We start from the raw sequence: 144,179 nt of genomic DNA on the forward strand, positions 1-144,179 counted from the left end.
ATTACTGGATGTAACTGAGGACAAATGAAAGTAAGAAAGAGGCTCTTCAACAGCTCAAAGAGCTGAAGGCCCCTGTTTGAAGAGCCGTGTAGAGTCTGCTATCCAGTCTGCTATGAAACTGGGATACAGCGTTAGCTGACTGTGATTGCCCTACTTGTCAAGAGTCACCAGGGCTGGAGTACATTATAACATTATACCATATAACAACAACCCATATCTTACCAAGCACTTGATTGCAGTGCTATCAGAGAGAGCTGCAACTGTCCTTACTATAAAGCCTTATGCGACTTGTATGCACAATGGAGCTAGGATTATGACAAAAAATGAATGGTCTGACATTACACTTGAAGGATGCATGTATATTTCAGGCTTAACAGGCCTAGGTGTCATAAATAACAAAAGCCCAGGTCTTTTTGTAAGCACTATTATGAGGGGGTAAATGTTGAACCTTGAACAAACAAATGAATAAGGAGGTAGACATTATCTGAAGATGTAACGCTCAGAAATCCAAAAAATTGTGAGGAGAGCACTCCCACTGAGAGAAGACTGGTGCCACTAATGCCTGTCCTTTTTCAGAGATACAGGAGAATAACTCTAGTACCTTGCAATTAAGAACCATGTAGGTTTGGGGAATTATACACTATACTCTCACCAATCCATTCAAACACATTTTAGCTCATGTCTTTGGTGTCAATAACATCTGCACTGCAGAAACCTTTGGCAGGCTGAGCAAATGTGAGAGTTTACATTTCAATAACTACCTTGGAAATTGCAAAACAAACCAGGTGAAACTTTAGATTGGAAAAATTAATAGGTTTATTCCATGCTGAAAAAAGAAGAGAGAAAATAACGTTTCAGCTGTGAAGCCTTCTTCACAGCCACTTCTCTCTTCTCTTTTCAGCATGGTATAAACCTCTTACTTGTTCATTTGCAGACTACACAAGCTGGCGCAGCTCCCCACCTGAGACACTTTAGATTTACTATTAAAGACATAATATTGTCGATCTTAAGATCAGAAGTTAGTTATATTGATACACACACTCCTATTACGACACTGCATTCATCCAAAGCAGCTACATACTTCAAATGAAAAAATCACTATTGGAGTCAATAATCCTGGATGCTAGGTTAAATCAAGTAGCGACTATGGTTTTGTCAGATGCATGCATTATTCTTTCATGGACGACCTTGGCTTTTGCTTCTAAATATAAAGATTGATTGTACAAAGCACAAAGCTGGCTTTATCTTCCTATTTGCAAGCTCTCCATCTCAAGCAATTGTGCTGATGTCTGCGGTAATTCTCCCGGCTCAGTAAATAATGGAGACCAATACAGACTTCACAAAATGTAAAGTCTTAATGTATTATTTTCCTTCTATATTACCTGCAGAGAACACAGACAAAAGACTACAACAGCCCCTAGAGCTAGACTTCAATTAAAGCAATCTTTGTTTTTTCCTAAAGACAAGTCTAGTTTCTCATGGAGGTCATTTTGTTTGGACATCAAATATAAAACACAGGCCTTTTGTATTATTGATAACACAATAATATACAGTACAGAGAATTAAAGAAATCTTAATAGCCTCAGAAACTTTTTATCATTGAATGTAACAAATTGAGAGAAATACTAATTTCTGAGTTAAATTAGTGTTTCCAGTCACTTAGCATGTGGGTTATACCTGTTAACAGAAAATTGGTAAGATAGTATACATCCATAAGAAGGGTGACAAACTAAGTAATTACAGACCAGAAAGTCTTACTTCTATTACATATAAGGTTATGGAAACCATAAAACTAAAATAAGGTCTTGTCTAGATTAAAAATGGGATTGATTTGGACTGTCTTGTTTAACTACATGACTTTTTTGAACAAGAGCATCAGCAATGAGTACAAATGGAGAACATACTGTAAAATGGTATATTTAGGTTTACAGAATTATTTTAATAAAGTTCCTCATCAAAGATTAATTCTGAATTTGCAGGTGGTAGGCAGAGGTGATTTAACCTGTTCGTGGGCCTGGGGGCTACAGGTCTACTTGTGGCCCTTTTCCAAATCCAAAAAAAAAAGATGTTACCGAATGGGTAGGCACTCCCAACATGGACGAGATAAAAATACAGCAGAACCAATAGCTAAATGCATTTTGAGTAAAATCATGAACTTCACCAAAACAGCATATCCAGGTCTACATCAAGCTATAGCATATCGGAAAAAATACTGCACTACTGTTCCAACATAGGCGACAACTAAGAAAGGTAAAACATTTTACCTCAAGAAATCTTTTCATTTACTTTTCTTGGCTGAAAAGTCTTTAATAATGTCCTTAAAATCCAAGCTGCTTAAAATGTCGCTCTCAATTGACAGAGTAAAGTTGCTGTATCACAGTCTATTTTTCACAAAAGAGATTTTAGAAAAAGACCGCTCTCTGTTAGCATTGGTCACTGACAAAGTGGAGAAAAGACAGAGCATATTGTCAACATTGGAGAAAACAGACTGAAGTTTCTGCACCTTGTCTGTTTGAGGTGTTCAGTTCCAGATGGGTTCAGCCCTTCCTTATGAATAAATTCTCTAAATTGAATGGCCTCTTCCACGAAGTCTCCCTCCAAGTCCAGGCGATATTTCTTTTGAAGGGCTAATGCAGATGAGCGGAGATCTTGCTCGGAAATAGAAGCCAATGTGTTAAAAAACCCAAAGCTTTCCTGAACATCCTGGTATGAGCGCCATCTTCTGTCCAGCCTGTCGATCACCACTGTGGACAGCGCGGTGGGAAAGCTGGTACGGCCCGACGGCTGACGTACTGGTTCCGAGGATTCGTCGGGCTGCCTTCTTCGTTGCCTCGCTCGTTGTTTGTCTGCTTTAGAAACTTCAGCTACTGCTGGAGACATATTTTTTGCAGCTATCCCAAAGTTATCGAACTCACCACCGCGGAGGCCCGCCACACCGTCTCTCAGAGAACGCACTAGGTCCACAGCGTTGCACAGGTCAAGTTCAACTGCCTGAAGCACAGTGCTTACCCTCTGAAATCGCAAAAGCACGATATTCCACGTATTCCAAAGAAACGCTTTTCTTGGTTAGATGGCGGTAGACTTAAATTGCCCATTATTTTGGGGGATCTTTATTTTTTGTAATCAACGCCTGCTCTCGTATCTCTCTCTTTGCGCTATCTTTTTTAGTGCCCCGCTCTCAGACCTCCTGAACGCCGACATTTTGCTAAATGCCTCTAATGAAATGTTCCATAAACAGTCAAAAGTGTATCTGATACAGTGGCCAACCAGCGTTAGGGTGCGTCTTTCGAATAAATCTGGATAATCAACAGCCACGGCTATGTGACATATTGTAGCGCTCTCGGGTTCACGTGGGTATGCACCCTCGCCACTATCACCTCAGGTCGGAACCCTGAGAAGACTTGACCTGACTTAAGACTTACAATGAAGGCTTACAATTACAATTAAGACCAATTACCCCTAATAAGCCAATTACTGTACCTCATTAGGAGCTCATCTAGAATGAAATCTAGAAAAGCCCATGGTTTACCTTGATGGGAGTGGGGATCAGTGATCTAAAAGTATAAACTTGAAGAGGCTGCATACCAGTTCAATTCTGCTTAAAACTAATGGTCCTTGGGAAAGTGATTAGTATTAGCCACTACACCACAGTTTCATAATGAAATTGTGGTTGTATATAAAAACATAATATAATTTCATCTAGAATGAACATACATTTAGGCATCTTATTTCTGAAATTCAAATACTTGGATCATGTGACAAAACAAAAACTTAGAATTAGTCTTAATAATTTAATAAAAAAAACACTTGCATTTTGCATTTACATTTTACCCAGTTATTACATTGAGACGTACTGGAAAGAGGAAAGATTATCTCCAAATTATTAATAAAGGAGCATCCAAAAATGCTGACTACATGTAATGATTGTATTCAACATGTTCAAGAATAATGACTATTTTATTGGTTTTCACCTAATTGGTTCTTATTTGTTCTAAAAGTGCATTGATGCACATTCTGTTTGGGGCTGTGTCAGATTCATCTGGCAATAACAGGATTTGTACACAAATTAATGTACAATGTATATGCAAGAGGAAATCATAAGGGCTGACCATGAATAATAACGTTAACTGTTGAAATGCATATAAATAATGGAATATAAGTTTATAATTTATAAGTTTAATTAACTATTAAAAACCATTTATGCAGCACATACTTCTAATCCTATTTTAAAACCAGTACCATAAAATTAGTTTTAGAAAAACTGAACTGAACTGATGATTGAGCTGTGATCAAACGGGGGATTAAGATCGCAAGAATTTCATTAAACGTTTCCATTGTCTAGGAGAGCCTGAGGACTTAGAGGATACTGCCTAGCGGAGGGCTGTTTTTTTACTGATTGTCTTTTATGCAGAAAAGAACATCACTCCTCCCAGAACTGAGCTTGTCGCAGTAAAGATTTGACGGTAATGAGCATTCTGTACCATGTCTTAAATTAGCATGATGCGGGGGGTGTGCTGGCTGTTTGTGTTAATGATATTAGTTGCGATGTATTATACCACCTAAAAAACATTGGGTTTACCTTACGAGTCAGTGCGATTTGATAGAAATGCGCAGCGGTCACTGCAACCAGCAAAACAACTTTCGTCGTAAGAAATGAAACGTTCGTCTATCAGCCAAAAACCTATGAACTGGCCTCTTACTTTGGCGAGTTAAATCTCATTGTAGTGAGAAGGCAATCAACGTGAATATTGTTACCACCCGAGACGTTGATAAATAACAGAGACGATGTTCCCGATCTGCTAGCACTGGAGGAGCTAGGAACTTTCCAAGATGCGGTTCCGAGTTGTTTTAACACACCATTACAATATGGACAATAGCTCTAACCAAACCATTCACGCTTATCATCACTTCACACTGAATAGATGTAATAAAAGAAGATACCAAGGTTGACAAGGTGCATAGCAGTATTTCCTGTCCTATCGTCTGCTGAAACATCAAAGCTGAATTGACGAATTTGATAAATGTAGAGTACAGATGTTATAAGCGCTGTATACACTTCTAAATATAGAAAGCAACAACGGTTTCTTGAACTTGGTGTAGTGAGTGAATATTTTTGCAGTCGCTTAAAAATCAGTTCAGAGACTATTCAGTATACATAACTGTAAATTGATTGACCTCGCACTGATATTTTGTTTTACGTGCAGGAGACAAACTTAAATCGTTTGCAATTTGGAAAATGTGAATTGGGTCAAAGGAATTAACCTTTCTAAAAAACGTAATTAACAAGTAGGCCTTTAAAATAGGCTAAGGGGATGTGTTGGCGTATGGGTTACTGGTAATTGGAAAATAAGTTTTACGTTTATAACATCATAATCTGTATGACTCCGCTAAAAAATCACGTTTAAAACGATTAGACTGGTTGTTATCTGAAATACAAGATTTCAACTTCTTTCGCTGCAGCCAGAAAGCGAGCAGAGGTGATGAGAAACACAAGAGTGCCTTTCGGCATCGGTACCTTTTGTTTGGGCTACATTTTTAAGATGTTGTCAGGATACTAAGCACAGGTGGCACCAGCTCACATCACACTCTGATCTGTACAGGGTCTCACTGGGCGCAGTCTCGTTCAGGGTTACTATAGCGCACGAAGGTAAATCAACCTAACGATCTCCGCCTCCGCCTCCGCCCCCTGGGACTGTGAATGCAAACTCGCTCTGGTGGTGCATAACGACTCCCCAGGTGGGGGCCGCATTTCAGTGGTGGATGAAGTGGGTCACCTCCTAGGTTGAAAGCTTTGTTTTTTGGACGGAAAGGGCCACAACACTCATACTGGTATGCTCCGGTTGAATAATGGTTCACCCGACAAAACATACAGATTTTCCAGTTTTGCTTGTGAGCTTCAAACACAAATAAAGCATTGGGTGCGTGAGCTCTTTAGTGAGAAAGGAACGTTTCTCACACTGGAACATAGCGCCAGAGAAAAAATACAGCCTGGAAGATCTGTGAAGTGAAATGGGGAAAACAAAGGGCATACTACTTTTAATGGGATAAATATGTTCCCTTGTTCCTACATTTAAGGGATCTGTACTGAGGAATAAGACAGAAAACTGGCCTTTTGTAATGCACAAGGTTACATACAGGTGGGAGAGAAGACAAGTTGGAAAAAAAAACACAAATTCAGTGTGGATGTAGGAATAATTGAGTAGCCTTTCACCTATCTCACTGAAAAGGCATCCGCATTCTGGAACTGAAAATAACTTTTTCACATTCTGTCATAATTTGTAGTCATTGCATGGTGGTTAAGTTAGCTTGCTGACAGCCACATCACCTAGGGAGCATTAAAACCTTTCTTAGGGTGAAAAAATCAACTTTATTGCCATATTAATCTGTCCCTCAGAAACAACCTTCACTCCACAAGCCTTCATAAAGTACAGCCGTGTATCATCTAACACATCTGCACAACAAAGATTGGAACAGTTACACTAAAGTGAAAAGAAAGATTAGAGCACGACAATAAAGTGGCCATAAATTTGAGGTTCCTCACTGTCATGTTCACAGAGGCACTCCAGACATGTAGGTTTTGTGTAGCTTTATTTTTAGTTATTTTCGCAGGTTAGATATCCAATGCCACATCTTGTAGAAATAATAAAAAATGTGGATACATAACACAAAATCATCATGAGAAAGATGTACTCAAGGAAAAAGCAGGGATCATATAGCTAAGAGATACACAGAGCCGACAGTACAGTACCTGTGCAGCCGTAATAAATCAAGCCTAAATGAGTAGTCAGCTATTAAATCTCTCAAGCCTATGGGAAAACATCTTTATAATAAAGTCAGAGACTTTATACAGTAACTGATCAGAAATTATTAGGATTTCACTGAAAATATCCCCTCTTGCTCATGTCTTTATATTGTTAAAAAAACAAAATACAATGCACTCTTGAATAGATTGCACATATTATATTTGGGACTGGAGAAGTATTTTCTTTTGTTCTAGCAGGATATAATAGAACATCCTGATTTTAAAACTACCAGAACAATGCAGGAGCCAGACACATGTGATAGGGAGTGCTGTTCAACTGCAGCAGTACTCCAGGCTTCCGTCTCCCTCTGACACGACCCATTCCAGCAGTAGTAAGCTCCATATAAATGATATCAAGATAGCACAGGATACATTAATTTTTAATGACTTTCAAGGTGCAATGAAACGAGACAACTAAATCTATTTCAACATTTAACGTTTCAAAAGAGAATTAGAGGAGATGAAGGAAAATCCTTCCGAAAACTATTTCCAAAATTTAACCACATCAGAACATTCCCAGAAACGTTCGAGAGGTAGTTGCATCAACATGCATAATAATAATAATAATTAATAATTGCTTACACTTCTATAGCGCTTTTCTGGACACTCCACTCAAAGCGCTTTACAGGTAATGGGGACTCCCCTCCACCACCACCAATGTGCAGCATAGCCTGCAAAGGAACAGGTAAAGGTTTATTCCATGCTGAAAGGCAAAGAAAAGAGAAAACATTTCAGCTGTGGGGCCTTCTTCAGGTTTCACAACTGAAGAATACTGCACAGTTGAAACTTTGTTTCTCTTTTCCTTTCAGCATGGAATAAACCTTTACCTGTTCCACTGTGAAAAAAGTGCTCATGGGCAGAATATACATAGGAAATTAGCGACTACCTTCAAATGACCAACAAGGGATCACGCACGCTTTGTGAGGACACTTTATATAAATCCTTTCATGACCTGAAAATTTGGAAGCTAAATTTAAAGTTTTAGGGAATGTGTTTATCTGTAACGTTTAAGGCCCTATTCCAAAAACCAACAGCTGCTAAAGATTTGTGAAGCCTCTAACCGAAGAACACAGAGGAAGTCAGTTCCTTTGTGTCGCCCCTGGAGTCCAGCACCAGCAATGACTCCATGGATATACAATGAGTATATAGAAATCGTTTCCCTTCAGGGAATTCAAAAAGCATACTTTGCAGAAAGAGGACACCAGTGAAAATGAAGCCAGGTAACTCATATTGAGATTGCAGATCCAGGAAGGAGCAAAGATCATGCTCATTTAAATATCTGCTAGAATGTGAATCGCTTTACCCCTTCAAAGCAAAGCAGAAAGAACAATTTTGTATAATAGTATAATATTGAGATTCTTTCAAAAGAACAGTTTCCTCTTTCGAAAGTGCATGTCTGTCTAACACATTAAAGCTTTTCAAATGTTTTTTAAACTATTTTACAGTTTGAAACTTGTAAATCACCATTGAAATAGAACCATCCATTATTCTGCTTTGTTATTGATGAAAAAATCCCTAATATGTTGGGAAATGTAGTGCAGAGTCTCTCTATTTAGGCTCACTGACCAGACTTCATCACTCATATTTTTTGGGGGAATCTGGGGTGCGTTGCATTTTGGGCTCAGAGACCAGTGAACTGAAACATGCTTAAGAATGGGACAGATCCCCACAAGTCAGGATCTTCAACTTTGACTAAAGCATGCATCACAGATGTATGACCTGAATTGCTTGCAAGACTGGCTACACCCTACTAGCCTGTGAAATTCAGTGTATACCTCCCATTGATCAACCTTTTTATTCTACAAAAAAGTAAAAAATGTTCCTGATAATTACTTTGCAAATGTATGAGTTTAGAATACTACCTTTATTTTCCATTGCGGTATATACACTAGCCATCTATCTTCTGTTTTATCCAATACAGGGTCGTTGGGGAGTATATATAGTATATGGTTAATTTTTTCAATGTAATACAAAATGCTTTAATAAATTTCTCTGTAATACAAAAAGTATAAAATACTGAACAATACTATTTAAAATAAATTGGGTATTATAAGCAGTAGTCTTCAACACTGCATATAACACTTAGTGTATTTTAGCCTCTAATCAATTGAAGGTGTATGTGGGGACTTTGCACTGAAGAAGGACACATTAATCCACTTTTCCCTTACATCCAGGTCAAATACAAAATTGAGTAAAATTCTCCACTTCTGTGTCTGATTGAAGGGCAATTCAGGTCAGTTATGATGCACATCAGTCTTACCCAGGATTGGCTAAGTTCCTAGGAAAAAAGAGGACTTGCTGTCTGCATATGACCCTTAATCCTGCAAACTGTTGTCTGTAGCCAGGATTGAGCTGAAAAAAAGCATTCTGAAGGCTGGACTAGACTAAGCACTGAGGAGACAGCCTCAAATGCATTTCATATAGAATGTGTCCTTACCTAAAGATGTCATATATGAAAATACTTTCCAACAACACAAAACAATTAGGGCAGCACAGTGCCACTGCCTCACACCTCAAGGGTCCTGGGCTTGTATGGTCTCCCCATGTCCACATAGGCTTTCACAGAGTGCTCTGGTTTCCTCCCAAAGAGGTGCTGACATTTCTCAGTTGCCCCAATATGTCTGTGGAGTTTGTATGTTCTCCCTGTGGACACATGGGTTTCCTTCCACAGTCCAAAGACATTGGTAGGTTAATTGACTGTTTAATTGGGAAACTTGACCCTGGTGTGCCCTGTGATAAGACTGGGGTCCCATCCAGGGTGTATCCTTCTTTGAGCCCATTGCTTGCAGGGATAGGCTTTGGCTCCCCCAGGACCCCGTACTGGGTAAAGTGGTTATAAAATGGATGGAAGGGTGGATGTTTGTGAATCCTGTCCAGGGTGTAGCACTTCTTTGTCCCTGCTGGGACAGCCTCCTGCTCACTGGAGCTGTGTAAAGAGAAAGAGGAGTCTGTAAGAAGGGGGTGGCATAAGATGTTTATTTTCAGTACATCTATGGTATTTCTAAAGGTAGTTTCAAAGGGGTTCACAATATGCCTGAGGCTCCACAATAAACATACCCTTTTCTATCCACAAGGCCTTAACTCAGCTCTTCAAATTCGAGTAAAAAATAAAAACCCTTGTCCTAAACAAAAATAAGCGAGTCTGTCAAAGGCAAATGATGACATGCTATACCTAAGCCCTTTGGAGTCAAAATCATTCCATTTAATAGTCATAAACTTCAAGCAGAGAAGCCAGGGAAATACATTTGCACGTCAGCTTTCTCATAAGAAAGAAAGAAATTGAAAATCAGCTGCCTTCTCATCACCAGCTGCTCATTTCATCTGCCGTGAAAGAAGTGATCTTGGAGGGAATAAATCAGCTACAAATTACCTAAAAAAAAAGGGAGCACCTGCAGTCAGAACATATAACTTCTGCCAGTTTCCAGTTCTTTTCCTGGGTTATAGAAAGGCTATATTTGTCAGCAGAATACGTAACGGTTCATAATTAAACAGAACGTCAATTTCAACACGAGGATGGAATAGAAAGGTAGAGCGTGTAGCTTATCCAAACTTTCGCAGTTCTCCGTGTTAAAACTGTGACGTGCTCTATACTGCCATCAAGTGGGCATAACTGTGAACATGGGTTAAAAAATGATCAGCTGCGTACAGGAAACTAACATCCCTGCTTCCAACACTTTACATATCTTGTGACGTTACAGAGACAGAGACAGAGGTCTGAACTATTTAATGGGAACAATGTAATATGTGGTGGTGCTAAAAACCCTCAGTGAATGTTTGAGAATGTATGATAGCCAGGATAAAAGTCACCCTTATAAGTCAATAGACTTACTATATGGTTAGAGATCCTGTTTCATATATTTAAGAGCAATTCTAATAACTACACCCACAATGAAGTCTGAAGTATAGCAGATTTTGGCTTGAAGCTAAACTTTTAAAACATGTAAAAACTACTACTTACTCTATTAAGTAATGGTTGTGCGGTTTCAACTGTGTAGATATTACTGAATAACTAATTTAAAAGATCAATGTTCATGAGTATTATACACATTTACCACACTTTCTTTTAACAACTTTTGTAGCAGTGAATCCTTTACTTTCAGGCTAGTGTTTAGGTCACTTAAACATTTGAAGAAAACAAAAGAACCAAAGCAAAACAAATACACTGCAGTCAATTGGTTTGCATTATTTTTTATTTTTTGTACAAAAGGAGGTATGATAATGCATAGTGGGGCACTGAAATGGCCAATTAGCCACCTCTTTTTTTCAGGCTCAAAAACAAAACAAAAATAAAAACACTGTTAAGGGTAGAATTACACATATGCATCACAGGCTGACTAGGGAATTTCTAGTAGTGTTATCCAACAAGCAGTGTAGCACCACCTTCTGGATACAAGAGGCTTTTTCCAACCAGACATTATTATAGAGTACAAATAGTACAGAAAACAGACTAGTACCCAGTTTAACAATGGTAAAACACACAGCGAGATCCAGGACTGTCACATATGTTATAAGGCCTTTTCACAGCCTGCTTTATAGGTCAGGTACCTCCCTCATTAAACAAAGGAATTTAGTGCATCCTGTGACTTACATCTGCACCCATGTGTGCTCATAAATTGTAGTACTTCAGCATGTTTAGCAGCAAAACATCAGTTATAGGTCAAATAAATTGTCCTTCACAGGTCAATTGAAGCAACCAAATTTAGGCCTGCAAAAGATTTAAATATTGAGCCTGATGAAACTACAACTAGAATTGTTTGTTTTAATTAGTCTTACTACCCACTATTGTTTTGACAATACTGCACAAGAAATGCTTAGTTCCCATTATCTACTGTACATACTTCCAGCATTGGTTACCTGTTTCAGAAAATTAGTAGTCACAGTCCTGGATTTAGGGCTAAAACGATGTAAAAAGACCCACTTGCATAAATTATCCTACTGCTGTATTCTACAACTGTACAAATTATCACCATTGAGTAAACTAATAGCTATAGAATGGCAGAGTTACAAATGCAATCACTACTTAATACAATTCATGGAAGCCTCCCAAAACTGTAAGAAAAAGAAAAGCCTGCACAAGAATTGAGCACAATCTGTCTGAAATCATATTTGCATTTGCCTCTATAATTCTGGAGTATATTTCACTTTTACAGAACAGAAATAGAATGCTAAAAACATCTGAGAGACCACAGATGCCAAAAGAAAGTATAGACCATAATTTCTGGCTGAATGAGTCCATTCTGCAGTAACTAAGAAACGCGACACTAAAACATTTGTATAGGCCTTTCCTAGATTATACAGATTTCTTAACATGGTCATGTCCTCATTGCTTATTTCAAATCCTTCCCATCAAAGTCACCGAGAAAATGTAAAGACACTTCAGAAAAAGGTGGAAATTCCAAAAAAGCACATCGGAGACGATTTCACTCAATGCCTTGTTTTAAGCCATAGGGTCCTGAACAGAGCATCAGTAATTCAGAAGTGCTTTCATCATTCGAAAATGAAAGCAGAAGAGCCAAAGAAAGGAAAAAGTCCCAATAATTCAAAAAAGATGTTGCAAACCATGGCAGACATCAATCCGCACAAAACATTATTGTGTTTTCAATATTGTTTTGGCTTCTTGAAAATGACTTCCTCCTACATTATTAAAGGGTCAGTCAGTACCGCATCACAAAACTTCCAAGAACGTGTCTTTAGATAAAGATCCTGTGCTGTTGGCGTTATTGCATGTGGGAGTTCAATGCTGTGCTCCAAGTCACGTCACTAGAGAGGCCTCGGACTCGAGCGGCTCGAAGACATCCAGTCCGGGCGTCAATTTTTAACATTGCTGGCTTGGTAAAACAAAAAAAAGGAAATCTAACCAATGAGAGGAGGACACTCAACCACTGTGAAACATGATAAAGCAAACAAACAGTACAGGATCTTCAATACTATTTCTAAACAGTAGAACAGAACTAGTTTTTGGAATGGGTTTGCCAATTAGGATTCTTTCATCTCTGCTCAAGGTTACAAACCTCAAAGCCTCACATGGGGGAAATGATGTAGTGGTGGCAGATTTCTTCAGTCCACCCATGTCTGAGACACTTGCCTTTTAATAGGTTACGCAGCCCCGTTCTAGACTTTCAGGACCGACTTCGAGAAGCACTTCCCGCCTTACTGATCCCACCACGGCCTTGGTAGCCATCGTGCGCCGCGGTCACAGTCGACTGGTGACATGGCCCGGGCTCGAACCCATGACCCTTGGATTACAGCGCTCAACCTGGACACCTGGGCAAGAGGTTAAGCCACTCAAGAAACCTGAATCTTAATACAGCTTCACAATACAGAGCTCAACAATCCTTTAAGGAGAACATACATTCAAAAATGGATGAGATCACCAATTTCCTTTGGTTTTTACAACCTCTTATTGCAAAATTAGGTCTACCAGGATAATCCAGGGAGTTTCTGAAGTGGATACATTGTAGTGACAAAAGCAGAACTGCAACTCTTATCTTGGCAAATTGGAAACCTATATGTACAATTACGCTAAACATGGAGGGTTAGTTCCATGAAAAGGAGATGTGAATGCAAATATAACATCCAGAAAGGAGAGGAACACTGAATATCATAGGAAAACAGATATGACACAAACAGGTGGTCAAGAAATCAGAACTCAAACCAGCTGATCAAGTAGGTGTCCAAAGTCAGCATGTCATTAAATCAAAAGTGACAAACAAAAGGGAGGGGAAAGCAGCAGAAACAGAAATGCAAAATTCTATGCCATATTGCAACAGTTTTAAACGCATCTTAAATATTGAACAACAGCATGTTTTTTAAGGATTTAATAACTGCAAGCTACTGTAAAATGTACGGATCAGCAAATCTAACCAAATGACACTTTTACATATCCTGCACTAATCAGTACACTGAACTGTACAATATCTTCAAAGGAATCATTGAGCAGGATTTCCCACTGCTTAACACTTTCCTTGATAATAAATGACTTAAAAAAAAACCCAAAAGAAATCATCAAGCCAAAAAAGGCCAAAAAGTGCATAAGAAACCAATCTGGAGCCACTGCATAAATTGCAAGGTCACAATTTACCAAGGGGGAAGAACTCTAGCTGCGCACCTCATACAGTGTGTACTTCCCAGTGTGTTGGCATCTATAGACTGATTTCACCATTCACATGAATATGGTCATTCTTTAAAGATGGATAAATGTTTAAGTTCTTTTAACAGAAAACAAATAACCTTAAATAACAGGATTATATGTATTTTTTAGTACTTTTAGTTTGCTAATGGGCTTGCTTTGCATTAACATCACTGCTGAACTTCATCAAACCTTACATTCAAGTAACCAAGATGGACAACTGTTGTTAGTTCAAAGCTAGAGAGCAGTAAATTAGTGCCTAAGAGCATCAGACTTCATTATCATCATGGAAAATTGGGAAAAAAGACAAAAAAACATCTTTCCTACCATTTTCCCAGTTCTATGCAGAGTTGAAGGTATGTGAAAACCTCCATGATCTCAAGTACTGCCAGAAACTGTGACTTTTGGTTTGGTAAGAGTAAAAGGTTGAACTTCTATCTTAAAATATTTTAAAATCTTATTAGTGAATTGAAAGAATTACAGTTATGTACATTATCAAATAAAACCTTAATATACTTAAGGCCTTTCCATGATACTGTAACCTACCTATGCATCCAGTATACAGTATTCACTTTAGTTAACCTTTTTAGTCATTTATATAAATTTTAAAAAGTAACACTTCAGAAACTAATCACATGGATTTCAAGTACCAGTTTGTCAATGACAAATGCACTGCATTGGAATCTTGATGCACTAGAACATACACAGCATTAACAAATACGCCATTTTACTGGCAGCAAAATCATTTAAGGCTTATTCTGAATCCAGTATTCTAACCTTAAAAATAAAGAGATTTATGTCATCACCACTTTTACTGAGTGGAACATTAATGTTAACATGAAGTGATGTCAAATGTTATGATGAAAACTCAATGTGAGTTCCTTGAGTTTGCAAGCCACAGAAAGTACTAAACCTTTTCAAAGCTTAGGGTGCAAGCTATATTGCTTACTAAAATGGATAATACAGCCTTAACAAGAAATGCTTGAAACAAACACTTTAAAATCACATTATCCATCATATGCATTGTAAATATGATGCTTTGCTTTAATTTGTGACACATGCGTGACAAACAGTTGGTGTGACTGCATTTAAAATGTGGTATATCGTAGTCAAGTATTTTGTGTAAAAACCTACCATGTCTTTTGATGGTACTAAGAAAAAAAGCTTATTTCCAAACATTACAGTCAACTGAGTTAAAATTTCTGAATTATCAGCTTTGCTCCACAGTGTCAAAATCAATTACCACAAATACACAAGCAACCTCCCTTTTGTCTTGTACATTTAAACATCCAACACTACTTGTGCCTCCCAACTTCTGAACAGGTGCTGCTAAATTCAAATTTCTCATCTCCCCACTTAAGACTGTACAAAAATCTGTTACCAGAAATCGCAGGTGTGTAAGGATGTTCAGGGTAACTTTAAACCAACACCAAGCCCAGATCCACAAAATATGAGGTTTAAAATGTGTATTAAAAATTATAATTTGTGAATCAAACCCACTGCCCAGCAGCACATCATATCCAACTGAAGTTTCACCACACTCTTTCAGAAGAGGGACGGGACCACTACCTACACACATTTATATGAAGAAGGAAATGTATTAGGAAATGTATGTAATATGAAATGTGATTTTATTATTTTGTTTCAAACATTCCTCTTTATACAAGCTTTACTGAAGTAGCTCCTTGGCAGAGAGAAAGACATGGTTTCACAGGACTGGTTTAATACTCTTCCTGCTAATAAGCCTTACTTCCAGTTTCCAGCCTGCATTTCTTGCCTGACACCAAATAGGATTAGGCGATTCCTGGTCCTCTCTTTTTCCTTTGGTCTCCAAACTTTTCTCTTGGTCTCTTGTTGGTTCTTATCCATTCAGCAGGTAAACGACAAGCTCATAGGTTGACATCATAATAGCTGTGTTTGGAATCTGTCTGACCAAATGTGTGGTGAGTCCACGATAAAGCGCTCTATATCCTTCTTCTCGCATAACCATTGATAAAGTCTGGAAGAAAGATCTGTACTTGGTTCCCTCCTCTCGTAGTCTGGTACGTATTACTTCTGCAAAAAACAAAATAGCAAAAGCATTAAACAACAATTCCGTCATTTTCCTCCCTGTTGCCAGGATATCTGGATAATTTAAAATTCAATAAAATGGAATTTCATTAACACGCCACTATGTACATTCTTGAAAACAAAAATGTCTGTTTTTGAGCTGTGAAGCAAATGTAATGTTTGACAAATTTAACGTTTGATGTACTTAAGAATAGTTAAGCAGCGTCTCTCCTGCACTGAGGCAAGAAATTACAAAAAAAGTTAAAGGTCTGTTACTGAAAAAACAAATAAAATAGAAGTGTAATTTATGGTCAAAGTATGTCCTTACCATGTGGATATGCTATGGAGGTGGCACATGTTTTTGAGGTGGCTGCTGCCAACATCAGTCCAACAAAATCAGATGCATCCTTCACAGATTCATCCTCATCGTCCATATTAGAAGCAGTCTTACATTGCAGTAATTTACGTTTAATACTTTCATAAATTACAAAGTGAATGACAGTCTCAGAGATTCCTGCATAGGAAGCGGACATGCCCCTGTAAAAACCTCTGATCCCATCTGACTGATAGACTTTTCTGATACATTCAAATGCACTCATTCTTCTTTCACCCCGGTTTCTGCAAACAAAGAGAAAAGATATTACAAAGTCAGAACACAAAACAGCATATCTCAAGGCAACATGTTTATGTATTGAATAATCTAAATTTGATAGCTGCAGGCAGTTCCAAAAGCTCCCTAGCAAATCAGGGACTAGTGGGTGAAAATTAAGTAACTATGGGAAAACTAGAAAAATACCTACCACATTCGGAAACAGCTGGCTACTAAACAGCTTTTGTACAAAAGCAGCTTTTAACTGCAGGATGTATACCAACCAGAACAAAATAGTGGTCAAAGCCATCTTGTTAGAAGCAGGAACACTAATTTGCATTTTGTGACTAAATTGTTACTAAATGATTGCTTACCTACTTTAAATTTATATGGCCAAACAGTTCCTATGGAAACTTGGAAAAGGGGCACGTGACCAGTGGTGTGGACATTTAAAGTTATCACTGCAAACTACAAGGTAAAGTTCTGAAGCATATCTGGTTGTAATATAACCTGCTGAGTTTCAATTCAATCAATGCAGTATTTCCAATGTCACTGGAAATCTTCAACAAGAAGAGTGGTCAGTTGGGCAGTACAGTGTAGCAGACCCATTTCAGTATGAAATGTAATGTCTCTAGAACAATACCCTACACGTTAGCTGGCCAAATAGTCCTTAAATGGTAGCAAATTGTGCAAGAGGTCGTTTCACCAAGCTGGTGACACGCTGTGGGCGAGAAAATTATCACAGCAATGCATAATGTGTAGATCAAAAGCAGTGTTCATTTATCAAGAAATCTGCCGAGTATTTTTTATTAAGTCAATGTAATGCTTGTTATAAAAGGAGGCAGCTTGAGGTTTGACATCTTGGTACTGTTTATGCAAGAAGGAGACAGAGTCTCAAGTTAACAGTGTGCTCACTTGTAAGATGCTAGGCGTGAAGTGGAGCTGCATCAATATGAGGGCCTGTAAAGGTGTGATTAATTCCATGCTGAAAAACTGAAAAAAAAAATCTACCTTTCAGCCTGGTATTAATCTCATCTTGCTCCTTCTGATACTAGCCATGTTGGGGTTAACTGGCCAAACTTGTTTACATAGAAAGATAAATAATGTAGTGTTACAGGCCACATATCCACAATAAAGAAAATAAATAGTGGTCAGGTGGCTGATTTGGTTTACCTATAAAATCATAAAGGTTGGAGTCATTTAGCCAAATAGTTCTAAAGTCTGCCCCCCGAAAAGGAACAGCAGCGGGGTCTCAAGAAAAGTCCTTTACTGAAGTCTAGCAAGTTTCCAGTCATCTGGTAGGGTGGTTTTTAAGGAAAGTGGTTTCAAATACAAGGGTAAAAATCAGGTCCTGCATCAAACACAATCACTTTGTCACAAATATAATGGCTTGTTTGTCCCAGTGTACCTGTGCAGGACGAAGTTCCCACGCCTCGCCTCTCAACACCAGCAATTTGAGAAAGTAGAAATAAAACTAAACCCTACAACATAATAAAAATACAGTGACTGCCTAGCAGCCTATTTTCTGAAAGACTATAATTATTGGGCCTAGAAGCCTAATATCTGAAAGCTACAAATTAATTAAAACAAAAAATAAGAAGAAATTTGAGTCAAAACCTTGGGTGGCCGTTAGTCTACCTTTTTTTCTTATTTCATAAATCACTTCAGGAAAGGTGTTTTACTGGTTTTTATGCTTTGTGTTTCCCCAACGAACATATCATCTCCCATGACCTGTTACTCAATACAGCGGTGCCCACCACTGCTCATGCTTCTGAGTCTCAACAGCAGATTGCAATTCAGTCCGCTAGTATTAACTCAGTTCTCTTACACAGCATACACCTTGGTTATCTGTCAGTAGTCCATATGCAGAACCATTTAGACTAATCTCTCACTAATGTGAACCGTTATTATTACCTTGCATCCAGCTGTAAGCGAGTCTTTATAAGCCAGATGGGATTGGTTGCTGTAATTGCTGTAAACCCTGAAATAAAATGGTAACATTTAGGTTTTGAGATGGCACAATTCAACAGTGAACAAAATAAGGGCAAAAATATTCAGAAAAATAAGTTAATAATCTACAGTATTTAAGATATGTTTTGTTTAGCTCTTTAAGCTGTTTTTATGACTATGGGTATGGCATTAAACAAGATTTTTGTTAAACAACTTTATTACTATTACAATAGTATGTATAGAGGAATTTTAATTGTGCTACCCAAAGTTTAAGAGAACAGTATGGAAATGCTATCAACACCATTGTGGCAAAAAAGAGCATAGAAAATGTATTAATAAATTTAAGGGTGCTTAACAATACCCTTTTCTAAAAGGGTACTTATCCCATTTCTTATGAAAAATACAAATTACTTATGAAAAGAAGAGTTACTGTATATAATGGCACTAAGCCATAAATACAGCTTAAAAAGTACAAACAAAAGCATATTTATAACTGTAATGTGTAATCCATGTGTTGTTAAGCATAATATCACAGACATTCCAGAAAAAATGTAGCAGTAGAGTTCCTATAAACTACAATTTAGGCACTGACATTCACATGTACTTGCCTTAGAGTCTAAGCTAAACAAACATAGGGTAAATAAGATGATGTTTCAGCTCACATAGGAAATAACACATTCTGCTTTAAACAAAACTATATTTGTTGGATTCAAATATAAAAGAGGGTTTTGGTGCTTAGAAATGATGTAGGCTCTAGGCCACTGCTTCTAGAATACTTAATGAAATCCACAAGGGTGGTGAAATTTATACATTTGCACCCACTCATTCACAGTACTCAGACTATTACTGCCATGGAAATTAAACCTACAGGAAAGCCTGTCACATGCGGAACTGCACATCTGAACAGGCGCTTTAAGAAATCACAGAAACTAGAGAAGTCGTCTGAGCCCCTCCAAAATAAAAGCTATTGGAAGAAAACAACTAGTGGTGCCAAGGTAATAAAGGAGTGTTCTCCCAACATTTGCTACAAACCTCCAGATTTGTTTAAAAAAATATATATTTTCTATGAAAGGATACTTGCAGCAATTGTTCACCTGCTAGGGGAAAGTATCAGCAAGAAAATGCAGATATTGCATCATAAAGGAGTTGTCCTTTAAGCCGCCTGGAGTGGGAAGTGAATTCTACCATCTCCCTCTGGGCTGTAAAGTAAGTAACCCTAACACACAGACAACAGAGTAGAAGACCAGCTGCTTTGTACAGCACAGGTGTCTACCACAATACTAGTTATGAAATAATAAAAAAAGAAGCTACAATTGACACAAACATGTACATGTATAAAATTGTACTAGCAAACTGGAAAGCGTGGTTCTTACACTACAGGCTGCAATAGAGGCTCTGGTGAGTACTCACGGGGACAAAGCTAGTCCTTATTGCTGCAGGAAGTGACCTGCGGATGGGGAGCATGAGATGACAGGATCTCACTCTTTTCGCGGGAGAAATCTACAGTAAAGGCCTAAAATAGACACAGGCTTTTCTGTACCACAATGACAAGCAGTGACCTTTTTTTTTTTCAGATGAACGTGCAACAGTGAACCCCACTAAAGATGGCCTGCGTTACCCCTTTGTGAGGTTTTGTGCCGTGGTTTTGAATTACTAGAGAAAACTTGCCCAGCTGACAATCGGAAATTGAGCAAGTTTTGTTTTATGTTTTTTTTTTTAAAAAAAAGGCCGAGTACTGGATCTTCTGCCAGCTGCAGCAAACACTAAGGTGTCATACATTATTACATCCACCTCATGGAGCGGGAAGGGAAGATGGGGAGGAAATAAGGGTAAAAAAACAAAACAAAATATAAAACGGACAAGCAGTGCAAGAAAAGACGGTTGAAATGCTAACCTTGTCAACCCTGCCTACCCAAAAAAACATTCTGAACACACCAAAAATTATCCCTCAGATTTAACACCATTGAGTGAAAGCAGACATTATGTACAGCATAAGAATTTTCCAACACTTATCCCTCCTCAGTCTTACTGAGAAGTGCCCTCTGGCCATGTAACAAACCACTAATTGCAAACATTTTCAATGTGAAATGCAATATTAATTATTAAGTGGAATTAATGCTCTATATATGCATCTCTTGGAGATGTATAGATATACCATCTTTTTCCTTTTACATGTCCAAGTCCTATCCTGGAAGCCTAGGTTACCTTGATGAAATGTTGCCGTATGAAAAATTAATTGCAAAATGACAGCTTCTCATACATTCAAGGATTTTCTGAGGAGACTTTGAAAACTGTTAATAAATACAGTAAAATTAAGCCCTGTCTGCAGTACTTTAAGCTCTAAGGTTATTATTAAGTGCACTCCACTGGACAGAAATTTTATTTGTGAAGAATTTCCAAGAGCAGAAGGCAATTGCAAAAACTGTTCGCAGCATGCTATGGTATAGGTCATAGGATAGTTTGTTTTGAATTACAGTAATAATTATGTTAATGGCATACACTCAAATCCAACTTTACTGTGTCTGTAACTTTGGGTGGTTAATAGTTAGTAGACTTTAAAAACGTCAAGCTGTTAATTTTGTGTTTGGAGAGACAGCCAATGCTTATATTTCTCTTTTCTTCCTCACTTTGTCTCCCAGTAGCAGGATATATAGGGTACCCCAAAAAGAAACAGTGCACAGAATGGCAAATGGGCATATTGTTGATGTACAGAATGTACAACAATATAAATACAACCATGATGGAAGAATCACTTCTAAAATTGTGTGGGCTCCTCAACAATCTAATCTGTAACCTAGTCTTTAGGTTACAGTGACCAAGAAAGATAACATCAAAAGGGGGTGTAAATGTAAGTAGCAATTTCGTTATTCAAGAATACCACATTCTTGTAACCTCTAAACTCTTCAGTTGCTAGGGAAAGTGCTGGGTGCTGCAGGTGCCACAAGAAAAAAAGATTACAGAGTTGTATGAAGCCTGTGCAGTGCCAAACCGCGGTACACATGGCGTTCTTAAAAGTACCCCATTGCTGACGTTATGACTGAAATGACATCTAAGAAGTCCACAGTAGGTATTTCCGCAACATCCAAAGAAGATTGCAAAAACCTGCTGGGATACTCTAACAGTAGTTGCCAACCAGTCGATCGACTGGCAGTGTTGATTGTGAAAAATCAGGCTACCATTATGCTGCTACTTTCATCATAGCTACTTCGACTTTAAAAACAGAGATGAAATCAGAACAGCTAGAAGTAATATGTCACTAGGAGCTGCAACTGCAGCAAGAAGAGTGGAGTCGTTGTCGGAAGACGTATCTCAGCAGGTATAGAGAGATTTATCTCTTTGTGAATTCTTTTCTCTGCAATTTGACGAGTCTGTGGATATGACCGACACGGCTCAGCTCGTCGTGTTCGCTCGCATGGCATTTACGGATACGACTTAAGGAGGACTTTCTCACTCTTCTGCCTTTAAAAGAGAGGGCAAGAGGCGAGGACACATATCGTGCATTCGAAACACATATACTTGAGAAAAATATTCCACTTCAGAAACTAGTGACAATCACAACAGACGGGGCCCCGGCAATGTGCGGTCTGAATGCTGGTTTCATTCCGCTTTGTAGGAAGATCCACCTTTCCCCTCTTTTGTCATTTATCACTGTGTCATTCATCAGCAAGTGCTAGTCAGCAAAGAACTGGATTTCTCCAGTGACCGTCGTAGTCAAAATTGTAAATTTGATTCACACAAAAGCTCTTCAGCACGACCCGTTTAAGTAATTACTTGACTGTGCTGAATATGGAGATGTGTTCTACATGCTGACGTGCACTAGTTAAGTCGTGTGAAGGTGCTCCAGCGATTCACTGATTTGCTGCTGGAGATTATGACTTTTCTCAAGTCAAGTAATGAAGGATACAGGGAGTTGTCAGATGACACATGGCTGCTCGAGTTGGGACTTTAACAGACTTAACTTCCAAACTGAATGAGCTGAATCCTGAATTGCAGGGAAAAGACAGACGTGTTACACATGATCAGTGCTGTGAATGCCTTCAAAGTGAAACCTGCACTGTGGACATCCCAGTTAAAGAGCAGGAATCTACCTCACTTCCAGAAATTGGCCAACATGCTGAGCAACATCTCAAAGACTCGTTCCATCCTGAAGAAATCTGTGTCCACCTGGACAGACTGGCAGAGGAGTTTAATAGGAGGTTTCAGGAGCTAAACCAGATAGAAGACACTGTCACGTTCATCTCAAAGAGACAAGGACTTTTGGGGGCTTGTGAATAGCGAGAGGTATCCATTCCTTTCATCCTGTGCACTTAAGGTATAGGCTTTCTTCGGATCTACAAATCTTTGTGAGATGGCATTTTCACAGATGAAAATCATCATATCCAAGTATCACACTAGCCCAACAGATGAGCACCTGACCAACTGCATTAGACTTGCCGCCTCAAACTATACTCTGGACTACAAAGCATTTGCAGATAGTGTGCAGCCACAGGCATATCACTGACTGTTAGTGCCATGATTGTCAGCACTTTGCAGCACCTTAATGAAGTAAACAGTGATATTTCATGTAATTGTAGCTATAGTAAGGTGGGAATAAGCTAAATCCACATTTATTCTGGATAGCCTAAGTCCAACATATATGATGGTAGATCTTTGATTTGTTTTACTTTACCATGAGAGAACTGTGGCATCACATCTCAGAGAGACTTTCCAGTTGTTCAATGTGTCTTAGATTCTGCCCAGTTACTGCACGTTGGCATAAATAAACTCTTCATGTGCAAGGACCATGTGATATCTTCCCTATGTTACTGAATTTCCCACGAAAGACGTGCTTGGTTGAAGCATGTACAGTTTGTGAATCACAAAAAATTAACTGGATTATGTGCTTATATTTGCCATAAATGCTATTCAGTTTCTTTCTGGGGTAAAATAATTGTTTGAATGAAGCCTATAATTTGACTATCATCAGAATCATATATTTTGCGACATACGGATGTTTAAAATTCATAGCCAATAGACTTCAGCGATCTAAGGAATAAAGTGAAATAAAGTGTTTAAGTGGGAAAACATTTTTTAAGATTGAAAGATTTCAGAACATAAATTAAAATCCCCTCCATATAACTTGTATATTAAAAAAGTATGAGATTTTCACCTTTTCACCTAGATCCTGCGACATGTTGCCTTGTAACACTAATTTTCAGCTTTCAACATTTCCCTCACGTAAGTGTATAAATGAAATTTTCCTTAATCATTAACACTTACTGTGCCCAGAAATGACAAGGTTAGCATTTTCCATTCGAGACCAGAAAATGTGTATAGTTCATTACCTTAACTCGAAAGAGGTTCTTACTGCATCTAAGGTGTCAACTGTGTAATTATAAAAGGTTAATAGAGCTGCAAGCTGCATGACTGTCATGAATCTGCACATTACAACTTTTAGAAGAAATCAATTAGCTACCTCAGATGTCAATCAGCGGGGGCCATCCACCGTCATCAACTCTGCTTCACAGCTGCATGCCTAAATGTTAGCGTTTTATCTGTACTACATACAAACAGTGTGAAGCCATACTGTTTAGTAGCAATTAGTTAAATTTTTACCTGCTCCGTTCAAGCACAACCAAAACTAAAGAAGTTGGCAGTTTTGCAACATACTTTCTTCTTGTACAGAGCAGTGTCTTGCAAAACCCTTTTGAATGACATCAAAATTCAAAGTTGGATAGAAATCTTGCAGTATTGAAAAGTAACAAGGATCACTAAAAGAACACAAAAGCAACATACTGTATTTCTGTAAAGTATTCATATGAGCAAAACGGTACTGTTATCTGGGATAATTTATGATTTCTAAAGATTTCAGAAGAAATTGCAAATGCCACAACGATTGTTATTCAGTTTACTGGCTAACTAACCTTATCAACCTCAGTGCTAACACTGAACCATAAAATTGGAACAAAAAAATACAAAGGTAGAACTATTCATTTTAATTTCACTTCAGTCAAATTATTTGTAGAATTGTACTGGCTACAAATTACTGTACGTGTAATAAAGAAAAAACGAAAACCAGAAGACAGAAAACTTTCTTCTGACAGTCTATTTTTGAGAAGACACTTAATGCTATTCAAAAAGGTCTGAAAGTACTTTCAAAGGCTTGGTCAAAATATACATAATATGAAGAAGTACATTATCTTTTATTATACTGTATTCTTTAAGAAAAACAGTATGTGCTATGAAGAAAACCACTACCAAATGTAAACAGAATCTTGCAGTTGTGCCAATATTTAACTATAAGAAAAACTGGTACCTACAGTAACTTGTTTTTCAACCTGGGGAGCAGTGCTGCCTCCAATTAGAAAAGTGAATAACAAGGGGGATATCAATATACTTTCTAAAATAAAACTAAACTGGTTTGACGTCACATACAAAATATTCTCTTTTTAAACAGACTCTTGTATGTTTTGCGCTCCTAAACTGGCTTTGGGAAAGGTAAGAGATATCAAGTAAGAGACATTATATATATATAATTACAACTGAAGAATATTGGAGGTATCGCTACAACACAGGTTGACATTCTTAGAAATTAAATGTCTCAAAGAAGTGTGAAATAAATTCAAAACATATATGCAGACTCATATCCTTAGTTTCTGGTTGTGCTTTCTATCAATCCCAATGTATTATTAGTTACCCCCAAACTGAAAGTAATATTTAATACACAAGATGCTGAAACGCATAATGTAGAAATAAAGCAAACTAAACATAGCGCTATACATAAATAAGCTATATTAAAGAAAAAATGTCCCACAAGGCAAAAATCTAGAACAAGGCAATATCAAATAGCCACCATTTTTAATATTAACCATATCACTAATTTATTATTCTTCATAGAAAGAAAATTTATATTTACAATTACAGATAATCAATAGTCAGGCATGTGCCCTAATTAAACATTTTAGATAAGATATCTTAAATCATTTTCCCTAACATTTTCTCTACTTATTTCTGCCGGTCTTAACCTAAAACTGCAAAACAAATTTAGGATTAAAACTGTTAAAATGACCCTTACCTGCTAGTCCGGCTGAAATCATGTGCACCTGGGTTGAATCTGGCTCCAAAATACCATTCAATTTCTCTTTTGCATTTGAGTAAGCAGCAAAGTATATAGCTCTGTAGAGGGGATACAATAAAGATGCTAATTGGTCACTCCGCACTGTTCGTTTTTAAAAGAGATCAAAATGATACAGTCCTTGCTAAAAATGTACCTTCAGTTAGTACATATGCTCTAATGAGTTAAATATTTAATCAATCACTCACTAAATTACTGAGTCTACTGTGCATGACATAAAAGCCAAAATCTAATGCATACACTACAGCAAAAGGTCTCCAGTCTAGGACCTCAAAAGTGTTTTTGGCATTATATCCAATATACAAAGTACTGTACTGATGCATGAACTGAACTTCCATGAACTTGTGCACATTCTAGAAAGCGGCTTTCAGAGGGGGGTATGCTGGATGAACAACAAAGACAAAAGAACAGCGACCTAAACCTTCAAATAGTGAAAGAAACATGAAGCTTTCTCTCTGGTTTATGCCTAAGACTGGGGAGGGGTGTTCAGCTGCCATTGTAGCATTTGACTGCTGAAATGAATTCCAGTTGATGAAGTCAAGCCCATACAAGAAGCAAAAACTTACAACACAGGCATGCTGGGAAGATCCAGAGCCATCGCAGGCAGTTCTGTAATATGGATATATTAAAGAAACATCACACAGCCTGGCCTTAGCCTCATCAGCTCAGTCTGAAACATCACTTTGATGTGGATGAACTGCACTAGACTGTGCTTTCGGAACAACAGGAGTTGGCATGACAGGTACAATCATCAATGAGTTAAACTCATGCATTTCAATTTATATTTCTAGAAAAACTATTCTAAAAACTGCAACAGCACCATCTGTATGACTGGGGCTGTTTCACAAAGCGAGGTTACTCAGTTAACCGGATAACTTTAGTAAGCATGTCAACAAGAGTCTGGATTTTGGTTTCATGACACATGATTGAATTGTATCCGGTTAAGTTACTACAGGATTACCTGTATCCTCATTTCTTAACCTGCGCCAAAGAGGTTCATTTAAACTTGACTTTGGTTAAGAGCTCAACCCACAGACCAACCAGTCCCCTGCAAAAATGACATCACTATTCTTCAGGCATCCAGATGACATTAGAACTTTGCAGAGAGAATGAAAGCTTAGAGTTTGCTAAAACCCTTCACAGTTCGCTGGTAAGTTTCATTTAAAAGATACCATTTCAGCAAACAGGGTATACTTCACATACACGATCTCTTAAGCCCATACATTGTTAATACTGCTCATCATAGCTCAGCATTAACAAAAATTGGCCAGCACGCATAGGGCTGAGATCTCTTTTGACTGATGCAGTTTTCTTTACTCTGTTGTGACTCAGAGGATTTCGGTAAAATTGCACTGTGCTGTGCAAAAAGGAAAGTATTGTGAATACCATCAAATAGAGGTTTCGTGAAAAAGCCATTAATATTTTCCATATAGAATTCTGTCCGCTATACATGTTAACTTCTGTTACCTGTAGTGATGTGCCATGCTCTGGACTGTACAAGCATTCCCATTAATGCCCCACAGGCAAAACAAGGCTGATTTTGTCAACTGAAATCAATTCACAGTCAATGTACAGGTAAAAAATAAAATTTAAGTCTAAAAAAATATCAACACTGATTACATAAAAGATGAAAACTAGCAATCACCATTTCCAATCAAAAGAGGGAATCTTCTCTCGAGATAATTAATCGAATTTCAATTGCTAACTTTCATGTTCCATTTATCAACGTTTCTTCACCAGCTGTCTTCTCTAGCTTCTGTAGTGAGACACAGTATTGTGTCTCACTATTACAAAAGATTTTGATCTCCTCAGTTTTTTCATAAGGAGTCGTAATTCATGGTCACTGGATTAAGACGGATGTTCTTTCACCGTGGTTGTGCTGGCGCTGATGAAGGATTCGGTGCTCGACTCTCCTACCTACTGAAGTGTGGTGTAGTTAGTCAGTCTGTTTAAGCATGACTCGCTTTAAACAGACAGCCGAAAGCAGTGCTTGCCTTTGTGAAACCAAAGAAAACCTTAAGTTTATCACTGGGTTAATTCAATCCGGCTAACTTGAGAAAATCCTGAATTTGTTGAACCTGCTTTGTGAAACAGCTCCTATGTCTTAAGAAGCTCACTGAAACAAATGTATTTTTTAAGAAAAAGTTAAAAATTAAAACATCATTCTACACCCTCCCCATCTCAATTCAGTTTATTTTAACCTATTACCATAAGCATTTTAAGGTTTATCGTGTTGTAACCTATTTATACTGGATTTAACGCTCTGAAAAGGAGGCAAGCAAGCTAGATTTAAAGAACTAAATCAGCTGAAGTGATTCAGACGATGCTATTCTTATGCACATAATAGGAACTATTTCAAGCTTGAATTAAGTTTGCAAAGCCACTGGGCAAGACTTTTCTGAGCAAGAATTCAAAGACCAATTAACAGGAACATGCTTGTCCGAGCTCTTTAAGAGTTACTGGAACAGAATGCCACAAGACAGCATACACACCCTGATGAAAAGTGTGCATCGGAGATGAACAGTATGTATTGTTTCTATAAGTTGCCATGTATACACTACTTGTCTAATTTTCACAGTAGACCATAACACATACAATGAATTTACCCACATCATGTCTGTGTAATAAACGGTTAGTGCACCTGCTACAAAAATATAGAATTTTCCCGATATTTTGGGAACTTGTTGTGTGTTATAAATTTTACAATCTGTATAATAAATTATGCACTAATTAAATACTGCATACCTGAGTTCATTACTATTTATTAATGGATTGCGTTATAATGGAGAAATGAATCGGTTTATTACAAAACAAGCAATAAAATTAGGTTTGATATAAAATAATACATTATCACTATTTTAGACTAAAAATTTACAGTATTTCAAGGCAGAGTTACAACTATGCTACTATTAGAACAGTAATAAAAATATTAAATTGTAACACTCACTTTGCAAGGGTCTGACAAAACGTCTTACCCAATTTTACAACTGGACACAACCAGATATAAATTAACCTAACTAAATAATCTGCTTGTACTCATTCCATGCTTAAGATCTAAAATAAAGAATAATTACATTAAGCATGATTTCAGGCATTTAAAATGGCCTTTTAAAGACCAATTTTCATCTGTCCTTAGTAACATCCAAGCCCGAGTTATGAATGCCTTTACAACTCGCATAGCTACGGGAATCCAATGGCTGTACTGTACATCAACAAGATATTCATAAACCAGATTTGTTTCAGTATAAATGTATTTATAACTGATGATAATGGATGTCCTGTAAAAAGTAAATCATAACTTTCCAGACCTAAGAAAATCTGCAATGTTCACCTCCGGTGCACAATTCTGCAACGGAAGTTCTAAAAACACAAATGTATTCACACATGATGTAGCAAGAAGAGAAACATGCAAGATTTAGATCAGTTATAGCACTAAACAGCCTCAAGCTTCTTAAATAGAAACCTGTTGTCAGACACAGCTATGCCTGGTCTTAAAAGAAGTTGTTGAACTTGACACCACTCTTGAACTGTATCAAAGATGAGAGATTGCAGTAAGAACAAAAGATACAGTACGTGGAACTGCATTTCCCTCTTGTACCAGTATTAAAAGGTGAAATTACCTTAAAGTAAAAATCACTTCCAATCCTCACTGCTTACCATTATCAACAAAGTACTTGTCACAAGCTTAGCAATGTAATGATTAATCTTTGAACTAGCAATTTAACAAGCAACCACACACTCTACACTAGCTATGCAATTCTAGTCCAATCAAGCCCAATCCTATTCAAACAAGGATTTCCACTTATCGGCTTAGAAAGCTTTAAGCCTACTGTATGTCTTTATGTTTTAGTTGCATAACATTCTGTTTACACTGTTACTAAAAGCAAAGAATCTAAGATTGAAGACAAGCTGTCTAATGACTATTTAATAACTATTTCTACATGAAATCCTCAAGATTATACCATAACGGAGAACCTCCAATTTCAGCAGTTTAAATATGTGCTGTTAAAATACAAAAATAATAGTTTAATTAAATTGTAACTTTCCTTGTAAATATTGTAAAATCCTATAAAATCTAGGATGCATTTTTGTACTGTTCCCCTTAAAACACTAACTGTAAGCAACAAAAAATAGAAAAAAAAGATGCCAGTCACTTTTAAACAGCATCCATTTTACATGGGTATAAGGTCTATATGATCCTCACTGTCTAGCAATTGAACAAATGAAAAAATAGAATCAAACATGTTTAACTAGTCATGACAAGAGTGACCTGAAGCTACACAGTGAGTTACAACTTCTTTATTTTAATCAGAAAAGTTGACAATTTTTGAAGGCTGTTCCTGTTAGCATAATTGCACCGTCAAAGAAACCTCAAAACAAATCGAAACAGACTGTACTTCACTTACCTACCGAGACTTGCCCTAAATGGGGTGCAGAGGCTATCTAGGATTGGCAACCTGCTGTAGCCCCCTGCCAGTTGCAAACAAAGACCAACAACGCATTCTGCTAAAAAGTTCAAAGTATCAAACAGCAATCTCTATGGAAAATATTTCAGAAGGAAGTTCTGTGGTCGGAACACTAAAATATAATATATACTTAATTGTATAGCTGCAATAAAATTATTCTGAATACGTTTGCATTTATTAACATTGCACGGATGTTGTGGATGCTCTAGGTAAGAGATTTAAAACTTGGAAAGCATCAGTATATAGCTTAAATCTACAGATTAAATCAAGGGCGGTCATGATGAAACTGAAATGCACCAGAAAGACTTATTTTAGAAGGCTGTATACAATGTCCAACAAACACATATTGATGCTCACGAATCAGTCCAGAAAAGCTCAGCCAGAGACATTCCCAGGTTTAAAGGAAGGGCCAACACTGACAGGCTAAAAAAAGTGAACACTTTTAGTCATGAACAGAGAGGTCTATGAGGAGGCCTAACTCAAGTATTCAACATCCTAGAGGGAAGGAGCAAATCAAGCAACTGGACTTCTTCAGAATCAGCACTGAAAGTAGGAACTACGGGGCAATGCATTCAGAACTGAAAGCAGAAGGCACTTTATTTAACACAAAGCATCGCGGGAGTCAGGAACAGGCCAACAGGCCATGGTGTAAAAGATGACACCTTGGCACGGCAGGAGGAGATCCTCTGATCACTAACGACCGAACAAGCTAGATTGCCCGAATGGCCTGTTTTCATATTCAGCTTCATCTGTAGCTCAAACTTTATTCCACCCCTAAGCTGTTTCTACATACTGCTGTTAACACTAGATTCAAATAGAACTGAAAATAAAAATAAGCAAGGCAAATGTTCTTCAACATCTCTTCAGGTGGAAGACATAAAAAGCATACAAAATCTTCACAAATGACAGAAAAAACATACCTGGAAGGAGCCACGCCAACCAGATTAGGTCCTAAACCCCTGAACAGAGAACGAGGGCCTTCTTTTTCCAGTATTAACCTAAAAAAACAGGTACTTTTAGAATGAACTGCAACAAACAGAGAAATTAAGTATCTTTCTGGTAGATACTGTTTAGCAATCCACAAAACATGCATAGAACATCAGAGATATGCCTGTTAATGTGCAAACAGTCTTAACACTTTTCAGCTGTCACACGATGTAGGTAATTTTGTATATGCGAGTTCTTCTACAAGTGGATTACTGGAAAGGTGCTTTATAAATTATTTTTGTAGTCAACAAAGATTTCGTATTATATTTATAGTCACTTTCTATAGACAGTTTAATTGTCTGAGACATGTCCTTATGGGTGGTTTTTTAGACTCCCAAAACTACTCTATTTTTATTTAGATGTAAAAAAGATGTAAAATGTAAAATAATGTCCAAAAAAGCAAGCAAGGCTTCAGCAAAGACTTCCTTGGGCGAATAAAACCAGCATAACAGAATTATATTTTCACAGCAGATCAGTTTCAACTGGGATAGCTATAGGGCAAGCCAAGTGATGTAGCCAAAAAACAAATACAGATATTACCACAAGATAAACTTATATAAAATTCACATAAAGAGACTAAACATTTGAGAATTTAGAACTTTGGGTTTTCAAAAAAAAAAATCCAGCTCATGATTTCAATGCTACAGAAGAAATGAAAAATGCATTCTGACCTGAGACAACTAGCAGTGGGTCATAACATTATAGAATTCTGTTTGTTTTAACGCCAAAGTGTTGTATTAGCAAGGAAGAAAATCTATTGGTACAGTTTTCACATGCGGAGGACAATACTAAAGACCAGAATCAGAATAATCATCCTCTGCATTTTCTGAACCAGGCACCAAGTAATGAAATGTCAAAGGACTGCTAATAATAATTTATTCTTCTGCTGCTCTTTGTTTCCAGTCCTTTAAGCATAAATCCCAAAATATTTGGGGAGAATATTTTTGTTGCAGTTTGCAAACAGAACACAAAGCCGCTGGTAAGCAACTCTTAAAAAGAAATCAGTTCCAGTGAAATGAAGTAAGGAGCACGAGATCCTTAATCCAGTCAGTGAGAGGCGAACGGAGGAAGAGTGGAATACAGCAAAACATTTTCCCACCCATATAAATACAGAGTGGAGCATTAGCTGCAGTTTACTTGGAATGAGAGTATGGCACGTGTTACAGAAACGATATTTACTTGAGGCAGTGAAGAGGTCCAGGAGAGACGCGGGCCACTCGGTTGACACTGGCTCCATTGACCGTGCTGAGCTGGACTTCAGAGATGTAGAGAGTCACGGAGGAAGACTGCAGCCTTGTTTTCACTACTTCCAGTGGACACGTGAGGATGGCACCAACCGTGCCCCCACACCTGGAATAAAAAAAAAAGTTTCACTTGCCTTTGAATTTTGAGCTCACACTCACAATAATCCACCTGTCCAGCGGACGTTCCTTGGCCAGCTCTGTTCTTGCATTCTTACACAGACTGTCCCCTTAAATGAACAGATCTCCCCACACTCCACAGTCCCCTCGAGAACGGTCACTCTTACCAGCCCCTTCCGGGGTACAGACAATCATAAAAACATTTATGCTTCCCATTCCCCTCCGAGATCGCAGCTCTCGCTCTTTCCCCTTTGTGGGGCAACTACAGCTGCAGCCTCTAGTCCGTCACGAATATCGCAGGCTCGCTCTTTCCTGCGCCCCACTCCCGCTGCTCTCACTGCCATGGCCTGGACACTCTTACTGCTGTGCCTACAGGTATGGTAACAGGAGACGTGATCTCATGCCTGCTCTGCCCTGCACTGACAGCCTGTCTTGATCTCCTTTTCAGGCGAGTATTCAGCTTGCTCTTGAGGGCACACCCCCAGCTGAATCTTGTTGAATTACCAACTCCCTTCAGCTATGTTCAAATACCAACGTGTCCCCCAACAAGGGCTCCATCTTGCTGATGAACACGCCCCATATTATACCAGAATGGGAGAAACAAAAGAACACTTTCACTGAAGTACCGAAGAAAAGCACTCAGTTTACATTATTAATCCACACTGCAAAGCTGTGGAACCTGAGAAGTGACAGCTCCATACCAGGGCTTCCCAAACCAGTTCCCTGTGGCCCAGGAGTCTGCTGGTTTCTCTTCTAACTAAAAGACTTTATTTAATTGAACCCCTGATCTAACATCCAACTAGACCCTTTTCAACTGCTGTGAGCAAACAGAAGACGCTTGAAAGTTCTCAATATGTGCTTTGAGAACTGCAGCTATGGGAAAATTATAAAGCCTTATCAATCACATTGTTAGTTTAATTAAGCTAACAGTCCAGCTGGATTGAAAAATCAGCCAAAAGTGAGGTCACCATGACCAAGACTGGGAAGCAAGGGAGAATGTGTGACCTGAATATCTACATTGACAACTGGGGATCCTCTTAGGGGAATACAGAACCTTAAAAAACGTACCCAGAAAAGCAAATGTGCAATGCTTAGAGGGGAAAAAAATAAGATATACTTTCTAAACAGACCATGTTCTTAAAATAAATAATAAATAAACCAATGTAGGAGGACTCTACCTGCAGCACAATGTCAAGAGAAGCAGGAATACCTAGTTTTTCCATGTGCGACAGTAAAAATAAAAAATACAGACAGTTCCAACCATATTTTTTTTGGAACGTCTATTTCTGAATCTAGTGTTTTTCAATGAAGGCCTTTTTGGTTTTGGACAGGAATGGGGGTGGAAACACATACAGTCCCTCTTACCATGGCAGGGTTGTGTTCCAGTTAAGAGGAGAGCTTTAAGAGCCAGCGCATAAAGAGGTCAACATGGCTCTAACACAGCTGTGTTCCCAATAGCTGCATTTTCACCAGTGACTGATGTATGAGGGTTTCATTGGGTAATCAGTAACAGCTTTCACTTCCAGGCAGTGTGGGTCAACAGTAAGATCAGGTGAAAGCACAGCACGGAAGCAGACAAAATTAGCTCAGCAACTTTATGCTTCCTGTTGGATCTCATTAGCCGAGTGCATAACCCCGAAAATGACGATAATGATGCTATACCTTTCTAAAGGGCATTTCAAGCAGCTAATTGTTTTATTTTGGTCATTTCATTCCTTAACATTAGTGTATTACTAATGGAAGAGGTGTAAGTGGGGCCAGCAGGGGGCGCTCACCCTGTGGTCTGTGTGGGTCCTAATGCCCCAGTATAGTGACGGGAACACTATACTATAAACAGGCGCCGTTCTTCGGATGAGACGTAAAACCGAGGTCCTGACTCTCTGTGGTCATTAAAAATCCCAGGGCGTTTCTCGAAAAGAGTAGGGGTGTAACCCCAGCGTCCTGGCCAAACTTCCCATTGGCCCTTACCAATCATGGCCTCCTAATAATCCCCCTCTTTGAATTGGCTACATTACTCTGCTCTCCTCCCCACTGATAGCTGGTGTGTGGTGAGCGTTCTGGCGCACTATGGCTGCTGTCGCATCATCCAGGTGAGGCTGCACATTGGTGGTGGTGGAGGGGAGTCCCCATTACCTGTAAAGCGCTTTGAGTGGAGTGTCCAGAAAAAACGCTATATAAGTGTTAGCAATTATTATTATTACTAAAAAAGCATTCAAGGAGGTATATACATTCTAAGAGGTATATACACACTAAAAACTCTCTCCTCTTTTCAGTTGCTCAGGCTACGACGACTCTGAAATGACAATATAGATTTCCAGAACTATGCACTCAAAACGCACTCTTTTTCCATCAACAGAGGATACACCACCCACGAACACATGAGGAATCATAAGTTTTATTCTGCACGAGCGTGCTCAACTGAGCAGCCATTCTGCGAACATTTTCTAACACCATGAGCACCCAAGGGGGAAAAAAAGGAAACTTCCAGAATTGGCAAAGGTATTCACTGACAAATTCAGGCTGGCGTTACACAGTAATGATAACATTTGAAACCTATGGTGGACTGTTGGTAAACTTTGATGGTACCTATTCTATCTGTAATAAACCATGAGAAGAAAAATCAATTATAACGATTTGTACTTCCAAAAAACACACAATGCATTCTAGTCCATGTCTTACATATAATGCAAATGAGCCAAACAATTTATACAACATACAGTTCTTACACTAAAATGTAAATACACAGTGTATATAAGAGCAACTCATTACAGAACTACATCAATCCTTTCTATTGCAATAACTGGAGCACCTTAATGTCATCGCCAATTAGCAGGGAAGGTGACACTGAAATTTTGCAAGGGAGTGGATTTTAATAGTTACAGATAGAATACATCTAGTCTATATCACATTAAATACTGGCAAGCAATAACTAATACCTGTAAAAGTGATATTATCATTCAAAGTGGAGCAACTCCTATATGTTCAAGTAGGTAGCCGTGTCAGCATGCATAGGCTACAAAGGAACAGGTAACAGGTTTATTCCATGCTGAAAAGAAAAGAAAAGAAAGAAAATACAACGTTTTGGCGGTGGAGCCTTCTTCAGGTGTGAAGGCTCCTGAGGAAGGCTGAAGGCAGCTCCACGGCTGAAACATTGCGTTTCCTTTCATGGATTAAACCCGTTACCTGTTCCTTTGCACTCCTATATGTTGTTGCATATTTAATTTCCATGACAAATCAACCTGCATCATAAACAAAAATGAGTCACCCTAAGAACCAACATCAGAAGATTAACAGACATACAGCAATTATAACCATTAATTAGATAATTCTGTACTTTTTCCGGATGTGAGAGCTGCAGATATGACACTGCTAAAACCCACTCTGGCAAACACTTTTTAAACACGCTGGTTTGGCTTAAACGGCTTTTTAGCAAGGGCTTTTTTACATTGCACAGGAAGAACATAACTTGTCAGGACAAACTAGAATGAAAAAGAATATTCAAGTTTTCTGGAATGGAGCCTTTTCTGTGACTTAAAAGTTCTCACGTATTTAAAATAAAATCAATGATATCAGATGACATATTAAAAGCTACATAGCAGTGGATAAAAAAAGACACTGTAATGTTTAAGTTGGAGTCAAATTTATAATGTGTTTCTAATAAAAATTATAAAGGCAAATCCCTAATCTGAAAATAATATACAGCATTTATGGTTAATCTGATATAACATGTAAGCAACAGGAAACCCAGCAGTTCTTTACAACCATATAATGTCCTTAGTGCGTCTATAGCCTAATTAGAATATGTAGATAACTCCTGTGTTGCATGTTGATAATCACTTGAACTCAGAGACCTCGTGCGACATTTAACGTATGCTGAACAGTTAATGGAAATATGTAGGGCACCCTGTAATTTAGGATCTTGCAATGCTGGTCTGGTTTTATCATGCAGCTTGTGAGCGCACACACACAAGAAATTTAACCTTTGCCCCAGATTTCTGAACACATCTATGCAGTGACAATCTTTTCTCATATGAAAAGATATGTAGGGTGCAAAATTAATAAACACAAGCTGGTTAACCCTCAGGCAGAATTTTAAAACACCAATAGTTATAAAAATGGATTTGCACACACAGGGTTTAAGAGAGATCAGAAACATGGATAGCAAGAAATTTGAGTTGCTATTTTAGCACTACCAGCTGCTTTGCAGAACTGTTACTTCCCCTTTCTCTTGTAATTAAATGCACCTTTAATTCCACTCATGAAAATAAAGAAAAAATAGCATTCCAAGTTTGATAGGACAGCTTCAGTTTTTTTAATCTGATAAGTCAACTCGACATGAATTTTAGCACAGACCAAATGCTGCAGTCAATTACAGTGTTCATCAAAAATTAGTTTTTTTGAGCTATCATATGCTTTGCCTTTACAAAAGTGGCAGTTTAATCAGGTTTGAGATTTAGAAAAAGACTTCAGATCTTCTCTGATATTTTGGAGAAACTGATTCCCTCTGTGGAGTACAACAAGGTTTTGTGTGGTAATACTCACAAAGCCCCCAGAACTGGGCTAATATCCTGAAAAAGTACAGATATTTCTCACCACACTCAAGAATACCTGTACCTCCACTAATGGCTGATAAGGCTAACTTGTGCACCTTGCAGTTATTTCTGAAGAAGTGCAGAAATAACTGCACACCATCAAATGTACAATACAGGAGATGTTAATATTGTTTTGCAGTTCCTATCCTTAATTGATTCAACAACAGTGGCAAAATGCTACTAAATTAATCCATCTTATTTTAGCCAGCAAAAAAGTAAGCAACCCCTACTTTACTACACCACAACATCATCCAAGTTATGACTATAGAGCAAAAGATAATTTTAGTGTAGGATCTACGCCAGACAAAGAATTATGATTTACATTTTGTTTAAATTGCAATGCAAATCAGGGAGGCTCTGTCATGTTACCTGAAAACTCTGCTTTGAGATAATGAGTCAAAACACTCCATGGCTGGGTTGGGAAAAGAAAAGCAACACATCTGGTTTTTTAAATGGCAGACTTTTAGCGAATCTGGGCCAAAGGTAACTTTATCCTGATGTCATGTGACAAACACCAATAACATGGAACACTAAGTGTAACATGTAAATACTAGCAATTTGAGGTTTAGTATATAATATTAGGACTCAATATGATATTTGTACAAATATCCCACTGTATTGTCCACAAACCTTTTTGAACATTAAACTACATTTATAAATGTTTTTTTCCTGCTCTACAGGTGAACTTAAGACCATTCTGAGCTGGATTTAAGAACTGATATCATAGTGTTTAAGTAAGGGTGGCGAAATGGACTGCAGCATAGAACAGGCTTGTAAGGGCATGGGACAGGGCACTGAAAAGCTTGTAAGATACATGTGGCTCTTATCTGAAAAATACTGTTGATTCTATCGAATTATCTAGTGACTTTCATGAATAATTAACTGACCCTCTAAAACTGGCACTCCTTGCAGTTTCTAGTTTGTAATTATTCAGCGGAAATCAAAAGAAAAAAAATGACAGTCTGGCCCATCAAAAAGTAAAGTATTAAGGAAACTATGTTTAGGTTGTGGGAAGCTTCTTTATATTTGCATCCTTCAACTGTTATGCCCCCAAGCTCTGGAACTCTCTCCCCAAGGATATCAGAGAGTCACCTTCTCTAAACTCCTTCAAACCCAGACTCAAAACCCTCTTCTTTAGAAGAGCCTTTCCTTAACTGGTTCCATTCTTTACCTTTCTGCTTCTACTTTTCTTGTACCACCATCCATGGCCTCCTCTGTATATTGTAATTGTGTTTTATCTTGTGTATTCTTTTTATTTATTGTTGTTGTCATTCTCTAAAGCGCTTTGAGAAGCCACCTTTAAAGGCACTATATAAAATAAAGTTTCTTATTATTATTATCCTTCACACGTTAAAGTGGTAGCACAGATGAAACTTCTTTTTAACAATTCAGCATGAAAACATCCTCCACCTGTTCCTTTGAAGTTTACACACTGACATGGTTCTCTGCTCATTGTAACCTCTACAATGTATTATACAACTAAAATATAAACAATTTAATTAGAATGTGGGAACGATGGTGGTAGTTAGAGGTGTCACAAAACCATCATAATAATTATCATGTGCAGAAAGCAACACCCATTTGTGTTATGAAACGTTCACAACCTTGAATTTGAATTACTGTACTGTATATCCTAAATGTTTCAGTTGCAGTTCATAAAGCTGAAAGCGCTAATGATATTCTAGGGGTATGCTGTGGATTTCTTAAGTCCATTTTAAAAATAGTTATTTTCAAACAGAAAATGTTGAAGCTTTCAGAGCAACTTTTTTTTTTACAGAAAATAAAACAATTTTCTGAAAATCAGTCAAGAATGAATGGATGTTCTTTTTGAGCAGGATCTGACAATTTAACATATTTAAGCAACACGACCAAGTATATATAATATTTTAACTAAATAAAGCCTATTTACGTGAGAAGCCATAATTATAAAAAAAACAACATCCGCTTTTATAAAGAAAATCTGATATATACTCTTAAATATAACTCAGTGTAATCTAGGTAAGGTTGTATACGTGAAACAATAATATAACACGTTAATCAACTTCTAAATAACTTTGAATATTAAGAGACCCTCCCTCATGGAGTGAGGCGACTCAGAGTGTTTACAATTCCGGGAGAGACTCCAGGAAACTACCGAGGCTGCATAACAGAGGTAAAGGCCTACCTACCTCATTCTTTGAAATTGTCACTGAAACTTTTTACACCTTTCAAAGAAAATAAATATCATAATTCAACTGTTCGGAATCCCCAAGGAATGCCAAGGCAGGTCATTCTTTTATTATGAAATATTATTCCACGTTTTACTCTACATCACCCATAATTCAACCGAAAATCACGCCCATTAGTCTTTAGCCTGAACATACTATCTTCCTCTAAGGGCAATCATTGGTGCTACCTACTTATTGCGTTCGTACTTTTATTTTCATTGCATGCTAATGAAATTGGGAACTCAAAACGATGCTACGCTAGCTACCTTTACGTCAACATTCAACTACGTCCAGTTAAAGAAAACAGAAAATGAACATCTGAACTCCAGAGCTGTATGACATCCATTACACTATTCCGTAAATAGCCTTAGCCCCCAGCGCAGTTGTTTTGACACTGACAAAGCAGCCTCTATTTATTCCAAATACAATGCATGAAAAAAATACCTAAATGACTAAATAAACACGAATTTTGTGGGTACTTATAGAAGCAGGGAGCTCAGAAACATAAATTGACGCCTGATCACTCTCATCTCATTCCACGGTTTAACAACACAACCGGAAAATGCAAAATAAAAATGTCTCGGTCACTGTTGCGACTCTGTCTCAATGCCCTCGATCTCGATGCTGCAATGAGTCACGTTGACAGTAGTAAAAACGCCTGCCGTTGCAGCAACCTGCGCTTGGAGCATTAGGCCTAAGTGGGTGGCTCCATCAACATGCCGAAATACCCAGTTGAGGCAAACGGTGGGTGGTGGGATCTGCAAAAACGGGGAGGACACACAGCGCACCTTGAGACGTGCATACTCACCCTCCAGCAAACAGATGCACCAGGGTATCTCTCTGGCTCATTCTGTATCATTCTCACCCCCTGCGGACAGGAGAACGAGCAGATTGGGGGGCGAGTCCGAATAAAACAAACCCCGCGATCGTCCGCGACGCTCGGCTTGGGGCACCCTAGGAAAAACAAACGATGGGTCTGATTTATTTCTCCCCTGTCCCTAACCGGATACCACAACTCCTCCTATCCCCCCCCACCTGAAATAAACCGTGTGTTTATTTCCAGGGATGGAAAATTTTCCACTCTGCAACCCAACCCACTCAGCCTCTCCGCAAACCGCTAGCTCCCTGCACCTTGAACTAACTAACGCAGCAGTTGCTGCTCAGTGTGTTTATCGTCAAATCACAAGCCTCCACACAGAGGCCTCCATTGGACAAGGCGGAGATAAACGTCACCAGTCTCCGCCCTATCATCCCGCTTTCACATGACCGAGCCCGGCGAGATCAATGAAGGCAAGTCAGGGTTATAGTAGAAGCCTGCCCCCGGCACTCACTGTCACTATTAAAAACAGGCTGTCATGTGCAGCAGAGGCGTGGGACGGCAGCATTGGACTCGCTGGCCAGCACTGTAATAAACTTATGTCCACAATCTAATATTCTGATGGCATGCACAGAGTAGATCTTCTGAATGTTATTTAGTTGAAATGAGGGTTATGTAAGGCCGGGTGCGCTCAGAATGTAGTACTCAAGGTCAGTTGTAAGGCAAAGATGCCATCTTTTCATTATTAAGTTTATGAAGTGGCTTTATACATTGAATTCCAGAATACCTGCTCCACATTTTTCTGTTCTCAGCAATGGGAGTGTCCTTTGAAAAAGGCAGGCTTGTAATTTTCAATTAGACTTACAGAAGAAATCTTAAGTGTCTGTAAATAGGAAATGTCTACATTAATTTGAGTTATTTATTAGATCACTATATTTTCTCTAGATTTATTTGTGGCACCAATGATATAGGAACCAAAAAAACACCATGTAGTTATTGACTGAATAATTTCTTTAACAATTATCTTAAAAATTCTAATTTGCATTATCAGAAATTCTGTCAATGTTACATATATAATCATAAATCTGCACAAATAAAGAAAACAAGAAGATAATTATTCATACTCTGAAGTTTTCCTTTAAATAATATGTAACAAAAATAAACCTACAGTGATATTCTACTCTTTGGAAGTGCAATGAAATCCTCTGGAACTATACAGTTCTATCTTGTTGCAGTGGGGTGTAAAAGGAGGTAACACATAGTAGTAGCATGAATTATTATGGTTCAAATCAGCTCTTCAAAGAGTGCAGGAAATAGTAATTGACCTCCACAAGCTGGAGAATGGCTATTAAAGAGTTCACAAAAAGTTACTTCTCCCTCTTTCCACCCTAGTGTTCATGATTAAGACGTGTTAAGGCTGCTGGTGTAGTGGCAACCCAACCTGAAAGAGCACCCATGTATATCCTGTCCCTGGAGGCTGTGAGACGAGAGCTATGGGAGGTAACCATAAGGATCTCCAACACACACTGGCACCTTCAGGATACAAAGTGTTGAAAAATACTGGTCTGCTGGAAGAAGGTGGTATTCATAGCCTGGCTGCAAGAAAGCACCCTCTGAAGGCAATTTCAGACACAACAGTTGAGGCTTTAAGTCAAGGTCCTGACAATTTGGCTACAAAAGATCTCTCACTTCTCAGGCTGATATGCTGTGTTGTAGTGGGACTACTAGAATCACCAAGGTGGGTGATCCCCTCCTGTAATTAAAGCCCTTTGCAACAGAAACTGCTATGCAAATAATAGAAAATGATATTATTAATAAAACATACTGAAGCAAGAACCTTAAATAGGTCTTATTATATATGAACAAAAAAAAAAAATACATGTCAGACATGCTGATACAGCTCTTAATACCCTGAAGACCAGAAATCTGGGAGATAAATGTTTCAAAAAACATTGAAAAATAAGTAAGCAAACTGTTTCAGAGACTGGGAATAGGATTTAAACCTGACTGTTTGCCTCCCAAGAACAACGAATACAGAAAAAAATGTATTTTTTATTTGACATTATTTGTTTTATACTCTTGCAGTGTATGCATATTCTCAAGTAGATATTTCTTCCTCACTGTACCTGCTCCTTTTAAATCTTAATATGTATCTATATAATTAAATTATTTCTAATATGTACATCAAAATGCATGTGAATGTATTTTTTATTATACAGTACAAAATGTTACAGAAAAATACAGAGAACTCAAAGAGGGGCACTAAGAAGAATGATTAGAATAAGAAGAGGAGACAGTAAAGGAAATGAATGGGTTCAAGCACAAAGAGGAGCAGGTGATATTATCAGAGTGGCAATAGACTGGACACATACTGTAGCAGGATGAACTCACTTGACTATTCTTGGATCAGGGAAACACTGAACTGGATCCCAGGAGAAAACAAATGGCCAAGTAGACTTTCAGTAAGATGGCGAAATGAAAAGACTGTGTTTGCAGAAGAAACCTGGCGAGACTGGAGTGAATAAAAAAAGGCTGAAGTAGATGATGCTGCTGCATGTATATGAACAAATACTATGAGGTGTAAATACTGTATATAGAGAGAATATATCGTCAATGACACACTCCTCTGTATCCATGTTATTTTAAGTTTCTATCCCAATACTTTTCGTTGGCTCTATACTTACAGTATGTACTATATATACAGTACTGTATCTTGTACATCTGTTCCTGAACTTTGTGTATCCTTTTAATTAGAGTTCCATAGAAAAAAAGCCCAACTGACCATGTTTCTTTTGTTTCATGTGTTTGTTTTTTTCAAATATACTTACAATTAAAAGCCCAGCAGAAAGCCATGAAACGAGAGAATAAGAAGCCTCTGCATTTTAGTGTCACTGTGAAAGAAAAATTAGCATTGTTGGGCAACTCAGAGCATCTCACAGATATATTGAGTTACTCATTAAGTATTTAGTTACACAGTGGGCCACAGTACTGCAGTTATCATGTGCCCTGGAGGAGATATACAGGTGATACACAGAGACCCTAGGACAGAAGGTTTAAATGGGACTAGTAATCACAAAGATGGCACTGGGGCTTTTTCAAGCAAAGAAAGGACAGTGAGACAGCAGTGCTTGGCAGCAGTTACCATGCTGAACTCTGCTGGCAGGGCTGCCCCCACATCACAATAACACTAGCCACCCCAGGGGGTTATAAATAGCAGTGTCCTTGGAGCCTTGCGAAGACATGTGCAAACAGTCTTGAGTACCTGCTGTCTCTGTAACCTGCCTGTTCATGCTCCTGCTGAGCCAGTTTTTCTACTCCCTCTGTTCATTAAAGTGTGCTACCCTGTACCTGGACTGCAGCACCTGCTGTGTTCATCTGATCCACACAAAATACTTAACTTACCATGACAGTGATGTCAGCCATTGTTGTGTTTTTTTTTGCTGGATTCATTGTCCTTTTCATTAGGGAAAAATAGCCTCCTTAAATCAAAAATAATGTTTGGAATTCTCATCATGACTTAAATTCCCATGATATAAATTGCACATTATACTTAACACTTAAATGTTGAGTGATCATGACCCCCTGCTTCACACAATTGTATTGCTTTCAACACATGAAAGTGAAAATGGCACTCACTGGTTTTACACATAAAGAAACTACCTTTGATCTGTTAGTGTTTTCTTTAGGTTTGCCACATTAGTGGCACATGGAGATGTTGATCAAGTAGGAGGCTGTGTCAGCATGCATAGGCTGCAAAGGAATAGGTAAAGGTTTATTCTTGTTTCTCCACATGGAGATGTTAATCACAGTTTTCCATCAATGTGTATATTGTATAGACATTTATAGGTGTAATGTTTAATCTTTAAGACTCCTAGGAAAGAATCACATTTCTGTTTTATCACTTCCAGACAGTTGTTTTTTCAGATATGAATGTTTATTCTTGCAATTGAGCAATGTTGATGAAACAATAGGAAGAATTTGTTCTTGAGAGTGAGTTAAGGTACAGTGTCTACTGATAAGTTGCAAGCTGTCTTCGATTTGCTGTAGATTCACTGAACAAGTTTTAACACTGTCCACGGATTTATCACTGATGGTCCACAAGGTCTCTTTTTATTTTGAAATATTTCACTGGCAAGTTACAGATCAATGTCACATAAGGAAGGTATTCTAGGAAATACCACATTCCTTCTCCTACTTCCATTTCTACAGTCTCCATTCCTAATCACACAATGATGGCATAGGAACAACTTCACAATATGTTTCTCACTAAGAAATAGAGGACATGTCCTGACTTTCAGAACTGTAGCAACAGCAACAATGAAATAATAGCACAAAATGTCAATTTGTTTGTAGATGATAATTGTATTCCATAAATTTTCAGACAGATAAAGCAACTAATGACAGCTATCAGCTTTGAGACCTTATCATTTTCTATTGTGCTGGATTGAATTTAAATAAAAACAGTAACAGTCTGATTAATAAAATCAAGATTGTCTGAAAGAGATTGTGGACACCTTCTGAGAAACAGTTCTATTTTTATTCAGCTGCATGAATTGGCTTCACAAAAGGTAAATGTTTTTCATTTTGCTATGTAATAATATCTCCAGGATCTTCTTCTTTTTGGGATCTCTGCCATGAAATAACCATGAGTGACAAACCTGATGACTTCACTGTTGATATTTTTAGTCTGTGGCATATTTAAACCTTGCACAGTGTTAGGCCTTTGGCCTACTTAAACCTGTCATATAACTTAAACATAGCAGGGCCTTGCATTTCATTGTAATATGAAGACAAAATTGCCATGCGTTTTTTCATCCAAAATATTATTTTCTTGACAGACTGTTTTAGATTTCACATGATGACAAAAAGTAACATAACAGAGGAATAGATGAGGAATACAGGAGGAATAAATGGTAAATTGGTCTAATCACATAAGTGTATTATGAAAACTGTACATTGCTGAGCAATGAAATGTGGTTTACAGTATGTACAATTAGAACTACACAGAACAGTGAGCTCTGCTCTGGTTTGATACAATCATTATTTGGATCCATCATGCAGAGCTTCATGCACAGGATATGATATCAGCTGCAGGGCACTATTCAGAGTCCACTTCCATCCATGGGACTATGTTCCCCATGTGGTCCCATTTACATGTCTTCGAAATTACGTGCTTCATATTGCAGTTTTCATTATGCAAATATTTGAATATTCTAACTATCTTCATAAGTGTTCAGTGTATCAGATTTTCTAACACAATATTATGTGTATCAGCTCAGATGTTTTCAGAAAAAGTGAATTGTGACAGAAATGGTATCTGTGGTAGTCCTAGAATAAACTCTAGAGGGAAAATAATCTTGTTAGGAGTATTTTTTTTTTCTTGGTAGTAAAATTATCATATTTATATAACTCCTATGTTTAGTTTAGAAGCTAACAAAAATATGAAAAAAAAACTATTTTCCAGACCTTTAAGCGTAAAACAGTGGGAGCATAGACCTCTCATTTTCTTCTGTGCATACTTTTATTTTTTGTTAATGATTGGTGGTATAGAAAAACTGCTACAACAATGATAGCTTTTTGACAGGATTTTAAATCTTCGGTGATATTGTTATCTGAATCAGGGAAGGTAATTACAAGGTTGAAACATTAAAGACGTCTATATAACATTGACTAAAAAGAGACTAGAAAGACGGAGAGTGGTTTTGAAAGAGTCTCACAGTTTATTATGAGAAAATTTGGTTTACTAATTTGTGTGGCAGAATAAAATGCATATGCTACTTGGTTTTATAATTACAATTTAACAAGTGAAAGTCATGTGCAAAGTGTACTGATTTCATTAGTGCCCATTATGGAGGAATGGAAATGTTACTGCCATCTTAGTTCTTCAGTTTCTGACCCTAAGGATATTCTTGTTATGTCATGGTCTTTTTTATCTCGGTTTGAATCATACTTTTACCATCTGAATGTGTGACAGAAAAGAAGCAATGAATCATTAAACATCATTATAATACAATATACCTATGTGTACAGTAAAAACCTTTTTTCTGTGTAATTGAAGGATCAACTTGAAAGGTACTTGGCAAAAGCATTTCTCAAATAATTGGTGTCAGTGAGGTTCATCGTCTACACCCAAGCTGATTAAAGGCACTGTATGATTGACTCAGCTTTAAGAAACCTAGTAGACACTCGTCATTTTCTGCCATTCTTAATATCTGTGCCATGCCCTAACATGCTCTTCCTTACTGTCTGTTTCTCTTTATTTCTTTCCAGCTGAAGCAAAGAAAGAAATTTATTTGAATTAAACAGAAGTTTTGCAGAATCTGCGTGCTGAAAAAAAGATGGTGGAAAAATGATATTTGAAACCTGTAAATGCACAGAGCAAGGCCTCCTCTGTTATAATTTAACAGTAAATTCTCCACACATAGGTTATATATTTATATATTGCACATGGTTGCATTTGAATCTGCATCCTGTAGGTTTTGCATTTGATTTCACACAACAAAACTGTACTATAGATACTTGAAAACATGAGACTGTTATGTTTGGATGCTAAGCTGGAGTTGCTTGCTAGCTGCACTGCTACACAGTCATATACTGTACTTGACACACTGAGATCAAAGGAGATAAGTGCCCATCTGTCAGATATGAGAATGTATGCATATAGCACAGATTATGAATCAAGAGCTCAGCCTGTGCTGATTCAAGTACCCTCACCAGCTATAGAAAAAGCTTTGTCTGATTTCACCACAGTTAAATAAATACTGGTGCTACTACAGTACCTCCGCATTCACTCCCCAGGCATGTATGGGATGTTGTCCTATTTCAATATGCTTTGCTTAGAGCATTTTACTTCTTATATCCGTGGTACCACAGGAGATGGTGGAAACATGGAGGGGGTATCACTGCAGGTAGGGGCAGTGTTGTATTGTATTGCTTTTTTCTTTTTTTGTTCTATTTTTGAAAATTGAAAACTAATGAAAACTATTAAAAAAACAGCTTATAAAAATAATACAGTTCACCTGATATACAGTACATTTCACATAATTTCATCTCAGGGCCCTGGTGACTCTAATGATTCCTGGTGCACTTGTGGTTAGTCTCGTCACGAGAAGCCCTAAATGGAATCGCATCCTTATTATCAACGGATGGGTGTGCATTATTGCTTATGTAATAATGAGAGCAGGAGCGTGTGACACAGGGGGATTTGTTCTGCATATCTGCATTTGATCAAAGGGAGTGAACAGCACTTCAGTTCTTTGAAGAAAGAAAGAACCTAACATTAGAAATACCCATAACTGGGCCTTAGTATAATCATGCATCTGTTTACAGTTCTGTGCAAGTTGCAGGATCATCTTTACAGCTACTTTGCCCGTGCAAGGAATTTATAATATCAGGTTCTTAAAAGTTCCTGGCTTTTAACAATCTATACTTCAGAAAGTACTCTCTGTCAAAATAGCTTATATATTCAAGAATATTTTATTCAGGTGTTCAACAAGACAGAACCTGGCAGTGTGCCTCAGGTTACTCAAAGAAAAACTTGAGAATTAAACCATATTAGCGTTGAAGAGGCAGAACTGTTACAGGTATTACAACACAGAGCTCTAAGGCCAGATGGCATTTTACCAATTCTACTCAGAAAAAAAATAATACTAAATAATCTAAAATTAATCTAAGAGTTCCTCAAGACTGTGGTAACACCCATTGACTGGAACATTGCCTAGATACATCCATCAATAAAAAGGTCAACTAAATTAAGCCAAATTAATATAAGTACCTGTAGTACTTGTTGGGTGATGAAATCAATAATGAGAACAAAACTGAATGTGTACAGCAATGAAGATACTTTATTTCTTTAAACAAGCAATATCTATGAATTGGCTTCATTACTCTGCTCTCCTCCCCACTGATAGCTGATGTGTGGTGAGCGTTCTGGTGCACTATGGCTGCTGTCGCATCATCCAGGTGGATGTTGCACATTGGTGGTGGTGGAGGGGAGTCCCCATTACCTGTAAAGCGCTTTGAGTGGAGTGTCCAGAAAAGCGTTATATAAGTGTAAGCAATTATTATAATTAATTCTATCAGTAATGGACATAAACTGAGCATATGCTATAGTACAGATTTTCAAAAAGATTTTCATAACATTCCTTATAAGGGATTAATTCTTAAATTATTATATCTTCGCATTACTGTACAAAATGGTTAAAAGAGTGATGCTATGGGGTGGAAGCTCTTTTTAACTTTTCTGTCAGAGTGTTATTAATGCAATTAGTCAAGTACCACAGGGATCTGTATTAGGTCCTCAGTCAATGTTCCCTCTTAGCTGTGCGCGTGTGCGCACGCACATAGGTTATGAAATCAGCGCACTTAGGAAACTGAACTACGCACAAAAAATGAAATAAAAAAAATATGATAATAATAAAATAAACATGGTCATCAATTGAAAAATGCTAAACTACTCGTCCATCGATATCTATGCCCTCGTAGTCTCGTACCTCACTGCTCATGCTCGCATGTTTTTGTCACTGGGGAAAAAAATTAGCACAACTTGAAATTTTTGCGCAAACAGGCCATTAAAAATTAGAGGGAACATTGCTCCTCCCTTTCGTAACTTTTCTTTCGTTCTTAAAATATGTGCAGAGTTGGCTCACCTGTCATTTACTCCATTAATAGGGTAGAACAGACTTTGCAAATTGGGCATTGTTAGTTAGAATTCAGCCTATTTATTCTTCTCACTGTGTTCAGGATCAGATAGCAGGAAGATCCTCATCTGATCTCTGGGTGGTGACCAGTAATTCTTTTAAATGGAAGCACACATGTAGACTTTCTCTCAGAATCTGGTGATCTAGTTCTGGCATTCAGTATGAAATACAATAGATATAGCTAGTCTGATTAGACATGTTTGCAGTCACATTACTTAGAGTAGTATCACCTTTTTATTTTTTGTTTAAAATTCTTAGGATATACTTGTTTCCCAAAGACAGGTTTTTAAAGCACTTTTACTGTGCATGAATACTTATACTCTTAAAAAACTTTTGAATAGACAAGAATTTGGCAAGATTCACTTAGTATCTGGAATGGTATGTACAGTCATTCCGGTTTAAAGAATTATTTGACTGTATAATTCCCTTAATTTTTATAATTCAATTTCCCTGTCTTACAACTTCTCATGTGCCCATTATCATAATGTTGTTAAGATCCTGCAAGATTTAATAACATGACCATTTGTTCCTACAAAATATAATTATTTTGGTCATTATCTTTTTGAGGAAACTCAAAGCTGACCTTTCTATTACAAAAGTCTATAGAGCAAACTAGGACTTCAGAGAACAAGGCACAGCTTTCTTGTCCATGTACAACAAACCCACCCATGCACAACTTACACAATGAACGTGACTCTGTCTGAGCCTAATCTGAAACCTATTCTGAACCCTGAACTAAGACTGGTAGATGAGCCTCAAAAATGAGATTTGTCTTGACAGCTGGACAAACACAATTTGGTAAAGTAATTATCAAATACGTGCATAAATAATAGTGATTCTTTTCAATTTATTTTAAAATAAATAAGAAACACCATCCTTCTAATTTTGAAATTGCCACATTAATGTCTACAGTTGCCTTAAAAAAACCTCTGTTTTTTTACCTCCGTGTTCAGTAACGAATAAGTATCACAAAGCTTTATGCACTACTGTATGTAAATTCACATTTATATAGTCTGTGTATATAGTGCATCAGACTTTAATTTTCTTCAGCTGACCATCAATTTGAATTAAGTACAAATGAAATGTGGGCAAAGCAGATAAATAGCCTTCAGTGCATGTTTTCCACTGCTACCTATGATTTTTTACTCAGTGAAAAACAATTCAGAAAGGGAACATTTCTGCTTGACTGACTTAAGCATCGTTTGTCAACCCTTATGTAAACTCTCTTGGTCAGACAAACATGTCAGTATTAAATGTTTCACTATTACATACTGTAGGGCATTAGATGAGCTGTTACAAAAGCTTTTGTACCAGAAAGTTGAGAGATTACAGTCCTTTGATGTGTGAGGAGTGGGGTGTGCAGAATTCTCATCCTGCCTGCTAGAAGACTATGAATTAGGTAGTGATTTGGCACGAGGTACAGAACCTGATGACAATTTGACCTGAATCTATTTGAGTAATGGTGTCATTATTCCAAAAATGCACAAGAAGGTAAGTAAATGATCAACTGATGCCTGCTTGTTTTCGATAAATTATTTGACCTTCATACCCACTGATATTTATAGCATTCTGACCCCTCATGTTAAACATTGGCCACTGAGGTGTCTTTGCTAAATGTATCCAAGCCTGCACCATCTGGGCCTGGAAGAAAAAACAAGCACTTGTCACACAACCATGACTGAAAGCAAAATGCCAAACAGCAAATAAACAAACATGTTCAAGGTACAGTTCTTTTAATATCCTTTATTCATATCTCGCAATATTCATGTATAATATGAATTTACACCAGCAAAGGACCAGACCATTATGTGAGTATGAACCAAAGCCCCATCCTACAGTTCTCCATTTTATAATTATGTTACATCGCTTGCAGACACTGACCTTGGTTACGATTTACATTTGTGTTCTGAAACACATCATATTTAATACTTAGTGTGGAATTAACCTGCACTTTTGCATTCCACACACTGATGCAGCTCCCTATTCATCTTTCTTCATTTTCCACATTTCATTCAGAAATTAAATGGTTTATTTGCAGTTTGGTAAGTGTAGCTGCTGGTTTAAATTACCGAGATGCTAAAAAGAGGTTTAACCGAGAGACAGATGACTCGGCACTAATCAGTGTCCCATGGTATTCACATATTCAAAGACTTTTTTCCTGTCCCTCATGACCACCGACTGAAAATTACCTTGACTTTAGGGGCACATTTTACAGCATGTTCATATGACTGACGTGCCTTTAAATATTATTTCAAGAATGGATTATAAATCAGTGCAGATTCATTTACGAGATGTGGGAGCTCAGTAAAAGAACTTCTGGTCTCTGTCTTCATTTCCTGAACTTCTATGTGCGGCTTTGGACTGTTTGTAAAAGTACTGTATACAGAAGCACAAAAGAACTACAGCATTTACGCCTGGTGGATTTAATTAAATATTTTTAACCTAGTGGTGGCTAGACTGTTCTGCCACTCTTCTTGTGCAGATTCCCACAGATGGTATAGGATGATAGGAACAACACAACATCATAATCACTATTAAAATGTCTGCACACTTTGTTTTCCTTCAGGTTTGTCGAGAGCAAAATGACAGCCATGGGTGAAAAAAACCCTGCCACTCTTTCTGTCACCATCTCAGATGTTTTCTGACCCACAGAATACGGTATGAATATGGTATGAACATGACATCTTTCAGCTGTCAAGCTTTCTGCTGCAGAATGACCTCTGGGAACACAGATCATTTTTCTTTTCATGTATTGCATAAGTTATTTCTTCTGGGACTTTTTTATACTACTGCTCCTAAAATTGGAAAAGGATTATAGAAATACCAACTGATCCGACAGAAGTTATGGTCTCAACCCAAAGTTATTTTAACTCAACCCAAATACTAAGCACTGAGTACCTGGCATTTTGTAAACTGAATTTTAGGCTCAGTATTTTGTTATCCCAATTAACAGTACACCACATACAATGGACAAGATTCAGTGTTCATTTTAGAATTTGGTAAGGAAGTAAAATGTCTCATTTATTTTTTGTTTTTCTTGAATACTTTGCAAAATACTATAAAAAACATATTGAAACTTTAATCTGTTGATCTGTTATTTAAATATTTTGCCTCGGATGTTTAAGTGAAGGTGTTTATAGGAACAATCTGTCAGATCATAAGAAAGTAAAGTTTTGAATAAACATGACAAAATGTTCCTTTTAAGCGGCAGCTTTAATAATCAACATCGTTACAACGTGTATTCGTAACAACAGTAATTGAAAATAAATGTAGTTTTTATTTTGAACGCTAGATGACAGTGTTTATCTTGAAAGCAATAGCGTTCCTCTGAAATGTGTTAGACTCGTAAACAAAAATCAGTACAGTAATTAAAACGGTTATTGAGAAAAAACAAACATTTGAGACAATTTATTTTTCAATTCAGAAAATGTATCTCATCATCTCATTATGGAAACTGCTGGATGGTCGCTACGGTGGATGAAGTCTTCGTCTTCTTTACTAAGTTGAGCTGCCGTCTGTGTTGCGCTGTTATTAGTTTTGTATCTTTTTATGTTTGAAATATATTTTTATATATATAGTCAGGTTGAAAGAACTCAATTCTGAAGAGAAGATCACGAGGGGACCTAATGCAAGTATTCAAAATCTTCAATGGCACTTAACTCAAAAGTATGGAAGCTCGTTTCCGCCAGGGAGTAAAAAAAAACGCGCTATGGTATCTCAGAATTCCGACTTAGTAACTCAGAAAAGCCCACCGTGCACTATTCCATCCGGGTACTATGGAAGCCTCACTGGCGGAAATGGGATTCTATAAAAATTAGTGTAATTAATTTGATTTTTATCAGGGCACTGTACAGGACAAGTCTTCAGGCTTATAGACCCTATGATCCTGTACGATTCATGAAAATAGTGTAACGGAACGGCCGACATACAGGTTGTACGATCTGGTTGCAGTACACCACCCTCCCCTGCGCATAACAGGGATGCTGGCCGCCGGGGTTAAAGAAAGTGTTCTTAAAGAAAGTGAGCCAGTGCAGCGAGGCACGAACTAGGGTGGGAGCGGCGAGGGCACAAGCCCTAGAACCCGAATCCATTACTATAACAAAAGGACAGACAATGAAATATGGCTATTTCGAAGTCGCAAATGTGAGATATCAAGTCGGAATTCTGAGTTGCTAAATCCCAATTCTGAGATACTAAGTCGGAATTCTGAGATACCATAGCGCGTTTTTTTTTTTTTACTCCCTGGCGGAAACGGGCTTCCATAGGGGGTTGTCTGGAACAAAAGTTCCAGTTGTGCTGGACAAAACAGTTGTTTCTAACTGTTGTGGAAACTCGTACCCTGTCTTTATTCTAGAAAGGAAGGGGGCAAAGATGAATGGAATGGCTCCATCTTGTTTGTTACCTTTTTATATCCTATTTTTTTGTTTTTGCTTTGGAAGCATGGTGATGTGATGGTTTGTGCAAAGGTACCTTTCTCACTTGATCAGCTGTTTAGTGGAATTGGCGTATAATGGCCACTATACCTCACTCAACTACATGTTGTAGTTGTATTTTCCAGAAGATGAAGAAACAGGATCGAGATCAAAAGTGGCCACGTGATGGCGCTACAAATCTAGGAACAAGTTAAGGTTTATTCCATGCTTAAAAGAAAAGAGACACGTTGTATAATGTATAAAATGAATAAACCTTTACTAGTTCCTTTGCAGCGTACACATGCTGACGCAGCTACCTACTTGAATGTCTACAAATTCTGTTCTGTCCTCCTTATCCTGTTTCTCTTCCTCTGACCCTCTAGAGGACAAAATACAGTTACTTGACAATGCTCTTTTATCTACCCTCGACACCTTTGCTCCTTTAAAAACTCGAACCATCTCCTTCTCTCGCCCTGCCCCCTGGTACAATGACCATCTGCGTTTCATGAAGGCAGCCTCTCGCAAACTTGAGCGTAGGTGGCGTCTTTCCGGCCTAAATGTACATTATCAGGCCTGGAGAGATTACTTATCTGATTATAAGCTTACTATAGAGTCTGCTAGATCCACCTACTTCTCTCACATCATTGAAAATCACCAAAACAATCCCAGACATCTTTTCTCCACCATCAACAGACTGCTCAAGCCAAACTGCCCCACCACATTACCTGCCTCATCACAACTTTGCAACACATTCTTAGATTTCTTTAGTTCTAAGATTGACAACATCCGGCATCACATTCTCTCCACTACGGATATAATTTCCACACCTCCTCCCTCCTCATCCAACTTCTCTGGTTCCCGTCTCTCCAGCTTCTCTCTTCTTGACTCAGCATCCCTAAACAAACTAGTTACGCGCATGAAACCCACCACATCTATTTTAGATCCCATTCCCACCACTTTATTCCAGTCCTGTTTCTCTTCTCTCTGTCCCATTGTCCTCAATATAATACATGAATCCTTGAGCACCGGCATTGTACCAACGGTCCTCAAAACTGCTGCTATTACCCCAGTGCCAAAGAAGCCTAACATGGCTCTCGACAATCTTAACAACTTTCGGCCCATCTCCAACTTACCCTTTCTCTCTAAAATTCTAGAACGTGCTGTCACACTTCAGTTACATAACCACCTCATGACAAACAACCTTTTCGAACCCCTCCAATCTGGCTTCCGTCAACTTCACAGCACAGAAACCGCCCTAGTCAAAGTCACCAACGATCTCCTAATAGCTTCTGATTCTGGTTCTCTTTCCATACTCATCCTTCTTGATCTAAGTGCTGCCTTTGACACTGTTGACCATAAAATCTTGCTTTCTCGTCTCGAGACTGTGTTTGGAGTCTCTGACACTGCCCTCAAATGGTTTAAGTCTTACCTCAGTGATCGCTGTCACTTTGTCTCTCTCAATGGGTACAGGTCTGAAATTGGTCTTGTCAAGTCTGGTGTCCCTCAGGGCTCAATACTGGGCCCCTTGCTCTTCAGCATTTACATGTTCCCACTTGGTCAGCTTTTAAGATCACATGGCCTCAGCTTTCATTTTTACGCTGACGATACTCAAATATACATCCATACCAAACCCGACACTGATGTGGCTGTCTCTATTCTATCTAATTGCATAAAAATTTGGATGACTCAAAACTTCCTTCATCTTAACTGTGACAAGACAGAAGTCATGCTTATTGGTACCCCCCATCAACTTCGTAAAGCCAGTCCTGTAACCCTGTCTGTAGATGGCTCTGTACTTGAGCTCCAATCAAAATTGAAAAACCTTGGGGTTATATTCGATTCTGGCTTAACATTCGACCCACATGTACAGCATACTGTCAAAACATCTTTTTTTCACCTTAGAAATATCGCAAGACTACGCCCTATGCTATCATTAACTGTGGCTGAAAAGCTGATCAACATATTTGTATTCTCTCGAATTGACTACTGCAATGCTCTGCTCCCTGGGGTATCTAAATCTACTCTGAACAAGCTGCAGTATGTCCAAAATTCAGCAGCCAGAATCCTGACCAGGTCTAGTGCAAGTGTTCACATTACTCCTATCCTGGAGTCCTTGCACTGGCTTCCGGTCAAATTCCTCGTAGACTTTAAAATCCTCATGCTCACCTACAAGGCTTTACATGGCTTGGCATACCTGTCTGAACTTTTATCGCCCTACTCCACACCTCGCAACCTCCGCTCTTCAAATTCTGCCCTCCTTACTGTCCCCCAAGCCCGTCTACATTGTATGGGCGACAGGGCCTTCTCCTGCTATGCCCCCAAGCTCTGGAACTCTTTGCCCAAGGATATTAGAGAGTCACCTTCTCTAAACTCCTTCAAATCCAGACTCAAAACCTTCTTCTTCAGAAAAGCCTTTACTTAACTGGTTCCATTCTTCACCCCTCTGCTCTTCTTAATACCATCTTCCACGGTCTCCTCTATTGTTATTGTTGTATTGTTGTAATTATAATTGTGTCCTGTCTTGTGAAATTTTCTTATTTATTGTTGTAGTCTTCTTATTTATTGTTATTGTCATCCTGTAAAGCGCTTTGAGAAGCCAGCTTTAAAGGCGCTATATAAAATAAAGTTTATTATTATTATTATTATTATTATTATTATTATTATTATTATTATTATTAAATCTAGGTTCTGGTGTTCAACTACATGTACCATAAACTTGTGGATGACATGAGCCAGTAGGTAAATTAGTTGCCGACTGACTAGAAAGGCCAGACTATTTTAAATTGTGTGTTAACTCTGCTTAAGGTTAAACCAATGGATTACTTCTGTAATGTGTGTGGGAACGTCTGTTGAATAGGCTAATGCGCCAATGGCAGGTTTTACAGCAATTCAAAACGTTAGATGTTTTCTCATCTACTATATATACACTGAGTATCTGAAGAAAGCTTAGCATTTCTAACATGTCCAGAACTCAACTTATTCGTGTACTCTGATGATTTCTTTCAATTTGGGATGAACTGATTCCCAGTTTTCACTATGCTGACAAAGGATTAAGAAGCTGGAAGTGCTCAATGGATTCACCAGCAACACATCGAGGATTCGAATTGATTAATCCACAAGATATTTTCATTCTAAAGCATGACGCCCTCTGCAGGAACTTAGAATTATATTTTCAAAGCAGTTTGCTCAAAGCTAAAATTTGCATGAGATGCTCTGAAGCAGCTAAATGAGCCTAATAAAAAAGTTAAAACTCTCTGTAGCATACAGCAGGACCTTTGGAAGAGATTTGACATAGGCGACTTCAGAAAGGGACAGTCAAAGGCCCACTGAAACAACATCTTCTGATTCAAAGTAGAGAACATTTCCTTTAGAGAATAGATTGAAAGTGTGAATACCCAGAATCAAACCCTGAAACTTCTGAGAGCAGCGTGTGCATGACGCAAACCGGCATACAGGGAGTTTTCAAGTGATGGTTTGATGAGTTTATTACATCTATAAATAAGCCACAATGAGCCCACTGAGCACAGTGTGTCAAATGGTCTCCGTTTTTGTTAGCTTTCTTGACTTATATGTATTTTAACACGATTATTTTTACTTATTTCATGCAAGTACACACTGCATGAATAATATGAATTGAGGCAGATACAGTGTATCTACTGTACAGCTTCTTGAGTAACGTGACAAGTGAAAACTGTGGCAACGTTCTTCAAATGGATGTGAAAACCCTTAGCGTCCTATAACACTGTGTGTCTGTTCTTCGTCATAAAAAAGACAGCAAAATTGGAGAATTATTTCACCGGTAAATCAGCAAATCCATATTACCATCAGCAAAGCGACGCTTCTATTGACTGTAAATCCTTAACTGTGAACAAGGAATGCACCTTTATATAATTATAGTCCATTACTCATTTGCAATTACAGTTGAAATGATGTCATATGAAAGTCCATCTTGAAAACATCTAGCAATTTGTCTGAGCAGAACAAGACATTTGTTTCATGGGCAGTTGCGGGCTGAATCTTCTACCTGCAGACGTGTTACAAATATCACTTACCATCTAGTTAATATACATATAAATAATAGATCACCTCCCCAACGCAGGATCGCTCTCTTATCGACTTGTTGCTATGGTACGGAACGTGGATACACACGTGACGTACTTTTTTATCTTCCAGCAACCTGGGTTTCTTACAGTTTGTTGAGTGCGCGACCCAACTGGAAATCTTACAGCTGGTGCATTGAATATCGCGGGTATTAACTAAACTGGTCTAAACGAGCCTCACCTATCTGCCCGTTTTGCCCCGAAACAGAGCCACAGCACCTCCGCAAACAGCGTTGCCAAGCTTAATGAATACAGGACACAGGAGAGAAAATAGACGGAAGCGTTCGTAGGTTTAGCCTGAAGGCGGCGCGGCGAAGCCAGAAAAATTAGCCCTGACGCTTCACGTTGTGCCAGAACACAAAAAGCCGGGTGAAAAATAGAAGATAATTCACGTACGCCAGCAGCTATAAGTTCTTTTGCTATTTTGTTTGAAGCTGGCTAGGTAAGCGTTGGATTTCTTGTTCTTCTTTAGAGTTCTCCCGTTTTCCTCCTTATATGCAACGTTGCAAACGTGGGTTGGGCTTTTTTAGTCTACATGCATTACAATGTACTGCTCGGAAATGGCAGGGTCTTTTTGTCCTACTTGTATGTAGCCCACACAAAGGTATTGTGGCTGCGATTAAGAGACAAAGCAGGTGTGCTAATCTAAAATGGTATGCACGTAGTTCTTTTTCTTTTTTATTTATCTACGTTTCTGCCCTTGAGCTGCTTGGCACGGTGGAACAGTGTTTAAACCCTGGGCTCGGAATAAATGCAATGCTGTGAAAACTTGAGTAGTTTAATCTCGTTACAGTGTTTCCACTAGAACAGGATGGGTCAGAAGGGACTGGAGGAAAGTTTCAGCGTGTGGGACTAACGCGTAGTTTGCACATTCCTTCTGTTAGTAATACAAATATAACTTGAGTGCGTAATTCTGCATTAAAGGGAGAAAACTCTTGTGGACAATAATGTACTATATTTCAGTGATGTGATCAAACAATTCCCGGAAGAACAAGAAAAACTGAAGGCAATTTACAAATCCGTTTTAGTTTCATTCTTATCTACGACCTCACACCTTCCTGGGTGAATTTGATCTGAGACGAACTAAAGTAATTTGATTTTAAGTAGGCTACAATCTATTTTGACGAGTGATTTTAGAGACCTTAGTACTCTCATTTAAAAGTACATATATCTGTTTGGCACACTTGAAGATCCAATTTAAAGATTTTTCAAATAATCTTGGCATTGCAGTGTCATGAAAAAAGAGATTTTAACTAGTGGTCTGAATCTTTATAATACGTTTCTTCGTTGTTTTAAATGCCATGCATTTCGATGATTCTTGCAAAACAAAGGTGAATGACCAGCAGACAGTAAGCTTCGCAAAGGTTTAATGAAATGGTAGGCTACAAACATCTGCAACTTCAAAATTCGTAATCAACTGTTACTCTTAATATAGGGTAGTAACACATAGTACAGTACTTACTGTACTTACAGTTGAATAGCCGACTGAGAAAGAATGGTGTCATTAGTGTTTATTCTAAAATGACGAAGAATAATAGAACTAGCCATTGCACGAATGCAAAATATCACCAAAGTCATTGCATGTGAGAGGAATTTTGAGCTGTAGCACGCGATTCCTCCACTCGTTGGAAAATATAATGGAGACACTTGATTTTGGACCGTGAGTTACTGTGGCACAACGTGTTTCTGCGTCAAATCGCAAAATGCAAGCAAGAGAACCTAAAGACTGCAGGAATGGCTGCAGTCCTTGCTTGTACTTGCGGTTTAAGAGGAAGCTGCGGCGAAAAACGGAAAAAGGTTTTAACATAAGGGCTTACTTCCCAATGCGGGTAATTTAATTGAGTTAAAAGCGGCATCACCACTAGTTTGAGATATTGTACTGTATGTGCAATAGCGTTTTCTTCACCCTTCACAGCTCTTGCGATGTACCTTGTTTTAATTTAATTTTCTTGCGGGGGGTCGGAACTTTGAGAATATAAAACTACTATCCATCTAGTGTCGCCCCGTAGACAGCATTGGTGGTTCTGTGCTGGATAAAGTGCTGACAGGATGGGGGGGTAGAGGAACTAGAACGACCCATCTCGTCCGTGACAGTCAAAGGTCACTTAAAGACCAACCGCATTCACTGTTTTCGCATGGAAAAATCTTTCAAGACGCTCTTTTTAACGGCATCCAAATAAAAAAAAGAAAAAGAAATCTGCAAAAGAGTCACTTTATAATTCTTCTCCCTCTGATGACCACAAAATATGTATTGAAAGAAAGAAGCAGGTTTTAGGTTTACAGTAAGAAGTCACTGTCACCATCTTTTCTGTTTGCTTTGTTGTAATTTTAACTACAGTACACGCTGAATTCAGGAGATGTGTTTTGCTCTGAAGCAGTATGTAAGGGTCTTACCCTTTGACCCAATGCTTGTGTGTAATCCTTTAGTTTGCCATTGCTGTGGAATACACAAAATGTTACATTTATAAAGTTTTTTTCTTCTTCTTATGAACCATGTAACCTTGGTTTGTGCATTGATATATATTTGTATACACTTGAATTATTGTATCATAGACTGTATAGTACACATGCAATTTGCCCTGTTATGTGCATACAGTATGTGTATGCTTCCTGTGTCTTAAGAAATACGTGTGTTCATTAATTAATTGAAGAGAATTAAATGCTGTCAAAGGCAGATCTGCTGTGTTGGAACTATTTTTTTTAATAGTCTTTTGAAGAAATCTGCTTAACAAGCTTGTCATGAGAAGCTAAAGGAAATGCTGAAATCACAAGATGACAAATAATTCAGATAACACATTGCACACTAAGTAAATATTAAATCTGAATTACTAGGTCACATTGTATGTAATTCTTGTTGAGTTTGATTAATGATTATCCCAGCTGCGGAAAAAAACAATGAACACTGGCCAGTTGTGTGAAAACACTGGGGAAATGTGGATCTGATCCCTTCTTTTTTTTTCCTGGGGTAGCAGTGATCAAAGTGGATCAGATAGCAAGTCATAAGCAAGTATACTAACAAAGTAATGTAATTTCTGTTGAAATCCCAATGGTACCAAGAATTTCTATCCAACTTTGTAGCTTATTGAAAACTACCTCAAATGGGGAGGGTGTGTTAAGCAGTATTTCACCTCTGATCCTGACGCAGTTTAAAATATTAAGGGAGTATTCAAGGGAAAAAAAAAAAACGTGTGCAACAGAAAATAGGTAGTGACAATTGGAATGTAGTCTTGAGATCTGAATATGCCTACAACATACTTTGAGACATTACACTAATACTGTACATTTATTTAAATCTGTGTAATTACAGAGAAGGTATAATTTTTTTGTTGAAAATGTAAGTAAATGTAATTATTACTTAGGCTTGCAGTACTTAAGAAGGTATGTGTTATTCAAAGAAATGCAAACTGTACAATGGAGGTGTAAATTTGTATTCTAGAACTTTAGTGTTGTAAACTGTACTGCTTGACACTTTTTACAAGTGTTGTGTAAGTGTGCCCTTTTCACAGGACAATCCTGACTTTCAGATGAAGGGTGATGCTGATACTGTCTGATCACAGCTCATGGAATTGTACAGAGCTGTAACAGTGCAAAACGTGGCATTGCAGTTCTAGGGCTTAGCTGGCAGAGGTTCAAGAGAAAATTGTACACACGCGTACCAGCACAGTGTTTCATGTGAAAAGTGGTGTGTCTGAGTCTAAATTAACCAGTCTTGTCAATTTTGTTTTCCACCATGAGTATTTATGTGAAATACTGTACTATAGTATCATAATACTGTTATCTGAAAGAGCGAAAGAGTTGTAACAATTTTGTCAATATTATATTGAGATATAAGATATTCAGAATTTTCTTCTGCCAATGGATCCATAGGTTTGTGATTTAATATCAGGATATATGATTTAGTATCAGGATCACAATAACCTTTTGCCAAGTACTGTACATTTCATGTACAAGGACTTTACTCCAGTTTACTTAGTGCTGCAAAACATTCTACATATAGCATACACAACAAGGCAATAGACATCATTAAGACAGTGCACATAAATTAATCTTTTAAAATACCAGGTGGGTCTGGTTTTAATAGACTGGTAGTGTCTTCCTGAGAGACGTTTATGAAATGGGTGGTAACCTGGGTGGGAGGGGTATTCAGCAATCTTTCCTGCCTGCTTCTCTGTGCTGGAATTGTAGAAACCACCAGTGGAGGACAGCTGATGAGCACTGCAGTTTGCTTTGGGAGCAGGCAGATGCGTTGCCACACCCAACAGTTATAGAGGCTGTCCAAATGCTCTCAGTAATGGCTCTGTAAAACTGTTATCAGAATTGGTTGAGATACACCAAAGTTTTTCAGTTGGTGCAAAAAGTACATTCCCTGCTGTGCTTTCTTCTGACACTGGTGATATTCACGTCCCATTTAAGGGTATTAGAGATCATAATTTCAAAAACCTTAAAGGATTCCACCACACACAGCCACATCATTGATTACCAGTGAGAGAGGTTTTGGAGAATGTTTCTGGAAATTCCAACCACCATTTCAACAGTTTTAAGGATATTCAGCTCCAGCGGATTGTTAGCATACCATGATATCTTCAATTATTGTTTTGTATAAGCTTGGCTGATATGCTTAAATGTAGTCTGTGTGGTTCCGAAAATGACTTGCGTGGCCCTGATTGAAATAAACAGTCACTGTTTGGGCTTGACTGACAGGGCTAAAAGGCTTGAAGCTCCAGCTGTGGTGTGTGACTGACTGGCCAGTCTCTTTGCACCACCTAGTTTATGCTATTGGCTGATTGGCACTGGATTTCTAAATGGACAAAAATCAGGCCTAGCTTGTCTTTTTTTGGCATAAAGAAATGTGCAGAACCTCTGAATGTGCATTTCGGCTGAGTTATGTGTTATTCCAGCTCTTTCTCTCTGTTGGCCATGTGCAATACTTTTTGGAGAAGAATGGTTACAAATTGAGGTGTCAAAATGAGATTAAATTCAATTTTTAGATGATGCAGAAATTCTGTTTAAAAGATAGTCACACATTGTTTTAGGTTCTGAAATTCTTTATTTAACCAGTTAGGCTAAGTCAATTGAGAATACACTCTCATTTGCAATGTCAGACTGGCCCAGAGGCTTCCCTTATTTTATTATTATTTTTAATTGCACAAAGAGCTGCAGTCATTTCAGGCAGATGCTTTTTTTCAGTTAACTGTTAGCTTTTTTTCAGTTAAATGACATAAATCAGTGAAAAAAATTATCAAGTACAGGGGTTTCCATTTGTATGCTGTGCTGGACCAGATTGGATTTAAAGGTACTTCACGCAGGCCATATGTATCACACAGTAAGTTATCTAAATGTTAGGCACAGCCATATCATAGTTTCTTAGTTTTCATAGTTTCATTTGTACTGTTTTACGTTATATGTATTTATTCTACGGTGCAGTACCTCACTTTAACATGGTATTTAGAAGTCTTTGCAGCTGGATTAGTAGCCATCAACATCACCTGTAAATTCTGCTTGAGGAAGTGGTATGATTAACACAGAGCTTGTGATGATAAGTGAGAAGCAGCTCACCTTGTTTTTTAATTGGTAGTTATATTGGGTTTTTTAATCGGGAAAGAAAAACTGGCAAAAGGCAAAGATATACAGTAGGGATGTCATCCAACAATATATGAACAGAACAAAATTCACTGCTACAAGCCCTATGGCAATGGTTAGCTGCTATACAAATCAAATATATCTTTTCAGCTTTCCATTAACTTTTACAAACAAATATGCATTTCTCCACTCCCCTTGAACCACACAGCTCTATTTTTCTTTCACTTGGTAGCATAATTATGAGCCCTTTAATAACATGTTCAGGAATCATTTAAACAATCTCGAGGTACTGCTCCAGTGAGACAGTAGTGGTTCAGTTACTGATATTGCTGCAAAATTCAGAGGAGGATTTTTGGAAAAGTGTGTATACAGGTCTCATAGTGTCAATTTTTCCCACGCTGCTCTTTTGCAAAGAGAAGCCTTTGTGAGACAGGTTCTGTAACATCATTAAAAAAGGGTGTTGTGATTGGATAGAGCTAGAGAACCACTGGGACTGCTGTGTGTCTGATACTAGTACAATAATATCACAAGACATGCCTGCTTCGTCTGTGGGCTGATGGCTCAGCCTGGAACACCAGTGCTTGCTAAACACGTGGGCTTGGTGGGTTAAATGTGTGACAGCCCTGGTCTAGTATGTAGGAGAGCCAGTTGATCAAAGGCTACTTTCAGAGCTAAACGCATTAAAATCTACTTTTACACAGGTAGACACACATTTGGTCTGAATTTGTGGCAAGGTCTTCTTTTTCAGAACATTTTACACCATGTCATCATAATATGTTGCTGTCTTTTCTTCAATGATTAGCCTGTAGTGTGACTGGGAAACACTGATTTGAGCAGGAGCCTGTTACTGAGCTGAAATTAAACTTCAGACCATTCTGCATCCCAGTACGTGCTGCTGTGCTTGCATTGCACAACTCTTAGGTCCTGAGATAGAGCACCTTGTTTGCGGTGAACTTCGTGTTGCCTTGGATTTTCTTTGGGTATTTGATTTTTTCTCACACCTCCCAGACATACTGGGTGACTTCTAAAAAAGTCTGTTCTGTTCTATAAGTACCAAGGGAGGGCTCTCTCTCTCTCAGCCCTTTTTGAAATAGCACTGTTACAGGGCTAACACCCATATATTTGGTATGAAGTTTAGATGAAGAAGAAAAGAAACTCTGCGTGTTCCTTTGCACCCTGCATTCTTACTCTGAGCTTGGTAGATTGTACTGTTGCAATGATAATGATGCATCACTTCTGTCTCTACAGGAGTCCCTATTTATAGTATGACGCTCCAGCATGAACTAAGTAGTTCTCTACTGCTATACTGTATTGGAGCATAATGCTAGAGGCCTCATAAACACGTTTTGGACATTTGCATGCTGAATTCAGTGGTGAGGGAAGAATTAAAACTGAAGTTCTATAAGAATGCATAACCAGAAAACAAAATTGTTTTACCCAATTTATTTAGAACTGTATCACTCTGAAGAAAAATGCAAAGATGATTTAAAAAATCTTTGATCTTGAAACTGTGACAGTTGTTTTTTTTCCTTAATATTTTTAAAAAACGTTTCTTAAATTTTGCATTTCTGCTTTATGCCAGCAAAGCCCTCCAGTTGAAGGAAATGGAAAGGAGATGAATGCACACTTCAGTTATTCACTTTTCACAGGAGACTTAATATCTCACCTACAGTACACTAGCTAGATATCAAGAGCTTTGAAACAGCAGAAAATTCCCACATAGCATATTAAGATGCCTTAATGGCCCTTTTCCTGGAAATTCTAGAAATATCCTCTCCAGAATATCTGGACAGGATTTTGTGTGTAAGATGTGTGATCGCCGATTAAAATATGTATGATTTAAAATGCCTTTGTCACTGTTGTTTATATGTTTTGTTCTACAGCTGGCTTACGGGATATAGGGATTTAGAATTTTGTAATGTACAATATGAAGCAGAAGATTTTAAAGTACTCAAACCGTACATAAAAGTGGGTCATCCTTTTAGGAAGTTCCTGGCGTCACAAGCAAATTACATGTTTGAGACACGTTGGCATGGGAACCATGTAATTTTCTAAGACTCAGATGTTTGTGCGCTTTTCCCAGTGCATCCATTAGGCAACCTGTTATTTTCATTCTGCCCAGGTCATCATAAACTGAAGGCTTGCCTTTTTGCTCTCCATAAAATAAAGACCGGATGTGAATGAGTTGTGTGATATAAGAACATTTTACTCATCTGCATTTTGTATTTACAGGTGGAGGCAAGAGCAGGTGGAAGTATGATAGGCTAACACAGATGTGCAGAAGAATGGTTGCTCGGAATCGGTTTATTTTACTGCTGGTTGTGGCAGCCCTCTTGGCTATCCTCAGCCTCAGTCTTCAGTTCTGTAAGTTAGTCTCCTGTTGTTTCATGTTTCATACTGAGAAAACTGTCATTATGATAGTCTGTGTATACTGTATGTGCAAATGTATGGACACATGAGTGTGTTAATGGAAATAATCTAGGATTTCACTGTCCCAGTAACCTTATTTTCACAACGTATTGCTGAAGCATGCCTTGTTCAGGCTTTATACAGAAGCCTCCAACTGGAGTTTCTTTCTATTTTGTTTTACCTTGGTGTGAAATTTCAAATTTTAAGTTTTTTGATGCTGTGAAAAAGACTGATACATTAAACTTTTTTTTTTCATTTTATACCAGTTAGTCATCCACACTTCCATCACAGGGAGATAATGGAGCAGGCAATGTTTTTGCTGTGCAAGAATAGATTTGGAACTTGTCAGTTAAAATAATGCTGGAACTATGTTATCTTAAAATCATCACTCATCTGTTATTTGGTTTTGAAGCAGGGTGCATGAGGACAATTAAACCAAATAAGTAGGGCAATAGTTACTTTCCTTGTCTAGACCACTGTGCACTGTACTGTGCTGCGGAGGCTCCAGTGGTGGTATTGATTTTTGTTTTCCTGTGGATAAGAGATAATGTAGACTTTATTGCTTACATTGCATCGATAAAAGTACTGCTTTTATTTTGCTGCTGGGGATGTTCTACATTAGGTATCAAACTTGCATCCTTGAAGGGAATAAGCGCACAAATTGACGTGCAACTTTTGAACTTTCCTGTCTTTTTTTAAAGGGTGTTGTGTTTTCCTACAAGTACATTGCACATATGTAGATACAATCTTCCTTAAATACAGACCCCTTTCTGTGATGTGCTGTAAATCACAGTTGCTATGTTATTGACAGCATTAGACAAAACAAAAGTCTTAATATTGTGGTTCCAAATACCGTTAAAAATGGGCTGCTAGTCATTAGTATGTGGATTCTTTGTGACATGATTTAAAAAGACATAACATTATTTTTTGTTTTCAATTTACTGTAATGGTGGTGCCTTCTTATTTTTGCCTTAAAAGTACTACAGTATTTAAATTAAACTGAAATTCTGCTTATGGACGTATAACCCAGCAAGAACTATGATACAAAAATCTAGCTGAATGCTGTAATTTTAATCAGGGTATGCATTATGAATAGCTAGATGCCCCCACTCACACAGTCTCCTCAACATGTACTGTATTCAGAAAGTAGTATTCTAAGGATCTTTCTTTTATGCTGTGACTAACTTTATTTGCTCCTGGTTGTTGTTTTCTTCCTCCCACAGTACCCTACGCAGCGTGACCCCTATATACATTGCCACACACTTCTGCTGGCCTTGAAATAATGCCGGATTTCAAGAAACTCTCAGCAGTGGATGATATAATGCATGCAGTGCTGAAGGCACAATGCAATAAACAGAATAATTAGATTATTATTTATTTCATAGCTTTTGTCCGCCATCCCTTTCATATCCCATCATCTTTCTTTAACCTTCACTTGAAAATCTGTATTTAAGCTGTCTCCAGCTCACAGATGCATGTGGCACATACTGCAGCACAGTGTGTTGAACACCGTTTCTTAAACAATCTTAACATTCAGGAAAGTAAAAGAAGCTGGGGTGTCAGCATGAAAAACAAGGCTAGGTAGCTTGCCTTAGAGTTCTACATCCCTTTGTGTAAAAATGTGCCTCCAGTATCCTCTGGATTTCAGCTTTGATTCTGAAGAAGTCAATGCATGCTTGAAGGTAGCATCGCAATCTTCTGTGTTCAACAGTCAAAGATTCAAATATTTTAGCCTGTCAGAACAGAACATTGCTTTAAATCCAGGAATGTATCTGCTTTCTCTCCTTTGTGCTGATTCCAAAGAATCAATATTTTGTTTTGTAAGATGGTGGCCAAAATTGTACACAATGTTCTCACTGAGGTCTTACTAGTTCATTGTACAATTTTGATGTAACACCCCTTTCTTTAAAGTCTACACTTTGTAAATATTTGCTGGATTTTCCACCTTGCACCAAACATACTACTTAATGTAGGTGTTTGTCTGCCATCCTTAAAAAAAACACCTTTCAGTGTCTTAGACTTATCCTTAAAAAATGATGGGTAAGTTGAATTGAAGGGCCTCCTGTTGTTTCTTTACATGTCCTAAAACAACATTATAAATAAAATATTTGCAAAGCTGCAAGCATAAATGGAATTTCAAAGAAGTAGTAATTTAAATATTCACGTATCAACATCATTCTCTGCTTTAGCATTTTTGCCCATGACTGTCATTCAGCAGAATTAGACTTCCTGTGATAGTAAACATTATTTATTAAAAGGAGTAAGACTTTCTTTTGGATATTTTGATTTGTGTTTCTCGGATGTAAACCATATAGTGGAAAGGTGTTAAGTTTTTTAATCACACAAAAAATAAAAATACTGTACGTCAGGCTAAAAACCACAAATAAAAAATGTGCTTTATCGATGAAACTCTAGTTTTACAGATAGTTTTTGAATAATGCGGCATTCATGTTCCTTAAAAATTACATGTAAAATTACAAAAAAATTGTTGATGTTTTTATATTCATACTAAAAGTTTTTTTTAAACTAAATTATTGTTAATGCTTATTGGATTTGTGTAAAACGTGAAGATAAGAGTTAGTGGTGGGTAATGAATGATGTGGAAAATGCAGGTGTCATGTGCCTAGAAATTAATTTGGACACTGGAATGGTTTTTGCTCTGTTTACTCTCAATGAGCCTTTTAATTGCCATTTATTAAGTGTTGTAGATAACATTACACATGTGTTGCTGTTACAAATGTTTTAAGGGTTCTAGGCAATTAATTGTGGATTTTTTTATTAATTGTACGTTAAGGTTGACCAGTTTGTTGTTATTTTATTTTAAGTAACTTTAACAATGTTTAACTGACAAATTCTTTGTGTTGAGTTTGTTTTTAAAGGTGTTTTTCACATAGCAGTTTACTTTGTTTTAGGGTTTTATTGCTTTTGAGATTGTATGTAATATAACCATAATGTACAGACCAAGAAGATAGACATTTTATACACGTATTTAGAAAGTGTGTGACTTATTCATCCCAGCAGATGGCTGGGTATGCCCACCATATATCATCTCAAACACTGTCAAGTTGTCTGTCGCTGGCTGTGCTCAAGCATGTTAAAGAAAGAACTGATTTGTCCTAAATAAGAAGCCTATATTCAGGACCATTAAACCAATACAACCACATTAAAGAGTGCATGAAATCAAGAACTACCTGTACTCATATACAAGATAATTATGCAGATTTTATCCATAGAAGTATTTTTGGAAAAAAAATCTAAAATGCTTACCAGAGATGAAGAGTATCTGTATCTGCGAGACGGGGACTACAACCTTTCAGTAAAGCCAAGAAGACAAAACAGCTACAGAACTGTATCATTAGTGGTGTTTGAAAGGATCTGGGAGAGTCAAAACAGTCCTCCCTTTCAACTGTTTGTACACAGTTTACCTTACTTTTCTGCACCATATAATTTTAGAGAGTCATACTACTTGGCATAGATTATCATCTGCCTCTAAATGTAAGTGTGAGGTGACTCTAGAGAAGAGGCCAGGATATTTTATAGGTCATTTTAAATCATTAATGCTTAAAGATTATCAATTTAATTGATTTTATTTTAATGCAGTCAGTTAAACTACTTGTAATTTATTGATCAGTTAGGCAAGCAATTTGTTAAATTAGATTTCTGTTCCAAATGATATAGAAATTATTGCAATTGCAATTTTAATCATTTTGAAGTTGGTGATATACAGGTGACCTATAAAACATGCTGGATTGGAGCTCTCCAGGAGCAGGGTAGCAGTGGATGACTGTAGAGACATGGTCCTATTTATACTGACATCTATTTGCGCTAAGATGGTTGACTGGGTTGCATGGTGGGTAACCCCATAGCCTCTAAACAGTCCTTGCTTGTTTAGAGGGATGTTCCAGGGAAATTAATACTTTGGTGTGTACATTTCTGCTACAAACATTAGTGGCTATGGGCCTGTAGAGAAATGGAACCTGGTGAGCCTGATGAATCCAATGGCACCTCTCATTTGTCACCTTTTTGTTTTTTTGTACCTCTGATGTTGAAGAGAATCTATTGTCACTTTACCAAGACATTGTAAATAGCAAATAGTGCATCTTGCATCCCTATTTGTCCCTCTCAGTGTCACATTTATGCCCTTGTAACATGGGATTCTAAGCATACAATATCTTATATTGATACAAATCCAGACGAAATAGTTACTTGTTCTGCTTCGCTGAAAATCCAAACTTTTTATTTCATGCACTCGCCTTTCATTTGTCTTCTGAAATGTAGCTTGTCAGTGCTTTGAGGCTGAAATTGAACAGTCTGTGTTGTAGATGATCCCTCCCAGAGATACTGGCTGTCAACACTTAATCATTGGTATTCATCATGCAAGTATTTATTGGTTCTAAACGTCATAGCCTTGGCCTGTTTTCTGGGGCTTTTGCTTTGAGGTGAAGCATCTATATGAGGCACATAACAGAAAATCCATTCTCTGTTTTAATTCTCTTTTTAATATCTCTTTGCCCTCCAGTAATTCAGTAGTGAAAGGCAAGTTAGTATGACCTTTTATTTTATTGGCTTCTCAAATTAGGGAAAAACATGAATAATTAATATAACAATATATAATCATTATAATTAAATACTGTTTATGTTTTAGTAGTGCTTTTTAGCTCAGTTTTCATCCCTAAGAGGATATAGTAGGGAACTTACTTCATCTGCGGCTATTCAGTCTCTCCTTGGTTGACACACAGCAGCCATTATGCACCAGCGTCCCAACTACACAGTAGAAGTTGTAGTTACGCACTGATGAGTTTGTGTTGAACTATGGGGAAAACCAGCAGTAACCTGGTTTTGCTTAGATCTGATTCCTGTAATGACCAGGCCCAGCCTTGCTGAGCTTCTGAGATCTGAGATCAAGCCACAAGGTTGCAATGCTGCTGTTGCAGTTGTTGTACAGTAAAGTAAAAAAAAAACAACAACTTTGACCCCTTGTACCTCTAAAAGATGCTGGATTCATTTCACCTTTGTCCTTTCAGTTTTAAGAGAGTATGCATCCTCTGGAATTAAATAATGGGAAATGTTTACCAATTTGTACTGTAGTAATCACTTTCAGGAAACTGATCGTTTCTTGCTTAATTAAATTTCTTTCTCAGTTGAAGATCTTGTCATTTATCTTTCAAAGCTGGTGGTGCATTTGATGACTGTATTTGTATCGTTTATTCATTTAATAACTTCTGTCCTCAAAAATAGCCCGTCTACAAATCATCTCTACATTGGATTTTTTACCAATTTCAGGTCTCGCTGTTGTTACTTCTGTTTCTCTTCACAGTTCAGTTTCTGGGTATTTCAGCTGTAAGCAATGAAATCATATGTAATGAGTATTAACTGTACTGTAGCATGTGAAATGTATAAGCAAGTGGAATATTGATAATTCAGTCCATTGTTTTCTTACAGTTGTTATAAGATTACTAATGGAGACCTTTTTCTGTGTCAGCTGTGTCCAGTTGTGGTCCCAGAGGGACTGTTTTTGAAGGATTTCTATGTGTCTTTAAAGCTCTGGTACCCCAAGAGCTGGTAGAAGTTGAGCTTGATTTTTTTTCTGTTAAGCCAATAATCAGCTGATGTAGGTCATGAAGGGCCAAGGTGAAAAAGAAAACCTGCAGAAAATTGGCCCTGCATGGATCAAGATTGGACATCCCTGATGTAGACTTTTGAAACACTTTAATTTTAGCATTGCATTATAGTAAAGTGTAATTTGATTTATACACCTGTATGCATGTACATTCTTGAAGTGCTATATTGAATAATAAGGTGTGTATCTGGAGTAATAGCAAAGAACACAGTATTTGCAGTGTATATTTTGCCTTTGCAGATAATTGAAAGGTATCTCTTCTCCCAACTGTCCCCAGTAAGTAAATGGATACTGTAACTGGCCCTTTTTAGTTTTACTCTTTGTTGAGCTACCGTACTACTGTTCTCATTAATGTACGTTTTAAACATAAATACTTAAAAAGCCTAAAGACGTAGAAACACATAGCTAGGGAGGAGTGTAAATCTAGCTTGGGTAATTAAAGTTCCAATGCAATTACTGGAATTAGAATGCCTATTCTTAAAGTAGCATTTTGAACAAAGCTTTATCGGTAGGTGATCTCTCAGAACATGTAACATGCTTTTTATCTGATATTGAGATATTTCCTTCAGACATTGTTCTGTTTTCACTCCAGTGAACAGATTATAGTATGTGGCATAACTTTTGCTGTTCACCATCTGGGAGATATGCAAAGCAGATGGGATGCCTCTAAATAACAGAACTCAATGTCACTTTTAGGAAGTGTGAGTTGGCTTTAGAGGCTTCACTTTAGTGAACAGATGTAGGAGCTGGGCTTCCCATGTCGTTTGCCAGACCATCTCATTCTCGCCTTTGCTGCAGGAATAAGCTGAAGATGCAGAAGAACAGGCGTGGTACATTTCCAGGTTGTGGCTGGTACATGGAACTGTTGGAGGAGGGAAGTCGGCTTGTAAACTAGGTTAACAGGCAGGCACTGAAATATTACCAGCTGTGGCGCTATGGCAGCCTGCTGGATAAATTAGCTCCAGCACTTTGACTAGTTCTAATCTGACAACTGAGTTGGTATTTCTACTTGGGATTTTCCTGATCTGCATGAGGGTATGAAACATTGTTTTTGCATTATGTGGTAAAATCTCACTATATTGTAGAAAATGATAATTTCTGTTCCCCATTAAATATGTTATGTGTTGAAGGGTCGTTGTTTAACATGCTACAGTATGTATGTAGATTGTTGTCTTTGACTTCATTATACATTGTTTCTATATTGGATCCTAAGTATATTCCCTAAATTTGCTAAAATTTGGTAGAAAAGCCATTTAAAAATAAAGAAGACTTTAGGTCGAAAAGCAAAAACGAAAAAATATTTTAAAAGAAAGATCTGTGTGTTCAAGGAGTGTTGTAGATGCACGTCTGATATAAAACATCCTGTGAGGTTGTCATGAAACTCAATAGCTATGTTATTTGGAAAGTACAGTGCTTAGGGCTTGTCATAACATTTCTCTATGCCCTAGACTCATAGGCAACCCGACAAAGGGATTTAAAAAGATTTATTGACATTTCCAGCAATGATAATCAAGAGAGACGGCTCCCCATTGATCCGTAATTTACACCATGATAGGAAGATGGATTACATAATACAGAAGAGTTTCTAATACAAAAGGTCTGCTTCTTCATAATGTTGGAAAACCTACTTAACAAGTTTCTGAAAAATTCAATAAAGATGAGTTTTAAAATAATTGGCAGACTTGCTGCAGTAATTACTGGCACTGTGGAATCCGAAGCAGAGAAGAGGATGAAGGAAACTCCTGAGTGTAATCAGCTCTTTCTTACACAGATGCAACGATGGAACAGGTATTCTGCATCTCTGTTGGCCATATCCATCTGTTCATCTTTCTTGGCCAAATACACAGTCATAACCAGATATTTCTGCATTCTAGCAAATATTTGGGCAATTCACATTGAATTAAATGGTATCAATGAAGCAACTAAATATTCATTTCGCATGTTAACACTGCCTCAGTCACCAAATGAAGTTTGGAGGGGCATGTTTGCTCAACTTGTGTCCAACAAGAGATTTCCAGACTGTTGCCAAATATTGTCCATATAGAAAAAAATATTGGCAGTAAGCAACATAGGGAATGAGTGAAACACTCACAAGGCCAGATTGTACTGTTCAGTTTGTGGTAATGACATGTAGACATCATCATCATGTAGGGTCTTGCTGTGTTCTTTACACTGATAGCTGAGTTTACTCAGTCTCCAGGCACATGTACTGTACAGTACGTGCGTTTGAGGTTTTGCTTAACAGTGGCATTTGTTGATACAGTTTAATTGCTGCAAGCAAGGGTGTTCACTGCTGCAAGTGGATTATATTGCATTACCAATTGAAATATAAGATTGAACAGATTCTGTGCTGTCTTGTATTAATACTGTTTCTATAATCTGAGTTGAAAATATACACTCACTGAGGAGATAGATTGTCCAAATTGTAATATTTTACCACCACCACCTCATCTGGGAGGTAAGGTAATGGCTTACCTCTGGAACTCATTCACTCCTTTATACTGATGATGTTACTAACAGTGGCAGCAGCAGAATAAGTTATGAAGTTTACAGAAACATTTTGTCTATGTTGGGCCCCAGCTGGCGGTGGCTTGCAGCTTGCAGTTGCTACGGGAGACCACGGCATTCCCACGAGAGCTCGCATATCCCTGTGTCCATCAGGATTCAGTTGGGCCACCTGTCAGTGCTTCCTACCCCTTTTCAATCAGGCACTCAGCCGTCTCATTAATCGCCCATTTCAAGACCTGGAAAAACCTCTGGAATGGTACTCTGACATTGAGCTACCAAGGGTGGTGTTGCCGCCATCCCTGTTCTCAGAAAGCTGCCTTTCCGTCAACCCAAAAGACCCTGAATCCCGAAATACAAGCCCTCCACGTCATCCTGACCGTCTTCGGGTGTTGACACCAGTCCAGTGGTGTGGTGTTCCTGTCAACCTCGCCCCGACTGCCTGTTCCCCAGGCAGCTCTGTAGCTGCCAGCCCATCATCTGCCTGTGTAACAGTGTAGGTCTTTGACATTACACACTAGACATTCTCACATGACCATCGGGGAGAGAGAAAACATTTACAGGGCTGCCTTAGTGGTGTTAGGAGCCCTCTAGTGGTGAACACACCTGCCGACCACACACCAGCGAATATCCCAGCAGTCTTTTTTAATCTGCCACACTTCCTGCAAGCCTGGGCCCTTTCCGGAATCCAAGGGAGAAACCTGAGTCCTGCACTTTGATCTGAGTCTGTTAGTTTGACTGCGGCAGTGCACTGCAGTCAGACGTGGCTTAACGGTCTTCTCGTGTTGATGGAAAATACTTCCATACTTCATAGGCAGTGCTTTGCTATGCAGCATGACCTGTCCAGCTCAGCCAGTTAGAAGTTAGACTTGCCATGTCAAGCTCCAGATTTAAATCCAATTAATCATTAATTTTACATTCTGACAGAAACATTGAAGAACTGAAGTAAGAACACTAAAACAGTGTCTGGGTTTTGTGATAGCCAGGAAAGTGTACAGCACTACACTGAGCTTCTGGATAGTGCAGTCTGTGGCCTGGAATGCAGCTTTCTGGTGTATTATTATCTGATATGTGCAGTGGTTTGGGTAGCAATGGGGAGTAGTAGTTAGAGCTCTGTGTTCCTGCCCATCTGGTTGTGGGTTCAGATCCCAGTTTCCTTACCCACCCAAAATGGCTCTAGCAAGCCAAGTTGTATCAAGTGGTACTGAAACTTGTATGGAAAAGAAAGGATATCTAATGTCTCTGAATGCAGTTGATATAAGTATGGTCTTATAACTGAAATTGACTTAGCTTTTTACTAAGTCATGACTGTCACTGTGATGTAACTTCATGTTGTTTCCCAAATAATTTAGTTTCATAAAGTTGTATAAAAGGTAATTATTAGAGCTTAGATTTAAAGCAGTTTTTTTGACAGAAGACTTTTAATGAAAGGAAGCATATTCCACTGAAAGTAATTAGCCTGCCTTTAAAATCATGTATTACAGCAGTGGTTGGTACTGTAATGACTCAGAATATAAGTGTGGGTGGCATGAGTCACACTCTGGATTGCATTGAATAGTTCTCAGCTAAAATGGATTTTTACAGAACTCTGAAATGATAAGTTATAATCAGTATAATGTTCATTAATATTCTGAACATATTGAACATTTGAATATAAATTTACACTTTTTATTCAAGCTCTGGAAGTGAACTGCTGTCATTTGTAAGATGCATTAAGTGTTTCCCTTTTAGGACTTCCTATTTGTATGTTAAGAGCAGAAGGAGAATCCATGTAAAACAATTTAAATTACAGTAAGCAACTTCACTTTGTTTTACTATTGTGATTTTTTGCAGTAGCTATTATTATGTTTTTGTATATGTTGAAAATAAAGATGGTTTACTTGGTGTTAATTTCAGTTGTGGAGGAAGATTAAACAATTTACTTTTATATACCATACTGTATATCAGTAGCACAGACCCTAACTCTGACAACTGTTGATGGATTTCCTCTGTGCCTCATTGGGTTGGTATTCATTTGCTTGTGCTTTTTGACATCAAAGTGAGTAGGAGGCCCTAGTTCAATATGGATGCTGCATGAATCATCTGGAATTGGAACGGCACTGTTGATGTGTTTATAAGAAAATCACTCTGATTGAAATTGATTTTACCCTGCTGGTAAATCATGCAACATTTATTTTTCATTATGCTATAATCTTTCTGTGTGCATCATGTAAGACTGTGTCCGGGCAGATGGTTTTATTCAATATGCTTAGTTCTTGCTGAGCAACTTGTATGCCTGCATTTACTGTGCCACTTTGTGGTGCACGAAGGCAGATCCAGTTATATTATTATATTAATTAGGAAGCTATGAATAATTTGAATTGACCTTCATTCATTTACATGCATTTCATTCAAAACATTAAAGCTTGGAAATAAGAGGAGGACATTACGCCCATCAATCTTGTCAGGTGATTTAGTGTTTAACAAAATCTTCCAGTTCTTCAAGGAGCCCAGTTCAGTCTCAAAGCTGCCTGGCTGGGAAACCTAATCCAAACACCCCCATGTACAGTACAGTATTAGGGTAAAGAAACATTTTCTACTCTAAGTCCTACATTAATTCTCTTTTCGATTCAAATCATGACTCTGTCCCTTAGATTTAGCATTTGCCTGCAACCACAGGTTATATGTTTAATAGCTTCTTTTTTATATTGAAGTAAAGAATATTGTCACCTTTATAAGTAGAAATAATATTTTTTTAAATGCTAGACCTGCTTTTGCACAGCTTTAATTGGCAGAGCATGGCACATACAATGATACTGATGGTCATAGGCAGGTATAGTATATAGGAAAAATACTTCATAGTGTACTTGTTTTACTACTGGTGATCCTTTTATACAGCTCAAAAAATTCAAGAAATGTGTTGAACAAACAGATATATAAATGAAACATATAATAAAAATAAAAAGTAATTAAAATAAAAAATAATGTGTTTTCAGAAATTTATTTACTGACCTGTTTCAGTGTTTCTAATACTGTACTGGGTGTCTCTGAGTGTCCATCCATGTTGGCCAAGACATTTCCATATTAGGAAAACAAGGATTTTCCAATAAAAAAGTATTTTCAGTCAGGCTTTATAATAACATGAAATTAACATAATCATCATCACAAGTAATTAATTGACATTACTTTGATAACTCTGCATTTCTGTAATGAAATAGAAGAACTTGGTAGCATGTGTCAGACCACAGAGTAAGAAACCAGACTTTTTGTGCTGGATTTATTTTAATAGTGTGTTTGCGTTTGCCACCAACCTGTTAGTTGAGAATATAAAGACCTCTTAGTCTGAGCTCTCCAGTGACCATTTTGATTGGTTGTGAATTATGGGCTGGGTATTCGGAAATTTTTACTGCAGATCTTAGAACTGAATAGTCTACAGTGTAGGGGCACTTTGCAGGCAGTCCCTGTGCTGTAAACTGTCAGAGGCATGCAGACCAAATCTTTGCTGTCTGTTCTGGTGGTTATCGGTAAGATTGTGTGTTAATACCTGTATATTAAACTAACAATGTTTTTGTTTGATGATAAATAATAGAACGTGCTGTTTTAGAATTTCATAAATTTAAGATTTCAAGACCAATCCACTTTAATGTGTACTGTATAATTGTTTTAATATCGATAATGTTTGTGGTTTAATATTTTAGGAACGTGTTCTTAAAATATATTTCATTTTTGTAGTGAAAACTTCGTGATATTTGATCATTAGCAATTTGTATTTGTTTCGTTCTGCTAAGCCAGCATGGTTTAAGTTGCTCATGGCCCTTGCCGAATTCAAACAAAAGCATTATACATTAATATGTATGGTTCCATAGCACAAAGAAGTAAAAGGTCAGTTGCTGTTGGGACACAGGAGCACATTCTTGTGCTTTACTTAATGCAGCCTTTGAATTCAGATGCCAGCATGACAGTAATTCACTGAACAGTACATCAAGAATGAACTTGTATTATTGAGGATGGCCGAGATTTTGCCAGGTCCCATACTTACTGTGTACTGTTTGACATGGCTGTAGTGTACGATCCAAACTTCACATTGTGGATTACGGCGGATTTTTAGTTTGTCCATATTTATTTGAAATTTCGACACAGTCTATTCCTGTAACTCTCCTTTGGCATTCTTCTGCTGAGCGGTTTGACGGGGAAGGACCCCTGACCTTCTTGATCATTTTCCCCAATTGACTGGAAGTCCTTGTTTGCCCGGGTTGAATTTAAACGTGCTTTGTCCGTGCAGGAACACTGTTAGCATTGTCTGTGAAATAGCTTTTGGAATAGGCAGCTGCCAGGGGTTTTTGGATGTTTTTCTGAGGTTTCTCTGTCTGTGAGGGGACACCCTGTCCCTCAAGCGCAAACAGCTGAAATATTTACCTATCCTAACCCTGCCATGGACTGAGCCAGATCTTTATCATGACAATGGGCCATGGTGCTCTGTTGGCTGTCAGCAGAGCACTGGGGTTGATTGCTTTCCCATGAAGCCCTCATAATACTGTGAGGGTTAAGTGGTTCCCAGACGCTTCTGGTGTTCGACAAGCTCTCCTTTAACACTTTCCAGACCCAGTGCACCTACTTGTTCTTATAATTAATATGCTATAACCGGTTCTTTTGTCTTAGGCAACTTACATTGAAAACAATGTACTAAAAATGAACAGCAAAAAAGCAATATGGAATCGAGTGGCACAACAATCTTTCCATTCTGTTCCATGATTTATCTTTCATTAAAAAAGCTTTTAATTTTGAATGCCAAATACAAATGTTGAGATAAAATATTTGAAGTCGTCTAGACTAAGGGAAATAGGAAGTTGTTGTCAGAAATCTCTGTAATTTTTCCAAATGGCATATTGTGTGAAGATTCAGCTTAATTGAGGGAAATGAAATAAAGACAAAGTAATGAATCGAAGGGGTTGCAATTAAGCGTTTTGTATTATGCTGCACATGACAGCTGGGTGTTCTGTTACCATTATAAATTTATGAATGTAACTTTCTCTTGTGGCATGCTCAAAGTGGTTGAATGGCTTTTGCACGAATGAAGATAAAGTACATTACATTTGAAGCTTGAGTAAGTCTAATTTATATCCAGATTCATTTTTTTCCCATCCATGTCCTCACATTCTTTGTTGCACTCTACTGGAATTCTAATTTGATCTTTCAGAGAAATTTATAAAAATTTATAAAAAACTTAAAAATAAATATAAAAAGCAATAAATCCCCCCAAAATAATAAGTATAATGAAATATTTGTTTATTATTTATAGGTTGTACTGTGCATTAAAATCCGACCAAAGTTTCTCCCTTTCTTAAGCTCTAAACTTCAATTCGAACCTGGGTCATGTCTCCTGTCAGCTGCAGTCAGGATTCTGCTAGCAGTGATGACACTGTTGGTCAGGGCTCTCTCAGGCTCGGAGGCCCCACAGTTCCTTGCGAGTGTGGGACAGTAGCTGTGCATCCCGTGTGGGGCTGTATGGGTGAAAACAAGAATGGCTCAAACAGATGTGGCTCAGTGGGGTCTGTCCGGTCTTCTTCACTCTTCGCAGTGTGTGACTGGAAGGGCTTGAATTTGTAATCCGACACTTGAAAAACACAATTGGTAATTCTGAATTTACCAGAATTTGCCTGACGTCTGTTCTTGTTGCAGTATGTTTTTGAACATATTTCTTCAGGTCTCTCATGAGGCTAAAGGCTAAAAATCAATAAGAATGAACAGACCTGATAGAGTAAGGTTACACGTATATTACTTAATGATTTCTTCAAGATGGTTTGAATTCAGAGTTGCATAGTGGATGAATAAAGGGTATTAGAGCAGTGTAACCTTAATACTATTCGGATTCCTATGGCACCACTTTGCTTTTTGCAAAATGGCAGAATGAGCGCACCCCATAGTACAGCTGTCTGCACTCTTCATGACACTTTTGCTACACAAATTCTGCTTTCGTAACGGGAGATAATTGTGAGTGTTTATGTGCATTGAATAGTGGAGATGGGATTGGTGGAGCTGAGGGTTTTGAACTTAACCTGTGAATTAATTTCGTAGTGAATTTGATCCCAACTACGCCGTTGAGAGAAGAGCGACAGCATGCAAAAAGCAGGAAGAGGATCCTTCCCGTCCCCTTCACAGAGCCTCCTGTCTCTGATCCCATTTATGAAGCCTATGCCTACTGCAATATCCCCAACAGAACCGAGAATGGGTGGGAAGGTGAGCTGGTTTTCTACCAACCATTTTCAATTGTCTTCAGACAGTTATCAACTGCAGTCTGAAAGAACAGTGTTTCGAAGAACTGGAGAAAATCACATTGCTTATTTTAATTGGCGGGGTTTATTTTTAGTCTGCGTGGGAAGCATTTTTACGTTGTAATTGTGCTACGGCAGTAGAGAGGATGTCATTTCATGGCACATTCTTTAAATAATTAAACAAGCTAAATGCATAAATCACATTGAATTGGTGCTCATGCAATAGAATGGAGAGACAGACAATTCACGTTTTACAGTAAGACTCGAAAGCTTTAAGTTTCTGTTTCATAATCCTGCATGTCTAGTTGATGGCAAGAGAGTTCTTAAGTGCACACTTGTAACTTCTAACATTAAGATCATCTATGATTTATCATTGGATATCACTCATGAAAGGAGCACATTTATTTTCATTCCGGATGAAAACTTTAAATTGAGTTTATATTTTTTTAGATTCATTTTGTAATTTCTTTCGTTTATGATGATCTTTTGTATGATTGACAGCTGTGTGCTTATGATGCTGAGAGAAAACTATGACAGCCTGAAATAAATGGCAATGCTCTAAAAGTATTTTAGGGGAAATAAAGTAATATTTTAGTGAAGAGCATTCAATGGCCGGGTGAAATAAAGTGTCCCAGTAGATTGTGACAGAACACAGTACGGCCACAGAAACTGTAAATAGAAATTGCCTTCATAATTTCACTGCAAGGCCACATACAGTAAGAACTCGTAATGATTTTTTCAGGGCATCAGAAATGGTCATCTAAAAGCTGATAATTAAAGGGGGCAATTTGTATTTATTTCCAGACCATGTGTGCTAGATTTTTAGTCCATGTAATGTTTTTTTCTCCTTTAGAAGGATGTTCTCCAACAGACTATGTAAATATTTTTCCTCTTCTCGATTTTCTTAGGCTTGATCATGTTGTTTACCATATTATGTAAAAAAGCACACATTATTGCATTTCAGCCTTGGTGTAGAAAATTAAACTTTGTGTTTTAGGAACATAATGTACATCGTAACTTCACTTTTATAACCAGTTAGTTTAATACTGTGCTCTGTTATAGCCTCTGCTATATAAATGCTAAATTGTTCAATGTATCCTCAGCATTTAAGAACTTTAAATTCTTGTTAGAATATTTTCATTGCTTGTGGATCTGCATTTTAACAGCTACAGATATCCTGAATTTAAAACCTAGCCAGAAAATTCTGATTATTAGAATTGGATAATTCAGCAGGTAAATTCTATAATTCCATTCAGGTAAAATCTACAGTTTGCTTGATTCTCTATGCTATGTTCCTCATCTGTCTCATCCCATATTAACATATAAATCTCTTACTGATTAAACGGAAGCCAGTTTTTTACAACAAGACATATCCCACAATAATATTTTGGTAATAAACATTTGCTAATGAGATCAAATAAAACACTTGAAAAGACACATTTCAACTGCAGCTTGTATATCATTCACTATATATTTACCTACAGTATTTTTCTCTGCAAGATCTTAGTGACTTTGTTTTATTTTGCCTCATTTTATAGTAATATGTTGCAATTATTGCTTTTAGGTCACAGCCCCCCAGACTACAAACTGCTGTCAGTGCAAGTCCTGATCCGCCATGGGGACCGATACCCACTGTATGCCATTCCTAAAACCAAGAGGCCAGCTATTGACTGTATGTTGATACCAAGCAGGTAAGGCCTTCAGCAGTACATCTTCAAGAATCTGCTTAGAAATGTGTCATCTGAAAATACTGTGGACCCTACATCTTAACAAAGTAGTGGAATATATTAATACAAGATATTCTGAAATGGGACTGAAACAGGCATTTTACCCCAAAATAGATAAAAGAACAGATGTTATTTAACGGTTGTTCCCTAGATTTGGTAAAATCCATCAAAACATGTGCAGACGTGATTCCAGGGTGGGTGGCTACAATTTTTTTTTTGAGTCATGGCGTTTTCAAATATTTGTGCTCACTGTAAAAGTCAAATGTGTTAGTTACCCTCGTGTGTAATTATGATCTCCTGCAATGGAATGCCCCATCAGCCTCATATTGTAGATGTTTGCTTTAACACTGAGTTACATTTACCTTTGTGGCCCAGAATTACATTACAGCTTTTTCTTCTAGCTTTTTCTCCTGTTTTCCTGTATGTCTTGTGTACTTACTGCAGATATCAGGCTTAGGCAATGAACTATGTTACAAGTGTGTGTCTCAAGCAGTGTAAATAAAACTAGAGAACTGAAAAATAATGGCTAATGAAATTTAAACTGACATTCCTTGCATCTTTGGTATAAGGCTGCCTATTTTAAAGAATCCTTTCAGGCCTCGAGGAAACTGTACATGCTCTGTATTGTGCCACGATAGCCATCTTTCTTATTCATCTTTCTGACTATTTTTAAAGCATGGGACATTTTCTGTCATTGAGCAACATAACAGTAGGTTGTCATAGAAGCGTTTTTGTAGTTTAAAAAGAGTATTTTTCAAATCTTAAGAAATGTAAACATTCAATATGTACTTAAATACTGTTTCATGTAATATTAAACAGTTTCTTAATGGGCTTGTGCAAAGCCTTCTTTATCTGTGCTATATATTTACATTACATTTTGTAATATTCGAAAAGGTAATGTTTTAAGCTTAAGAATTCTGCATATTAGCTATTTTTATCAATAAAACATGCACTTTACAATATGAAGCAAGACTTCAAACAAGAAATGGGCTTGTTTAATGAAGTCTATAGAGAGCCTTAACTTCTAGCTGACCTTTTGTCAATGTTTTCAAGTCATATTTTCTCATTATTCGACTGTGCGTAGATAAAGAAGGGCAGATTTAATGGGATTGAGCTTTCTGGATGTTAATACTTTTTTAATATTTAAAAACAGGTCAATTTCTATGTGGTTTTCAGATTCAGCATTTATTGCTAAATGTTTAGTTGTCATCTTTAACCTCATCATTAACCTCAGGGCTTCACCCCCTTTGAAAATGGCTCATTTTGTATCAATCAAAGGATGTATATACAGACATCTTCCAGTAATTAGACTGACTCACACTAAAAACTTGTAACATTGATTTTTGGCTGGACATTTGGCTAGTTTAAGATGGAAGTTGGGAAAGAATTTCTTTTCTGTCCTCCTCTTCTTTGTATATTTGGATGACATGCTAGATGTGTTATGAACCAGTTGGGTTGACTAAAATTGACGAGCATAACGTTTCATACACAGTTCTATTTGCTGACAAGTACAGCAAACTGATTGTCACTGTGCATTGGAGCATGAGTGTGTATAGGTAGGAATGTGTCTGCCTTTTTTTCCCCATTTAGAAGTATGCAGTACACTGTAGGAAAATGGTGAAAGAAACCCATTGAACTGACTTCATAGTGTTAAAAAAATGCAGTCCTGTCTCCCCCCCCAACTGAAGAACGTCCTCCAATTTAGCCACTGTTGAATTATTTTATGGGCTAGTTTAAACATGTAATAAATGTAATAAACTGCTGTACAAAAAATATCTCCCAGATGAATTGATTACTGGCAACTTAAAGAAAATTAATCCATCACTAAGCTCTGCCAAGGTTAAATTGCTTAATGAATCATGTCCTGCATGGACTGTTTAAAGGAGTTTCAGTGGGTCAGATTAGATCTAATTGTGTGAAGAATGTATCCGATGACTCTCCTGTTTTTACACTTTTTAATTTAATTCTTTGTATTGCTAAACTTAAAGTAATTTAATTATTAAAGACAAATTAACTTTTAGGACTCTTCTGAAAGGTACAGAGACACTAACACCCAAAGGCTTGTTCTAACCCACAACTACAAGACAACAAAGAGCACACCCTTTAGAGCAGGTGAAAGGAGTGGGACAGAACAGTTTTATTAAGCGCAATTGCAGGAGTGACATTGTCTTTGCTTTGTATGCGTAAGAATTCAGGATTTACTTTTCATTTGAGTTTTCTTTCTGTCAACAGGAAGGGAGCTGTAGGATTGAGATTGAAAGGGAGATTGAAAGACGTTCAAGTGTGTTTAAAACCACTTTAAAGACACATGGTTGCCTTTCTAGACTTGAAGGAGTGAGTCTTGTGTGTACAGTGAGCAATGTGATCTCTTTCCACTGAAAGCTGCAGTCTTTATTTTTAGATTTACATATTTTTTGTCCCATGCTGTATTTATACAAAAATGTGAGAATGTTGGATTCAAATTTCACTTTTGCTTTTGTGTTTAATATTTGGTGCATTTGCAGGTTTGCAGGAATACAGTTTTCTTTAGTTTACAGTTTTTCCTTTAGCATCATATTTCCCCCCCAGCCTTCCTGATACGTTATTCCACATCTCAGTTATGCTGCCTGTGACACACCCCAGTTATGTTGCTTAATTTGCACTAAACCTGTAATATTCACATGGTCGATTTCTGGCTTAACCCCCATGATACCACAGTAGTGTAATACACTCTGAAAATAGACAGCAACACAGTGTGAAATCATAAACAAAAGGCTTCATTTTAATCTGTGGTAACAAAAGGAATAATCTAACACAGACATACTGCCAGGGTTATGATTTCTCAAGATAGCAGCATGCAGTTACTTAATTTCTAAGAGAATACACTGTATATTCTTCCTTATATGTAATCATTTTCTGTCAATATAGGGAAAGCTACCTGATATTACTGTATTGCACAATCGTTGTGTTCTATAATACAAATAGTTTTATCTAGATGCTTGTGATCAAATGGGAAAAAAAAAACATAAAACCACATTATCCAAGTAGTAGAAAAAAAAACAGTTAAGGGCAATATTTTAGTGAAGGAGATACTGGGGTAAAGTCATCTAATTAAAATCTAATTTAAAAGATTTTAAAATTCAAAACTCTTTAAAATATGCTTATGCAGTTGCTGGTGCTTCCAAGTTCTTGAGCTGGGTATACTCCTGCTGTGGGGTTTAAAGCAGTTCTGTATCCCTAAATCCCAAGAGTTAGAATTATAATTTCAAAACTGCTGAAGGTCAGAGATAGGGCTAAGTTTTATATACAAGTCTGACCTTGGTGAAGGCTGAGTAAGTGTTTTACAAGCCTCCCTGATTATCCACAGAACAGCGAGATTCTGGATGATCAAAGTGTGTCCTTGTGCCAAGAAAGTGTTAGATTCTCAGTCATATTCATTTGGCAGCCACTAGGATGTCTGGGAGTAGAACATACCCAAAGGGAAAATCTCTCCCTGTATTTATAGATGTAGATCGCTATACACGCATCTATTTCATTACTTTTTATGTAGCAAATTCTCAGTTGAGTAGGGACCACACAGAAAATTCAGCTTTTTGGTTTTTAGCCTTGTTTTTTTGATGAGGACTGTACTCTGTATTGCTTGTGCTTGTGTCATGTTGTGCTTGTGTGCCACCTGGTGGGATACAGGTAGAATTACACATGCTGTGTTCAGGGGTCTAACTGCTTTAGTACTACTTTTCAACAGTACTTCATAACAGCAGTTTTGTTTGTGCATTGTAATGCATGACGGTGAAAGGACAAATATTTAAACCTACCATCATATTTTTCTACTAATGACAACCCCATACCAACCCTATTGCCACATGGCTTTACTGTAGTATTTTGTGATAATGAAACTTGCTTGAAAGCAATTACATCTGCTGGTTTTTCAACGTTTTTGAATGAGACGATTTTTTTGTCCTCAGAATAATCAAATTACCAAGGCATCATGCTGGACAGACAGACTGCCATGTCCTGGTTCTTACATCTGAAATTCCTTTATTTTGAATTTTGTATGAATGTGTATTTTATATGTATATATATACCATATTTTTATGTTCTTATCATAGATGGAGTGGTGGGGATTTTGCTTCTGTTTTTTTTACTTTTTAGAAGTGTGTTATTGTTGTAGGGAGGGATAGAAGGAAGGGTTAGCATGAGTTGACCTCTTCCAGCAGGTTAGCATGAGTTTTTTTTTATAAAATGATATTTATTAAAAAAGAAAAATAACTGAACTTCTGTCTGACTGGAAGTAGAGCCATATGTTACTGCTTAAATAAACATCCCTGATTTATTTTTTTGTCTTTTTTTGTACTGAGATCATTAAAGCACTGGAGTCGAACCTAAACGAGGCAAGGGTCTCAGAATCTATAATGGTTTATAAATATAAAAAACATTCAAAAGGTTTTACATGTATAATATACATTTTATACCACTGAATTCACATATAAATTATAATAGAATCTTTTATGTTTAAATGGAGAAGTGTTCATCATGGGGGGTCTTAATTTTCCTCGCATTCTTTGGGAAAAACCAACAGTGATGTTAGCATCTGAAACAAAAGAAATGACAGTACACTACAAGGAGCACTTGGGTTAAATCGCCAGAGCCAAGGTCACTTAATAAAAAATACTGTATCAATAAAGTCTTAAACCCTTAACAGAACTATTCCAAACATTCCATTGAAATAGGGAAAATTGTTGATAAATTACTATCCATTAAAATTGTGATGAACTGAGCCAAGACATTATTGACCAATAAGTCTTATTTCTATGTCATGTAATATAATGTGAACAAAAATAGTAATAATGGATACATATGATATGAAACTGGTATATTGGTCATCTGGTATATTGAGATTTCAGAAGGTTTTTCGTAGTTTCGTAGTTTTTGAAAATCTAATTTCATTGTTTCATAATTAACCTTTATGTTTGGATTGTTAACAGAGTAAAGATAAGTGGTGGGTGTTCAAAATGTGGTTTTCTAACTTGTAGAGAACCATTGGGATCTACATTATATATTGGGACCACTGCTCTTTTGAGATGATTAGCATTAAATGTAAGCATTTATGTTGAAACAGTTTTGCTAGAAAGTTAGTAAACTGTGTTTTCTGAATTTTCTGAATTTCTGCATAAAATTTGACTTAAATTGTGATCAGATCTTCATCTAAGTCATAAAAATAGATAATAGATACATAATAACAATAACACTCAAAACAAAACACAAAAGAATATACTTTTTCATTCATTTATTGATCAAAGTGATCCAACATTAAATGTCTTTGTCGGAAAAAGTATGTGAACCTCTAGGATTATCAGTTCATTTAAGGGGATAAGTAGAGTCAGTAGTGTCAATCGTTATTACAATCGAGTGTGAGTTTGGTTGGCCCTGCCCTATTTAAAAAACATAAACTACCAAAGTCTGGTCTTCACCACACAGGTTTGTGAATGCAGACCATGCCTCGATCAAAGGAGATTTCTGAGGACCTCAGAAAAAGAGTTGTGGATGCTCATCAGGCTGGAAAAGGTTACAAAACGATTTCTAAAGACTCTGGGCTTCACCAATCCACTGTCAGGCAGATAGTGTACAGATAGAGAAAATTCAACACCATTGTTACTCTCCCCAGGAGTGGTCGTACAACAAAAATCACTCCAAGAGCAAGGCGTATAATATTCCGGGAGATCACAAAGAACCCCAGGGTAACGTCTAAGGATCTGCAGGCCTCTCTTGCTCTGGCTAATGTCAGTTTTCATGAGTCCACCGTCAGGCAAACACTGAACAAGAATAGTGTGCATGGGAGGATAGCAAGGAGGAAGCCACTACTCTCCAAGAAGAACATTTTTACCCATTTAAAGTTTGCTAAAGACCACCTGGATGAGCCAGAAAACTACTGGCAGAATGTTCTGCTTCAGATTTGGTGCAGAGAAGATGGGCCTGGTGTAAAAGACTGTCCTACGTTGACAGGCTAAAGGCTAAAAATCATTTTAGTCTTGAAAAGAGGAGGCTATGAGGGAACCTTTTATATGAAGTATTCAGAGCTCTCAGTTGCAAAATTAATCCATTGGACATCAGAATCCAAGTGCTTTTAAAACTGTCTGGATCAAGCTTCTCAGTCATGATGTTGAGGCACCTTTTAAGAAACATGGAGAAGACCCTTGTGTCAGTTTGCTACTGGCTAACAGACAAGCTAAATAGGCTGAATGGCCTCCTCTTTGTAAAATATACATGGTAACTCCAGTTCAGGGAATCTATATACACCCTGTGATGTAGAGTGAACTAATGTACACATTGTATGTGTTTGTTTTATGCTGCTTTACTACACCATCTACTATTTCATACAGATGTTTATTTTTCTGACAAATACGTACGGTAAGCTGTCTTTAAAAAAAATCCTTGTAAATGCACTGATAACTTCTTGCTGGAAATGGATTCAGATTTTCAGTCTGTCATATCTTACATGTATAGACGGTGTTTACTGACCTATTCAAACATACAAAATGGAGCAGAGAAAGAACTTTACCACTGGATAATAGTATATGGTGGCAAGTACTAATGCCACTTTTGTACACTTTTGTGTGGGTATGTAGTATATTTGTAGAAAGTAAAATGTAGTTCTTCTCTCACTGCCCATGAGAGTGTGTGTAGCATGTGTTTGCATGTGTGCCAAATTACATCACTCCAAAGGGAGCAGTTTTCCTGATAGTGTTCTGAGTAGGCCAAATACTTTGTATACTTTTGTACCATATTAACTTGTAATTTTCTAGCATTCGTATTTTCTTTGTATTTATCATTGTTAGTGCTAATTAACCATTCCGGCAAAAGAAATCTTTCAGAAAACGTTTTGAAGCCTTGTTTTTAAAATTCAAATTGGAAAACACTGCCAATTCATGAGGCATCATGATGCAACATACATACTGCATAATGTACCTCCCACATTATTTCCTCATGTTTGGCTGTGGGAAGTGTTTTCACAGGTGGAATGTACAGAAATAGATGGTTACCATGACAAATAACAGAAAGGACAAAAAAAGCAACAATTTTCACACAGAACATGTAATAGGATTTATACAAAAAAAATAAAATCACACAAATATGGATGAACTAACTTGGGATTTTGAATAGATTGCTTTTTCAGACCATTTCAAATTTCTTTGAATTCTAAGTGTTTAACGGAACATGCTTTGCTGTGATTTTGTTCATCAACTGTTTATTAAAAGTTAAAACGGCCATGAAAAAACAGAAATAAACATCCCGTATTAGGGTTCAGATACATGTTGGTCTTGAGGCAGAGAAAAACAACTCGTATCGCTTTGTGGCAACATATCTGGCATTTACTTGCAAGCTGATATCAAATCAGAATACCCAAATCACAAGCATGTAAATACTAATTAATCAGTATTCTGTATTTCCCAATGGGAATAGCATTATAGAGCTAGCCTAAAGCAAGAAAAGACTATTTTGGTATTTTAAGCCTTCTTACATGGCTACAGTGACATTTCCTTCTTCTCTTAATAGTGATTTTTCCCCCCCCCCAGGAAACCTTCCCACCCTCAGCTGCCTGCCTTTGTCAGTCACATGTCCAGAGCAGTGAAGAGCCGCTGGGACAGTGTGATGAGTGCTCTCCCCAGGCTGCCCAGCCATGCTGTCTGTGAGATGGGAGAACTCACACAAACAGGTATAGCTGAAAACGGGCAGCAGACATTCGTCTCTCTGTCTGAAAATCCTCACCTTTCACCTAAGCACCTATTGGTCATGATTTCAAAACAACTGTGCATCATAGTGCAGTAAGTGCACCGCCTTTTGATTAAGTTCCCTTTTAAAGCTAAGGCTGTTATTTAAGCTTTCACTTGTTTGTGCATTGCACTGTCCTTTTTGACTACCCAGGCTTGAGAATAGTTAATTTATTGGGGGGGAAAATATAGGTGTGAACAAATTTGCAGATGGTTCAGAAGTAACGTGGGTTTAGTGGTGTGCTATCTGCCAAATGAATCTAGTCTATTCAATAAATACATTTATTTTTATTTTACAGTGAAGACTGAGTAAAATTATTACATTATGTAAACCAGTTACCGCACTCTACTGTTAAAACTTAAGCACATTGATGTGTTCATTCATTTGCAGATTAATCATATCATGCCTTCCTTTTTCATTAAGATGAAACATTAATCCCATACAAAGGCTTTTTGAGGTGGATTGGTCTTTGATGAAGTCAATAAAATTAGTTTTGTCTGTTAGTCAATTGGATTGATCTTGCATTATGAAGACTATGCCAGCTCATATCAAAACAACACAGGATTCAATGGCTGTTTTTGCTTATTTGCTAATGACAGTTTCTGAAATATAGAAAAGGGTTTGTTTTTTACAGAGATCAGCTTGATAAAAAGCTATTTTCAATTTTTATCTTGTCTGATAAAGCAGGGAACAAAATAGTTCAGATATTGTTCAAGATATTGTCTTAAAAAGACTAATAAATACCACTGTGTGTACTACTGTTAAAATAAGCAGTGATTTGTGGATATCTGTGTGGCATTTGTCTTATTATACAGCCATTAATGCAAATACATGAAGATTATCAAAAAATGAAATTTTTATCTAAGAATACATGTTAGTATTGGATCTTATGGCTGTCTTGTTTCTTGAAAGAATGTTGAACATTGTTCTCCTTTAATCTTTCTTTTGAACCCTTTCCAAAGAATTTCCAAATTTTATTTACACTATAAATTAAAATGTTTCTTGGGGGAATTAAATGTTTAATTATTGTCCCATTGGGTACCTGACAGTTTCATTTAACTGAACATTTTCCCCTTTTTTCATAGAACAACTGTCTAATTTAATATTCTTGTTTACCATCCATGCGTATTCTCATTCCATTTACGTAAGACATGCGCAATAGACAATCATTCCCAGTGCAACTGAGCTTCTGTGATCAGATGTCTTATGATCTATTTGGGCCCTGAAATAATATACAGTATTTCCTCACTTGTTCTAGACACTTGTAGTTGCAGTGCATTTAATTTTTGCTGTTCACAACAATTAAGCAGATTGCTTTAGAATGTAATAAATATTAAATACATGCAAACCTTTGTATAAATAAATGAAACAGTCACTTATAGTTTTTCAATATATAACATTTTGACATCTTGCCAAATCGGTTTTGTGTTCTGTGGCTTTGTTTATTGTTTTATGAGTGGGTATTCAGAATGTATGTCCTCCTGTACACAAAAATATCCATAGAATATAATACAAAATGTTGTATTTTAAGACAGTTTTTTTTTTCAAATATAGGGTGTGCTGTGTGCGTATAGGGGAATCAGATTGTAGTCTTACTTCTGTGCTGAAAAATATTAGAAATGACCAATTTTTTAAACAATTGTAAATATTTTTATAAGTATAAATAAGTAACAGTTTTGTCTGCAGTATTTTAAGCCTTTCCTGATACGTTTTGGGAAAAGGTATTTTCAGGAATAGACATGGATTCCTACTCAAACAGCACCTGTCTTTTCTGGCACACTTGTATACTCGCACATTGAAGTCTTTTGCCAGAAATAATTAAGCAATACAAAACCTGAAAGGTTTGACATTTTGAGAAACATTCAATTATTTGTGCAGCACGCCAATCAACACGATCTCAGACTTGGTTCATAAACTTGAGGGGTTCAAACTCTTTGCTATGTCAGGATTTTACAGTATCTGTGTAGGATTTATGGCTTATTACTCATACAGTGCAGATAACTGAAATATATGGTCAGCAGCTTCAGGTCTAAATATGTCAGTTGGCTACAGGGGCATTACAGAAGAAATGTTAAAGTCATCATGCTATGTGTTTGTAGTTCAGTCTTCAGATAGTTTCTGATTATACTTATAAACTGCTTTAAAACCCATTTAACCAGGAGAAAATGTAGTCTGCTGCAGCCCTCAGGAGTAAGGTGTATTGATCATGGCAAAAGAGTTATCAAACTGCAAAGGGAATCAATATGGTTGCCTGAAAGTTATATCTTTCTTAATCTTTCCCTCCTACAATTGTTATTGGTCCTGTTAACTGAAGTGCTTTCCTTCTTCAGCACTCTCTGTTCCACCTTGTCCAAAATGTAAGAGATGTGAGAATAATTTCAAGAAAATGTAGGACAGAGTACTGAAATGGTACAGTTACAGCTTGTTATTTCTAAACATATATTTATATTTCTTGTTCCAGGAGTTGTACAACATCTCCACAATGGTCAGTTCCTGCGTAGCACCTATATAAAAAAAAAAAAACTGTTGCCCAGCAACTGGGCCAGCAAGCACCTGTACATAGAATCCACCGGCAAGAGCCGTACCCTTCAGAGCGGCCTGGCCCTTCTGTATGGCCTGCTTCCCGATTTTGATTGGCAGAGGGTCAACATCAGGCACCAGTGGAGCACCATCTTCTGCTCCAGTAGCTGTGACTGTCCAATGAGGAACCACTACCTTGACGAAGAACAGAGGAGGCAGTTCAGTCTGAGGGTGAAGAACAACCTCCTGGAGCAGACGTACGTGGAAATGGCCAAGATAGTGGGCGTCCCCACAAGGCAGCTGAGAGCAGCCAACCCCATTGACTCTCTCTTGTGCCACTTCTGTCACAACATCACCTTCCCTTGCACTCACAATGGCTGCATCAGCCTGGAACACTTCATGGTCATTAAGGGTCATCAGCTGGACGACGAGAAGGAAAGGCATGAGAAGAAACTGTATTACAAATACTCCATTCTGGCCGTCCACCCTTTCCTGAACCAGACAGTCTCACGCATGCAGAGAATCGCTGAGGGACACAAAGAGGAACTCTTCGCTCTTTTCTCTGCCCACGATGTCACAGTGGCACCTTTGCTCAGCGCATTAGGGCTGTCTGAAGCCAGGTTCCCCAGGTTTGCTGCCCGCATGGTTTTTGAGCTGTGGAGAAGCCCCAAGGGCAGAAAAAATCTGTATGTCCGTATTCTGTACAATGGACAGGATGTGACCTTTCTGACTTCCTTTTGCCAGAAACACAACACGCTTTCCAATGAGCCACTCTGCCCTTTCCAAAACTTTCTTAATTTTGTAAAGAGGGACATGTTTGCCATTTTTAACAGCACTAATTACTATGATGCTTGCCACAGGCGAGTATTTTAAAAGGGATACGTTGTGTGACACCAGGCTATATGGTACAATCAACTGTATATTGCTGTAAATCGTATTTATTAACACAAAATGTATTTGTGGTTTCTTTTTAATTGACCTATTTGCTAGTTTGTCACTTTACCAGCATATGCAGAATTGAACTGATACCTTACAGAAAAGCCATAGTACAGCATTACTAGAGTACCTTCATGTATTTGGAATATTAAGCAATAGGGAGTTATGACAGGTCTTCAAATGCCATTACAATGTTTATTTTACGCTTCTGTTTTCATCAGAAAATATAATGATGGTGCTTAAGAACAATTATGTTATAAAATAATTTCTGGTGTTCTGTAAAATCAAATCTGTTCTGTTGGTGGATTATAAAATCTTTCAGCAGTGTTGAATGTTTTTATTCTGCACAGTAGATGGAGCTAAACCTCTTCTTCCTACCTGAAGAAAACTTGAAAACAATTTTTAGCTGGAGTGGTTTCTCATCATTGCCATCCCTTAGCACACAGTTCAAAAACACCATGGTGTAGATTATGTGGGCATATACTGTACACAAGAAGAATGGAAGACTGAGTGGTTTACAATATTCAGTATATCTATATGCTGCTCATTGTCACCATTGCAAGTTGATGACTTTTTTCATAAATGGATGTGCTGTTAAAGATTTGCAACGAGACACCAAGCAGAATCTGACACATTGTCACAGTGCTTCACTTCATGTGATGTCTGTTTTAAGCTGTAGTTATGTATACATTTGGGTATTTTAGGAAAAATGTCTAGTTGTAAAACATTGTATTTTATTTAATTTGTTTCATCACAAACAAGAAACTGACATTTTGTTTTATTAATTTTTAAGGTGGGTGTCAACAATTTTGTAAATGACTTTGATGTATAAAAATCTGTATTTTTTGAAAATACATTTTAAGGGACATTTCCGAATAAAATGCAATTAATAAATAATTTAGTGCATTGTCTTTCAGGACATACAGTAAGTTATATTTTTAATTTATTCTTATCACTTTTTTAAGCCATTCTTTTTTGTGGTTAAGTTAAGTTAATATCTTGTTTTTATTATAATTACCTGTATTATTCTGGAATATTAATTGCATTTCTGTTTCATTAAACAGTAATTTGATGCATTTCACAAATTAAGAATACAAGTATTGTAGTTTTAATTTAGGTATATAGTATTTGGAGATGCTGGGTATTTTATACATTTAAAATGCAAATAAAATGAGCAAAATTTACCATCAAATAGCAAATGTGTGATATACTGTACATACAGTAAAATATTTATCAATTTTTTTTTCTGATTTTTGTTGGTTTCAGTAATCTGTTTGTACTTGTTTGTGTATAGCAGAACACAGAATTAAATGTGTGCTGGGGACACAACGGATTTGTGAAATGAAGTCTAAAAATCCAAGCAGCAAGTAAGCCATCAGATAAAGATGGCTTTTTTTATCAAGTCTTTATATTTAGACATGTTTTCCCCTAGTTTCGGTGATTTAAGTTCATATTTATTTCAGTGCTATGTGCATTGTGGTGCGTTTATATTCATCTGTCCATTCCCCACTGATTCTAAACCATCTGAAGTGACTGGAGAGAAGCAGAGTGTGGCTCTTACTGAATGATTTTGTTGATTTATACTAGAAGTGTGCTTTTACCACATTTTCAGCTTTAACAGCAACCACAAGAATAGTAATATGCCAGCATCCTCTGAGGTGGAAATTCCTCACTTGAGGATTGACAGTCTTATCAATTTGTAATTTAAATTTAATTGTAGTGTCTTAAAGCAACATGGAAAAGGGAAATTTTCACAATAAAATAATATATTTTTATTTCTGCACCCGTAGCAAGAAAGTCAATGGAACACACAATACACAACTGAAGCAAGAAGAAAGTGAAATAAAAAGTATACCGAACTGAATTAGTGAAACCAACGGTCAGAATTAATAACACATAACAAAGTCTGTAGGCCTGTAAATAAGGTCTATAAACAAGTTTTGACAAGTGATTTGGGCACTAAGTTCCATAGATATGGTGCTTCTCAAAAGAATGTCGCTGTATGGGGTCTGGTGATCAGCAGAATAAGAATCTTCGAATAAAGTAGATTATGGGGTTAGACCTGAATAATCACACAGGAAGTCCTTAAGGTAACCATTCAGGTACTTACTGTAGGAAAGGCATTCTTTAACTTCAATTTAAATCAAAATGTGCATCATTATTCAACAACTCTGCTGCATAAGTATCATGAAACATTGTTGTGAAGTCAAAGCTTTACACTAACACATTGTTTTAGATTTGTGAAACCTTTAAACCCATTTTTAGGAATTAAATCTTAAACACTGGTGTTTATCTAGCTTTGAAAGGTGTGACGGTCCTTAATTTAGGCTGTTTAGGTTCCTGTTGGTAATATTGGTTAATGTAAGGCTCATGTAAGAGCTTCCCCAGCAGTCGAATTTAGAGTACAAGAGGAAAAGGAGCTGTCAAGGGTAGGCTGTGGATGGAATAAGCCACTCCTCTGTGCTAATAAAGAGGCTTGTAAGTACAGCAGGGAGGAAATGGGTGTCTAGGCTTCAGTCTGGAAGCAGGGGGTGTGAGAGCTCCAGAATGGAGTTCTCATTAGTATCGATGGGGCAGGTTCAAGGGTCTTTGGGTCTCGACCAGCAAGAAATGCTGGAGAAAATGTAGCTGAGGCTATACTGAGGGGCATCACAGGAGCTGGACAAGGACATTGTATGGAGCCTGGTGTTCCCAAGACTTTGTTTCGGGAGGCTGAGGAGCAAGATTGGCAAGCTTTATTTAGTATAACAACACCTGTTGTGTGTTGTGTTGAAGCATTATGCAACATGAAAGGGAAGGTGTTTTGTTTTGTTTTTCCTGGGTTTAGTCCCCTTATTCAGTTGAAGATGGCTAGTGAAACACACCGGAAACCCTATATTTTTTTCCCCAAGAGTAAATTGGGGAAAGGTAGAGGTGCTGTCGATCACAAAAGCTCATTTCTCTCAATTAACTGAGCATTATCACTTAACTGGAAAGCTTGAGAGTATGCTATTCATTGTGTGTACTAGACCCATAGGATTTTAATATTTTCTGCATAAATGTAATGTTACTACATGTAAACTAAAACTGTACATTTAGTAGTTGGCTTGAATTCCATTTTGTGAATATTTGCCTCTTTCTCTTTGAAAAGCTGTACAGCACAGCTGTGGTAATTGCCACATGCCCTTTCCACCCCATTTCTGTGGTGTTTTGCACAAAATGATGTGTTTATGATGAAATGTTATGATGGCAGTATATGTTTCAAACATTTCTGCTCCTGTGTATCATTCAGGGTGAAAATTAATTCATTGGAGCCTTTCACTGACGAATATTTCTTGTTTTTTGTACTTGACCACTTTCTTCTGACTCATGCTGGCAGAAAATCTTGCTTTACTTTAGAATTTGTTCTAATTGTTAACTCCCATTTGTAGCCTTCCCATTACTGTGTGTTATCTACGGTGACAGCTACACCTTAACAAGTTTATGTATCCTATCAGACTAAGGTTAGACACTTACTGTTTCAGACAGATCTGGCATGTTTCCCCTACTAAGGGTGAACTCAGACCTAGAACTCGGCAGACAACGACAAAAAGGTCTAATAGATGGAGCTGCCAGATTCAAAATCTGTCATAAATGGACCATGCTGTACATTAGATACTGGATTGGACAAGCCAAATCAATTTTTGGAATGTCTTTGGAGTTGTGCATGAAAAAGGCTGTCAAACCCATTCAGTCCTTCTTAACTTTGATGTCTTACATTTTTAATAGGTCTGAAGTTGTCTTGTGGACAGTATCTGTTCAGAAGAGTTTGTTTCATAGATTAGCTTCAATATTCATTATGCTCTTAATGTAGGAATTCTCTTAGTACATTATTGTTATGTTTCCAGATTAAAATAATTAATCTTCCTAAGCAATGTTAAGTTATTGTGAAAAATGTCATATTCAACATCTTTTTGTCTGCTGTGCACGGGGTTGGCCATGTGGTCTTCACGTAATCGGGACATCCCGTCGAGTTTCACCAGACACCTCCAGGAAGACCAGGTGCTCAAACCACCACAACTGGCTCCTGTCGAACTGGAGGAGTATCGGCTCTACTTTGAAGCTCTCTTGAAGAGCTGAGCCTCTCGCCCTGTCTCGGAGAAGTCCAACAGCCCAGTGAAAAAAAACGTATTTCTCCTGCTTGTACCCGTGGGCTGGATGGTGGATAAAGATAGACCTGTAAGCCAGGAGCTTTGTCCAAGAACTCAGCTTCTCCTTCACTACTATAGAGTGGCACAGCACTGGGGATACCACACCATTCTCCCATCCACCAATAATACCCTCTTACTTGCTATTACTTATGACCAAAATGTGAACTCGAGGGCTGGGGGTGCTTTCTCCAGCTATCACTTGGCAGCCAGGCTACCCATGTGATCCAACTGGGCTCAATCTGAAAGGGTTTCTGTGCCAATTTTAAGAACCCACCCTAATGGGCATCCAACTTGCATGGTGAAGATAAAGGGTTGAGTGCAATGCCAACATGGCATTAAGAGGGATTGATCACAATGAACTTTACCATGGCCATTTTTCTTTATTTCTAGTTTACACTTTCTTAAAACATTTTTATTTTGACTGTAAACATCTTCAAATTTGCATTTCCAAATTTAGGCTCAAATTATAGTGGTACATTTACGATAATGTCTTATAATAATAATAATAATTGCTTATACTTATATAGCGCTTTTTCTGGACACTCCACTCAAAGCGCTTTACAGGTAATGGGGACTCCCCTCCACCACCACTAGTGTGCAGCCCCACTTGGATGATGCGACAGCAGCCATAGTGCGCCAGAACGCTCACCACACATCAGCTATCAGTGGGGAGGAGAGCAGAGTAATGTAGCCAATTCATAGATGGGGATTATTAGGAGGCCATGATTAGTAAGGGCCAATGGGAAATTTGGCCAGGATGCCGGGGTTACACCCCTACTCTTTTCGAGAAGCGCCCTGGGATTTTTAATGACCACAGAGAGTCAGGACCTCAGTTTTACATCTCATCCGTAGGACGGCGCCTGTTTACAGTATAGTGTCCCCATCACTATACTGGGGCATTAGGACCCACATGGACCGCAGGGTACAGCTTATGACTTCTCTTCCTTGGCTTAAAGTATAGGCTATGCATACGAATACTAATGGGAACTGTTAATTGTTTCTCCATTCCTGTTCAATTCATGAGTTATTTAAAAGAAAATGTTATTGTTAATCATGATAAGGGACCTAATTGCTTGGAGCTATTGGGAAAATAAAGGAGGCTGTTACATTTTTCATACCAGACTAGTTAAGAGCTATTATTCAATAGCATAGTTCTGTGATCCACTTGGCTAACAGGTTCTTTAAAAGTTGCTGAATTTGCATCCATGCCTTATTATATCAATGGGTGGAATTGATCATGCAATTTCAAATATGTATCCCTGTAATTACTAGCCATAATGAACACTATGCAAATTCTTGACTCTCTGCAGTCAGTGTATTATTGTACTGTATAGGTTTAATTTAGAGTACAGGGCTTAGAACAGGGGCTTTCAAGCGCTTAGAGAAGGCTTTAGGGAGAGACACAAAATCAATAAAGTCAATGAGTACCAAAAATTTAATATTTCTTTTTAATATAAAGTGACAGCCTGAAGGGCATTGCCACACAAAAAAATACAAATGTTAAACTGGAAGCTACCCTTGCAATGCCAAATGTTTGCACTCCTCTTTATTAGTTTTTATATGTATGTTTAGTTTTATTGGTGTATTTCTATCTGATTTGATAAAGATTGGACAAGAGGCATTACAGTTACTAAAGGTTGTCTTGAATAGTTAAAGCCAAGGACAATCCATTATGATTATTAGTGTTTCAAGACTTTTTATTACCATCAAATCATCCTTGCCAAAACCCTACAGAGACCAACATTATACTAATGAGATATGTACAGTTTCTTGGCTTCATTATGCAAATGTATGCAGCTATACTGTGTAGGTGGGTGTCTTTACATATCTGGTCACTTTTAATGCTAATAAATGAGCCTCAATTTGTGAAGTTTACAAGAGTTATTTCCATTAGCAAGGGTGTAGACTGGTGTTGATTTATTGGTATTTGATGGATTTGTTTTGAGATGTCTAATATATGAGATAAAAATGAAAATCCTTTGTGTCATTGAAAGGATAGCTTGATTTATTTGTTTATACATCTTATGAATGCTGCGAAGATTTAACATTTAACAGTGAATGTCTCTGCAGTGTAGCTTGTAAAAATATGCTGCATTTATTTAGCTAATGGAACAAACAATTTAGATAAATTGCAAAGTTAGTCTTAAAGAGGTTTTATTGGTTAAGACATTAGCGTGTTTCAAAACTGGAACAACAGTCATGTCAGCTTTAGATACTGGAGAGGTAATGATAAACCCTGATGTGCATTGTTTTAAGATTTTTAACTCCTAGGCACTCAAGAGAGTATTTCACCATTAGCATACAAATGTCGACAGCATAACCTGCAACTGCCTCAATGCTCACCATCATTTTGTAAGTTTTAATAGCATGGTTCAAACATGGAGTAGCATGGAGTAAACCTTCACTTGTTCTTTTGCAGCCTACACATTCTGACGAAGCTCCCTACTTGAACATCTTAAATATATGCAGAGCTTTTTGGGAGTTGTCAAAGATACGAGATTTCATTCAGCAACTGCAGCAGGTACGAGCCCTTTGGCATTACATTCCCCTGTTTGGATTTTGGATATTCAGATTTTAATTGAGAATTTTCCTTAACCATTGGTGAACAAATAAATACAGTAATTATGACTAATCAAGACCAAACGTAATACTTGCTTTACATGCTAATAAACTCCACTTAATTTTCAAGATCCCAGCTGGCAGCTGCTCATTAGAGGTCATTTTTCAAGGTTTTGGGGATTCTAAATATTTTTTTGCCCTTGATATAATAAGCTGAAAACGTATGTCACTCTTGCCATTATCTCAGAACTGGATCAAATTTATGTGTGAAGCACACCTCAGTTTTGTCAAAGTGTCACCCTTATTGTGGTCCACAAATCTTATAAATGCTGAATTGGATAGGTATGATTCAGTGCAATAAAAGACTTGTTGAAATATGTGCTAAACGGACAGCAGCAAACCAGTTTTGCTACAGAGAAATAGGTCTCAGAGCATGTAAGGTTATAATGTATAATCCTGTTTAGTTTCCTGTGAGGATGTCCTGTGTTGACCCAGTGGAATTGCATTGGCCATCTCTCTAATTTTCCCAAGATTCTCAGTAGGGGATAACAACTGACATAACTTCATAGAGTAGTGAGTTGACATTTTCTTAATCTTGAATTACTCATGTGGAGATGCTGGTACAGAATGCTGACAGATGCCATCACAATGACAGCAGTGTTGATAGATATCAAAGCTGACACTTGAGACCACCATTCATTTAAAAAAAACATAACTGAGAACGACCAATGAAAATATATATATATGTTTTTGCAATGAAGCAATGATAAAAACCCCATTAAGTTTGAAAGATGTAGATCCATATAGCCATTTTTCTGCAAAAGAGCATCCTTTCCACAACTGTGGGCTCAGTCTTGGAACTTTTACCTCAACCCAGCTTCATTTTGGCTCAAGTGCAAACCTTGCTTTTTTAAATAAATAGTAAGGTAGCTTAACCTTCACAGGTTCACGGGCATCTTTTTTTCTAAATGAATAATTAAACTCAACGATGGTCAACCATCACCTCGTTGTGCCTGAAGGCAACTGCAGCCAAGGTTTTCCTTTCTGTCATTAACATGGTTTCAGAGATGAACTCAAGGACAGCCGGTAACAGATGAATTATGATAGATAACACAATTATAACCTGACAATGTGTGGGAGAAGGGAGAAGATAATGTGGAGCTGTGGCATATGCTGATAGATGCATCTGGGCAGCATCTGTTAAAGCATCGAGTGGGGCCGCTGAAGCCAACAAGAGATACGTGTGTGTTTTGTCAAAGACCTTAATGAATATAAATGAAATGCTGGTACAATATGGATCCGATTATAAATAATAAAAAATTACAATCTTTATTATTCAGTGAATGATTTATAACGAAGAACAGATGTGATCTAATAAAACATTTATTAGGTTCGCAACAGTTAAGGTCACCTTATGTGAGAGAGTTTCCCTGAGTTAAGCCAAGCGACAGGAGAAAATGCCTGATCATGTAAGGTGTGTTACAGGCAGGTAGTTTTTTTTTATTGATATCTGATTTTTCACAGTACCAAGCAAACACTGATGAGGTTAAATCTGAGCAGGGGCTGATTGCTCATTAACATTTCAGAAAGGTACCCCTAACAGGATGAGGATAAAAGCCTTGGCAGTGAAAATGTATATTCCATAAAATGGGTAGAAATGGAAATGACATTATGTTGCTCTCCTAAGGAAACCATATCGGTTTCTGATGCCCAGATGTTTTCCGCAGCACATCGCCAGATGGGCATTTGGTTTGGTTTTAAAAAAAATTAAATGAGTGTGCTGATGTGCATGAGCAAGTGTCTGACCAACACCTACTGTAGGTTATTACATAGAGGTATTTGTAAAACACAAAACTCTGTCCCAGGTCATGCATCTTTCATCAAGATCATTTTAGCACAGACTGACTCTTTTTAACCAGTGTTATGGCTCCAGCTCTCTGACTATCACTGACTTTGGTCCTGCCACGATATAACTGCTGCAGTCTACTGTTCAATGAATACATTGGTTTAAAAGGCGATTTTACTAAAATGCTAATGCAATTAATTTCTGACATCTGAAAATGTCTACTACTCTGGAAGTACTGTAACTGTTTTTTTTTCATCCTGGAATACGTCTTCGTTATAAGTTGTCTATTACAGTATTATAAGTAACATCATATACACTCATAATAAATATATAATGTAATGGCTAAAAACAAACATGTCAACTACTTTTTTCTGTAGATTCTTTACTGGTGCTAATATTTGTAACTGGTAAAAATTAAGGCTTTTGCACTTGTCTGTATTGTGCTGTAGAGTATACAGTAGCTTCAACAGTGACATGCACTTGGCTTCGATGAAACATTGTAACTAATCTTAAAAGAATCAGTGTCTATACACGATCACAGGGAATCGATAGCAGTTCAGCTTTCTAAATCAAGCAGCAAATGCATTAGTCAAAGATTCTCTAGATTTAAGCTATACATTTGTCACTTGTGTATGACAGGAATTGGAAATCAATGCCTGTTGTCAGTGAAATTATTCATTTGTCTAGGCATTTATTTTTATATCTTCAAAGTAATTAAAATATTATTTGCTCACATCTTTGAGATTATCACACCATTTAAACAATGCTAACATAATTGCCTTATAATTAGTTAAGGGTTTGTACTGGGGATTGATCTAAATTTATGGTTCACTGTGTCACGAAATACCAGTCTATAGGGTAAGAGTGCAGTTCCATCAAAATGTCTTTCAAAACCAGCTTTATGATTCCAAGCCTGCCTTTGAGGGATTCCGATTGGTGTTTTTTGTCGTTGGTGTTTGTGGGGAAAAAGTTCAAACCTCCCTTCATAATTAACATGGAAACTGAGATGGATTTGAACCCATGTCTCCAGAGGTGAACCACTTTAAATGTTTGTAAATTATCCTTCTGCTATTGCCCATAGGTCCTCCAGTGGTGGACCCGTAATAGATTATATCCCCAACACCAGTTTGGAGTTAACATCTAGACTTTCCCCTAGTAAAGGTCATCTGTCACTTTTCCTTTGCCTTGCTCCTGTTTTGTAATTTGGCCTTCTGTAGTGGCATGGATATCACTGGAATCTCTCCGCATGTCTGTCTGACCTTTCATTTACATCTTCCTGACCCCCTTAAATATTCCAAGGTAAAAAAAGCGACTGACTGCAGTTTTGATGTATTTATTATGACACACTTCAGAGACATCTATTCCATCTCACATTACGTAGCTTAATCTGAAAACTACACAAGCTTCCCTTTTAAAAGCCAAAATGTTTGAAGCACAAGGATGTAATTAAAGATGGAACAGTCAAGGAAAGAGAATAACACATGCTAGCTGAAAAGTTGATATGAAGTGTATTGAGGCCATACCTTTTTTTGCATTGGTTTACAGACCACAGAGGCCGCTGGACAAACTAGGACACACTGGCACTGAAGAGAATATCAGGAGGTGATAAAAGCAACAAAAAGAAAAAGATTCACTTCCACTGTTAGTGCTAATGGATAGAAGATTTCAAACAACCCCCATGGCTTTAAGAAAAAAGAAATCAATAGTATAACCCAAAAAAAAAAGGTTAATGCATTTTCACAAGACTCCCATTTCTGGTATCCTTACAGATTTGTTCAGTTCAGGTTTACTATCAGTTCTGTGTAGCACTTCAGTGTATCACAATGGTTAATCAATAAACTCCCTAAGCAGAGGTCTCAGCATAGTAAGTCATTTAAGTTTCAACAAACATTGCTGTATAACATTTTCCTTGAGTCTTTAATTATAGTACTGCATCCAAGTAGCATGAAGGTGATACATATTTAGAAAATAATCCCGTGAATCGGTATAAAATGGATATGCATCTTAAAATTAGTAATATACAATACATAATGAAACAGACCTCTATGAAGTGTACAGGAGAATGGATTGGTGAGGTTTAGGATGAATGTTTTTTATGTTACCGGTATTGTCTTTTTTATTTTAAATCTAAATGACCTTATATGCAGTACTTTGAATGTAGGAGAAAGGCAATGGAAAGAAAAGCAAGTGTTTTGAAGTGGATTTTCAATACCTATAAATACTATAAACAGACTGAGAAAGAATGCAAGAGAATTATCATATATTCTGCCTCATGTTTCCACTGAAGATATCCTCATTGAAATGCATAGCAATGGATGAAAACCAGCCCAGTGCTATGTGCCAGTCTAACAGTCTAAGAGAGCCAGGAAAGGTTTTGTGACAGCTGTACTGTATAATGAAGTCTTATCAAGAACTGGCAGACGACATCTCTCTCTTTTTGAGTGTATGTATTCATCAAAGTCAAAACAGTAAGATGCATCCATACTTGATATTTTTAGATGTGTAAATAAAATTGAATGCTATGAATAAAAGTTTAAACAGTCTGTCCTTTTTATATTTCTCTTCATTAGCAACAAGGATAGAGGGGCAACTACTGTACATGTCTGAGCCTTTCTAGCATGTGAAGCTGGAAGTTCTGTAAATAAGTAATCTCCATGCTAATCTAATACATTGATAAGGGCAGAAGACTGAATGAGTGTGAAAAATGAAAAGCATTCACCCAGTGAGTTTCTTTAACACAATTTCTTCATCTGATAGTGGATGCTTTCTTCTGCTACAGTGCTAGAAGCATTTGCTCCAGATTTTTCATGTTTACATTCTGTGGAAAGAAAAGGTACTGTAGGTTGTTGGTTAATCAAAAATGACACAAATCAAAGCCAGTTGCTCTATATAATGCTTGTTGGCTGAAACACACTTAAACCCTCTGTACTAACAAACAGGCAGAGACAAACCCAATGTCTCCATTCCTATGAACCTCCCAAAGCAAGACCTTGAAATGAGGAGGCAATTATAGGAAACAAAGGCTCATTCTAAATGATTTTGTTAGTTAGATTCAGGAGTGTACACAACAACATTTAATTGGTAATTCAATTCAGTAAAAGAAAATGCTTTGCTCTTCTGTGAAGTTGCTGAAGATGGTGAAAACCATTGAGAAAGCTGTAAAGGAGAGAAGTGGACATAACATGGAAATGAATTTAAAATGGAGACCTGCAGCCCTTTTTTTACACAAAATGTTGAAGGAGTATGGAATTATCTAGACAGTCATGTTGTTGAAGCATATACCCTGGCTTCCTCATGAAAAGGCAGGATGAGATTCTTGGATCAACTAGCTACTGAAAAAAACTAACAAGCTAGATGTGCCAAATGGCCTCTGCATGTTTGTTCTTAAGATCTTAAGAAAAACAAAAATGAAACAAACATGGTCAGAGTAAATCCCACTTCTTCCTCAGTCACATACAGGCTGTAAATGACAAAGCCTGCATGTGCAGTTTTTCCCACTAGATGGCAAGATGTGATTGCCCTCAACACCTCTTTGAATGCCTCTATAGAGTGTATTAAACACACATAGTGGCAAATTATAATTTCTAATATTTATGGTCAAAGACAATTGCCTTTGTGCATGAACAAGGAAACTAATTAAATACATTTTACATCTTAATTGTTATTTGTTGTATGTCATCAATCTAATGATTAAAATTTGACCTTCATCATACTGCCTACTCCTTATTTTGTTTAGTTTATACAAACAATATTTTTTTTCTGCCCTGGGCTCTATAAGTATAAGCAGAAGTCCAAGAAGACACTTACAAAAGACCACACCCTTACTATACACCTACATTACATTTTACCTGTGTTGGGCTCTTCTTTTTTACTTGGGCATTTGCCTTTTACCTTTGAAAAGTGTATATTTATTGGGTTGTGCACATTCCTTCTTGATACAAATACTACTGCTTTCTCATTAGAAACCGGATATTGAATTTAAAGAAACGAGAGTATGGCTATAACTATTGCTACATTGTATACAGTACATACATTTTTATATTTTATATTGTTAACATTGTATATACAGTACAGTATGTATTTTATAGGATGCCAGAAATGTTTCTGAGTTTATGAGTGATCAGCACACAGCATGTTTGTATTATCTGCCCTTTCCTGTTTTGGAATGTCTCACTTGTTTCTCAGCATGTTGGGTGCACCCTTTGTGAAGCTGATTATTTGCCATTCTGGGAAATTATGGCGTTCCGGCTCCTGTTAAAATGAATGAAAAGGTGACAAAATACACAAACATCAGTGGTCAAGGCATGCCAAGGATCTTCAAACCACTGAGTATCTCAACTGGGCTTCCAGAAGAATCTATTTCAAAGCTGTTTTGCTGGAAAAAAATGAGTCATGATGACACAGTAGGATAAACAGGACCAACATCAGAACAAGGGTGACAAATAAGAATTAAGTAAAAGGGCAAGATATATAAATATAAGTAATGTGAACTGCTCTTGTAAGATTCTGCAGTGTGCTAAAGGAGAACATTCATTTGCCTTCACATCTTCATCTCTTCTCATATTTTTACCTAGGGCTTCTGTTCACTTACTCTGCCATGCCTTAGAAAGGGTTTCTCACGGTCTTGATCAAAGTGAAAAATGCATGTGGAACACAGGTTGAGCCTTGAAATCACAGGCAGCATGGAGGCAGTGCTCAGTGCTATCCGGGAGAACATGGTCACATAAAAAATCAATGAGCTAGAAAGGTGCTGTGCCACTGAGAAATGTTTTCTATTTTTCAGATTTTGCAACTGTGGGTGAATTAGCAGAAAACTCAGTTGTATGGTATTTTAACCATCTATCTGCCTGTCTGTTGAAGATTAATCTGCAGCATTTTGAGGCTTGTTTTTTGAACATGTGCCAGTCACCCTTAAAAAAAAAGTAAGTGCACTAAGTTCTCTGTCTCCGAATGACAACTGGTGGTTCTTACTCCTTGCTGGCAATTGTGCTAAGTGGGCTAGAAAATTATATTAAACATTAAAAGTATCTCAGCAAGGAAAGCAGGCCAATATGATTTCAATGTAATAGATTCACAAAGAGGCGCTGTATCATAATTGATGCTGTGGGATCAGTTTTAAAGAGATAACCCCCATTATTGGTCAATTCTAGGATTTCACTTTAATCCTACTATTACTGCTACAATTGTCATGGGAATCAATGGTGACAGGTCAAATAATATCAGCAAAATGGACTAGAATCCTAAAGCTTCATAAGGACTACTTTTCTCCTTGGCAGAAGTCGCCGGATTCTTTGATTTTTTCTGTAGTACAATAGCTTTCAGTAATGGACAATCATTCATTGTTATTACAGCGTGAGTTCTGTACCATCCTGACAGAAGATCCCCCACTATTTTCTGTTGGGCTTATACAGAATAGTCATCAATGGAGCAGAAGCTGGCTGCTCTTGTCCTCAGCATGCATGTAATACACGTCTTTTTTAACGGGATTAAAAAAACAACTGAAATCTTAATTTTCTGTAGTTTGTTTTAGCAGGTTCTTTAAGTTAAACAGAGGGCGCATCTCAACAGAACTGTAAGTACTGCAGATGGAATTAATAGTGTATATAAAACTGAGGTCATAACCACCTTTTTACCAGGGCCGGAAGAAATCAATGCCACTGACAGATTCTTTAGCAATTTTAAACATCTTCTAAATCCCTTATTTCTTCATTTTGTATTTATGAAAATGATACTAGAAAGGGAAAGAACAATTGTCCGGCTTTACAATAATGCAAAAACGATTTGTAAAAAGACTGGTTCCATGGAAAGAGAAGACATGGCATTAAAATAAATGTTTGATTCTGAAATGAGAAGTAAGTAATCTAAGCAGTGTGATGCCTTGGGCTCAGGACTGTCTCACTAATCCCAGCAGGCCTGCTGTTTGACCAGACACCCGTCTCTCCTGGCTGGGTTACCAGCCTGTCAGAGGGGCTGCTCCGAGGAGGGGAGAGATGGAGATTGATTATGTAACTGGGGAGGGCAGCAGAGATAAGGCGGAGCCACCCTAAAGGGCAAGGTTCTTACATATTAACAATATATCTTTATAATTCATTTGCTGATCAAGAAAGAGGAAGGATTCCAGGACTGGACTACTTTTCTGTGGACTATAAGACTTTCTGTCTACTGATTGTTTTTTAGCTCAGAGCCATAAATCTTGAAAAAGTCTTTTTCAATGAGTAGGTATTTTAACTATGTGTTGACATCTATATGTCTTTTAAATTTTAAGTGTTTTTGTTGAGGAATGTTTTCCATATTGTTGTGGGCCTTTCTGTGGTGCATTAATTAAGATGATTGTTAGTATTGTCATGAATGTATTTAGCAATCATTATTTATCCAGGGTGACTTTCTGTATAACAAATAGTCAGAAATCATGAAGTTTCATATTTAAATGTAATAAGTCACCTAATGCAAAAGAAAAGTGATGTAAGAAAATCCTTTTAAAATATTCATCCATTCTGTATACAGTAACTGCAATGCAGCTTATAAATGGTTAATTGCAGCAACAGGGGCTGCAAGTACAGGGCAAGAAGCATAACTACAACCGGGACAGGTCATTAATCCATTACAGTTGTAACACAATCTGTTTAAATAGGAAGTGTAATTGTAGAACAATACAGAGTACACCTTAGTAACACAACAAATGAACACCAAACCAAAATACTCAAGTGACATGAAACAGCAGTCCTCATAATGGCTTTCAAAGTCAGAGTAGTTGCACAATCCTTCTCTGCATCGTATCAGCCAGTGCAGTGATAATTATTAATCGTCGGTATTGGGGTAGACACTGTAGGATGTAGGAATCAAAAGTCTGCAGTTTAGAGAAATGTCTTTTGTTGGTTTTAGAAATGCCTTTTTTTAGTTATTGTGATGTCCCTTGGTCTGGACATTACCAGTTCATAGTATTAAATACATGGAAAATTCATCTGGGTCTTAGACAACAAGATGAGGTTAATTTGTCTCTCTCAGTCTACTTAACCCTCTATTTAGTCAATTACATGTTTTAAATGAATGTTAGATGAGATTTAAATGATGGTGGCAGCCCTGTAATGTGACCTGCAGCTGCCCACGGACAGGGGTGGGACAAGTTGACGGCATCTGACATTTCCTGATGACAGAGGAGTGCTTCTGTCCAGGAGGCAATATTGTAACAAGGTCAGAGGGTCAAGACAAGAAGCCCACTGGAGGAGCCACAGCTTTTCAATTCTTCTTGTTTCGTCTTGTTGCTGGAATGCTGGGCAGCGTGTTAATAATTTTGATTAAGGTAGTTGGAGCATGGTTAATTATATAATTATATGAATTTTGTGATTCATTATAAAATTTAATTATAGTGAATTATATTTTCCCACTTCTTTAAATGTCAGAAGGTTTTTCAAATCATAAGGTTCTTTATTTGCTTAACTATTTCCATTCCTCTGTCTTGTATCAAGTTCTTCATCTTCAAAGTACAGTAATGGTATTCTTTTTGATAATTGACAGCCAGTCATGATAACCCAATCAATGTTCCTGCACATATGGAGAATTGCAGAGCTCAATCAATTCTCAAAGGATAGAGATATTCAAAGAATCTCAACACTACAGGCAAACCACATTAAGAAAAGTTCTCCATACTGTACATACTGATTTTAATTCTGATTATTTTGCATACTATATAAATTAATCAGAAATGACACAACCCTCTTTTTAGACTCTAATTATCTGTAGTGTATCTGAAATTATATGTAACTCCTTAGAGAATATGTATATATATGTAATAAGGGCTGGAGGCTTTCTGCTTTCCTCTTGTTTTTTACTAATTTCATTGTTTGGTCACCAATAAACAATAAAATACAATCAAAACAAACTTGCACACCTTGAGAAAGTGAAGGGTCCAAGTTTGCATTGAGACCTGATTTTTTTTCCAAAACATTTGATGTGCTTTAAGAAAAATGTCTTGGAATTTTGAAATTTTCAGACAGTACATATGAACAAAAAGTCATATGCATTAGTGTTTTACTATCTACATGGTATAAAGCTAAGAGCTACATTTAAGCTACATTTAAAAAAAACTTTATAATGGTTAAATCGTTCTTTGTGGCAAAATTAGCTACAGCAGCTTAAGCATTAATGATTTTAAAACCACTCTAATTTTCTGTAATTAATTCACTTGTCATTCATAAATCATTTTCATTCATAAATCATGAATTTAGAAGATGATTAATCCCCACGCTGTATTTTTCTGCTTTTTCAACATTTTTATGTTTCCCAACAGGGCTTGTTCCATTTACATGCGCAGTGTAAAAATTTCTTTTAAAACTCTGTTTTAATGCACAGTCTATTACTTTAGTCAAAATAAGGTTTATGACTGAGTCTGCAGCTATAAATTAACTTCCTTCTAATGATGTATGCATCTGACAGAGGTGCGGCTTAATGAAGGTAATCACTCATCTTAAATGGATTAAAAATTATAAAACATTTACAAATACATGAAGTCCATTCTTCCCACATGAAGCAGGCATTCCGGGGGTAGAATACGATTACTCCACACAGTATCTATAAAAATAGCCGGTGTGAAATTGTTTTATGGTACTATACAGTGGAAAATTAAAGTAAAAGACTGCCAGTGGGCAACATCCTTTTTAACTATCTTTTCTATTCTTCAAAATCCCCTTTCAAATCTTTACAACAACACATTTGAACAAATTCTAAGTGCCAATTCTGTACTCAACTGGCATCCTTTCCAAGACGTCTTCTTGTCTAAAGCCTAGGTTTGCAGCATTGTCTCCAGATTGATTCTGGCCATACAAGGAATGTGAAGATTTCTATTAATGAATCTTTTTTTTCCCTTTTTGTAGCAATACATGTTTGTAGCTACTGTTAAACAGAACCAGCAGACTCAATGTGATGCTACCTTTTTATAAAGAGTTCTTATCAAACTTTTTCCGTGACCAAGTTTGAAGGTCATGTATTATAAGACATAGTACAGATTTGTATAAATCATAATAGAATTTCCCATAGAGGTCAACTGCAAATAAACCTCAATATTTCAGAGTTGAAATGCAAGAAAAGAAATTTAAGTCTCACTGTACCAGGGTGATTGTCAGCTACAACATAAGATTTTAACAGACACAGCAACCATCAGATAATAGAAAGCAAGAGCCTAAACTGTGTTTTTTTATTAATACCATATACCATATACCTTCCTTTATGTGGGATGAGTAACAGCTACTGCTTCCTACTTCACAAAGTAAAATACAAGATTGAACTGCTTTAAAAGGAACCATCTAAAAAATAATCCTGCATTACGTCAGATCTAGATATTTACTCTGAGGTCATAACATTTAGGGATACCTATAATTTACTAACCTTATTTCTTGTACTACAAATTTTTATTTTTATTTTTAAAGTACTTTGCAATGCAATATATTTTAAAAATAAAGACACGCTCTTTTCCATAGGCCTGTCCAAAGTGTCCAACCAGCTTATTAGTGAAGATTCCAACATATAACCTACAGTTCATACACAATATCTCTTTAAGGGCTGTGTAGCTGAATTCTAATAAGGTCATTTCCACCACTTCCTTAACCATGCTTTATTGCATTACATAATTAATAACACTCCAAAGGGCTTGGGGAGCAGTTAAACGATGGTCTCGGACTCGAATCGCACCATTCTTTCTGCTGGCCTTTTACACTCATTAAAAAAGCTCTCTCAAAGTAGTCATCTCCATTTCCACATTTAGGCTTTATTATATGATGCCTATTATCCGCCCAGAGTATTTTGTTAATGCATGGGGATGCTGAAAGGCTAGAGAAGAATAAATAAAACTGAGAGCCAATTAGGCTCCTGTTCTTTTGAAAATGAGTCAGTCTCAAGCAAAATGTCAGTGGGCTCTGTAGACTGGCAAAGAATCTATTATTTCTGAATACATTCTCTTATTATGACATGGATGTGGTATCGGTGCTAAAACATTAGCACTCGTTAAGGGGGAATGGAAGCAATGCACATCCCTTTTTTAAAGACACTGGAATGGCAGGACTCATGGTCACTCATTACGATGAACCACTGAGAAGCCAGTGAAAGGGAAGGTCTCTTTTACAGATCTCTGATCAATACATCTTAGTCACCATGGTGAGTGGCAAGTCGCTCTTTAGGTGTATCATTTACCTGCCACTTTTAAAGAGGAATTATATCCTTGAACAGGGGAGGGGAAGAGAGTATATGTTTAAGTATTTATATGAAAAAGGTCTTTTGCAAGTTTCTGTGTAATATAACCATTAGTAAAACACTAAAAATTAAACACATACAGTATACTATCTCATCATTTTTTTGGACCTACAATGTTTATAAGACAATTCCTTGGGGGTTGCCTTTGTCAGCGTTTTTGTTAGCATTTGTGGCTAGCTTTTTGATGCTAAACCAGAAAAACATCTGCAGTACTGCAGCAGTAACTAATATCTAATACTATCTACATAGCAGTAGCTATGGTACTGTATATATACAGTAGTACAGTATATAGATGTCTAATACAGTATCTAATACTGCAGAAAAATATCTGCAGTATTACAATATAATAATATTTAGGACGTATTTGTTAAATACCTTGAAGAGTACTGAGTTAGCCATGTGTTAGAATAGACAGATACAGATAAAAACAACAGCTCTGCAAGGAAAGAAACGGGCACACATCTCATTAACCAAAAGGCCAAAAGCCCTGTTGTTTTCCCAGATGTTGAACTAATAGCTTCTTACTTAAGTAAATAGTGAAATCCTTAAGACTTGGGAGCTACTGAATTAATTTTGATTTACGACATCTCATATTAGTGGTCATTAAGAAAATAATCTTGATTTATAAATCCTTTCCCTCAAAAGGCCACCAATAATCAGCAAATTGAGTTTAGCCATTACTGTATCATTATTCCATCAACTTCTATGAAAGGGTAATTCTTCTGTGCTTCCCCCACCTCTCCATCCAACACCACCCCCCAATCCTATCAATCAGAATTCAGGTTTCCAAGCCTGGCAAGTCTGGCAAATATTTATCATGTGTGCCCCCGCATTTCATTTCAACCTGTCGCCAAGTTGAGAAGCTGTCCCAGGGCTCCGAGATCCTTTTTTTAAAAAAAAGTGCCAGTCCTTGGGGAATCGTGTTACCGTTTGTTTTCATCTGCTGGGTGACTCATTCGAATGTGCCGGGATGCTGAACAGGTTGATCTTCAAAAGGGGGGGCAAGTGTGTGATTTTTACAGGGAGGGAGGGAAGGAAGAAATTTCGCAAGCCCTTTTCTGCAGCAGCCGTGTTTTGATTCCTTTGGAAAGTGGGTCAGGCGCGCCGAAGCGCTCGGTCCCGGGAGTATCCACATATTCTGGTCTGCCAGCGTTGCACATAAGCAAGGAAAAGGCCTCCACCCTCCCCTTTTCTTCCAGGCCGCACAGCAGGAACTAGAAACTCTTTTGTTGACATCTACACAGTTCCCATTCAAATATCTCCCTGCAGGAAACATTTAGGTGAATGACTGTTTCCCCAGGGGTGTGTGCCAGAGCCTCTTGTTTCTTTCTCTGTGATCAAAAGGTACAGAAACCACAGACTTTGTATACTGTGTTCTCCCAGGAAACTTTGTATGTATCTACTGTATGTATCTTTAAATACATTCAGCAGGGCATAGTGATGAAGGAGGATGCCCAATACTAGATTCTTTACTGCACACTTTATTTAATTAATACACTAAATGACAGTTAAAGTAGGTTACATCAGAAGATTAATATCAATTGTGTTTTTGAAGTACTCCCACGTGAAATTTGTAGGTAAAATGTTCTTAAACTCTTCCAGAAAATCTTAACTTATTTGAAAATTAAAATGGCATCTACTGTATTTGTGCCTATTTTCCACTGATGGTCATTTTTGTTATGGTAAAAAAAACAGCTGATGTTTTGCCCTTACTGCTGGATAAGAACATAAAACATTTAATTTGCCTGAGTCCTGATTTTGTACATTACAGTACAATGTATTGAATTTAAAGGCCAAAAGATAAAAATCCCATTTGGCATTACTGAATTATTTGTACTCTACATATATTTTGTACACTTTCTGGAGGATGTTTGACCTGATACATATTTTATCAGTTAATGGTGATGTTGCATGCTGTATTAGTTTTAGGTACCACTATTAAAGATACAAAACACATCTTATATCTACCAATGTGGTGATAAGATAGGTCACATTTTTAAATGTATATCTTGTATTGGACTTTTTGGACTGCATGTTTTAAAAAACTGACCAAACTAAAACCAGTTCCTCTAAGCAAGGAAGCCAGTACATATCCTTAAGTGAATGCCAACTTCACAGACCTGGCAGACCCAAGAATGTGTTCTTCTGTGGTCAGTTTGCTCATTCTGCAGTGAATGAATGGACTGTCCATAAAGATTTGTATACAGTACAAATGTGGTGTTTATCCAACATTTCCAGACAGCCAATTCCTGAGAGTACAGATCTTTTTTATTAGTAGGTAATGACAGATTTAACCTCGAGATGTGTGAAATGTATTTTGGCAGACAGCAAACTTCCCTCTGTGGCCCAAGTCACTAAAATACCCCAGAACAAAAACAGTTTGAGTGGTGGACTATGGGCTCCAGAAGTCCGTTGACATGCCCAGACACACACACATCACTTCTTTTTTTATTATCCTGAAGATACACTGTATTAAACTCCCCCTCTGAAATATTCCAAAATTCTATTAAAAAGAGTGAGAAACTGTTGAACTGAACGATGCAACTCTGGCGCTCAGAAGCCACAGTCCAAAAGGTTTTGCAGGGAATACTTTAAAGAAACAAAGCTAAAAGCCCTCAAGAACAAGATATTTGTTCCACTCCAAGAGGGAATGTCACAGGGTATGTGTAAACCAGCCATCTGGTTCTGCTGAAAATACTAAAGGAGAATCAACAACTCCTAAAAAACTATAATACTGGTTAGAGTTATTCAAGCATGGAGGGCATGTATAGGATGAATCTTTGTCATTTGATACCACAGACTGTATAATCTTCACATTGCACACTACATTTTGTAGCTCTCTGTTTTGAACAATTGAGGTGTCCGCACAGCTGTGATTGACCTTTCTCTTGTGGAGAAAAGGCACAAAAACCCATTTGCTGAACCTTGATTTTATTTAACTGCTGGGAGAGAAACAGTAGACAGCAGATCTGTTTCTTTGACATGAAAGGATCATAGCGGCTTTTGATGCTGGGTATCTGACTTTAAATTGGTGAAAACATCATCTGCAGATCAATACATCTCAATCTAGATGGCTTCTGGGCTTCACATGAGAAATCAGTATTGTTTTTTTTTTCTGATTTTACTGCCTGTTGAAAAACATCAAGTGAAATTAAGTAACAACTGAAGAAGAGTTGAATGGTTTGAACCTAATAACATTTTATTACAGTATGTGTGTTCAAACATTGTACAAGCAATAGGAGATCTGATGTTTCGCCTGAAGCTGAAAAGGAAATCTGCCTACTTATTTTTAGCCATTTCCCCTTGTATAAAATTATTCTCAATGATGCAAGAGCACACTTAATGATAGTACTATTTTTCACATGATAATAAAGCCATCCTCACTTTTTCTGCACCTAAATCACCTACAGTATAATGTCTTAACCTTGTATTCTGTCAGTGAGTTTAAATATTAACTTGATATTGTAGCACAAAGAAGCTTTCAACTCATGGAAGATTATATGTAGAATAATAGTTCAACTCTGTATCTGTCATGGAATTTGTGTAGAATACTGATGTATCCAACAAAGATGAATCTATTCCTTCTTATTTGTTTTCTAATAATTGCCACTAAAACTCACTTCTAGTATTCTAAGCAGCATGTTAATGTTTTGTTAATATGTATAGCAACATTTCAAACATCTTAACCTGTACATTACAGGATACAGAGTTATTAATTTGTGCAATATTTAAAATCATAACTATATTATAACAATCTTCACTGAGAGGCATTGCAACACAACCATTGTTTTTTGTAAGCAATACAATTTGTTGTTTTTTATGTCTCTCATGATACTCTGTATTATTGTATCATTGTTAGTGAGAATTGTACAGGTTTGTTCTACCACTTGGCTCTGTCCAGACACATAATTTTATTTACAACTAATCCACTGCCTGATACATACTTCAGTGTTTTTTTAAACTGACTTTTTATAAATGAGTAATAATACTTTAGTTTTATAAATTGGAAAATTTGCATGTCACATAGTATGTTCTAAAAAGGCAGAAAGTAGTGGAAAAAGCGTAGAGATAGTTATTTACGCTCACATTTTTAAGGTCTGTATTAAAGTAATTAAATTCCATTTATTATACCGTGCAACTGGTTTCTGATGTTGCCTTTTGTGTGCTACAGTAACTAGTGAAATGTCTGTATGGTTTTGCAGATGAGCTTGGATGTTTGCATTAATTGGTCTGAGACCTCATTTAATAGTTTAATTGAGATGTAAAATAGTTTAGTTTTATTTATATTCTTTCTTTAAATGTGTTGATTGCTGCTCTTAATGGGTTTCCCTTAATATACTGTAAAAATGTGCATAGGTGCAATGTGTCTAAGTTGGAACTGACATGGCACTGTGTTCAGTTATAATGAGATATCTTAAGGTTTTAGTAGTACTGTACGTGCTGTGCATCATAGATAACTAAGCAGGAGAAGATAAACTTGATGTCGACAAAGATTTTTTGTTTACACAATAAAGACTTATTTTCACAGCTCTTAGAAAGTTTGTGTATAACAGGATAATACTTCCATACGATATACAAATATTTATATAATCATGTTTTCCTTTTGACAAATTATCCTGATATAAATGATTGCCTTACTGTCACGTACTACTGTATATCATCACATTTTATTTTTCTATCAATGTATTCTAATCCTTGTGGCAATGAGTTAAAATACAATTTCTAAGTGTCAGCTAAGGCTTCAGATAATGCAACCAGCAGATACCCCTAAGGGTGTCTTGTACTTAGATCTCAAAAGCATGTCAAGCCAAAAACAAAGTCTAGATAAACAGTTTCAAACATTGGCGAACAATTTTCATATGTCATTTTTCAAGTTCTGCTTATTACAATCTGTTCAGCCATAAGGAAGCATTTGTAATCCATAAACCTTCTGTCAGGTTTAACTCAAAGCTTGTCTAAGAAAGTCAGTAGCATCACTGGAACAAAGTTCTTTTATATCAGTCATAGTTAAGTTTGTAAAAGATAATATGTAAGGTCATATCGACTGTCATTTCTTGGTTTGTAACTCATAATTAGCCAACTAATATTTCTTTTCTTTGAGATTAGTAGTTGTAACTGAGTACATGAAATGACTCAAAAGAGAAAGAAAGATTGACTGATTGGCAGATTGATTTATTGATCTGGATCAAATTTTCAGCACTTGTGTGGTGTCAGTGTGTATCTTTTACTGTATATGAATGACACTACAGGTGATAACTCAAGCCTGACAAGTGATGATGGAATCTATAACACACCTCAAATAGCTGCCACTTCAATTTTCTCAAGCAATAAAAACAAAATACGCTATTTTTTCAAGCTTAAATCTAACATGAAAGTGCTATATTAGCCACTGACATGGTTCACAAGCTCGTCAGGCAATATATTCCTCTGTTTCACAGAAAAAGTGAATCACCATGGAAACAGAAACTCGGACAGATTTATCTAAAACACTAGAGAAGACTAGAAGAAAGATATGTTTGAATACACTTTCCATGAGAGCTTATGCTTCTATTTGAATCTATAGTAGGTTCTCTGAAGTGATTTGGTGCTATTCCTTCAAGATGTAATACATCAGATCGTAACAAGACTGTCACACAAAAGTCATTTAAGATGAAGCTTCTAAAACCTTTTTAATTTTTCTCATAAGGCAGCAATTCACAAATGGGCACTAATTGTTAGCAAAGAGAAGAAAAAAAACATCAGAGCGTATGGTTGTTGTTTAGAGAAGGATATTCCCTGCATTTCAGAAAACCAAGTGAAATTTCCAAAGAATGTTGTTTCTAAAACCAAATTGAAAACACATGCAGAACGTTTTCAGGCATCAAGAAGTTTTTTTAAGTGTTACCAAACGTACAGCCATATTTGTTAAGTACAAATATATATTGCAAAAAAACATTTGTTTCATTGAGGAAACATGGATATTAATGAATAATTCTGAGTGTATAATTTCTGTAATTTTCATAGAGGGACCTTAAATTATCTCTGAAGACCTCTCCAGCCTGTAAATATAATTACAAATGTTTCTGCTAGAGAGACTTGTGACAAGTAAATCTTCATTTTCAATGTAAACAATGTGCAAAACACAGTTCCTGTTTCAGAAATGTTGACATTCCAATTATTATTTAAAGGATAATAGATAAGACCCTGACTATGCACAGCAATTAATTAAAAAGCACAATGAAAAGCTGATGTTCTCACAGGTATCTATTGAGAGGACTTCTGTGTAGAATGTAGGTGTGGACCTCTAAATGACCTGTTATGTTATCGAAGCCTGAGTTTGAAAAAGTTAATTATCCAACTGAACAGATGAGTAACCAAACGGATAAGCCTAGCATGCAGGATTTTTCTAAGCCTGTTCGATCATTATTTTGCTGTCTACAAAGACATATTGATTCCAAGCCATTTATCTTAACTTTAATTCTAGGAAGACAGAATCTGAGGTAGTACTGTATAACAGGTTAAATGTTGACACAGCTTCAACTCCAGTGGTTGATACCCACCAAAATTTGAACAATTATTGGTACAAATATTTAAAAGAACACTAACCAGCAATGAAGTGAAAAACTGAAATATTGTAACACTTTATTTTTAGACCAAAATATTACAGTTTTTTCTTGCCTGACCTTAAAACCTTTTGCCACAGAAACCGGTAAAGGTTTATTCCATGCTGAAAGGAAAAGAAAAGAGACACAACTTCTCAGCTGTGGAGCCTTCTTCAGGTCTCTGAAGAAGGCTTCACAGCCGAAACCTTGTGTCTCTTTTCTTTTCCTTTTAGCATGGAATAAACCTTTACCTATTCCTTTGCAGGCTACGCATGCTGACGCAGCTACCTACTTGAAACGTTTGCTACATGTTTACAGTGCCACTTACATGCTTTGTTGCAAACACAATGTGAGATTTGAGACGGGTGTGTCACTCTGACATACTGGCCAGCTTTGTGAAGTGACTGGGATATTGTTAACTCGTGGACATATTCTCTCAGCCATTAAACTCTGTAGCTCCTAGAAAACTGCCTTTGGCCTCAAAGTAGCATCCATAACCAGTTTCCTCTTTGCGTGGCTGCTTTGTTTATAAGAACAAATATCAGTGTGGTACATGGCTCTTAATGGGCTTCACTGTGCTCAAAGAGATCTGCTGTGTCTTCAAAATATTTTTATATCCTCCTCAGCTGTGCTTTTCTACAGCAACAATCACTGAGTTGTTTTGAAAGTTCCTTGGTCTTTAAAGCTGAATCTTTTTGGTTGACTACCTGACTGAGGGACCTTGCAGAAACACAAGTATTTATTCTGAAATTATTATTATTATTATTATTGCACACAGAGGCCATTCATGAGTGATTTGTCAAAGTAATTTTGTGCACCTGAACTAATTAAGGTTTGCCAAAGAAAAGGGTTGAATACTTATGCAATCAACACGTTTTAGTTTTCGATTTCTCTTTGCAGCTTTTGCAGTCCAATGTCTTTTACCCACAAACGTGTTTAGTTTACAATTAAAAATATTTACATTAAAAGAATGTCATTTAAATTCAACAAAATGTCCCATTACTGGAAGGGGTGAATACTTTTGTAAGGCACTGTGTACTCCTGAACACCCCTGATAATGTGTAAAATTAAAATACAAATACAGATTTTCATGAATAAAATAGGAGGCCACTAATACCCACATGAGATTTGAAAAATATCCATATTAGTGATTCAGGAACACCTATTGTGATTTAGAAATGCACACAAACTACGTTTGGTGAAGCCTGCTACTGATGAGTTTCATTAGCACACAAGAAGAGGTGCTTAAGAAGGAGTCGTCAGTGTTTGTTATGCTTAACTTTAAATTGGAATTATATAAAAAGCCAAGATTCTGTTTATGTTGAAGGTAAAGAATATATAATAGAGATAATTATTACATCTTCTGGGAGCTAAAATAGGCTTTGATTTACAGCTCTTTGGTAGAATTGCTAAATAATTTACTGAAAAGTCATGAAGTTCAAATGCATGGGTGTGTGGTTCACTAAATGAGTCCCTGAAGGTACGAACTTTCTAATTATTTTTTTCGGTATCCTTGCTGCTGCTTTTAATGGGTTTATTTTCTTTAAATATTATAATCTTTAATTATGCTTTCCCTGCTATTAGGGTCAAACACTGTAAAGTATTAAAGCATTGAATTATTAAGTTGCTGTTTGTTTTAACAGTCCCTGGGCTTGCCTATGTAAGAAGAAAAAAAAACGTTCCATTTCTCTCTCATTCTGCGTGAAGTTAAACAACAGCACATTACTGACATTCTCATTTCTAAGATTTCTTGATAGAAGAGGTTATTCTGTATTAAAAAATCCAGTGTAACAACTTCAAATAACATTACCTAGTAGCTGTGTTTCTCTTTCCTTCTATGCCTGTGAGGCCTCTCGGTTCTAATTTCACCTGAGCCCTAAATTACCTAATTGAATTTCTTATTTTTTCAGTTGGGTCAGTTTAACACTTCCCCAGTCATAAGCTGTTGATAATTAAAATAAACCAATAAGACCTGCTGGGAAGAACTAGATCTGTGCAGCACTGCACTAAGCTGAACAAACAATTCTATAAAAGGATACTGTCTCAATTAGTGATGGTGGAACATATCTTTCAGAAAGCACATGCACATTATTTTTATCAATAAAGTTCAGTTATGCCAAAACCCCCTAGATTACTTAATATTTATTTTTTCAAAATTTACATTGGTGGAAATGGTGTCCATTTTTCTAGTCCTTTTACGTGCTACTTATAAAAGTGCTAACACATTTGTATGGACCAACATATGCCAGACTGAAGTAAAACAGATGTGGTTGTCTGAATTTTCAGAAACTGAATACAAATAAAACCAATATTAGTATTGAGTGTCTTTAGTGGAATTCACATCTTTATTTATCAATCAGCGCTGATAACCAAGGATCACACATGCTTCATTCACATGGATCTGGAGGCTAAGAGTAATCTAAAGCTGATAAAACGCAGTAACCCAGGCTTTCCTTTTTAAATTTTTCCTTTTTCCGGTGAAATGGGACATGTTTAAACAAGAAATGTATCCGTGACTCTAACAACAGGTTTCTTCCATCAGACCCAAGCCTGGATCAGTGACTTCCACCCATTTTGAATTAGAATTTCTAAATCGAACAGGCTGGATAACTTTTAAACAGTTCAAAGAATGTATAACCTGTGAAAATATGTGAAATTGCAAATATATAGTCATACAATCACTATAAATAATATATATATATATCATTAGGTTCTTCTTGATACATCTGTAAAAAAATACACATATTAATATTGAACGATTGACTTGTACCAATGCAATGACAATCAATAGCAAGGAATGTGGTGATACAAAATCTACATTATCAGAATACACCGTGAAGGTATTTAATACTGTGCATTTTAATATGTGGGAAAGAGCAACATTTTGATGACAGTAGCTTCTGTCAAAAGCAATAAATTCATTTCAGAGATATTGGATTCATGATCCATAAAAGAAAAAAAACCCTCATTGCTTTTCCCTGTGCAGAAGACAGAGAAGGTCTAGTAGTAAGTTTCAAGTCTCATCCTAAGAATAATAAGCAGTGTTGGGTTAACATGTCTCTCAGCGCAGTAGCCAAAGGAGAGTCGGAAGCGTCTCTCATCAGTTCCACTGACCCCTTGCTGCTGTCTTCCCTGTGTTCCAGAGCGACCTCATCAGCACAGGCCAAAGAAAAAGAGATGTGAGGTCAAGAGGTCCTTCAGCACCATTCTGCCTCGAAGAAAAACACAAACCGCTCCATCGAAGTCAGCAGAGTGACAAATAATTACAGAACAACTCCAAGGCTGCTGACAACTCTTTCTACATTTCAGTTTCAGAAAATGTAACATGCCTGCCATGAAGAAAGGCCACTATCAGCCACACTTACAGCAGCTATAGTTACTCAAGCTTTGAATGATCTCACTGTTAACAGGTGCACTTTATCTGTTATTTAAACTACAATTCATCTGATCTAAAGGAAAAACAAGAACATACACCTGCTTTAAACATAGAACAACAAGAAGAACAAGAACAGGAACAGGAAGTAGAACAAGAAGAACAAGAAAAGGAACAGGAACAGGGAGAAGAAGAACAGGACAAAGACGAAGAACAAGAACAAGAACAAGAACAAGAACAAGAACAAGATCAAGATCAAGATCAAGAGCAAGATCAAGATCAAGAACACGAACAAGAACAAGAACAAGAACAAGAACAAGAACAAGAACAAGAACAAGAACAAGAACAAGAATGACACTTACTACTGATTATCTAAGAGAACAAAGTCCAAGACAAGTGAGGTAAACTTTGATATCCAATGATGAATTTACTTTTACTGCTGCAGACTACCGTGTGGAACGAGTGATATCTAGTGATATATGAATGTGAGTCTGCTCTTCTGAAAATTCAGACAGAGAACAAAGATGCTTTAAAGTGAACTCTAGAACCTTGGGAATGTTATTTTGAAATACATAACCTATTCATTAAGGTGCACTGTACATTCTTCTTATTGCTGCCTTCTGACAGAATGTCGGTAACCTAACAAATCAAGCCGACCACAGACCCTGACTTAAAAGAAGACAGGCCCACTTCTGATGCTACTCTGCCAAAACTTGATTCGTAGCAGAGACCCATGTGTGATGTTTACATCTTTTCAGGGATACTTTCTGTAGTATGTAACTGTCTAAAAACATATACATTTGTCCTTCTGCCGAAAATTGAAGGGGAAGGTCTTTGTGTTGAATACCCCATTTTCCTGCCAGCTTCACTATTTATTCAAAGTACATTTATTTATTATTGCATGTTTCCCTGGTAACGTCGAATGGAATATCACCAAATAAGTGACAGCATTAAATGTACAAAATTGTATAACACAATGATTGCCTAGTGCACTCATGCTTGCCTCATATTTTAATACAGGGCTGATAGACTGAAGTCATAGTTAAGACAAACCTTCAGCATGAGAGTAACACGCCTTTGTACCAGAATTATAGATATTATTTTTATGCACATTGGCTGTAATGAACAGTTTAAAAGAAAGGATGCATTTACATCAGGTACAATATATACCATATCTGAGTTAATCTTATGAAAATCTGCAATAATTTAGAAGTCTAAGTGAATTTCCTTTTAAACCCACATGCACCCTAAACAATGAACTGGGTGCAATGAACTGGCATACTCAGACAGTAAATGTACTGCTGATAAGATCAAAGATATTACTGTAGGTATTACAGGAAAGAAATTACATTAGTAGATGCAGGAGCAGGTGCTACAGAATTTTCCTCCACTATTTTTCCCTGGTTATAATGCTATCTCTAAGCCAGACTGAAACCCCTGCTCGTCCAGAAAATGCCATGGAATCTTCAATGACCAAGTTGTCAGGACCTTGGTGTTAACATCAATTATCTGAAGGAAGAGCCCTCCTGCAGCACAGTGGTCCCGGCCATCATACTGGGGCTTTGGTTGAGAAATTGTGGTCCAAGGGGAGGAGTCCCACCTAATGGTCTAGCAATATCACTTTTTTTTTTCAGACGTCCACCATCCCAGCACTGCCAAGTTTATTTTAGCTGACATTTTAAATCCCTTTGTCATACAGCAGATAAATCTATTTACCTTCTTATCAGGTCCATTAATGTTAATCTTATCAATCATCAGTAATTTATGTCATTTTCTGTTCGTTTTAGGAGTTTCTTTGTTCATTTTGGGAACTTTAGAGCATTTGTAAACATTGTTTTGTATTAATAACCCATTAAAAAAAGGAAAGATATAAGATGATAGTGTACTATTGTGACAACAATGGAATGGGATTATCTTTCCAAACATACCTAGGGATGTTATATTTACTTTTTGCACCCCTGGAATGTTCTGTATAGACTACAGAAGACATGACACTTTTGTATGCACACATGAGAAGTTAAGAAGTAGAATTCTTTATACCACACAGTTTATCATTAAAGACCGTGCTTTAGGGGAGTTTAGATCTTGGTGCCTGTGTCAGTCCATGGTTTTGCAAAGATTGAATTAAAATTAGATTGGCATTCGCAATCTTTTGTGCAGTGTTGTTAAGTACAAAATAGAATCAGTGTTTTAATTTACTATTGTTCTAGTAGAAGAAGTGACATAATTTACCACAGCTCCCACATCCTTCACCTTTAGCCTTTTTAAAAAAGTTTGACAACTTTCCTTGAAGAAAACATGAATACCCACATAAAATAAAAAAATACAATAAAAATGTCAAGATATCGATTTTCTAATGTTATGTTACTTTATCATTCAGAAGAACTGCACATTACACAAAGAACACATTTCATTAAAAACGAATTTACATTCTCATATGTTTAAAGTATTGCGTGAAACTAAAGCAGTGTGCCTTACATCTTAAGAACTGCTAAGAGTTCTGGAATATTTCAGTCGTTAACTTGTCATAACAATTGTTCTCAGCCATATTTTGAAAAACTGGTCATTGCTAATGTTCCTGTATTATCTACACTCCATTAAACCAGATGGTGGAAGGGAATAAATTAGGCAGGGCCAAAGTAAGTTAAAGTCCCTTATTAAGGATAAAGAAATACTTGTGGCAACACTTTTAAAAGAGCTGTGCAATTCCAATGTTAAGAAAGGCATTTCAAGGGACTGTTTATATGGCATGAGAATTAGTAAAAATAGTATTTATAACTATATAGAGTCACCGAGTCATAAGGATTCAAAAGCACAACTATTTATTTAGAAAATTATTTATACAACAAAAAGCCAGTGTTGCCATTGTTGTGGATGTTTGATCCTGAAATTCAAGTACATTACCAAGCCACCTTAAAATCAACAGACTCTTCTAGACATCCAAGATCATTCTAAGATGAAAACATCAGCCAAAATCTGTATCATCTCTCAAGCCAGAACCACTCTCTCACTTACCTGAACTAAAGGGGTTTAGCAAACATACATAGTGAAACTGGAGATTCCTGAAGTGTGCTATTGTCTCATCCAGATATCCAGATCTAACACTAGCACAAAGGTTTCTTCTTTAATCTTATTTCTTAAGGCTGATTTTAAAATATGCATTCTACTTTTGAATGAAAGTAGCATCAGAGATATTTCTTAGATGTTTTATTCTAATAAAACTATATGCATTTCAAAATCAAAATACTGGAAAACAAATGTAGGACATCCACTTTTGAGATGCTGTTTAAAATTATGTTAATTGGAAAAAATAAGCAGTTCCAACCATAATTCAAGAAGCATGTTAAAACAATGAAATGAAAACCTAATTGTAGGATGCACAACGTTTCTAAAGTGTATTCTGCTTATCAATGCTTTAACAGAAATTATACACTAAGGACACATCATGTATAAATTATATGAGTCATAATTCTTCCTCGACTCACAAATAATCAAATTTCTAAGTGCTATCAATCTTGAAATTCATTGCACTGACTGTTATATTGTATATAAACCAGATGTGGTTTGAATTTAGTGTAGTTTTCAAGTTTTTCATGTTAACTTTGTGGACTTTAGAAATATCATGGACATTCAAGGTGAAATTACACTTCACAATGTTTAAATTGAAGGAGACACTAGCAGGAAGGTTTCTTGGCTGGGAAGATAATTCATATCACTTTGAGATGGTGTTGTGTTATGAGAATGGTAGTCAGCAGGAAGTCTGAAATGGAAATGGCCTAAACTGGTTTGTAAAAGACACAACAGGCAAGGGAACTTTCATTTAAGCCAAATAGTGTGATAGTGCAAGCACTGTATTTTAAAGCCTGGAGATTCTAATGAAAACCGCAATGAACATACCAGTCTAGAGTTTGAATTTTAAAAAATGTTCTTGTATGCCTTATTTTATTTCCACCAACGAGGTGGGGCTCCACTGACTTACCATCTGAGTTGGCGAATTTCTGATTTATCTTTAAGCCGCATAGTTTGTGCAATGATTCCCAAGTCAAGGATGTACAGCAGTTCGCGTAATGCTGTGTGGGCTACAACACCCCTAATTAAGTATACCAGGATAATTACACCATATAAGGGAGTGTAGAGGTAAAACATTACCTGGCCGAAGTAATTGGCAAAGATATACTGGCATTTTAGCAAACGAATACTTACTGTAGATATGTTGAGAAAGAACAATCTGAGCTGTCTCGCTTAACAACTCCCAATACCTAGTGCTCAGGCATGCCTTTCTTGGAATGCTACATTTCATTAATTACAGGGAATTTGGATTATGGTGAGATCATTAGACAAACATTCCAAAGATATAATATTTCAATATTAATATAGAAAATGTTTCATTAGATTTGTTCCATTGTGGAGGTATTGATCTGAGGATGTGTTTAATACCTTTGCAATACTAAAAACTAGTCTGTGTAGAAACCACCGATCTTGCTTGTACTGTATAACTCTTAACAAAGCAAGAATATCACTGTTTCTAGTATCCAAGGAAGAGCCCCAAACTTTTAAACACGAAGGAAAGCTTTGTGTGTCTACTGCAAGTGGATTAATTAACACACACAATTTAAAGAAAGAAAACCTTTCAAAAAAAGACAAAAGCAATTAAAAGCATATTATAATAATCTTATTATTATAATAGTCTTGTTTTCCTAAAATATCAACAGGGATTTTCAGTCTCCTGCATTAAACATTCCGACTGTACAACTTTAAACATTCTAAACATTTGATAGCCTATTAAGTCTACTTTTGCCCTTAAAATTGCAAGAAAAGAGTATCCTTCTGTGCACAATAGGAAGGAAAGTATGAACCAAGTTGATGAGAATTTCCATTCATTTTCACAGGCTGTATTTATAGACATCTTTCTTAAGGAAATGGTATGCAACAGAGGTGATTTTTTTTGTTTTTATAATTGATTAGCCTCGGGGTTTGTAATAAAGTTAATCAGGGGTGTGCCCATGTTCCAAGACAAAAGAGGATGTCTGAGATTAAGACGTAAAAGGTTCTGTCCCTCAAATCTCTGTATACAGCATTAACATGGGTTGAAAATCTCCAGAATTGGATTTAAAAACCCAGCCCTCTGGCTCCTAATCTCATTTACCCTTTGAGTGCTGAGGAAAGCATTGATGTATGTGCCTGAAAAAGTGACTGTGTGAGCATTCTTTACATTAAGGAGCCATTTAATAGATGAAAAGTGCAATGCACACCTTATATGTTTTTCACCTACAGCATCATGAATTAGAGATAGATCGATTATTTTTATCAACTTGTATTCCACAGTACCTTCAGGACTAATAACCTGATGTCCTTTGCTGCAGATTTATTTTCTTCTCAGGTTTATTTGGAAGAACAATAGTGATGTACTCTACCTTCAAACTGATACAGTACAGTATGTTACCCCAAGAGAGATCAGTTGGTCTTCAAGTACTATTTTGAAATTGAAAATATGGTTCTAAGTTATTTGTCAGGTCACAGAGGCCTTTCATGGTCTATAAGCAGCTTAAAGATGACATAGATAGACAAGTTCACTTTAATAGAATTTATGATTTCAAGAAACATTATCAGCTAGACCCATGTCTCCATGGGTCGTAGATATTACTATGCATTTTGCTCAAATATGGAGCTGTGTAGAGTCCAACTGTAGAGTTCAGTTTACCACCTTTGAATGTTAAAAGAAAACCACACAAGAAAAGTGCATTTGTCTTGTTTCTTGTATTATCATGCTGCACCCTTCTTCAAAAAAGAGGAGAAGATAGTCTAGAAACTGATTTGTTCCCTGCGGTCAGTTCCCATGTAGTGTTATGTAATAATGACAAGAGGGTTTTACCATTCAAACAAAGAGGCTGCTTGTTTATTAAGTGATTAACAAACTAAACCTCTTAGGCTACTTTCATCTGAACTCAGCTGATCTGCTGAGTCCTGCAGTTTGTCTCCACCCAGATGCACTGCTTGTGGAGAAGAAAGGCAGGGGGTGGGGTGGAGTCAATCGTCAATTAATTCAGCCCAGCTTCACTGCCTGTTCTTTTGAAGAGAACGGGTATTGATCAGCAGTAAGTCTGCATTAGTTCAGCAGTAACATTTAAATCTTACTGCAAGCAGTGTTCTCTGTAAAGACAATGCATCTTAAAATACACTACAATTCTTTAGGGCCTATCTAATAGCTTTGCACACATTTTGAAAACCAAAAGGCATTTTCCTCCCTTTTCAAAACTTTGTACAAGCGTATAATGCTTTGTAAGCATTTGAAAAGTAAAAAGCACACTGTAGTATGCAAAAGTAGGAAGGCAAGAACAAATGTGTAATTTAAAAAAAGCACAAAACTGAATTACTGTAAGTGTTTTGTGCTTAAAAACAGAAATATATCTGTTTTAAATGGTGCATTAACATAATATGTTCCATAAGTCAATTGGTCAAACTTGTTTTCTAGGTTGAAAATGAACACTGATACATATTCCAACTGAAATTACATCTCCTTATCTTGTGGCATAATTATTCATATGATAATCTCATTTATTATTTTTTGGGAGTGTGCATACTCCCTAGGTGTTAATGTGCATCAATACCAAACTGTGTAACCTGTATCAGCACAGAATCAGGCTAATTATTTTTTTTATTAATTTGAGGGCAATAAGTGATAGGCAGATTGGTGTTTATCTGTAGTCTCTGTCAATTGCATTGAGTGACAAACACATTCCATTAAAAATAGCTGTTGGGAGGAAGACTGGATAGCACATTTAAAGAAGGTGTCTAGTAATGCACCATCCATCTTAATGTGAAATGTGTATTATAATTTTTAACAGCATATTAAAAAATTGTTCCTTTCATTGAACGGTAGAAATGTCCAGTGATAAATTCTAAGGAATACGTGTCAATGATATACATACATACATGATATACATATACAAGCAGTTTTAAAAATCACAGTTGTGCAGTTGTCTCTACAAATTTATCTTAAGCTTTTGATACTACAGATAATGCCATGCATCTTAAAAAGGTGTGTAGTAGTGGTTTTGATATGTGCTTCCTTGTGTGATTTCAGAATTACTTACAAAATCATACACGGTAGGAATCTGACAGACGTGTTTCACAGCTTCTCCCAGTTACTACGGTAGTCCCACAAAGTTCTAGCCTTGGCCAACTGTTCTCTCCGTCTGTATTGATAACATTGCTCTGTAGCCAACTGCCACATCCACTGCTTTGCCAATGTCATCTTATACTCTGCAAGACCCATTTCAACATAGCTAAATAAAATCCAGCATAACGCATGTTAACTGTATTTCTAGCTAAACTCACAAAATTGAATTACTCACTATTCATTTACATTAACTTGCGTTGCCCCCTAAGTAGAGATCCTCATTTTTTTAAACCTATGCAAGTCACATTGATACATATCAGTGTATCTGACTGGAATGTGCTTTAAAACTTTAAAAGATCATATTAATAACTCACTAGACAGGGTCAAGCCTAATCTTGGTTTCCAATGTTTGGCTTCCTTTTCTTTTTTTGTTTGACACGTACCTCTAGGTACAGTATATACTGTAGTCGTTCCAAAAGAATGCAGTTCCAGTCTTAGACTATTTTGATTTTGTTCACTGAATGGCTTTTTATACCTCTATTGGGAAGCATGATGCCTTACACCATGCTGCTCTAAGATTTATCACTGGCGTTTCCTATCACACTCATCATTGTGAACTTTCTTCTTTGATTGATTTGTCCTCTCTGCATACAAGATAAATGCTTCACCGGATTAAGATAATTTACAGATCTTTAATCGGAAAACACAGTCGTAGATTAATAATTTATTGCAGGTCTCTGTACCATCCTACAATTTAAGAGGCAGCACTTTTATCAAACTGAACCGCACAGGAGCAACTACCAGCTTAAGGCGCGAGTCATTAACATTTGCTGAGTGAGCTGAAACTATCCACGTTCACATCTGAGGGTGTTTTCAATGGTATGATTAAATATTTTCTTCCTCCTGCACTTGTTAATATGACCACATCCTGTGATACAGTATATGGTGTTTTCTTTCTTGCACTGTTTCGTCTCCTGTGGAACACAGCTGTAAGGCTCTTGGTTGGGTCATCATTGTAAATGAGAGTTTATTCCCAGTCATTCCATCTGATCTATTTATTTAGAGGTATCAGAAAAAACGGTGCTATGAGACTAAAATTGTACTATATATTTACTTAAGAAAACTATTCAGCTACAAAACAGAGGTGGGGATTACTGTTTAATTGTCAGGGCCTCCCACTGCCGAATGAATTTGTTTCTTGGGTGCTTATGTGCCTGTATTTATTCAGGCTGACCCTTTAAGTGTGCACCTTTTTTCATGGTGGAGGTAGAAACCATACTTAAATGATCGCCAGCCCACGTATTTATTTACTTATTTTCACATGGTGAGGGCCGTGTCATGTTTGCGTGATTTATTTCAATTCCACTCGTGAATGAGCCATTGTATTTCAAAGGGATACCTTGTACCTGCCACCTGTGGGGATTTGTTTCTGGAACTGAGAAACCTCGTAAGTATCGAACCAGACAAGCTGCGGGCCATTATGTTTAATATTTAAGAAGAAGGTGATAATGATTACCTCCAAAGCTTGCCTCCACCGAAGTACTGCTCTGCAGTGTAAGAATGCTATCGTCACCAATATTATAACAATCAGTTGTGGCCTTCATTTTGAGTCTTATTGGCTGGCTGTTGCATTTTATTAAAAAATAAAAAGTAAAACAGTTTTTTTATATGCATTTTACATTAACTTTAAATTTAATTGAGTAATGAGATGAATTTCGCCATCAGGAAGAGCATGATATCTTCATACATTGGGGGAAGAGTGACATCACTACTTAATTTCTTTTAAACTGAGTTTTATAGTTCTGTTCTACTTCCACCTGCTTTTAAGAGAGAACTCGGGCACAGAAAAAATATAGTCACAGAAGCAATTAATGCAGAATTATCCATCATCCTGTGGTTGCATAGCTTTACAGAATTGAAATTTATAGCTTAGCAAAGATCATTGCACCACAATTTAGCTATAGTCCAGTGAAAAATAATAAGTGATCTGGTAATCAAACAACTTAAGACATTTCCAAATGAATATCCCTTAATGGTAAGAAACTGTCTCCATCAAAACAGATATTCTGATTTTTAACCACATACAAATTTCCAAAAATATTTTTAAACCCACATCCTGCTGGCAAGTTGACATTCTCCTCGGCCAGCTGAGGTACCCGAATAAATTAACTGTTCAAACCATGTCTCTTCTCTGCTTTAATCAGGGTTTAACTGTACTATTAAACTGAAATTGTCTGATTCAGATACAAAGATAGAATAATAGAATTATTATTAGAATACTGTTCTTAGTTAAGACCCATATTAGGCTACTGTCTAAAGTCTCAATGAACTGCAGCACAGTACATGTTGGCAGGTTATTAAGGTGAACATGCAAACCAAGACTCTTCCACTCATGATTAAAATTATTATGCTTTTCTGATTTTCGGCATCATCAGGAATTAGTTCCGTATAAACCATGCTTTGTGATTTGAGATTGTTTCTGTCACAAGGTATAAAGTCCTAAGTACAGGGCAGTGGACATATTTTGTGTAGCTAAAGATTATGCACTGTATAATTACTTGATTTTTAATACTGAAACTCTGAATCTAGGCCCAGCATCGAGTACACACTGCAAGCCATTGATCAACACCTTTGCATGAAAAGAAACTGTCTGCTTTTTTCCTGAAGATGTTATTGAGAGTCTTTTTCATAGGAGCAGCAGGAAACTCACCGAACTACTGTTTACAGTCACACAAATTGTAGCCGATAAATATAGCTTTTACTCTGAATAACTGCGAGAATAATTGATTGATACTTTCATAAGTTAAAACAGAAATGAAACAAAGCAATGCAACCCAGTTATCTTTGAACTGGATCCCATTTTGCCTGAACAAGCAGAACAAATGATGATTTAACTGATCTGAACCATACGTGAAATGTTAAAGATTCGAAAAGGCATGCTGATGGATGTTGACAGCAAAGTTTGTACACAATTACAATCATTACTTATTCCCTTAATTTTATTACTATTTTGAAGACATAAACTAATGTAATAGAAACCACTCACTTAGAATACATCCATAAATATACTGAATACTGTGTTTATTCAGTGATTCTTTTAAAAATATTAATACATAAACAGTTGACCTAATCTCCAGAATTGTATAATGCATTAAGTGGTTGATTTTTCAAGATTGTAAAATAAAGGGTAAGAGCAATTTATAACAAGTTAATAGATAAAATATAATTAAAAAATAAATATATATTTAAATAATTTAGAGCATATGCAATAGCCTATGTATAAACATACCTTTTAGCAAAAATAAATAGTAAATTCATACAGATGTATAGCATGTTAAAAGTACTCTACTCCACACACTTCTTGGAACAATCCTTCAAATTTCCAAAACAATTATGCAAGATATAAACAGTATTATTTCCAGGTTCCATTTACAGGTTATTCTCAGTGCAACAAAACAATTTGAATTTTCTAATAAACAAATGTTAGGGTTGAAAAATGTAATAGCAAATGACCTGATTTCTGTAGTTTCTTTTAATTAAAAAGTGAATTAATGAAGTAACCGGTCTAGTAAATTCTTTAATGTAGAAGTATACAGGCTTGCAATTATTGAAATGTGTATTTTCATCATTTTTACAATGTTATTAGATGCTAAGATTTGACATTCAGACACTACTTTAGAACAAGCAGGAAGAAGCAGGTTTAATGGTAATTGTATAAGTTGAGGTATATTTCTACTAGTTTGAGGTTCTTACAATTTTTGTATTATCTTTATAAAGACTGTTTTCTTTCCACTAAAGAGAAAACAGCTGTGGTTTGGTAGGTTCTCCAGTGTTCCAAGTAAGTACAAAGTACAGCAAGGGAAAAGAATTATAGAGACACAAGGAACCAGGTTCTTTTATGACAAGATGTTGATCTAAATTGGATCAAGGCTTAGTCTTGTCCTGGGCTTAGGATGAGTGATAAAATCAGAGAGCAGTCAGCAGTTTTTCAATTGATTAGAAATTGTCTGAGGCTGAGAGGCCTGGATCCTTAGTCTTAATCTGAAATAAACCCTATAATTTAGTTTATATAACTAGTTTAATACCACTGAGGACTTTACTTCTTACTGTTGTTATGAAGCTGAGAGAGGCTGCCCTTGGAGACACACACCTATAATGGGAACCTTTCTGATTGGAAATGTATTCAGCAGGTTTTTAGCAGTAATGCCTTTGTTGACTACTGTAATACATACAGTATGGGTGAGGAAATTCCTGCAGAATAATGTAGTTGAGGATAAAATGATCTAAGCATTGAAAGTGACATTTGTATAATATATTTTAGTAAATGTATAAAGGATTTAGGTGTGGTTAAGAACCGGAAGAGACCTGTTATTGGCTAATTTACATCATTATGCTTTTAAAAATTTAAGAGCAAAAAACTTAATTTTACGTTTTCTGCTCATTTAAGAAGTCATTATAGATGGTGTTTATAGTTGGAAGTGCAGATGAAAAGTAATAGCAAAAATATGCCTTTTTTCCCCTGAAACCGAAGTGTGTAAAAATAAATAAAATTAGATAAAAGTTTGAGCTGGACTACAATACATTTAAAATTAAAATGTGCCTCTGGTATTGCTAGGTAGGTCACTTCTGAGCAGTTGGTTTCTAACTGAGATCTTGTGTCTCTGAAGGGGGAATAAAATGTGCTGCTAAAATTTGTCTGGCTTTGAGGACTCAATTAGCATTCCAAAAACGAACAGTCTGCAGGCTCTCTGTTTAAGTGCTCTACAAGCATCAAAGCATTCATAAAATGGGCAGCAAATGGAGATTTCTTTATAACATCACCACCATCTGAACAAGTACAGTAATACATGAACTGATTTGAAACACTTCAACTTTACCTAATGGAGATGGGTTTTTCCTACGCCTAAAACAAGAATTAAAAGAGAGTACAAACTGTCTTTGGTTTTGCACTTTGTACAGTTGAAACAAAACCAACTGCATGTGACACACATTTACCATAAGCCCACATTTACCTCAGGTTCTCTGAAATACCTTGAGCAAAGCTTGTGGTATAATTACTGAGCAAATCTCCTCTATAAACAAATACAATTGTTTTGTTCTGTGTTGCTCTAAAAAGGCTTTCAATTGTCCTATAATAAATTTATCTCAATTAAAAGGTTGCATCTAAAATTAAAAATATTATGAAAAATACATATCATTAAAAAGCAACTTTCTTATCACTAACCAATTTCTTTGAACGATAATCCAAACAAAAAATTAACTTTGTCAAATTTATTTATTTTTACACCCAAATCAAAAGAAAATCCTCAAATAACTATGGATATTGAAATAAAACCATGTCAGTGTTCAATATTTTATAAATGTAAGAATAAACATTTCTGGCTGATATGCATTTTGGAACTTTTAATTAGGGATTTGGAAAAGACTGAATCGTCTATCCAGGTTTGGTAAAGTAAAACTCTGTCACATGTGCTCCTCGTATAAGGGCTCTCCAAGATCTGCAGCTACAGTACAGTATACTGCATTTTGGTATTCAGCGTTCACACTCTTTTCACAATCATTTATACTGTTTTTCAAGGAAAGATGAGAATTCGACTCATGCATTACATTACAGCCCAGAAAAAACAAAACTGCCCAGTAGTCATGTATCCAAGGTCAAAACCAAGTCAATGCTTCCTTGAGTGTCAATATTTGCCAGTGTTGCCTCTGTGTTGAAGAAAGTGCTTGATTACCTTTGCTTAGCCTCATTGCATCTTTGATAATCAAGGAGGCAGGTGGTGTGTGAAGCCATTCTGAAGGCTAATCACAGACAATATAAGCCTGAAGAATTTCATGTTATAAATCAATTTAAAAAATAAATACACCTAAACCTTGTATCCTCAATCATGACTAGAACTGCAGTGCTGTCTTTATAGAGAATAAATATATGTATCATATGATTATAATAAAGATTTTTGTGTCACAAAATGATTTATGACTGTTTCTGAGTATCACTGTTTCAGAACTTTTATTTAGCCATGATTCAACTCTTTAAGTCATTGACTATTATGTCAAACAGTGTCTGCTCTTATCTAAAATACAATTCGTTTTTCTCAGGGGAGGGGGTATTGCCTTATCAATACCTCAATACTGTTTTGATTTATTTGATTAATTCACTTCTTCTACCAAATGGGTCAGATGGCCTCCACTTGTTTATAAGGTTAGGTTTAGGTTTTGACATACAGTACGTGACACACAACTTACAAATTGAACGAACCATATTCATTTACATTTACTAAAGCAGTATTTAATTTCATTTAACATGATCATAATTTAACATTATAACATTTTATTATATTCAATTAAGACACTTTTTCCATTTATAAAAAATAGCATTCTAAGAGGATACATGAGTCTGTAAAAGGTTTTTACTTTTTAATAGGATTTTTTGCAATTATCAGGATCCCCAAAAAAGAAAACAAAATCCAGATTTGTTGTTTTTTTGGCAACACAGCAGATAGGCAAAGCAGATCAGTAAACAATGTCTTTGACTGTTTAAATAATACTTTATCAAGGGATTGTCTTGTGGCCCTTCCTAGGGTTATTTCAAATGGATTTTCTTGTCTTTTAAGGTACTTTCTAAACCATGTGAAAAGCATCAATTACAATGAAAAGGCCCACAGAGCAAGGGATTTAGGAAGCAATAGAGTTAAACATCAGACTGCATAAACTCCTCTTAAACGCACTCACTTGTACGGTGTGGAAGCCTAAGACTATTTGGGTGTTTTGTGCTTAAATGTTTTTTTGGGAATCAATTCCATTTTCTCCACAGATTGGAGAGAAAGGCACATCAGCAAATGCTTGAACAAAAGCAACTTAGTTGACTCACTACATTTGCACAGCCCTCTACAATTTCTTATTTGTCTGGAAACTACAGCTGACATGCTGCATGTTTTGTTCTCTTTTATCATTGCTTACAGTTATGAGTTACTTTACTGTGCATTTTTTGCAATTGCCTGCTCCATAACAGTCATTGCCATGCATTAGCTGGAGACACCACAATAGTTATTAACTTTAATAGGAATGAGGCACGCATTGAGGCAATCACAGCTATTGCATTGAAGTTTTCTGAAGAGATATATGTACAGAACTAGCCACATTTACTTATTAAACATTGGTTTATACTGTAGCTTATATTTTAAATATGTATTTATTATATTTTTGTTTTAATTGTTTGGTTAAATGTGGGTTTCCTACAGGTGCTCCAGTTTCTCCCCACAGTCCAAAGAAATACTAGTACGCTGGTTGGTTATTTGGCTTCTGGGAGAATTAGCCCTGGTGTGAGTCTGTGCTTGCCCTGCAATGAACTGGTGTAGTAGCAGTAGACTATGATTAAGTCCATTTTTTAATAAGACCAAACCTCAGAATAAAGGTTCTCATGAGATGAGGCCATTGGGCCCAACTAGTTTGTTGGTTGTTAGTATCTAAGTGATCTGAGGATCTCATCCAAACACATTTTTAAAGACAGCAGGGTGTCAGTTTTAACAGTATAGATGGTGAGCTTCTTCCAGACTCCCCCGACCCTTTGTATAAAAAGTACATCCTAGTCCCAGTTCTAAATACACTTTCCTATAAATTATACTTCTTTCTCTGGATAGTTTAACTGTCGGTTCTGAAAAAGTCCAAAGGACTGAATTTGTTGGTGCCTTCAAATATTGATATCAGAACACTTGAATCAGGTCTACTCATAGTCTCCTTTATTTAAAATTAAAATATTAACCAGTTTTTATTTTGTCACTGTAGAGCATTTCCTACCCAAGAATTAATGTAGCTTCTCCTCCTTGCAGTGATTGCAGATCAGGAATATTTTTTTTAACATGGTTACCACAAATGTTCACAATAATCGGAATGAGGTTTCTTAAATGCATTGTACAGTATAATTTTAACCTAGCGCCTCTTGATTTAAATTGCCTGCTTTAAACTGTAAATTCTAACATTGTTTCCCTTTTTATTGCTTCCCCACATTATTGCTTTTCCACAGTAGAATGCTAATCTTGTATTATTTTGTACGACTGTGGCTTCATGTGCTGTTTTTGTTTATGGCTCTAATTAATTTACGCAAATTGTATAAAAGCTTACTGTAAAATAAATTTGCTGCAGTTGAACTGAGATTTGAGTCTATTGTTATACAGGAAACTGTACTGCTTGCTTATAATTTGGCCTTATTCTCTTTGCATTAAATCTCCTGCCAAGTCTCCAAATCCAGAATCTATTGCATAGCATGTTTATTTCCTTAGCCGAACAACGAATTTGAATAAAATGCAATCCACTCAACTGTAAAGAATTCTTTCCCATTTTGTGTAGCCCTCATCCTGTTTCGATAAAATGCGATTCAACTTATACTCGCCCTCTATTTCCTGCTTGATAGTGTGACACAACGCAGAACAGCATTCCTGTTGGGGGTCTTGTCTGTAATAATTAATCCAAACTTTAAACCCCCAAATCTCCACTGGGGATTGTTTTGTCAGGGCAAGCACTGGCCTCAGATCATGTAAATGCTTCCATTATGCTGTCACTCAAGGGGCAGGCCAAAGGTATTGAGATAAAAAAATTAAACAAAGTATTTTCCTTACTTTTGATAAGGAACATCCTGCCTTGCTGACATTAGGTGGCACTGTTCCCCCTCTCTATTATACCTCTGTAGCTATTTGTTCAGCTCATTCCTGACTGTAAGCATTAAAAGGGTCATTTATGCTTCTTTCTGACATTCCATTGCTTGGTTCATGTCCTTGTGCTTGTGTTCTGAGTTATCCGCTGTTGCTATCTTTTTTGCTTTAGATATTATTACTATTGTGACTTTATTGTTTCAAGCGATAAAGTGCCACTGCTGCCTCCATAAGAGTGCTCACAGCAAAATGTGGTAGGGAATCATAAAGCACCAGTGCTGAAGAAGCTTTAGTCAGAGGTTCGACGATGGGATTCATGTTTTTGATGGTTTTAGAATAGCCATTAACATATAACTAAAAAGAGACTCGAACAGAGCATACAGTTGAAGAACATGTAGCACGTAACAGAGGTACTGTAGTAAGAGGCAAAGGACACAAAAACCTCCTTTGAATATAATTAATTTACCTGCCTTTATTTCTTTATCATTCTTTGTCTTGTAAACACCAACTGAAATAAATTATGCTTCCATTCCAAGGAAGGCCATGACAAAAGATTCATGCATGCACCAAAACAAAATGTACAACACATAAGTACACATAAACGAACAGATACAAAAACAGTTCATCTTGTTTTAAAGGACCCAGAATTTTAGAAAATAGATATTTGTGACATATTACATCTGCTAGGAAAAACAAAGATCTTTTAGTCTTTTACAAATGTTATCATTGATCTCTGAGTGCTGATTTCAAAATGCCGGAAAAGAAAAGTGAGACTTCTGTTTAGCAAGCAGAGCAATCAAAACCAGATATAACTGCCGCTGTTCTGGTAAATCTCAGCGAAACCACCACTAGGACAGAACAAATTGGGCTTTATTGTGGTATACCAAGTGACTGAGAAGTTATAGCAGTACATTATATTTCAGACAATAGTGAAATAATTCTGTTAGAATGCTGAGTTAAGTGAAAGCTAACGTGTTTGAAATGGGTCAGTCCTTCAACTTTAGATTTAAACTTGTGGTTTTACATTTTGTTTTTCCCAGGGTTTATTATAGGTCACTGAAAACGAAAACAGAAATTCTTACAAACTTTCAGCTTTCAGCTTTTATGTTTTCTTCTATTACTTTCATTGTTACATTTTATTTTCACATACTGTGTGGTAAATTCAGATTATAACTGCTTTCCTGAACCAAAAAGCAATGCTTTCAGCCAGGACTATTCAGAGCAACCATAGATCTGTCTTCATCTAAATAGACATGTTCAAAAAAGATGTAACCTGTCAACCATGATGTTAATTGATAAGCTTTTCATATTTTTGGCTTAATAAGGTTAGTTCCTCAAGCACCTCTACGATTTTTTTTATGTATATTACACTAAATTCACATCCAGAATTATGACATACAAAACAATTTAATTCATTTCCTAAGAGGATCATGCCTGTACAGATAAGTATTAAATAAAGCAATAAAATGCAGCTAAAGTGAGATTTTAGAGAACTCCTTAATTGTTCTGATTACATTCCACTCAAACAAAGAGTTTACATTTTTGTGCCTAAACAAGCTCAGAGCTGTTACTGATCTAAAAAACAAAGCATGCACAAGCCATGCAGAGGAAATTTAGGAAACCTGCTTACTCTTAAGGCAGTAAATACAAAAAGTCTGCTTTGCCGCAAAATAAATATGCATGTCAAGAAAGCAAAAACTAACAGCCGGCTGGTTACCCGAGGGGTTTGAGCAGAACAAGCAATGGCTTTTGGTCTCAAGAACTTGATGATGCTGGGAAGAATTCCCAAAAGTATCCAAACTATTTCTCTTTGAAGCAAATGTAGAAACTTAAAGCCAGATTGTGATAGACAAACCCCAAAATTCACAGCGGTTTTAGGCTGGCATCATATTATGGGTAAAGGAACAAGTAATAGGTTTATTCCATGCTGAAAAAAAGAAGAAAGAGAACACAACGTTTCGGCCGTGGAGCCTTCTTCAGGTGTCATATTATGGGTAATACTAGGAATACAGTCTGAACTGCATATTGAACAAATAGGTTAAACGTTAAAGTAATTCATTAGCACAGATGGAAGAGCAGATAAGAAAAAGAACAGCACTATAGTTTGTTATCATAACTTACGTAGGTCTTATCCCGTGTCCCCCTCCCCACAATAAACATGCAACCCCCCCACACACTCAACCAGTTTGTATTGGGAAATATGCCACAGTCTTCCATTTTTTTGGAGATCACAGGACCTGATGCACCACTCTGGAGGCCGGAAGTCGTGAAATAAAAGACTTTCCGTTCTAATCCTGTGTTTTTGGTACAGCTAATACCTTCAACTTATTATTGGAATTTCTTATCCATTAATTAAAGAGCTGGACACTGGGATAGACTGGGGGGGTCTATTATTTGGCTACAAAAACTGACATTGTTCTGCTTGAACTTGTGTCGGTTTTATAAGGAATCCACTCAGCTGCAATCACAGCAAAGTGGAAGAAATTCAGTGAAATGACAAAACAACATGGCAGGCAGCTGTAGAGCAACTTGCTTATCCGTGCACGTGCTACTGTCACGAACCGCACGGGAGTACTTAAACGTCACCGCATACCCACGAGCACCTCTCACCGTAAACATCCACGTGCTAATTAATCAATTATCATTCCACACGCTCTTCCGTATCATTTATACCCTCCCACTCCTCTCAGTCTCCGCTCACTACTTCCCTCTTCCAAGCACAACCCTCGCTTTGCCTTTTTGGGAAAGAACACTTTAAACCTAATCGCCTTTTAGCTCTCGAAACCCTTGCTCAATCCCTTGACTACGAGTTTTATGTTTTGAGGATTTGGTGACTTTGGGAACCTTTGGGAACTTTACGGAACCTTTCCGGGATTAAGCTACCACAGCCTCACATAGGGTCCTAACCAGCCACTTCCCTGCAATCTCCTGACAGTGACTTTGACAAATGTCCATCAGAGTAGTCTCCTACAGTAGGTGCACTTAGGCATGACAATTCCCAACAACCAGAGAGTACAACTCCAGCTGTTACCTGGAGGTAGCCAGTCACCTCACCTGATGATGAACAACATGTTGTGACATGCAGCAGGTGTAACAGTTGACCCCCCAACCTGGAAACCTTTAGAAATGGAGAAGGTGCATACAGTATGAGCTATTTAGAGCCATGAGCACTTTTGTTGTCTTTTCCAAACGTATTTTCTTTAAAGCTTACATGATGCCATACATGAAAATTTCAATGAATTTACAGTAGTTGGAAACAAAACAAAAACAGTTTTTTGTTTAACAAACTTGAGAAAAAGCCAAGTTTTACACACATTTAATTTGTTTGTTTTTTTTTTAAATGATAGAAATGTGATAAATGCATTGGCCAAAAGTAATGTATTTGGACTGTGGGAATATTTAATCAGTGAGTGTGAGGTTTTCCAGGGTTTCTAGCAAAAATTAAACATGCATTGAACAAACAACTTAATTAAAAATCATTCAGTTTAATCCAACTGGTGTACCCTGGAGTGGAAAAGAGTGAGAAAGTTATCATTTCAACCGGATTTTAACCTACAGTATGCTCAGAAGCATCTTGTTCTGTTTTGTAAATCTAAAATGATAAACCTTTGAGGGGAAACTATTCTTCTGTTGTATTGGTTATATAATTAGCACAGAACAGAAACCGCCCTAGTCAAAGTCACCAACGATCTCCTAATAGCTTCTGATTCTGGTTCTCTTTCCATAGTCATCCTTCTTGATCTCAGTGCTGCCTTTGACACTGTTGACCATAACATCTTGCTTTCTCGTCTCGAGACTGTGTTTGGAGTCTCTGACACTGCCCTCAAATGGTTTAAGTCTTACCTCACTGATCGCTGTCACTTTGTCTCTCTCAATGGGTACAGGTCTGAAATTGGTCTTGTCAAGTCTGGTGTCCCTCAGGGCTCAATACTGGGCCCCTTGCTCTTCAGCATTTACATGTTCCCACTTGGTCAGCTTTTAAGATCACATGGCCTCAGCTTTCATTTTTACGCTGACGATACTCAAATATACATCCATACCAAACCCGACACTGATGTGGCTGTCTCTATTCTATCTAATTGCATCTCTGACATAAAAATTTGGATGACTCAAAACTTCCTTCATCTTAACTGTGACAAGACTGAAGTCATGCTTATTGGTACCCCCCATCAACTTCGCAAAGCCAGTCCTGTAACCCTGTCTGTAGATGGCTCTGTACTTGAGCTCCAATCAAAATTGAAAAACCTTGGGGTTATATTCGATTCTGGCTTAACATTCGACCCACATGTACAGCATACTGTCAAAACATCTTTTTTTCACCTTAGAAATATCGCAAGACTACGCCCTATGCTATCATTAACTGTGGCTGAAAAGCTGATCAACATATTTGTATTCTCTCGAATTGACTACTGCAATGCTCTGCTCCCTGGGGTATCTAAATCTACTCTGAACAAGCTGCAGTATGTCCAAAATTCAGCAGCCAGAATCCTGACCAGATCTAGTGCAAGTGTTCACATTACTCCTATCCTGGAGTCCTTGCACTGGCTTCCGGTCAAATTCCGCGTAGACTTTAAAATCCTCATGCTCACCTACAAGGCTTTACATGGCTTGGCACCTCAATACCTGTCTGAACTTTTATCGCCCTACTCCCCACCTCGCAACCTCCGCTCTTCAAATTCTGCCCTCCTTACTGTCCCCCAAGCCCGTCTACATTGTATGGGCGACAGGGCCTTCTCCTGCTATGCCCCCAAGCTCTGGAACTCCTTGCTCAAGGATATTAGAGAGTCACCTTCTCTAAACTCCTTCAAATCCAGACTCAAAACCCTCCTTTTCAGAAAAGCCTTTACTTAACTGGTTCCATTCTTCACCCCTCTGCTCTTCTTAATACCATCTTCCACGGTCTCCTCTATTGTTATTGTTGTATTGCTGTAATTATAATTGTGTCCTGTCTTGTGAAATTTTTCTTATTTATTGTTGTAGTCTTCTTATTTATTGTTATTGTCATCCTGTAAAGCGCTTTGAGAAGCCACCTTTAAAGGCGCTATATAAAATAAAGTTTATTATTATTATTATTATTATAATTAGAGACAGCTGAAATGAAAACACAAAACTGAAATTTAATTTAAATACACAAGCAAGCAGATATTTTGCCTGTTCTGTGAATTTGTAAGAGAAAAACTTGCTGAAAAGTGATGATATTGATTTCTGGAGCAAAAGAGTTGCAGAGCGTTCATTCCAAATGTATTTAATTGCCTCTGATTCCAGAGAGCTCAATAAAGACCAAAGGACAAGCTACGAGTCAATTATGAAATATCAATGGCTTCAATTGATTGAACAGTGTATTCACATGAGCCTGGTTCAGAAAATCGCCAGAAGAGAGACTGAAATGTTAATGCTGACAAAAAATAGACAAACCTTCAGATATGAGATACTTTGGTTGTTGTTTCTTTGCAGAAATGGTAAAAAGTTTTAAAGGTCCACTACACAAAATACTTTGTGATTGCCATTTTGATAGACAGTAGTAACTAAATCTGTCAGTTTTCTCTCAGCGTAATTCATGAAAGCTGGGTTGCAAATGCTTCCAGTTAAATCTACCATAAACGAACACTAAAAGGCTGCTGTATCTCAAACAGACACAAATGCACTGCATGTGCTAGAGATTTAAGATAAGCAAACATGTCTGTTATATTTGCAATGTATATTTACATCAGGTTAATAAAAAATACCTGAGAAGGGAATCAATGTTTATTAAACCTCCTGTGGCCTCATTTTCATTATTTGCTGCGTTTTCAGGAAAACAGTTTCTGTTCACTAAAAGAAAAGTTGGTGTTTTCTCTTACGACCAGGTATAAGACTTAAAAAAAAACAACATTTCTTTCTCTGTTTGGCCAAGAGATCTTCATTCCCCAGGCTTCATCACGTTGTAGTGGTTTCCTACAGGCAGCAGTTTTAAATACTTAGAAAAAATCAAAACAAGTTTTTTTGTTCTCTTTAGCTCATCTCCTAATGATTTTCCTCCAGTCGGCAATAGAAGTTAATTGTTATTGAAAAACGTTGTAATTATTATAGATTGGACGACTACAGAGCACTGCCTTGGTAGGTTAGAAGAACTCTGAAACTTGTTAACAGTTATGCTAATTTGATTGCAGGAGACTGCTGTTTTTAAAGGCTACATCTACTATTCTGTACAAGGAATGTGTTGTACAGACTTGATATGTCATACAGAACACAATGTTGAATAAACATAGCAGATAACATTCACAGAAAATGGGGATTTTTTTCAGCTTTTGTTTGGTGTACTATTTTTGTGTGCCTGCTGTAATAAGACAAACATTGGGAAAATTAGGAAAAAGCCTCAGATTTCTAAGCATAAAATTCAGTATTTAAAAAATAGAATACAGTCAATGTTCAGTTTAAAACATTTAATTAAGGACCATAAGACCAGTTGCAAAAGAGAGGAGGTCATTTGGCCCGTATAGCATGTTTGGTAATTAGTAGTTCATTGATCTATCTTCCAGCCAGGGTATCGGCTTCAACCACATGACTAGACAGTTTGTTCCATGCTTGTATAACCCTTTTGTTAAAAATGTGCCTTCTGTTCTCGTTTTTAAATACACTTCCAATTGTTAGCGCATTACATAATCTGTAATTTTGCCATCTGAGAGATAAATTCAATTTGAATACAGTGTGTATACAGTATATAGTTCTTATAAAATATTGCATGACATTTATTGGAAAATGAAATCTTTCTTCCTCAGATTGGAAGCATAGTGCGTTCTAATAAAAATTTCCTCAATATTCCTCATACCTACCTCAGTGTGACAGAACCCTTAGAACATGAGATAGGTCTTCAGTCTTCACACTCAATGATTCTACTCATCCCAGAGCTGCCTCAGATTAAGGCAAGAGCACACAGGTTTCTGGATTTTTACAAAACATAGGAGGCCCTTGAGCAGTAATTAAAGTACTTCTCCAAGAGCAGGATGTGACACTATTTTTGTAACATGATAAAAAAAAATGTCCACTGAGGACTAAGATAAGAGCACTAAATTTATTTTCAATTATTACCTGAG

At 37.0% G+C, this 144,179-nt stretch overlaps 2 protein-coding genes across 3 annotated transcripts; one reads left to right on the top strand and one right to left on the bottom strand.

Moving 5' to 3' along the window:
* Positions 1–10,974: 10,974 nt before the first annotated feature.
* slc25a36a (solute carrier family 25 member 36a) lies at positions 10,975–40,408 on the bottom strand. Its single transcript, XM_088617636.1, has 7 exons — positions 40,055–40,408; positions 32,266–32,436; positions 31,020–31,097; positions 25,574–25,674; positions 18,484–18,550; positions 16,309–16,598; positions 10,975–15,986 (listed from the first exon to the last, which is right to left on the bottom strand). The coding sequence occupies exons 1-7, from the start codon at positions 40,093–40,095 to the stop codon at positions 15,793–15,795; spliced, it is 942 nt and encodes a 313-aa protein (XP_088473762.1). The 5' UTR covers positions 40,096–40,408; the 3' UTR covers positions 10,975–15,792.
* A 16,960-nt stretch (positions 40,409–57,368) lies between these two features.
* Positions 57,369–93,468, top strand: pxylp1 (2-phosphoxylose phosphatase 1). 2 transcript variants are annotated; one of them, XM_088617646.1, is made up of 6 exons: positions 57,369–57,716; positions 65,087–65,218; positions 79,443–79,604; positions 81,204–81,330; positions 88,920–89,059; positions 91,577–93,468. In XM_088617646.1, exons 2-6 carry the CDS (start codon positions 65,128–65,130, stop codon positions 92,506–92,508), a joined length of 1,452 nt encoding a protein of 483 aa, XP_088473772.1. In that variant the 5' UTR covers positions 57,369–57,716; positions 65,087–65,127; the 3' UTR covers positions 92,509–93,468. The 2 variants fall into 2 exon arrangements, with proteins under 2 accessions (XP_088473772.1, XP_088473783.1); XM_088617657.1 differs by lacking the exons at positions 57,369–57,716; positions 65,087–65,218 and adding an exon at positions 76,081–76,891.
* The last annotated feature ends 50,711 nt before the right edge of the window (positions 93,469–144,179 follow it).

Source organism: Lepisosteus platostomus, chromosome 2, assembly GCF_059453375.1.
Source record: "Lepisosteus platostomus isolate fLepPlt1 chromosome 2, fLepPlt1.hap1, whole genome shotgun sequence".
NCBI lineage: Eukaryota > Metazoa > Chordata > Actinopteri > Semionotiformes > Lepisosteidae > Lepisosteus > Lepisosteus platostomus.

What these genes read in the sequence shown, in the direction of transcription:
- slc25a36a (XM_088617636.1), bottom strand. Translation starts at nt 40,095, where the DNA reads ATGAGCCAGAGAGATACCCTGGTGCATCTGTTTGCTGGAGG. An exon ending in GGACCTCTTCACTGCCTCAA is followed by an intron (nt 31,098 to 32,265) that starts GTAAATATCGTT and finishes CTGTTTTTTTAG; the next exon opens with GTTAATACTGGAAAAAGAAG. An exon ending in CGCTTACAGCTGGATGCAAG is followed by an intron (nt 16,599 to 18,483) that starts GTAATAATAACG and finishes CTTTGTTTGCAG; the next exon opens with AAACCGGGGTGAAAGAAGAA.
- pxylp1 (XM_088617646.1), top strand. Translation starts at nt 65,128, where the DNA reads ATGTGCAGAAGAATGGTTGCTCGGAATCGGTTTATTTTACTGCTGGTT. An exon ending in CAGCCTCAGTCTTCAGTTCT is followed by an intron (nt 65,219 to 79,442) that starts GTAAGTTAGTCT and finishes TTAATTTCGTAG; the next exon opens with TGAATTTGATCCCAACTACG. An exon ending in GGGAGAACTCACACAAACAG is followed by an intron (nt 89,060 to 91,576) that starts GTATAGCTGAAA and finishes TTCTTGTTCCAG; the next exon opens with GAGTTGTACAACATCTCCAC.